This window comes from Phocoena sinus, chromosome 11 (assembly GCF_008692025.1).
Source record: "Phocoena sinus isolate mPhoSin1 chromosome 11, mPhoSin1.pri, whole genome shotgun sequence".
Lineage (NCBI taxonomy): Eukaryota > Metazoa > Chordata > Mammalia > Artiodactyla > Phocoenidae > Phocoena > Phocoena sinus.
The window spans coordinates 96,072,777-96,199,555 of record NC_045773.1 but is presented as its reverse complement, the minus strand read 5'-3'; the positions used below and the strand labels follow the sequence as shown (position 1 = coordinate 96,199,555).

Below are 126,779 nucleotides of genomic sequence, written 5' to 3'. Positions count from 1 at the left end.
ATTTCTTATGCACATATTTCCATATATATGCAACAAAGCAAAACAAGTAAATGTAATGTAACTATGATCCTCAATTAATTTAATAGAACTGTTAGGAACTTGGAATTTTCTGCAGTCCAGCTCCAGTACTTACTGATTTCCTTATGAGTTATACAAACCTTATATTCTGGTTTAAGGAAAAAGACATTTATTTAGAGGCTCAATTATAGGCCTACATTAGATAAATGCCCTTATCATTTCTCTCCCATTCTAGTTGTCTTACTTTTATCAAAGTGCGCAATTACTGTAAACTTGAGCTTTATTCTCAACAGCTTCTGCCAGCTAATAAGGGATTTAGATAGGATTAAAGGAGATTAACAGAGAGGGCAAATGGAGGGTAAAATTTGTGTCTGCCCAATCACTGAGCAGATAACGTTTCCATGTCTTCAACTTGTCTTTGTAGAATCTGCTGTAACGTTATTACTCTAAGGCTGGCATTAACGTTTGTTAAAAAAAAAAAAAAGTAACGCCATAAAAACCATTAAGTCGTTTCAAAAGCAAAAGAGAAAAAAGATTTCAAACTAACCAAATCATACGTTTACAGAAATTAAAAGGGGAGCTTTTACAATGGGAAAACAGGATTCTGTGTTAAAAAATAAATAAAAGCATGGTGCTCTGTGCTAATATTCACAAACTTTTAAAACGAAGCAAAACCAAACCAAAGTAACCCACCCCAACGAAGAGATGGTACAGCCAGCTTTGCGTAGGCAGAAGGTGGCCGCCCTGCGGGGGAGGGGAGGGTTTGTCCCTTCCCGGTCACTCGGCGGTGAACAGGGCGTGGGGCCGATAAAGGAAAGCCAAAAGGCTGGAAAGTAACGTTTGCCTCCGCCACTATTTCGACTGAACGGGTCGTTTTTCTGATTAAAATCACTCCGATAACTTTGACTCTCTTTATGAGAATTCCGTTACAATTAGAACAAATGCCTGATCATTTAAAAAGATTATCTAAACACAATCACATACATTTCTTTCCTTTTAGAATTGAGATTACAAACCACCAAAAAGCCAGTTTTATTGCCTCCCCTCCCCCGACTCCAGCCCTGTCCTTAAACTGACCATGTCTCAGTCTTATTTGTAGTTAAGAAGCAGTTTTCGTTCCCAGACGCTCTGATCTTTTCTCGCAAACCGGGACTTTTAAAAGACTCCCGTCTGCGGGCAGGGCTCGTCCCCGAGGCCCTGCGTGTCCGGCCGCAGCGGGCAGGTGATCCCCTGACCCCCCCGCGGTTGGCTCGGCGTGAGGACTGGGGGCGCCCGCTGGTCCGCCCTGTGCCGGGATTCCGCTTTTACCTGGGAGTCATTTGGGAATGCACGAATGAGGACTGAATTTGGACCCCGTTTCTCTTTCTTCTTTCTCCTTTTCAATTTTGTAACAGTTTTGAACTCAGTTCCATTGCCTTCTCCAGACCTGATCCCGCCCCTCACTCCTAAAAGTAGCGTCCCCTCCAGCCTAAGCACTAAAGGGAGCGGGGGAGAGCAGGGGTTGCGGTGGGAGACGCTGGGGTAGAGGTTCGGGGGTGCGGGTCCCTCAGACTGATGGATTCCCGCCGTCATCCTCCAACCCAGGACTGACCGCGCCGTCTAGGAGCGCAGGAAAGTGGTCGAGGGGGTCTCGGAGCGAACCGACAGCTGTAGGAGCAGGTTGACCGCCTCCTGCCCGCCCCGCCCCTCCCCGAATTCTCCTCCCTCCAGTCTCTTCCACTACCAGTGTCCAGGCCCCTTCTCTCGGCGGAGGTTGGCGCTGGTAGGACAGGGAGCCGAGGGGACATGCCGGGCCGCTTCGCAGGATAGGCTCGGGCTGGGTCGGACGGAGGGTGGCGGCCCAGCTGCCCGCTCGGGATTACCTGTCACCGCCGGCCGCTTACCTTGTTCACTCCCTTGTCAAGCTCTGGCGTGCTGTGTGTTTCATCTCCTAGGAAACCGCGGGGATGCTCCAGCTCAGCCCGCCCGCTTACGCCCCGCCCACGGGGCGTGATCGAGCCGGAAGGCCCCGCCCAATACACACGCCCCGCCTCCCGAGGGGCGTGGCTTCTGGGGACACCTGGGTGTCAATGGAGTTAGCGCTCTGTGCCGTTTAATTTGGGGCTTGGGAGAGTCCTGATTACATTTGTAGTTATTTATTGGAAGTTGGTTTGTTTGCTCTTTATTTTGTTTGCTCCGATTCATTCTACAAAGTCTTGATTCATTGACTCTTGTTCCCAGACTTGTGAAGAGCAAGTGGAAGGCTCCGTTTGCCTCCTGGTCCTTGTATTTGTCTATACATGAACTGCCTGGGGAAAAACTGCACTGGGTTGCAAGTCCAGTTGCAATCCAGAGCAGCCAACTCCTCAGGTATGTGTCATCTCCATTTTCACTTATTCGTTCAGAGTACTTACTCGTAGCAGTCACGTTGTTAGATCGTAGTGATCCCAAGGTAAATGAGTGAATGTGTGAATAAATGAGTTGTGAAAGAAGGGCACACTTGTGTTATTACCAAAAAACAAACAACAACAAAACTCAATTGGCTAGCAAAAAAAAAGCCCATAAATCAAAAGCATGAGACGTGGGGTAGTGATGTACCTATTAGTAATTATCCATTAGGTGTCAGGCTCTGGACCTGGCACTGAGAATAATGCCAGGGTAGCAGGACAGACATGTTCATGGTCCTCTCACAGCTTAAAGCGAAAAAGACAGGGGAAGTAAGAAGCATAAGTTAGATCATGGAGGTCTTATATGCCCAGTTATGAAGCCTAAGCCTTATCAGGCAGTAACTGGGGAACCAGTGAAGAATTTTCTACGGAGGAGTGATATGTTCACGTTTGCATTTCAGAAAGATCACAAAAGCAGCAGTGGGTAAGGTGGATTTCAACAGTGATTGTAAAGGCAACAGAATAAAAAGGAGGCTATGGCAATCGATCAGGAAGAAACGATGAGGATCCAACTATAGCAGCGAGGCTGGGAATAGGACAGAGAGGGAGAGAATCCAAGGGATATTTAGGACTTAAAAGTGACAGGACCATGTGGCTTAGATGAGTGGTGTCATTCCAGTGCTAGGATCCTCTGCACCTGCCTCAGGGTGATCCCAGAAGTTTCAGGCAGAAGCCAGGGAGGGCTCATACCTAGGAGATCAAAAGACATTGAACCCAAAACACTCAATTGGAACTTCAGCCACAAAACATCCCTATGGATAACTTTGACCATCTTGAAGGGCCGCAGGACAGGGTTGGGAACCTGAGATCTGGCCTGTCTGTCAAGAAGCAGGTACTTCACTGCGTTATGTTTAAACAGATTATTCAGTTCACTTCGTTCCTTTTGCAAATAAGTCTAGAGTCTGTCTTGCTTCAGAGGAAGTCATAAATTATATCCTCTCAAGTGTGTTTGCTTCTGTCAAATGAATTTGAGGAGCTGATCTTTATCAATATGTTTCTAAGTCCAGCAACTTTGTTTATATGTTTTATTCACTGACTTAGAAGATTCTACTGTAATATGATATATCATCAAATTCCTGCCCAAAATGAAGTTTGAAAGCTCTGAAATAAAAAATTTTAAATACTAGAGGGACATCATAAAGACAAGTGACTATTGAAATTAAAATTTTCATTCCCAGCTTTTTTCATTTCTTAAAATGCATACTTTTTGATTTGGGTTATGATGGGACATTTGGGGGAGGTTAAGTTTAAAAACTCAGGAAATCAATGCAGCTTTTTAAAGTACAGGAGGTAAATGTAAGCTTCACATTTTTAAAACACCACACAAATCTTTGATTGATAAGTATAATTTTTAATTGGCTTCATACGGATGGAGACTTTAGAGGTATTTATTTAGATATGTTTGTATTTTATTTATTTATTTGTTTGTTTGTTTGTTTATTGGCTGCATCTCCCGTGGCTGGCAGGATCTTAGTTCCCCGACCAGGGGTTGAACCTGGGCCCCTGGCAATGGAAGTGTGGAGTCCTAACCACTGGAGTGCCAGGCAATTCCAGATATGTTTTAATTAAAATGTCAAGGTTTATGGGGTTTTTTTTTTAACAGAAAAGAGTTTGTTCTCTTAGGTTTACCAGTTATTAATTAAAAATTAGTCCAATTCACCAAATATTTCAGTTCATGCTCATTTTTTGTTTACTTGTGAACAGTCTCACAAAGCCTAAGTCTTGGGTGAATTAGGACAAGTAAAGTACTTTTTCCTGAGGATAAATGTAAAAACATAACTGCAAAGACTAAGTGGCAAAGGAGAAGGAAGCTGATTCACACTCCAAACTCAGAGGAAGTTCAGCAGTTGAATGTTTTCGCGGGACTCCGGAGAGTGGCTGAGGTGGAGCTGAAGAAAAGAGGCTTGGCTGAAAGTCTGTGAAAGAGGCAGACCCCAGGTCTTATCCTCGAGCCCATCCAAACGGGCGATGCCCCTCGCTAGCACAGCAGAAGGCTGGATGAGGCAGCTGCTGAAAATAGGCAGGTTAAGAAAGAGAGTGCATTTTGAATGGTGAGACCCTGGACCACTTTCTCGGCTTGGCTTCCAGAAAGATGGCAGCTGGCTCATGCTGTAGGTCATAGATTAGAACAGTACTTTCTGGGCAAGTGGATTCGAATAAGAAAAAATCCTGCAGGTACTGAGAGTTGAGTCCCCCGGATTGACAAGCCCCATCCAAATAAGGACTGTGACCACTACTTAGGGCACCGGTTCTCAAATTGGGCTGCACGTTGGAATCAACTGGTAAGATTTACAAGAAATACTCATGGCCTGTGTCCCACTCCCGAGGTAATCTGATGTCATTGGTCTGGGTTGCAGCATGGGCTTTGGAAGGTTTTAACAACACCCCAGATGATTCTAATGTATGGCCAAGTTTTAGAACCATTAGTTTAGGGAAGATATTAAACCTGTTTTTCACCTTGCCCAAATTCTGGTTAAATAGCTTTGTATAACCTACTAGTAAAATACGCCGCAGTGTTCATGGCAGCATTATTCGCAAGAGCCAAAAGATGGAAACAACCCAATACCCGCTGATGGATGTGACTGGATAAACGAAATGTGGTCTATACATATTATACAATGGAATATTATTCAACTTAAAAAGGAATGAAATTCTGATAGATGCTACAATATGCATGGACCCTGAAAGCGTCATGTTGAGTGAAATAAGCTGGATATTTCATGATTCCACTTATATGAAATTCCTAGAATAGTCAGATTCGCAGAGATGGAAAGGGGAATAGAGCTTACCAGAGACTGAGAGAAGGATGCATGGGGAGTTACTGATTAATGGGTATAGAGTTTCAGTTTGGAGATGAAAAATTCCTGGAAATGGATAGTGGTGATGGTTGTGAATGTTCTTAATGCCGCTGAATTGTACACTTAAAAATGGCTAAAATGGTAAATTTTATGTTATGTATATTTTAGAACAATAAAAATATTTAAACAAACGAACTAGGCCAAATAAGGACTGTGAGACTCTTAAGGAGATTCTTTCTGTGACTCAGAGGAAACAGGAACAATACAGGGAACATCTTAAAAGGCAATACAAACCAAAACTATAATTCATATTCTCCAAGCCATAAAGAGAAAATACTGTGTCTGTGGATGTAACAGGAAAAGGATCCTATAATAGGAATTGATATTCAGGGAATAATAAAGAGCTCTTAGAAAATAAAACTAGGGTAGCAGAGATCTAGAATAAATTAATAAAATAGTTGAAGATAAATTTAAGGAAAACTCCCAGAAATTAGGACAAAACAGCATATAGTTTTTTAAAACAAAACAAGAGAAAAGATTAGAAAATAAGAGGATCAAGTATTTCCTCTAACTAATGAATGTGCAGAAGAAAAGAAAGAGGAAGTGGAATCAAAAATCAAAAAACTAACACAAGAATAGCACAGAATTGAAGGACACTTGTTTCCAGATTCAAAGAGCCCACCAAACACCCAGTAAAACAATAGGGGGAAAACTCACACAAAGACACATCACTGTGAAATTTCAAAAAATTAGTGATAAATAGAAGATTCTATAAGCTTCCAAAAAGAAAAAACAGGTCACACACATGTGATTAGGGATCACAGTGGTAAATGATGCTGAAAACTGGGAATATATCCAAGCAAACAAAAAACTCTTAGCAATGAAGAGACCATAAATTCAATAGCTGCCCATTTCCACACCTCAACAAACACAATTCCAGATTTCTAACTTCGGAGCAACCTGAATTATATTGACAGTTTCCTCAATTTTCACATTCACTTTGAACCAAATGATATATGCTGGAGGAGTGTTATCATTGGATTTGATCAGTGGGTATCACTCTTGCTGGGTCATTTTAGGAGAAAGCTGTAACATCAAAATGTGCAGGATCGCTACGTATTTCTCTGCTCTTTGCATTACCAAGAAGGGGTGGGACATTAAGTGATCCACAATGTTGACCTTAGTTCATACTCCTTCCATCAACCTAAAGAAGTTTTTTTTTCTTTAAGTGCCTTGACATAATCCCAAAATGGATATCCATCTTCAAGAATATAGCAGTTTCTCACCAAACACTTTTCAGTAGGATTAAAGGATTTCTTTTTAGACTATTTGCCTCTCTCCAAATTATTTCATTTCTAGAGAAATGTTCATACAGAGGCTACTATTTTATTCTAGGAAATGCAAAGAATTTACTTTCTAAAAATTTGAGGCAAACTTTACATACGTTGAAATGCCAGACCTTAAGTGTACAATTAATTGGGTGTTTATAAATGTGCACACCTGTGTTATTACCGCCTGGATCAAGATATGGAACATTCCCATCATCCCAGAAAGCTCTCTTGTGTCCCTCAACAGCCAATCCCTACTCCTTTTCTCCACAAACTTCAACTGATTTCTATTATCATGTATTCGTTTTACCTATTCTTGAACTTCATGTAATTGGAGTCATAGAGGATTTAGTCTTTTGTACCCTGATGCTTTTGCTCAACATGGTGTTTTGAAACTCATCTGTGTTGTTGTGTTTATCTGTAGTTCATTTTTGAAATTACGGAATAGGAGTCCATCATATGAACTTACCGTCATTTATTTGTTCATCTTCCTGTCAATTGACATTAATTAATATAAATAAAGCTGCTATGATAATTCCTGTTCAAATCTTTTAAATGAAAATATGTTGTCATTTCTTTTGAGTAAACATGCAGGAGTGAAATGGCTGGATCATAAAGGAGGTGTATGGTGTATGTTAAACTTTAAACGAACTACCAAGTGGTTTTCCAAAGTAATTGTACCATTCAACAATTTTACCAGCAACGTAGGAGAATTCAACTTTGCCCCACATCCTTGCTAACATTTGGCACTGTACATTAAAAAAAAATTAGCCATTCCACTGATTGCAAAATTTCTCATTTAGTTTTCATTCACATTTCCCTGATGACTAATAATTTTGAGACTCTTTTCATGTATATATTAGCCATTCATATGTTTTCTTTTGTAAAGTGACTATTCAAGATTTTTGGCCATTTTTTATTGGGTTGTTTGTCTTCTTCTTACTGATTAGCTTGAGCTCTTTATATATTCTGCATACAAGTTCTTTATCAGATATATGTTTTGCAAATATTTTCTCTTTGTGGCTTGCCTTCTCATATTCTTAACTATGTCATTTGATGAGCAGAGGTTTTAGATTCTGATAATGTCCTATTTATAAGTTTTTTCTTTAACAGCTAGTGCTTTTCATGTTCTAAGAAATCTTTGCTTACCACAAGGTCACAAAGATATTCTCCTATGTTTTCTTCTTGAAGCATATTTATACTTTTAGCTTTTACATGTAGGTCTATTAACCAACACAGATTAATTTTTTTCTGTATATGTGGGAGTTGCAGTTTATTTTCCCCCCAGGTGGATATGTAATTAATTACATTAATTTTAAAAATATATTAATATTTATTAGCACAGTTATAATGATCAATATTAATATTTAATGTTCATTATTCACATATGCTAATATGTTAATATAACAGATTATATACAACAAATATTTAACGTATTACATTCTAGCCACTCATCTAGGTAAGTGGATCATATTTTTATGAGTTTGAAAGGTTATTTTCTTTTTTTAAATTATTTTTTAAATTGAAGTATAGTTGATTTACAAAATTCTGTTAGTTTTAGGTGTACAGCAAAGTGATTCAGTTATATCTATTTTATATATGTGTGTATCTGTTAATCCCAAACTCCTAATTTATCTCTTCCCTGCCTTTCCCCTTTGGTAACCATAAGTTTGTTTTCTATGTCTGTGGGTCTATTTCTGTTTTGTAAATAAGTTCATTTGTATCATTTTTCTTAGATTCCACATATAAATGATATGATATTTGTCTTTCTCTGTCTTATTTCACTTAGCATGATAAACTCTAGGTCCATCCAGGATTACATTAATTTTTTAAATGTTAAGTCAAAGTTATAAACCCCACTTGAAAATGATGTATTATCCTTTTTATATGTTGCTGGGTTCAGTTTAATAATATTTCCATAAGAATTTTTCAATTATGTTCATGAGGTATATTGATCTGAGTTTTTTTTTCTTGTAGTGTTTTGTCAAATTTTCATATTACGGCTGTGCTAAACTTGGGAAAGCAGTTAGGAAGTGTTCCTTCCTCTTATTTCCTGAGAGAATTTGGGTAGACTGATATTAGTTTTTCTTTAAATGTCTGATAGCCTTCAACGGTTTAATTATCTAGGCCTAGAGTTTTCTTTGTAGGAAGGTTTTTAATTACAAATGCATCTTCTAAAATAATTATAGGGTTATTCATAATTTTTATTTCATTTTGCATCAGTTTTGGTAAGTTTCTTTCAAGGAATTTTCCTCATTTCATCGCAGTTGTCTAACGTGTTGCCTTCCAGTTGTCATAATCTTTCCTTATATCCTCTGGATGCCTATAGGATGTGTCTTTATCCTGCCTTCACTTTTTTTTTTTTTAAATTTTATTTATTTATTTATTTTTGACTGTGTTGGGTCTTCTTTTCTGTGCGAGGGCTTTTTCCAGTTGTGGTGAGCGGGGGCCACTCTTCATCGTGGTGCGCAGGCCTCTCACTGTCGCGGCCTCTCTTGTTGCGGAGCACAAGCTCCAGACGCGCAGGCTCAGTAGTTGTGGCTCACGGGCCCAGTTGTTCCGCGGCATGTGGGATCTTCCCGGACCGGGACACGAACGCGTGTCCCCTGCATCGGCAGGCGGACTCTCAGCCACTATGCCACCAGGGAAGACCCTGCCTTCACTTTTGAAACACATTTCTGCTGGATATAGAATTCTGGGCTGACGTGTTTTGTTTTGTTTTTCTTTTGGATATTTGAAGATGTGATTCTGTCCTCCATTATTTCTGATAAGTCAGAAGTTATGCTTATTATTTTTCCCTCATTTTGTCTGAATATTTTAAGATTTTCTCGTTATTTTTGACCTATCAACTGTTTGCCCATGATGAGCCCAGGTGTGATTTTCTTTGTGTTTATCATTTTTGAGATGCACTGATCTTTTCGAATCTGTCTGTTGTTTTTCCACCAGTTTTGGGACATTTAATAGAGTGATGATTTTTGTTTTAAGTAGTCAATTATGTTACTGACTCATTTGTGGATGCTTGGTATTGCAATTTTTTTTTTTTTTTTTGGCTGCTCGGCTTGTGGGATCTTAGTTTCCTGACCAGGATTGAACCCAGGCCCCTGCAGTAAAAGCACCGAGTCCTAACCACTGAACCGCCAGGGAGTTCCCTGGTATTGCACTTTTTAAGATGGATTTGTTTTAGTTTTGCCATTAGTTTTAGGGTACATTCTTTGGACCTAGGATATAAACTTTACTCCCTACGGCCCTTCTAGGGTTTCGATGCAAAGCCCATGGTGTTTGCCAGGCCCAACTTGGAGAGACTTAACTCCTCACTCTGCCTTCCTTGCAGCCGGCAGATGAGACGGTTGCTGTGTTTCTGCAGCTTTTTCAGCTGTTGCTTTAACAGTCTCCTTGGAATCTCGTCTATGCAAGCACAGGTCAGGGGTCAATTTAAAGTGAGTTTGTACCTAGATTTAGGGGGCTTCCTCCCTGTGGCTTCTCTTTTCCAAGGTTCCTCCCTCGATTTCCAGCTGCTCTGGCAGCCCCAGACTCCATCCTCTGACAAGCCAGAAACACTGGGTTCTGCTCCGGTTCTAGCTGCCCCGTGTTGTGTGGACTGGGATGTCTCCTGAGGTGAGAAGCTGTGTAGACATGGACCACAGCCATCGTGGTTCCCTTCCCTCCAAATTTCCTCCAATTTCTACTTGACTTTGGCGATTTTTCTAAGGCCTTCACGTAGTTATGCTTTATATTTGTCCAGAGTTTATAACTGTTACCTGAAGGAGAGTTAGTTCAATACAAGCCACTCCACCATTTCCAGAACTAGAAATTCAACAATTTACTTTTGAGTGTTGATACTTCAAATATTCCAGAGCAATATTGTATTCTGTGACCTTAATATTCCTATTTGTATTTTGAAGGACTGATGTGTAGATGTGTAACAGCAAAATGGCAAAATATATATTCTGAGTCTCAGCATAACATCAGGATTGGCGGTGGCTTAATGTAATCATTATTTGGGGGAGTCCCTCCTATACATCCTCATCCTTGTGCTTTCCATAAATTGTTTCGTCCTCAAATAATAAATTTTTTAGTGGTTAAACCTTAATTGAGACTTCCCTGGTGGCGCAGTGGTTAAGAATCCACCTGCCAATGCAGGGGACACAGGTTCAAGCCCTGGTCCGGGAAGATCCCACATGCCGCGGAGCAACTAAGCCCGTGCGCCACAACTACTGAGCCTGCACCCTAGAGCCCGTGAGTCACAACTACTGAGCTCACGTGCCACAACTACTGAAACCTGCGTGCCTAGAGCCAGTGCTCCACAGCAAGAGAAGCTACCGCAATGACAAGCCCGCACACTGCAACGAAAGAGTAGCCCCCGCTCGCCACAACTAGAGAAAGCCCGCGTGCAGCAATGAAGACCCAACGCAGCCAAAAAATAAAAAATAAATAAAATCCTTTAAAAAAAAAAACGCTTAATTGATGTTTCTTCCAATTCTCCTTACAGGATGGAGTGTCGAAAAGAAGTGTGTATATTTTTAAACTACCAGCATATTCCTTATCAAAGATTGGCAGCATATCCTTCAGTACTTGATTCCTATCAAGACAAGGGCTGACCTAGCAGCTTCACGGTTCTTTAAGACTGCATTTCACATTTGAGCTTTTCCTTTCCTAGGAAGATAAGCATTCTTGAAGATGTCATTACATAGCCTTCTCAGAACTTCCAACTGATAATATTTTGTAAGCCTAAAATCAATAGAGAATCTCTGAACTTCTTAGTACTTAAGATCAGCAATAAAATACTTGAAAGACAGAACAAGAAAAACTTAACACTTGTATATATCCTATTTTCCCAAAAAAAGAGTTCTATTAAAAATATCTTTCAAGGGCTCCCTGATAGCGCAGTGGTTGAGAGTCCGCCTGCCGATGCGAGGGACACGGGTTCGTGCCCCGGTCCGGAAAGATCCCACATGTCGCGGAGCGGCTGGGCCCGTGAGCCATGGCCGCTGAGCCTGCGCGTCCAGAGCCTGTGCTCTGCAACGGGAGAGGCCACAACAATGAGAGGCCCGCGTAACGCAAAAAAAAAAAAAAAACCAAAAAAAAACCAATTGACGTATAGTTCATTTACAATGTTCTGTTAGTTTCTGTTATACAGCAAAGTGATTCAGATATATATATTCTTTTTCGGATTCTTTTCCATTAGTTTATTATAAGATATTGAATACAGTTCCCTGTGCTATACAGTAGGACCTTGTTGCTTATCTATTTTATATATAGCAGTGTGTGTCTGCTAATCCCAAACTCCTAATTTATCCCTCCCCCCCTTTCCTTTTTGGTAACCTTAAGTTTGTTTTCTGTGTCTGTGAGTCTGTTTCTATTTTGTAAATAAGTCCATTTTTATCATTTTTTTAGATTCCGCATATAAGTGATATCATACGATATTTGTCTTTCTCTGTTGGACTTACTTCTCTAGGTCCATCCATGTTGCTGCAAATGGCATTATTTCATTCTTCAAAAAGTATCTTTGATGTTCCAAACAGAAGGGTTAGTGGGTCAATGATTGCTACTGTGTTATATTCATGAGTAATTACTAGGTAATGATACTTTACATGTGAATAGCATTTTACAACCAACCAATTACAAGTTTGATTGTATGCTGATGATTCCCAAACTTGTATCTCCAAATCTGTGCCTCCATCCTGTACTTTAGACTCAGATGCCAACAGCCTACTCAACACTTCACTTAGAAATCTAAGAGTTTGAACTTAACATGTTCAAACTCAGTTCCTTGCCCCACTCCCTCCTTGCCCCACTTCCCCAAAGTACTCCCCCTTCAGCTGTCCCCAACTCAGTTGATATAGATATATCACCACTGCAAATGTCCAATTAAAAAAAGAAGAATTCATCCCTTACTCCATTTCTGCTTTTTCTAGAGGGAGGTGTGTGTGCCACGTGGCTTGTGGGATCTTAGTTCCCCAGCCAGAGATCAAACCCGTGCTCCCTGAGGTGGAAGCATGGAGTCCTAACCACCAGCCCGCCAGGGAATTCCCCATTTCTACATTTTAGAATTGATTTCTTACTTAGTTTAGAATTTCCCTTGGAGAACACTTGAAGAGTAAGAGGTAATTGTGGGAGTTCAGATTATATTTATCCATTCTTTTCTGGATTATTTAAAGTAGGTATATTTATATTTTTGAGAACAACTTTTACATTTACAGTCCAAAGATTACTCTAGAAACTCAAGGTTTTGGAATGCCTGATGTTACTAGCCAGCAGCCATTTTTGATTTACAATCTATTACAAATACCTGAGAAATCACCTTGAAATTATTTTCCTGGCATTCGCACAACTGATACAGGTCGCTGATAACACTTGTTATTATGTCACCACTTGCTCCGCCCTTCAAGTTCAGCAAATGCTTGGTATAACATTTCCCAGACTCAAGGCAACTTGTCCTCATTAAAGAAATGAATCTCCAGGGTCTCATGACAATCACGCGTATCTCTTCAATATTTTCCACCAGCAGTGCAGAGTGTAGAAGAATATCATTTGCTACCAAATAGTAGCAAAGTAAGAGCTACAGATGACTATGGTGAGGTTACCATGCTAATCAGTAGACAGTCTTACATATATTAACGTTGCATATTATTAGTTCTCTTTTCTTCTCCACATAAAATATACTTTAGTTTTTTAATGCATAATCTGGTCTAATCTTAAATTATGCTAATTAAATTTTGTCCAAACAAACCAAGCCTTTAAAGTCTAAGTATTCTAAGCTGTGTTTTATGTTTAGGCAGTTTGTAAGTCTGGCCTGAACTTTTGTCCAGAGGGAATCATGGAAGAATACAAAACAGGAGATGTGTGATGGAATCGATATTTGAAATGTTGGAGTCTTACCATGTATCTTCCTTCTAAGGATGTCCTGAGTCGCAGTCTCAGGGATTCATGGATTCCAGGATCCATGGAAAAGATTCTATGATAACAAACCGCTTTTGCTTAATCGGATGCGTTTTTCTCCAGTCTTTTCCTGCGTGTCTTAGGTGGGTTGCTTCTAAGCAAGCTTCTAGACCACATCCTTTTTTCTGGCCCACAGTCACTCTTTATTTTAGGTTGTAAAGTACGTTTCCCATATTTCTGTACAAATCCTCCAAATAATTTAGAACCTCTGCCCCTGAATAAGAAGGAGAGCTTTCAGTTTCCCTGAGAGGATGGAACTACAGCCCTCAATTCTTCCCAGAAAGGAACTGCCTTCCCCATGTTCACTGAGGTGCATGGAAGGGCTGGGTCCAAATCCCAGCTCCCTCTAAAAAGCTGTGGGAGCCCTGGCAGAATCCTGTCTCGACTCACTATTTTCAGTTATGTCTGAAGCCCGTGACCCTAAATGCCACACTATACTACAGTCCCATCTCTGCTGGAGGTGACTGCAAATATTTCTAGATTTTATCATGTCCCATCTGAGTCTTTTCTTCTAAGCTAAATATCCCTGGTCCCTTTAATCCATCTTTATCAAGTGGGATGGTTAATTTTATGAGGTTACTGGCTAGGCTAAGTTGTTTGGTCAAACATTGTTCCAGATGTTTCTGTGAAGGTGTTCACAGATGTGATTCACACTTAAATTGGTCGACTTCGAATAAAAGCAGATTGCCCTCCATCATGTGCCTGGACCTCATCCAGTCGGTTGAAGGTCTTAAGAGGAAAGACAGAGGTTGCCTGAAGAAGAAGCAATTTTGCCTCAAGACTGGAACTAGGAACCCTGCCTGAGTTTCCAGCCTGCTGCCCTGCAGAATTTGAACTCAAGACCTGTAACATCACCTCTTGCCGGAATTGCCAGCCTGTGGGCCTGCCTTAAGATTTCTGACTCGTCAGACCCCACAATTGTAAGCCAATTTCTTAAAATCTCTCTCTCTCTCTCTCTCTCTCTCTCTCTCTCTTTCTCTCTCTCTCTCTCTCTCTTTCTCTCTCTCTCTCTCTCTCTCTCTCTCTCTCTCTCTCTCTCTCTATATATATATATATATATATATATATATATACTCATCTAGAGATATATCCTATTGGTTCTTGCTAAATTTGGTCCAAGCACCACCAGTCTGATCAAAATCCTATACAGGAAAAAAATGCCTTTAAATAGGACACAAGCAGGACATAAGGTTTTTGATACATAGATAAGGACATTTTTGTCCTAGTGAAAGGCTCTGCTCTGTCATTCCTTTGTGCCTGGGATTTTGCTGTCAAAGGTGGGACCCAGGAGGAGGAATATTTATTTTTTACTTTTTTCTTTTTAATTTATTTTTTGGGTGCGTCAGGTCTTAGTTGCAGCACACGAGATCTTCGTTGGGCACGTGGGCTTCTCTCCAGTTGTGGCGCGGGTTCCAGGGCACGTGGGCTCTGTAGTTTGCGGCTCGGGGGTCTCTCTTTGAGGTGCACGAGCTCAGTAGTTGTTGTGTGTGGGCTTAGTTGCCCCGCGGTATGCGAGATCTTAGTTCCCCTGTCAGGGATCAAACCCACGTCCCCTGCATTGGAAGGTGGATTCTTTACCACTGGACCACCAGCGAAGTCCCTATTTTTTACTTTAAATAGACCTTATTTTTTAGAAGGGTTTTACATTTACAAAATAATGGAGAAAATGGTACAGAGTTCACATATGCCCTGCACCCAGTTTCCCCTATTATTAACATCTAACATTAGTGTTGTATATTTACTATAATTAATTGATACTTTTTTTTTTTTTTTGCCACACCGTGAGGCATGCGGGATCCTAGTTCCCACACCAGGGATCGAACCCGTGTCCTCTGCATTGGCAGGAGGATCCTTAACCACTGTGCCACCGTGGAAGTCCCTGGGGTGCATCCTTGACACTAGGATTGTTAAGGCTCCCCAGGTGATTCTAATGTGTAGAGGGATGTTGTGAACCATAAAAAGAGGCAGTGAGAGACCATTTATCACTTTCTTTTGTTGTTTGTAAATTCTATTTCCAGTGGTTTTCTTAGCACAATGTCTCACAGAATATTAGTTAAAATCATTCCATAAGATCCGAAAATTTTGGGGCTTCCCTGGTGGCGCAGTGGTTGAGAGTCCCCCTGCCGATGCAGGGGACACAGGTTCGAGCCCTGGTCTGGGAAGATTCCACATGCCGCGGAGCACCTGGGCCTGTGAACCATGGCCGCTGAGCCTGCGCGTCCGGAGCCTGTGCTCCTTAACAAGAGAGGCCGCGACAGTGAGAGGCCCACGCACCGCAATGAAGAGTGGCCCCCACTTGCCACAACTAGAGAAAGCCCTTGCACAGAAACGAAGACCCAACACAACCAAAAAAAATAAAATAAAATAAAAAGATCCTAAAATTTGAAAAGAATTCTGTTAGCTTCTCCAACAGATGTTCCATAGAAACAGTTTGTCAGAGGTTAGGTTCAATACTTTGAAGTTCTTCCAGGTAAGTATATCAAGTCTACTCCAAGACTATGCACTATTCATGGAGAGGAAAGAATGGTTAGCAAGTGAATAACTTGTGTTTCTGTTCAGTGCCCCGTGGCAGGTTGAGTCTAACGGGGGACAGTTGAACACAGGGGTCACCTCTCAGCCTGGCCTCACCTCCTTTGCATATCCTCTGCTCTCAATAGCTGATATAGTCAGGTGTCTGATTGAAGGCTTGGGCTCAGCCCAGTCATGAGCTGGTCAGAACAAAGTATGTCAGAAGCTTTGGCTGCTCTAATTTACACCGGCCGCATTTGAAGGCTGTAAATTAGGAATCAAATAGTTATTACTCATAACTCATAATGAATATTTCATATTAGTAATATAACATTTAGGCCCTTGTAAGTTCCCTACTTCCTCTCATTCTCCACAAAACTCTTTTGCCCCCTAATAAGATCAGCTTTTTAGAGCAATAGGTATGACCCAGAGTCTAAATCTTCCTGCGCCTTCTTCAGGTGGCTCAGTTTGCAAGAACTCATCTGTGCTACCCAGACACTCTGCCCTGGAACCTGGCTCCTTGGAGGATGGCGTGGCTGGGGCCCCCAGCCAACACTTGAGGTATGTTCTGTCTTCACCCCCTCCCCTGGGATCAAGTCCCACAGCCTGGCTGCTGAGTGTTGCCCACTGTCTGGACTCCTCAACACTGGGGTTACGCTTGCAGATGTCCAGCGTCACACCTGGGCTTGTTTGCCCCATAGGCTCCAGCTTTATACAATCTTGTTGTCATCACCATTTCCCGTTTTCAGCTGAGTCAGTTATTTTCAGCCCCCTGACCCCTTGCTCTAGGAAACTATTGTTACTGAGTCCAAGCTCAGACTGCTCGCTGAGTGACAGGCCAATAAATCAAGGTGTTAGGGCAAGGAATAGCGACTTTATTCGGAAAGCCAGCAGACAGAGAAGGTGGCAGGCTAGTGTCCTAAAGAATCTTACCCAAGTTAGAATCCAGGCTTCTTTTATACTAAAAGAGGAGGGAGTATAGCTGATAGCTGCAAACTTCTTGGGGTCGGCCAGACCCCAGAAAGGATGTGATAGTCCTTTGTTCTAGCGGTTGTCCAGGTAGGTCCAACAATAAACCTCCAACATGACAAATGTTATTCTCTGTTCTGCAACTTTTTATCTTTGTGTGAATGAAAAATGTCATACCTTTAAAGGTGAAGCCTGGGAGACAGAGCCTTGAGAATGGGCTACCCCATATATTTCAGGCTCTAGGCAACCTTCTTTTACAAAGGTGCAGAGCCAGCATGACTAGGCACAGGAAGCAGAGCACAAGCTCTCAACCATTTGGATGATTTTTATTTTGCATTTGCATTTTGCATAACATCTGCGCTATTATTTGCTTAGTACTTTTCCTTACGTTACCTTGCCTTAAAACAAAAACAAACATTGTTTTGCTTTGTCTAGGCAAAAGTATCCTGAAATCATAGGTTTGATGTGCTATTTATATCTTTCCCTATTACACATTAACATAAATCCATAACTATTAACATAAAACATTTGCGGACTGTCTAGAATCATCCTGTAACCCAGAGCACACTTGTACCACACTTTGGGAAATGCTTACCTCAGGGCTTCTAGAGTCTGCTTACTCCCATCCCTGCCCTTTCTGCCCACACTGCGTGGATCCTTTGCATCCAGTGTTAGGACATAAATACTTAGAAGTAATAAAACTCTCTACTTCATGCCAAGTACGAAGTACGAATGGGATTGCGAAGTACGAATTGCGAAGTACGAATGGGATTTCATGGATAAATAACTAATCAAAGCTAACGTAATGTGGTGCTTAAAAGCAGGGTCTCTGGAGATGAAGTCAAATTCCAGCTCTGCCACTTACTGTGAAAACCATTTGGCCTCTCTCAGGTAGCTCAGAGGACTGTTATGAAGATTAAATGAATTAATACATGTTCAGGGCTTAGAACGGTGTCTGGCCCACGTAAGTGCTATATAAATGTTAGGTATGATTAGAAGCTGCAAGTTTTGGCAATGGGAGTCTAAAGAACAAAGTAGTCCACGAGTGTACTAGGCGTCCTTTCCTTTGAGGAAAAAGTTGGCTAGGGAATAGGCGTGTGATGATATTTATTTAATCTTGTGGCCAGTACTGCATGTATTTATTACATCAGTGTATGAGGGCTTTCTGAATCAGGTGAGCGGTATGTAAGGCTCAAAGATTTAAAATGGCATCTGATTTACTGCCATTTAGTTGTGCAAATTGGGTATTCTATGCAAATTTGAGGATACTCCTTCCCCCACTCTCACACTTCCCCCGTTCTCAAAAATTTATTTACGTAGTTTTTTTATTTGAAAACTGAATATTTTCACTAAGCACTGGGAGCTGTGCAAAAGTGTGTGTGTGTGTGTGTGTGCACGTATGCGTACTGTTTCAGAGAGGCTTTCCATTATCAGCACAGCAAATCGTTTTTTCTAAAAGTCCAAAACTTAAATAAACTAATATGTTTAATCTATTATAACAACTGTTTCCCAGGTTATAATATGAACACTTTTTTTCCTATTTTTGTTTTGAAATAACTCAAGCATCAGCTACATTATTTTTAAATGTCTTCATCATGTTTAATTGAATAACATTATCAATTACATTTATGAGGAGTAACAAAGGAACAGTAAAGCTAAATTTGAATAAAACATCTCTATTCTAATTTTGAAACCTAACTGGAAAAAATGTACAATAAAAATGAATCAGATACATATCATCAGTGTTAGGCTGTCTCTGTTAGGAAAACATTCATCAATGTTAAGAAAAGGTATTCAGCTGATACTGGAAAACAAAATTCTCTTAAAAACAACTGCACTTTATCATTGCAACACGGTAGATTTCTTAAAAAGCTATAGATATATACTTCGCAGGTAAAATGAGCAAAATTACTTCCGGAAGTTATTTTAACAGGTTGTAAATGCTAAGTAGAATCTTAGGAAGTGACTCAGGAGATAAGATTGTAAAGGTTTCTTCCCGAGGCTATTTTGACAACCCTTAAGGGCGGAAGAGAGATTTGTGAAATTCCTTAATATGATCCAGTGGGGAAAGGCTTGGGGTGAGAGCCCGGATTCTTGACTTCTACTCCAGCTAACAAACTAAATGGACTTACTTAGCTCATTAACTTTCATGCTTGTTTGTTCATTTGGAACAGTCTCATTGCAGACCTAATTCTATATGCTGTAGTGGGTTTGAAAATGCCGTGCAGGGACTCCCCTGGCGGTCCAGTGGTTAGGACTCTGCGCGGCCACTGCAGGGGACCCGGGTTCGATCCCTGGTCTGGGAACTAAGGTCCCACAAGCCGAGGGGTGTGGCAAAAAAAAAAAAAAGTAAGTAAAATGCTGTGCAAGATTTCCCTAGATTATCTAAACATTTCCAACCTACAATTTACTCCGCTGATAATTGGTTTTACTGTTATCTATATACATATATAATATATATATTTCTTTGCATGCTAAATGAATCTCCCAACTTAAGAGAGAGTTGCCATGTCATGTTCTACTGCCTGCATGGAGACCAATATTATGCTGTGCCCCAGGACTGTTGTTCAAAAGTCCTCATGGTCATAGCTAAAGAACGGACTGATTCTCTCTGAATAACCAATTGTAGACCCCGGTCCAGATGGACACACATCCCATGTCTCTGCTCCGTCTGTCCAGGAGGGTGCTGAGTCTTGAGGAAAAGGCAAAGTGTGTCTGATGGTCCGGCAATCTCCAGGAATTTTCAAAGGCAGTGATGCTGTTGGAGAGGCTGCCGTGGCGACTGTAGCTGGAAGGTCCAAGTCTTCCAGGTAGATGGACATTTGGGTGTTTTCAGAATCATAGTTACAGCCAGAAAGGCTCGTAACTTCCCGCACATTGTCACAGCATTTCAGAGCAGGGGGCTGGTAGGCCTGGTAGGACACTTTGGTGGTGGTGGTGATTACTGTCTGCAGGGCTGGAGCAGATGGCGGGGCCGTCGTGAGGTACCTGCAGGGAAGCTCTGGGTTGTAATAAGGGCGAGCGGCCACGGCCTGGAACTGTCCATGGTCAGTGCTCTCCCCAAGGTCAGCTTTTCCAAGAGCTGGTTTCCAGCCAGGCTGTTTACTGGTGAAATCAAAGCTTCTCTCAAAGCCGCCGTAGGAGTTGATATTGTACTGCAGTGCATTCAGATGAACCCAGTCCGTGTCATCAGGAATACTGCTGGCATCTTTATAAAGGGTGGGATAATACGGGCCTGAATTTGTGTAACCAGGGCCTGCCAATTCATAGCTGCAGGGTGGCCTAGGCAAAAAGATTCTTGGGTTTGGATATTTCTGAAAGGGTGGTACTATATCTCCTTGAAAGGCAGCTAGGTCACAAGTAGCTTTGTAAGCATCCGAGTTTGGAAAGGAAAAGCAAGGCTGCCCTGGAACAGGGAAGCCAGTGTCAGGAATTATATCAAACTCCTCTGGGTTCTCCAGGGAAGGTATGTTGCTGAAATGGCCACCGTTATCTTGAGTCTCTCCTGCCTAAAAAAATGACACAAATTTTTATTTTGTGTGGACACCCTCACCTGTAACAGTCGTCAACCAACCAAATAACAAGCTTTCGGTTGGTGGGCTGTGTGTTAGGAGCTCAGAAACATGATCTGAGCTCATGGTCCGGGAATTTCACAGCTTGAGCTCACGCTTGGATTCCACGCTGCTGAATTAGGAGGGACCGTGGTAGCCAGGCAGGGTGGGTCTGAGTGGCAGATGGTCTGTTCTCCCTATACTACGTGCGTAACAGCAGAGGCTCAGGAGCCTGACGCAGACCTGGGTTCAAATCCTGACTGTCCCTCATGCACTGAACAAGTTACTTAACCTCTCTGAGCCTCAGATTCCTCACTTAAAAATGGGGCTTAAAGAGGGAGGAGATATGGGGCTATATGTATACTAACACACCATTGTAAAGCAATTATACTCCCATAAAGGTGTTAAAAAATGGGGCTTAATAACAGTAATTTGTTCTTAAGGCTTTTGTGACCAATTCACGTGTAAGACTTAAACCCTATGTGCGAGGCACATAGAAAGTGCTCAAACAAGGCCAGTGTCTCTTATCCTCCAACTAATATTCTGCCTCCTTGGCATACTTTGGTTGAACAGCCAAACTGGATCAAGTTGCCCAAAGAAACTTTTTCTGTTCTATGTAAGTGATGAAAAGGACCCTCTCGAAGATGCACCGTTCAGGCATGGGTATGCCCCTATTTCTTTCCATATGACCATTCGGTAATTGCCCTCGTATTAGGATGTCAGCTCACATGCTCACTCTATCATTAACTGTAGAGATATTCTGCTTTTTTATCAACAAGAAGAAGGAATTAGAAACCCTATTCAAAATGTTGATTCAATGACATTGTTAGAGGTATATAATTTTCACATAAAATGAAACCTTTTAAATTAAGGTATGGCATTCATATTTTACATAATTCTCAGTGCATTTCGTGATGACGGTGAACACAGACCACAAGTGTAATGTCAGCTCCCTATTACCTCGGGTTCTCGAATTCTCTTTTTCTGGGGTTGGTAAAAAGAAGCCATTTGTCTCTTGATAGCACTTCTTCGAGCTTCTGTCTCTGATTTACTCTCTGGTCTTGGGTGGTCATGAACTCCCTTGGCCTGCATTAATAAGGAGATGAATCACATTATTCCTTTGAGGGGAGCTGGCAACACTGGTCAAAAATTGAGTGTGCCTTTCCCAGTGCCCCAAGTTGTTTGTTTTTTCCAAGAGACAGGGAAAAAGATTCTTTTTTTTTTTTTTTTTTTTTTTTTGCAGTACGCGGGCCTCTCACTGCTGTGGCCTCTCCTGTTGCAGAACACAGGCTCCGGACGCACAGGCTCAGCGGCCATGGCTCACGGGCCCAGCCGCTCCGCGGCATGTGGGATCTTCCCGGACCGGGGCACGAACCCGCATCCCCTGCATCGGCAGGCGGACTCTCAACCACTGAGTCACCAGGGAAGCCCGGAAAAAAATTCTTGAACAAATAAAACTGCACCAATAATAGACATCTTAAAAGATGACTGAACAGTCCTTTTGCCGTATGAAAACAACTATAAGTAGGTTCACCCTCTCCCCCTTAGAGAGCACACAGTAGCTGAACTAATTCCTAGGAGGCTGGTAAGGCCCTGGGAGCCCCAGCACCTATTTCTGGCCACCAGAGCTGTATCTGGTTTGGTCCAGGGTTCCTGAGATACATGGCAGGTGGTTTGGTCCCTGTGACATGATGAGAATGTCCATCACAAACTGTGGTGTCCCCCCACCTACCTGAAAAAATATTGCGTTGCCATCAAGCCGCCAAAAGTTGGTTACAGGGTACCCGCTGTGCCCTCGACAGGGGATCAATTCCAAAGCAGCATGACAGTTGGGGCATGCCTTCTCTGCAAAGCCAGAGGCGGGAAATATTAATAACAACCTGACCCCAGACCCTCCGGAAGGAAGGAAGGGGAAATTCGCTGGGAATAGGGAACTCACGACCGCAAGGCCACCCCGTTCCCAGTCCCATAGCTCACTCTGCTGCTTCAGCCTGGCTTTGTCGCAGATGGCAGGCCGCAGCTGCAGACGGGAGCCGTCGGGCAGGGCGCAGTCCCGCGCACACACCACCACGCCCAGGCACGACTTCTTGAGGATGTGACCGTTGTGGTTGTTGGTGTTCCGCATGGCCCAGCCGCTCAGATGGCGTTGCGCCTTCTTCTCGCCACTGCGGTAGATGAAGCGCACGTAGCCATCTGGCCACTCGCAGAAGCGGTCGAAGTGGTCTGGCTCCTGGGAAGGCGCCCAGAAGGACGGGTAGTCAAGTTCATCAAGCCCAAACCAGAGACAGCACGGCTTTAATCTTCCCCAAGCACATTAGGATAAAACTGGGTCTTTTTAATTCCAGAAACTGTGCTCTTACAAAACGTCACTCATCCTGTGTATGCCCTTCTGACAACTGGCTATCAATCGATGCTTACCTAGTGCCTATATTCTAAAAGCTGTACATGTATTCGTTCATCTAGCCTTCATACTGCATACAAACAATTGGTACTATTATTATCCCCATTTAATAGAATAGTAAATGGAGACCAGAGAGCTTCATTGACTTGCCCAAGGTCACACAGCTAGTAAGACTTGGCTCTAGGATTTGAGCCCTCACAGTTTGACTCCAGAGCCTATTCTCCTTACCACTATGTTATACCACTTCTCGGTGTATTTAAATGTTACAGATATTTTCTAGTTAATCAGTAAAGCACCAGGGCAAAAAGTGATTGGAAAGTTCTATCGCTGACATACAGTTGAGCCTGTAAATATCTTTACTTCCATCCAGTGCTTTTTCTTCAAAAGCTCTTGGCTTGATACCCAGCACAACATCAGAGAGACATGAACAGTTTCCCAAATTAGCCCTCCAGGTTTACAAGGGTGTTATGATGACAGCCTAACCATAAGGTAAACCCGAGCATTTGGTGGAGCCTGCTAAGCTAACCTCTTCCCAGAGCGATATGGATTGTCACTCTACTACACAAAGAACTGCATGGCTAAAATAATGTTATATGTAAAATACTGAGCACTGCTTTACTATTCACATTTGGTGGTCCTTTGTCCGTATTATGCATTATTTATACTGCAATATGGTTCTTGTACAAACTAGGGACCATGGGCCGAATCCAGCCTGCCACTTGTTTTAGTACAGCCCACAAACTAAGAATGATTTTTATATTTTTTAATGGTTGGGGGGAAAATCAAAAGAACTACATTTTGTGACACACGAAAATCGTATGAAATTCAAACTTCGGTATCCATAAATAAAGTTGTAATGGGACATGGCCGTGTCCATTCGTCTATGTAGGGTCTGTGGCTGTTTTCTTACTACAGTGCAGAGCTGAGTATTTGGGACAGAGACAGTATGGCCCATAAAGCCACATTATGCAGTATCTACAATCCTCACAACAACTTTGCCTCATAGGCATCCTTCCTCTTATTTAATAGATAAGGAAGTGGAAGTTAGGTGGATAACCTTCTGCAGTGGCATAGCTGGGCTTTAAAAAGAAGATCTGTGGCAGCCGGGCCCCACTGACCTTCCTGGTATGATAGAGGCTCAGAAAACTATTATTACAGTAACAAGCCATGTACACCTTCTCTCCCTTCCCCCAGCCCAGGATAATTAGATCCAACATCTGCAAAGCAAAAGTATTCTTAGTTGGACAGTTCAGACTTGTGTACCACGTTAGTATTGTACATTCTAACAGTAATAGGTAAATGTTTTGTTTCCAAAACCGCAGAGATATTGTTGAAATCATTATTATTACTAATAGGCATTATTTATCTTTTCTCAGAAATATAATTGACATAAGTCAATACATTAACTTAAGGTACATCACAAATGAAATATATAATGATGTGCTAGCAACTCTAAGTTTACGCTAAATGCTATATCTTTGTCTTTAAAGTGAATCTTTCAATTTAAGGACCTTAGTAACAAATAGACAGTTTTCCAGAAGAGAATATTTTGTTCGCACTCCCCCCCTGCAAGGGTTCAGACTAGACCCCCCACTACCAAAGTAATGCCACTGAAAATGAAGACACGGAGACTGCATTTTAAAATCAAAACAAGAATGGAGGAGTCCTAGATTGGGTTTCATTTGCTCTAACGTCTTGGTGCAGGGGAGCACATGTGGTCACATACAGACAAGCGTGCACACACCGAACATGACAGTAGATCTGGACGACAATTAAGATTGTTATCTAATTCCCACGGCTTGATGACAGGTGGGCAACCTGAGACTAAGGCAAATTCAGGAACTGTCTCGAGGTCATACAGCTAGTTTAGCTCCTCCTCCTCTGGTTTGTCAGAGCAGGGCTAGGATCCTCTTTCCATAGCCCAGTGCACCTGTCTCTTGAGATGTCACGCGTACACACACACACACACACACACACACACACACACACACACACACACACACTTTGTCTCTGTTTAAGGACCAATCTCCCAGAGGAAAAATTATTCACATTTACGTGGGAAGTGCAGAATAATACTCATGAGAGGAACCATCCTTCCCTTATTTGGATGTGGCTCATTTCTAAAATGCAAGATTAGATTTTTTTTTCCTATGAAGACGCATGCGGACAGAAGTCGGTGAGGATGAGATGCCCTTGCTGTACTGTGGTCCCCTTTCACAAAACTGGCACAGCGTGGCTCTAAAGTAGGCAGACTTGAAAATAAACAAACTTACTGCAAATACATACATCCCCAAAAGTACTGATCGCTTTGAGAGGCTGGACAACCTTGCTAATGAATTGTTATACGCGGCACATAGTAGATGCTGAATAAAGGCCAAGTCTCTTACCCCTATACCACAGCGTTGCCAGGGTTCCGCCTTTGCGAATGCTTCCCAGGTCGCTCCTAACTCTCCCTCCACCTACACCCAGGACTTTAAAGTCACTTTTGCAGTTTCTGCCCCAAACCAGTATGACCAATTATAAACTGCCCAGCTCATTCCCTGTACTAGGCCTCCAAACCCCCTCGTTCCATTAAAACAAAACAAAACAAATTCACCCTAAACGGATGATGGTGATTTCCTTGTCATTAGAGAAGCAATCTCAGAAGTTGCGTCCAAAAGCCGGATTCCAGGGGCTCTCCGGGCGCCTGTGCCCTGGTTGGCATGACTAGAGAGGCCCCCCAGGAGCCGTGCTTCATCCAGGCAGCTGGGGCAGGCGTCTAATGGCCCAACTCCTGCTGTTTAATAAGAGTCGGGTCACCGAGATTTACGGGCCTATCTCACAGTTTTGCTGCGTGAGAAGCACTGATGTCTACATTAGCCAAGATTCTCCCCTACCTTTCTCGTGGATGGCAAAGAATGGATAAGGAGAGACTCAGCGGATTATGGAGAACAGTATGGAGGTTCCTTAAAAAACTACAAATAGAACTACCATATGACCCAGCAATCCCACTACTGGGCATATACCCTGAGAAAACCAAAATTCAAAAAGAGTCATGTAACCAAAATGTTCATTGCAGCTCTATTTACAATAGCCAGGACATGGAAGCAACCTAAGTGTCCATCATCGGATGAATGGATAAAGAAGATGTGGCACATATATACAATGGAATATTACTCAGCCATAAAAAAGAAACGAAATTGAGCTATTTGTAATGAGGTGGATAGACCTAGAGTCTGTCATACAGAGTGAAGTAAGTCAGAAAGAGAAAAGACAAATACCGTATGCTAACACACACATATATATATATATAACACATATATATGGAATTTAAGGAAAAAAATGTCATGAAGAGACCTAGGGGTAAGACAGGAATAAAGACACAGACCTACTGGAGAACAGACTTGAGGATATGGGGAGGGGGAAGGGTGAGCTGTGACAAAGCAAGAGAGAGGCATGGACATATATACACTACCAAACGTAAGGTAGATGGCTAGTGGGAAGCAGCCACATGGCACAGGGAGATCAGCTCAGTGCTTTGTGACCGCCTGGGAGGGGTGGGATAGGGAGGGTGGGAGGGAGACGCAAGAGGGAAGAGATATGGTAACATATGTATAGTGTATAACTGATTCACTTCGTTATAAAGCAGAAGCTAACACACCATTGTAAAGGCAATTATACCCCAATAAAGATGTTAAAAAAAAAAAAAAAAAGAAAAAAGTGAAGGACGGGGTGTCCGGTTCCCGCCAGAATGACCTGGAGCTTGGAGCCTGATTGACAGTTTCTGTTGCTTTCGGCGTGTTTTCTACACGCGCGAGGTAAGAGATGGAGAAGACACATCTCTGAACACAGCTCTGCCATTTGTGGAGTCCCTGTACACTGGAGGACTCTCAGGGGTGTGTGTTTGGGGGTGGAGGTGAGGTCTGTCCACAGTCTCTGCAAGGACATCCCTCCTCTTTGGATGGACAGCGCCGCGCGCGCGGGGGTTTCACGCACCCGAGGCATCTGCGGGTCGTTGATGTCCCAGCTGAGCTTCATCCCGTGGGAACACGCACCGTCCGCCTGCTGCCCCGCCTCCGCCGGCATCTGGCCCTCCTCGCTGGCGCTCTCCGCCCAGGATCCTGAAAGACAGAAGAAAAACAAACCAACCCAGAGATGCCCAAGGTGATTCTCCCCCTGTCTTAGGGGAAAGTGGAGAGAGACAGAGACAGAGAGACTGATTTCGAAATCCAGAAGCGGCGGACAAGGGTTAAGGACTCGGGCGGAGCCATGTCCTTGGCCGCGGTGCTGAAAGGTCTCCCGTCGGAGCGCAGCGCGGGCGCCAGGCAGCTGCCCACACGTTTATACGGATACACCCCGTCCCTCCCCGTCCCGCCCCGCTCCGCCTTTCCTCGTTCACCCGCCAGCTCCCACGCTCCGGGCACTAGCAGGGCCTGTCATCCCCGCCCGGGCAGAACTGGGGCTGGAGGGGGAGGTTGACCTGAGCCATTGGGGTGACGGGAGACTGAAGCCAAGGCGGGCCAGGGCGGGGGGGGGAGGTTGGAGTGTCTCATGTAAGTTGAAAATCAGTTTTGTTTCCCTAACCGCGCCCCGCCTCTGGGGTTTCGGATTGGATCTAGAGGGAGGCTTTCCAGACAGAGCCTTTCCAGCAAAGTCCCGAGAGACAATACTCCATTGCCTGGCAGCCCGGGCACCGCCTGTAAGAGCCTCGGCTGCAGCGCGCCCTAGCCTCAGTAGATGTGCGCAAGCCAGCTGGCTTTGGGCCGACACTTTTCGGAGATTTTGTTGTAGCTGGTGCGCGTGGTCTGGAATCTGTGCTCATCCTCGGGGGGAGGTGGGGGGGAGGAGGGACGTCCGAGGGAGTGCCGAAGGTCCCCGTGTGGTCGTCGGCCCAGGAGGCCGTCTGCTCCCGGGGGCTGCGGAGAGACCTGGCCCTGTGGGAAGAGAGTCCTGGAAAGCGAACCCGGAGAAGGTTGGGGAGATGAGCTAGGGGGAGGCGGAGGGGGAGGAAGGGGCTGAGTTCTGCCCCCAAACCCGTAGTTCTCTCTGCCGCCTCGGCTACTTCTGAGCCTGTTTCCTTATCTGTTTGAAAGAGGATTTGGGGCTCAGTGAGTTCTCAATCGCCATCCACCTGAAACGACCCTTAAAAAATAGTCTTCATCGGTATTGTGAAAATACCACGACAAAATTCTATTTACACCCCTTCCGTCTGCGGAGGCTTTCTGGAGACTGGAGGAACCAGGTGAGAGCGTAGAGCGCCGTGGGCTCACCAGGGCTGAGCCCAGGCCTTCTTCACCTGTGCCTCCGTTTCATTAGGGTGATTGGAAGCGCCCAATACAAGAAACCGATTGAAGTGACTTAAGTCGCTCTTTAGCCGCTCCGGGCAGCAAGGGAAGGTGGGTTTCCGGAGTTTATTCCTTGCGCCCTTGTTCTGCGGGCTACACGCTCCAGTTCCCAGCCGTAGCCAGGGAGAAGCCGACCTCTAAAGGCGGATCATTGTCAGAGGAGGATGCTCGCAACCTACATCCCGGCAAATCCCGAGACCTGCGGGCCCTAGACTCAGCACCGCCGAGTGCGCACCAGGGGCGCGGACTGATGCTTCTTGGGAGCCGGCGCGGAGGGCGCCCAGGCCAGCGCCCGTCGCAGGATTACAGCCTTTTCTTCTGGCGAAAGGCGGGAAAAGCAGATGCGCCCTTACAAGCCCGGGAAGCGAACCTCGTCCACGCTCCGGTCCTCTTAACCTGCCTGGTCGGGGGCACAGTCAGGCTTGTTAGAAAAGTCAACCCGATAGTGAATGAAGTTCGACTCCGAGCCGCCGACCGGCAGAGAACTCCCGAGACGGGAAAGGTCAGATTTGGGTAATTACACGAATTTTCTTCTTTCTCTGGTTTCAAGCTGGGATTTCTCCCCACCCTTCCCCCACCCCCAAGCAGAGGCGCAACGTTCTCAAAGAAGAAAGTGACTAGTTCATCCCCCAGCCTCTTCCCACCCCCTCGTCCCCAAAGTTCTCTTTGGTAGTGTCGGTCAGCGTTTCTGGTTAAAATCACTCTCACAGAGTTGCCGCGGAGGTCTGGGAGGAAAGGAGGAAACGCGTTTACTCTTTACCTACTAGTTGCGTCCACAAACTTTCATCATATTAACCGCCTACCGGCCCGGCAGACCCTGTTATTCAGTTGCTTTTTTGCGTTGTTTTGTTTTTCAAAGGTTAAAATTACTGACACTTCTCTATTTATTTATTTACAAATTGACATTTCTTTGTGAAGTTTAAGATAATGTACTCTTTAAAATGTTCTTTACATAACTTCAAAAACTAACTTAAAATTCTGAGAATTCATAGAAACTAATTTCTGGTCTTATTGTAACCATTGTTAAGACTATTTCTTGTCTCTGTAACTTTGGAATATTTCTAGAGAGTCCTTACCCTTCAAAAATATAAATAAGTACAATTTTTTAAAACTTAAAGCTAAATCAATTAAGCAAATACCTTATTTTTCCTAATTAGATTCCGGTGGCCAAAGAAATGTCATTGTCTCCACCATATATAGTTTGAGCAGAATTAGAATACATATTCCAAGTTGCCCTAAAATTATGTCTGGGTAAAACATGTTAGTAAAAGAAGCTAATCAAAGTGAAAATATAACAAAATATAATAAATAAATGGTGTTGTCTGTGGTGTTATCTTTAATTTCTCCTGAATTTTTGACTGTGTTAACAACCATATAGTTTGAAAGGATGTATGTTTTCCCCAGAGTCTGAAAATAATTGATTAAAACTTTTAAACTAATATTAAGAAAACTTTAATTTTATATTATATTCTTATTGTATTACCTGTTTTATTCTCTAAAATAGTGTGCTTTTAAACTGTATTTTGATTATTATTTGTTATTATCCTTCAATTTTTCCTGCACTAATACTTGCATTGATTCAGAACACTATATTTACAGCTGGCTCTTCCTTGGCTAGTATTTTGAAATAGTAAAAGTCCATTAATATTAAAGCAAAGGAAAAGGGCTTTGAATTTACTTGGTTTAGATTAAAACAGGTAAATTAATGTAAGTATATTTACGTCATATTTGCCAGGAAATGGATATGATGAGTTTTGAAATAAGTATGTATTGTTTTGAATGGACTGGAGGTACAATGCAGAGATTCTGGTTAAATTATGTTTTGGTTTGATGTAAACAAATATCTTCTGTAAACGTCATGACACGAAATACCCATAGCATCTACTTATAACACAAGTTGATTTTTTACAAGGAATGTTTGGATTTGAGGGGTCTTGTCTGCTTGCTTGTTTTTTAAAAGAAAACTCCAGTCCAACTTATTTTTGCCACGCTGTTCACATAACAGACAACCTATCAGATGAAAATATTTGTTTTCATTTTATTTTGACTGAGCACACCGGGGTATGTATTAAAACAAAACAACAAAACACTTCTTTTGTGATATTAGGAGTAAACTCACAATTTCGGGGACTAATCTAGTGACTATGGGGAAAGTTCGATTTCAGTCTATAGCAGTATCAATGGATCACAACCAGCTCTACCAGCCGTTAAAGGTGGAGAGAAAACAGCCGGCTTCAGCACAGGGGACGCCTATCAGTGTAGAATTTCTCCGACATGTTTGCATCCTTTAAGTAATCGCTTTTCCTAAGGTGCTTTTGCGTGCGCCCAGGTGGCCTGACCTTGATTGCCAGTTAACTCGAGAGCTTTTCTCGCTTCTCAAACACGGGACTCTGGTAGATTTTCAGGGGCGGGTTTATTAATTAGAGTTCCGGGGAAGCTTGGCGTCCGGGAGCCGTGGGCTCTTCCTCGGACGGCGGAAGCGCGGGGGCTGAGAGCGGCGCAGCGGCGGGGCGCGTCCTGGTCCGGGTGTGCGCCCCGGGGCGGGTGCGCGGCGGCCTGTCGGGAGCCTCGGGATGCAGGAGGTGAGTGACCTCGAGCGGAGCCGGGCACCCGTCGAGCCCCGGTCTCCTCTCCGCCGTTCTAGGCGGGCGCCAGGGAGCGCGTCCGTCGGCCTGTGGGCTCGGAGCCTCGCTTGCTCGCCCAGAGACCCGGCGCCGGCTACAATCCCCGGCCGCCGCCGTGGGAAGAGCTCTTCGGGGGCCCTGGGGGCGCTTCACGTCCTCAGGTTTGCTTGGAGTTTATTGGCAGCTTTCTGTGGGTGCATGAAGCAGGGTAGAAACGTGTGGTCCCTCGCTAGTAAAGCGTTCGGAGAAGGGGGATCTGGAATATTGATGTTTGAAGGCAACGAGATGATTCTTTTTTAAGTTGCTCGGGATGTTTTCCAAGCCCCTTTTCTCCCTCGCTGAGTAGAAAGTGCGATGACGTTAACCCACTCGGGGCCCCAGATCTACCCCAAGTGCTGGGACCCGCCGCCCAGGGATTGGGGTCGCGGGCTGGGAGGTGGATTGGTACCGTTAGTTCTACTTTTCAGCATTCACTTTACTGAATACACTGCTGGTGGGAAAACAAACAAGTATGGATTTTGGTCTTTGAATTCATCCTGTTTTTCATATTTATAATAATGATATTGTAAAATATGCTGACATTTAAGGATTGTGGTCAAGTACATATAGGACCGTTAGCCCAAGCTAGATTATTTTTTAAACCTCTTTGGAAGAGGTTAATAAAATTTTTAAAAATTATTCTTTGATTTTTGGGATGAAGTGAGCAGATGAGATACTGTTATTTAGCATGTTTGTGAAAACGAGGTTGGTAGATCCAGGGATTACTTCTTGAAGAAAACGAGTAACAACCCATTACTCAATGTTTTGTAAATTTTCTTGTTGTTGCTGTTCAATCCTTGAAGTTTCAGTTTTAAGTCCTAGAGTCACTTTTTTTTTTTTGCGGTACGCGGGTCTCTCACTGTTGTGGCCTCTCCCGCTGCGGAGCACAGGCTCCGGGTGCGCAGGCTCAGCGGCCATGGCTCACGGGCCCAGCCGCTCCGCGGCATGTGGGATCTTCCCAGACCGGGGCACGAACCCATGTCTCCTGCATCGGCAGGCGGACTCTCAACCACTGCGCCACCAGGGAAGCCCAAGAGTCACTTTTAAAATTCATATGTCAGGAACATAAAGCTTAAACTCATGACTGGGCTTGAAACGCACTGTGAAAAACTTTATTTTCCAAGCTCTCATTCTAAAAACCGCTCATCAATTCAAAGTCTTTTTTATAGTTGCTATTATAGAGTTTAAATTTATTTTTTTGTGATCATTTATTACAGTGATGTTTGCTTCCTGTAATAGTTTGTATTTGTCAGAGGCAGTGTTAAGGAAGGTTGGATAAAGCTTTTGGTTTATTTTTATTTATTTTTTTGTTTTGGTGTTTTTTTTAAGGTAGTGTCTTAGATCTATAATCACTGGCATGAATGAACAAAAAGCTTTGTTCAGGAAAACAATATGAACCTTTATTTTAAAACTTAATGCATTTCTTTGAAATAAAATTTTTTTTTAAATCTCTTTTTGTACACAGGAGAAGGAAGTTCCTTTGCAGTCTGTTCAGGAGAAGGATGGGAGCGGCACGGCACAGGGTGCTTTCTATGTAAAGATCGAGTTTGTATTCTTTGTGTGCTCTCTCTAGTTCTGTGTTTCCTATGCTGTCAGCATACTTTTTCCTCCAGTTGCTCAACAAGAGGCAGAAGAATCCTCTTCTCCTACTTCCCTAATCTTTCACATCCAGTTTATCACCACATCTTGTCAATTTTGCCTTTGATTACCCTACTAATATCCTAATCTATTTTGTACCTAGCACTGTTCTAGGTGGAGGTAGACAGTATTGAACAAAACAGACACAATTCTTGCTTTCATAGAGCTTTCAGCCTGGCAGAGAGTCAGAGACAGATTAGGAACAAAAGTAAGGTAGTAGGAAGAAAAGGAACGGGGTGTTGTGATGGAGAACAATTGCTGGGGGAGGGAGGCACTTGACTAACTTTAGGTCCTGGAAGACCTACTTGAAAAGATGATACTGAAGCTGAGATCTGAGGGGTGACAAGGAGCCAGAATGGTAAGTGGTGGGGAGAAGCAGTCGAGGCATAGAACAGCCAGTGCAAAGGCCCTGAGGCGAGGAAGAGCTTGACTTATTCTAGGACTCAGCAGGGCAGTCAGGCAGGAGAAGCTGACAGAGATCAAATCCTACAGAGCCTTGCAGACCGAGGCAAAGGGTTTGGATTTGTTCCGAGTATAGAGAAGCCAGGCAGAGTTTTAAGTAGGAAGAAGCCTAACTGCTGAGTCAGAGAATCTGAGTGTGAATCTCAGCTGTGTGACCTCATACAGCCTTGCTATTATTATCCCCAGATAAAGAGTCTAACGGCTAGATTGGTGGTGGGGATTAACATCTGCAGAACACTTAACCCACTTGGCTCACAAAAGCTTACTGTATGGTAACTTAAAAAATCTGTTTAAATGTTTAATTTCAAATGCTGTCTCATTATTTAAATCAATACTAAGAAAAAGTGGAACTTCAGGCTGTGTGTAGTAAAATGACTCCTTATTAAAAGAATATTGTAATTTAGCCTGTAGAACTGGACTGCATTTTAAAAATACCTTTTGTAGCACAGATATTTAAGAATGTATCGTATTCAAATATATATATACACATACACACTTAGAAATAGGTCTTAACAAGCTTTCAGGCAGGAAAGTTCAGTTTCATTCATCATGGCAATTTGCATATTAATTGCCTTTAACTGTAATTATTACTGTTGAATCCATTTTCTTCTATTATGATCATTTATGTAACTTAATAAGTGATAATAGGCTTGAATTTTATAGTGTTTAGAATTTCTAGCATTACTGAGGTTAAAGTCTTTACCCACAGATACCTGTAATTCAGGTGTAGTTTTCCTTAAGTCAGCGGTTCTCGAAGTTTAGCATGATGAGAATCACCTGATGGGCCCTGCTCCCAGACTTTGACTCCTAACAAGTCCCCAGGTGACGCCCGTGCTGCTGGTGGTCCAGGAGACACATTTTGCCAACTACTGTCTTAAGACAACAAAATCATTGTCTACGTGATTACTGTACAAGATATAACTCTCTGTATTTACCTTCTATTTCTGCACTGAATTATTATTGATAATGATAGAAATATTACTGTGAAATAAATGTTCTTGGGGAAAAATAGTAATTTGCGTACTATCAACTTTCCAGCTTCAGTCACTTATTACTAATGCATTGCATGATGAAGGCTTTCAGAAAATAAAAGAATATTTTCGACAGAGAGAGCGCCACGTTCCTCAAAAATATAATAATCTTTTGTTACACCATCTTGACAGATCAATAAATAAGGCAAGTGAGTTGTTTTTTTGCTCTGTAACCAGAATGCCAATGTGTAACTATATGTAAGGTTTTTAACTTAGTGTGGTCTAATCCCAAGGAGCTGGATAAAAATGAATTTCTGTGTGCTTCACTGTTGCTGAAATGTGTTCAGCGATTCTTCATTGATGGCCTCAAAGAAGATGAGCCTTTGCTTATTCAGCAGGGACTGATCCCAAAGATAAGTGTCATCTTTTCGTTTTGTATGGATTTGGGTAACTTAAAGAACTAGAGAGGATTCAGTTGCCTAGTTTGGTATTTTATGTTCCTTTGAAATCAAATTTGAAAAGGGATCGGCACCAGTGCTTGTTGCCTACATCCAATCAAAAATTAAGTTCCACATATGTTTCCTGATGTATGGGGTGGGCAGGGCACTTTGGGGAGTGTACAGGAATAAGTCGGACACGGCCCTCTCCTCCCTTCGACAAGCCAGTGCAGTAATAGTATGTTTTTTATTAGTGAATTTAACTTGGAGATACAGGATGGAGAGAGTGGACTGTTACACACTCCCCTATAACTATGTTAATAAACGTTATCAACAACATTGGACCTGGATAAATTATCAAATACTTCCCCTAGCCACAGCCCACTTTCCAACTTTCTAAAATCCTAGTTGAGTCTGAAAAAAATGCCAAAATACTTTTTGCTTATTCTAAGTCACCCCAGTTACGCAATTCTGACCTGTTCTTAATTAATCAGGAGGTAACAACATGCGTGCCTTAATAATGGCATCTGGAAGCAAAGCAGAGTTTGCAAAGTCTCTTGCTGCATTTCTCTTTTTTCATGACAAGATTTGCAGCCCTGTGATTGATTATTGGTGAGAACATGAGGGCAGAAGGCTGAGCTGGCTGCCATTAAATATCTGATTTACCCCCTGGACTTTAGTACCTGAAGTTTATCAAGATCAGGTTGGGCAAAGGAAATGTCTCTGTCCTTTTTCACTTTAAAATGCCTCTAATTATGGGACTGCCCCTCCACGGGGGAGAAAGAGTAAATTCCAGGCTTTCCTAACTTCTCTCAGGAACTTTAAAATTGTTTGCGGCTAGGGTAGGGGGTGGGTGGGAGTGTAAATCTCAGGACTGTATTTATGCAAGCCGTGTATATTTCATTTTGCCCCATCTAACTCCCTGATACACTTAGGCAGATAACAGGAAGCAGGGAAAAAGAGCAAAAACTCCAAAGGAAATGGGGCAGGGGTGTCCCAGGGGTACTTTGGAGCCTTAAGCTGATTTGGGGGGATGAATTGGGATCTGCTCCAAACCGAAATTCCTTTTGAGGCTTAAGAATGCCATCCCAAGGTTGAAAGTGTCAGATCAAGTCTCCACTGGAATTTTGAAACCAAACAGGAATTTCTACATCCCACTGGAATTCTAGCTGGTGATGGAAATGCCATAGCCATAATTTAAACACATTCTAAAGCATGTACTATTAATTCCTGTAGGTTTTGGTCAAGGAGAGTAGATTGATATTATCAAAGTGGATGGGATACTAGATTCTACACTTCTAAAGCCCACTGTGTTTGCAGGCTCAACATGAAGTGTGCTGGGAAGTTATTCTCCATAGAATAAGAATTTCCTACAGAAAGGAACATATTTGGCCCTGTACTTGAAGATCCAGAAGGATTAACTTGTCCTTTACCATACGCTTAATGAGTAACAGCTATTGCATCTGTCAGTAACCATCTGGCTTCTGGCAATGACGCAGCTGTGAGGGCAGCTGGTATATGGGTTACCATGTATGATCACGGCACATAAATGGCTTCAGAGTGACCTCCTAGTACAAGTCTTGATCAAGTAATGTGGCATTTTCCCCAGTTCTCTGAATCTATACTCAGCCAGTGTACTTTGGGCTAGGAGGGGGACAGGATTTGGGGGCATAAATAGAATAGTGACAGAAATGTATTTAAAAGCATAGAATTTTGAGTATGAACATGGGGAGGGAGAAAATGTCACCTTAGCGGTGGGTTTTGCTGTGTAGAGGGACATTTCTTCCCTCGGGCTGTTGGAGAAAGGTTTGCTTCAGGAGGTGGATGATTCAATCAAATGCAAATATTTGTCTGATTTGAGATAAAAGAAACATTGCCTAGTGACTTCCAAACCTTGCTGTACCTTAGAATCACCTGGAGATGCGCTGCGTGGGTCCCATCACCAGAGATTCTGATTTTCTGGATCCACGACGGGTCCCACGCATCAGGGCGTTTCAAAGCTCCCCATGTTTTCCTAACGTGCAGCCAAGATGGAGAGCCGATGGGTTTGTCCATGGTCTTCAGCTGGTACCTTGGGTTCCTGGCTATAAAGTGGACAAAGTTTCCAAGGCCCCACTCCTGTAGGAGTTGCTCATCACAAACTCATGTCACTAACTTCTTGGTCAACTGATGACTTCTAACTAGGATTTTTTCTTTCTTTCTTTTTTTTTTTTTTTTTTTGTTAAGAGTGACTAGCCTCAAAAAAGACGGTCCAAAGATGGCCTTCGCTTTATTGAATAAGTATGTTCTAGGAAGGTTTATGTAAGTTAATTTTAAATCACACCAGTTCTAGCAATGTAATATGAACTTGGATATATGTTCCTATGGGGAAAAAATCTCCAATTAGCTGGAAGCTTTTGACGAAAGGAAGGTGGCCAGGCCTGAGGCCTGTGTACCGTACTAGCATACTTCTGGAGCACTTTCTAAAATCTGCATGTCCTTTGATATGTGATGACTTGTTTTCTACAGCCTCCCAGGCAACAGGAATTTCTCCTGTGTAGACAGGCTCATTTATCTCTTAACCACTCACTGCCCCCTTTACAAGCCTTTCTAGTGTTGATGATCCTGGCAAAGTCTCCAGTTCTTGCTGGTATGTGAGAACTTGTTGCAACTCTGTAGCAGTCTGATTCCATTCTGGAGTGTTCTAGATGGGGGCCTCAGAACCAGGCCTAAGTGAAATGGAAAAGGGTCTTTAAAATGATAGAACTCTGTTGTGAAATTTTATCGAACGAGCAGTAGCTATTCGGTCATAGAGGTTGCATCAGTGTTTCTTCTCTTGTGTACATGGTTTCCTGGTTTGAAAGAACAACAGGATTTCTGACCATGACAGACCTAGCCTCGGACACATATCTGATTAATGTGACAGAAGACTTTTTTGACACAGCCTTGGTAAGGATGAGGTTGGATGCTTTACTGAGCAGATACCATTGGTAATTTGTAGGAATCTTCAAGTTGTTCATAAAACTTGTGTTTTTCTAAGCTGTGGGTTTTACTAAAAGACTCTCATATTTTATTATTAGAAATATTATATGAAATAGTAACAAATGTATATAACCAATGTTATAGAAAAATGAGGTGATTTATTTTCAAATATATTATTCACCTGATTGGAGGTGATAGGCTGATTTTAATAAAGTAATTGCAAGTCAAATAGGATTTCTCTAAATTTCTTTTCTACTGTAGTTAAAGTCAACTCCTGCCTGTTAGAGAATTATCAGCATTAGCACGTTGATGTTACAGATTATAATGCTTTTTAAAAATAATACGAGCTTCACTTTTTTCTTTCTTTTTATTAGATTATTTCCAGAACTAGTAGTAAAGGTAAGTGTATTATTTACTACTAATTGGCTGTTATTAATAGAATATTAATACCTTTCATTAATAGAATATTCCTGTTTAGAGAAAATAATATTTATCTAAATGATATATAAAAGTGAAGTGGGTTTAACTATTATATTTGCATTAATTGGCCATCTTATGGTATTCAGATTGTGATGCTGAAATGAATTTTGTTGGAAAGTGTGTCTCATTTGCCTGCAGTGAGTCTTTATTTAGCTGCTCCTGCCACCGTTTGGCCATTTAGCTCCAATCAGGGATGGAGAGCCACTTCCGTCATTCCAAAACAGCAAAAGTTAGCTATTACTGATTTAACTTGGAGCCGATTTTCATGCCTTTCTATCTTTCAAGAGCTCAAAACGTAGACAGTTTGGAGGTTAGGGCGATGATGTTGTTCAGTGTGGCTCATGTTAAAGGTAACCCAACAAACACTTTGAATTATGAAACTGTGGATTCAAAGATGCACAGAAATCGGGGCCATCTTAAAATGCATATGTCTGCTCCCTATTGTCCATCTTTTTATTTTTCTTTTGAAAAGCTGTTATTAAATTGACACTACATTCTACAGTGGATGGTATCTTGTAAATTGAGGACATTTAGTACTAGAAGCTTAAGTGTGATGGTGCTTGGTTGATTTTTAAAAAGAGGTCTCCATAATCTAAGTCAGCAGATCCAAATACTTGCAAGTCAGTTTTTTCTGGACTTCATAAGTGATAGTTCCTGTCTCTAAAGTTGGTTGATAAAATACCCAGTGGTAAAAACTACTTTGAATTTTAAAAAATAAGCTTTGATCGATTTACAACAGTGTGTGTACACTGCATATTTGAAAAAAAATACATATGAGAGAGATCTGTTGAGCCTATAGCTGTTGCTGGGACCACTTAATAGGTTCATATAGTCCCTGCAATCACTTCATTGTCCCAAATGGAGGAAACACTGCTCTAGGTGACTGTATTAGTCAGCTCATGCTGCCATAACAAAATGCTACGGGCTGAGTGGCTTAAACAACAGAAACTTATTTTCTCACCGTTCCTGGCTTGTAGAAAGCCACCTTCTTGCTGTGTCTTCACATGGGTAGAGAGTAAGCTGCTCTCTGGCATCCTGTAAAGGCACTAATCTCATTATGAGGGCCCCACTCTCATGACCTCACCTTACTGTATGTGTTTCATTTTTATGATTCCTTTGTTTTGTGCTTTGCTATATGGATTATATTTTCTTTCACTGTTTGCTCCTCTCTAGTGATTTGAATGGCTTATGTCCTAGTTTTATTCTTCTGGTTGTTACTCTTAATTTAATTATCAACATCAACATGAGAGTGCCAAAATGATAGCACCTATTTCTTCTTTATGTATGGCAAGGAATTCAACATGTCTTTATTCCTCCTCCATTTTCTAGCCAGATTTATTTAATTCAATCCAGGGTTTTAGTCCTGTATTTATATATATATATATATATATATATATATATATATATATGTCTTTGTAAATAGTATTTGCTCTTTGCCTTGTATTGCAACCTTATTTACAGTAGTTATTTAGGGCTCACTACCAGCTTGTTTATGGCCTGATGTTCTCATTCTTGAGTTCTTTATTCTGCTTTGTCTCCATCTGCTGTAATACATTTTGAAGAGGTTATTAGGGTTTGTGGGTGGAACATGGTCAGTGCTTTTTATCATTTGAGAGTGTTCCTGTGGCTTTTATCCAATATAACTCTTGCTTTGCAGAGTCCAGAGTTTCCGCTCAAAACTGTTTCACTGTCTTATGTTGAGTGTTGTGAGCACATGTGCACACGTGTTGTTTTATGTAGTTCTTCATGAGTTGTTTTGAAATCAGATCTTACTTTAGCTTGGGAAATTTTATTCTTTGATAATTTTATCAGTTAGAGCAGGGCTTCTCAACTTTGGCAATATTGGCACTTTGGTCGGGTTGGATGACTCTTTGTTTGGGGGGGCTGTCCTATACATTATAGAATGTTTAGCAGCATCCCTGGCCTTTACCCACTAGATGTCGATAGCAGTCCCTGCTACTCCCCCAGTTGTGACAGCATCTCCAAATATTGCAAGAGTGCCGTAGGGGAGCAAAAATCACCTCTAGTTGCAAACTGCTGAGTTAAAGTGCTTTCAGTATGTGTAACAGGATATCTAGTTCAAACAGTCTTAAGTGCTAAAGATGACTTAATTTGCTGAAGGAACTAAAAAGTCAGAGACAGGAAGTTTCAGGAGCAGTTTGGCTGTAGCTAGGCTCTGTTTCCTGCAGTTCTTTCTATTTTGCCTCCTCCGAGTCTTGTCTTTGAGCTCAAGTTGGTCTCCCTTGGTGGTTGCAAGATGGCAGCCAGCAACCAGAGCCGTGCTTCCTGGTTCACATCTGGGGGAGAAACGTTCACTTTCCTCAAGCGGCAGAAGAAAGCCCTAGCTTGGCTCTGCTTGTGTCCCCCCACCTCCACCCCCTTAATGAACCGATCACTGTGAAAAGATGAATGGGATGCCCCTGCATCGTTTAAGCCAATGAGGATCCAGCCGTGGAGCTAGTTAGTCCCACCCAAGAGCATAATTGTTCCATCAGAGAGGAGGTGGGAAAGGACGATTACAGTTACTCTTTCTATTCTCTTCTCTTTCTAAGATTATCTATTATTCATCCATTGCATCTTTTTTTTTGTCTTCACATCTTTTTCCCACTCGTTTTTTCCTGTGTACTCTGAGAGCAATTGCTACTTTTTTTCTTGGAAACCGATGCTTTAACTAATTCTGCTCTCATTGCTTCCACTATGGACTTCAGTTCTCTCTCATCTTTGCTTCCTTGAAACCCGTGGGTGGTGGTGATCTACCTCTGCTCTCAGATTCATTCCTCTCTGCCTTCCTGTCTCTCTACTTTGCATAGAACAGTTTCCTAGGCTTTTTAACCAACTGGTTGCCGCCAGGTTTAGCGAATGACAGGAAATTGGAGGTAGGAAGGCCATTTCTCCCGCTCCCTTCTGCTGAGGTGCTATCTCTGGGAGTGACTGCATAGTTCCTGTGATTCTGGCTTATTTATGGCTACAGCATTTGCTAGGTGACCTTCATTCCTGGGATCTGGTAATACCACTTCCTCCCCGTGGCTTTCCAGGGATGTATAGGGGGTGGTAGTGGCTACCTATGTTTTTGTAACTAATTCCCTGTATTAAATTCTCTCAGATTGAAATATCTAGAATGGCTTAGATTTTCATATTACTTATTTCTTTCTCACTTCTGTGTTCATCTTATACTGTTGCCTTCTCTTACAAATCTAATTTTTTATTTCATAGAATTCACATTCTTTTGAGTTTTGAGATGATAAACCAGATGCTTTTGATTTGGCTTCCCGGCTTTTCTATCATCTTTTATTTCCTGAAGCAAGCATTTTTCAAAGTCACTTTTTTGCTACCTCTTAACTTATTATGCTCCTTCCTTTTGCATAGGGCTATGTTTGTTAGTTTCTCTTTACTACTCTTTAAGTGAAAAGGTCGAATGACATCTGATACTTGCTGGTTAACAGAGTGCATAAATGTCTCTAGGGTCCCCTGCTGTCCACCTGGGTCACCTGGGCTCTGTTACAATCTCTCTCTCAAGTTCTAAGCCGGCAGGCAAGTTTTGGGCTCAGCCCCTGGCCATGTTTCTTGTCTCCAGAAATCATTCAGCAGTATCAATGTGGCTTTTTTGGACTGAAGAGGGATCTTTTTAAAATTTCTACTCCCTGATTTGGATTCCCACAATTGCATGAGTTATATGGGGATTAAAAAGTATGCAGTGTGTGGTTAAAAGAAAAAAAATTCACATATCCAAATTGCACCTCTGAACCTATCAAAGTAACGTTAGGAATTTACCATGAGTTTTTGCAGTGTACACTACCACTGTCATATCTAAACACAATGCATAAATGAAATAATAAAGGTTTTTTGTTTAATAAGCATAAAGCATTACCACATACCTTGTTTTGTTACTACGTTCTGACGTAAGTAGCCATTGAAGTTTCTATGATTAAGCTATTTAACAAAGACCAACGCTTTACTTGAAAATTCTTGCTTCTGTTAGCATAAGGCCATTATAAAATTTTTCTTTCTATAAAATACACAAATGTAAGAAATGCACAGAAACAGTGGGAAAGTGTGTGCAGGAGCTGCCCTTGCACATCGTTCATTCTGGACAAAAAAGTAGCTTTGCCTGAGATGCAGTGAACACAGACAGTCACACTTTGCACGTACTGCTGCTGTTTACCTCAGTGGGCGTCTATGCCGTGCAAATCGATTGTGGCCTGGGGGTCTCTAGATCTTGAAGCAGGCTGTGATTTGTCCCTTGCTCAGACTACATCATTTCTGAAATGTTTACCACCCATGGCTGTTCTTCCTGCTATGTAGGAGTCCTTTCCTTATTCTTTTGTAGCATCAGTTTGATTCTTTGAAAATTCTGCTTTCAGGGAAAAGTCAGATGTTGGGTTCCTTCATATTTACCTTAGGATTTCTGGTGACAGAAGAGAGTGTAAATCGTTTGATCCAGCAGGAGGTGAGTTGCAAATAGTGCTGGTAGCAGTTGCCCTGGACCCCGTGGAGAAGCTCGTGCCCAGGTCTCCGTTTTGTTTCTTCCTTGTGAAAACCTTCCCCAACTCCCAACAGGCACTGAGGACCTTGAACAGCCTTCTGCAAGCTGTACCTCGGGAGGAGAGAAAACAACTTGTCTCGTCGGAAGGCTCGTGTCGTCTTATGTACGTGACCTTGGCCTGATTAGGTGGTGATGTAAAGGCAAAATCTTTCTGGGTTGTGGCACCTCAGTCTTCATTCTCCTTGGGTGTTTGGGGTTGTTGGGTTGTTTTTTTTTCCCCCCATCGAATTTGTGCGGTGAAATGCTTTCTCAGGCTATAGATTATTTTTCATTGTGAATGTGAACCGGATTAGTGACTCATGGGAGAATGTTAAGAGTACAGGCTGTGGTGCCAGACCTCAGGCTTCAAATCCTAGTTTGGCCACTTATGCTGGTTGCTCCTCTAGAGCAGTCTTAGCTCACTACACCTCAGTCTACTCCTCTGTAAAATGGAGTCAACGTTAATGCTGGTCAATAGTTATCGCACAGGTCGAATCAGGCAATCCATTGGAAGCCATTAGCACATTACCTGGTAGAGAGCAAATGCTCAAAGGTTACCAGCTCTTACCTATATCACTAGGGCATGTATTGCTTTTCAGGGGATGGATTTGGGGGCTTTTGGTGACCCACTCACAAGTATGTAGTTCCTGGGACATAGAAATTTGGAGAGAAGGTTGTAGTGTGTGACCATGGGAAGCACAACACCAGCACCCTGTTTTGAAATCTGAACCTAAACCCGCGACTGTGTGCTGACCACCAACCAGCATCGGTGACATCCCTGTGGCACACCATCATTCGAGGGACATGCAGCCATGACTAGCAAGAGGCAGGGTGACCCAGTTTATCATAGTGTAGACCTGAAAGACGTGATTGGTGAGCATGGAGCTCATCATGTTTGTCCATTTAATTTGTCTTTGCAGGATGCAGTGTTTTCTCTTAATTTTTCCTACCAAGTATTCATTGAATAGATTAGTTAATCATTACCCTTAGTGGTGTACTTAGATCTGGAGAGAAGGCGACCTGATGTTTGCTCCTCAGTCTTCAAACTAATGCAGTGGTCCTGCCTTACTGTTTGAGTGTTCTAGTCTAGTTCTTGAGTGTTCTGCACTTCAAGTCAAATGTAAAATCTGCAAACGTAAAAGTAAGCAGAACTCTCAGTGGTGCTGTTCTAAGGCTTCTATTTAATTGTGACAAATCAATCCATTCATTATGAGAAACTGAACTACTACAAGATTTCTTAAATCTATTCTTTAGCGTGAGAGTTATTTCAGATATTAAAAAATCAACATCAACACTTGTTAGCATTTAACTGAAATTCTTAAGTGAATATGCAACATGGGAGTCTGTGTTAATTACAATAATGTGATAACTTAATCCCATTACATCTCTAACTTAAATTTATCAGTTTTTAAAGTAAGTTCCAAAAGCTTATAGGAAAGACCTACAGCACCTACTGTATCATTTCTTCCAGGTGTCAAACTATGTGTAAAAAAAAAAAGAAAAAGAAAAAGAGGGTATGCATCCTCACAGGCTGGTGAGGTGACTGTAAAATTCCAGGATCTTAGCATTTGATGAAGCCTCAGAGATCATCAAATTATAATTCACTTTACAGAGGGAGAAATAGAACCTCAGAATGTATAGTAGCTCTAGCTTCTTTGTAAAAAGTATATGTAAGTCATTAATATATAAACTTGACAATTTTTCCAAAAAAATGTATTTGTGACATTGAGGAAATTTTGACAATGAATTTGAAATACTTTCAAACATGTACATCTTGGATTAAAATTTTAATGCCAATATAGTAGAGTTTTACTTATGTTCATCTCAGTAAAATGAAATTTATCTAAATGTTTCAGGAAAGACCTTGCAAGGACAATCTTGACTGTGGGTGGTAAGAAGTATTAAGAATTTTAAATGTTAGAATGTTAAATATTGGACATTGGGGGTTTTATGGGCATCTTGGAACTATGGGGAATAAGTTACGGTCAAATTAAAAATAGAAGTTAGGATTTCTGATGATGAAAGATGAAAGAGTTAAGCATGCTAAATCCATAAAGAATAATTAATGAATATTCCTTTACTCACCAATGAGCGTAGTCAAATTTGATCCTTTTTCCACATTTGCTTCAAATCCTTTTTTAAATAAATCAGAGTTACAGGTAAAGCCCCTGTGTCCAGATCCCCATCCAATTCCCCTCGCCATTCGTAGAGGTGATCCTTTGACTTGGATTTGTTTTTCATTTCCAAGAACATTTTTGTACTTTTATGCTGTGTATTCACAAGCAACATATGTTATTGTTTTTGCAAATTTAAGTTTGCGTATCCAGCTACAACCTGCTTTTTACCTTTAAAATTGTTTGAAATCTAAACATGTCGATACGTGTAGTTTTGTTTATCTGCTGTGAAATACTACAGTTTCTTAGGATTTTATTTTCATAGATGTATTTAAGGCTGGATAAAGCTGCTTTTTAAACAATTGAGGTATAGTTGATGTATAATATTATATAAGTTACAGGTGTACAATATAGTGATTCACAATTTTTAAAGGTTATACTCAATTTACAGTTATTATAAAATGTTTGCTGTATTCCCCATGTTGTACAATATATCCTTGTAGCTTATTTTATACCTAATACTTTGTGCCTCTTACTCCCCTACTTCTATCTTGCCCCTCCCCCCCAGGGGTATCCACTAGTTTGTTCTATCTGTGAGTCTTGGACAAAGTTGCTTTTGATGAATGTCTTAATATATCTAAACTATAAATTGCAGAAATATCATTTTTTAAAAATTTGTTGTACACTGACCTATCATTTGGATTTCCCTCTAGTATTTCTTACAGATGAATTTAAATGATTATAATTGCTCCAGTATATGTCTTTCTGCTTATACCTATAAGACACAATGCTAGTCTTCTAAGATGGACCTTCTTAGAGCAAATGCTGATCTGTGGAACTCATTTTTTCTTTTGCTTTGTGCCCAGAATTATCCATGTCTGCCGTATGTTTAATCTCTAGATTATGACCGGCAGGTGGCTCTTTGTGAAGCATTGTGTAGACTGACCATGAAAAAATCAAGGGAAGACTTTGTCCATCAGTGGTTTGAAGATGATACCATTGCTGAGGCTTTCAAAGAAATTAAAGATCGAGAATTTGAGACGGTGAGATTCTTGGTCATGAAAATTCCATTTAATCAATATTTATGAAGCATCCTTTCAGCATATGTTGGGCTCAGGGGAGGATTTTTTTCTTAAATGTGACCAGGTCTCCGTTCTTAAACTTCCTGTTTCCCACTTATGTGAAATAACTTAAGGGTAATAGAAACAGAATATTTGTGGACCAGATACCAGCATACAATTAGGACATCTTTTCAGGAAACTTAGCCTGGAGCCAGAGCTGTAGGAGTTTGATGGATCCAGTCAGAGACAGTGGTCATGGAGCAGGGAGTGGTCTTCAACAAACCTTGAAGGGTAGGGAGAGTTGGAGAAGAAAAGAATGTGCATTTGGGCCTTGCAGAGAGTAGCTGGCATGATGACAGGAGGCTGAAGCTGGCATGGGCGCTCGGGTAGCAGAGGAGTGTTATGGGGAGCTTGTGTTGTGAGCCCTCCAGCCTTCACAGTTTGGAAGAACAATAATTTTCGGTGTCTTCCATGCAACCCGGCCTCACTGTGATTGTGTCCTCAAGTAGCACAGACGTAGTTGATGGCTTTGCGATATACTCACCTTTATCCTAAAATAGCTAAAATGTTTTCCCTCTCCTTTAAAAAAGTTCTTAAGATGAGGGTGATTCTGTAGGAAAAGCCAAAATTATTAGTAACACTGCTCGTGTTGAACAAAGCCTTTCTGGTCAAAACCGCTGAGCACTTGGGATTTTATTAAATCCGAACCTTCAAATATATTATGAAATACGTTAAATTTGACTTTAAGCCTGTTGCCAGATCTGCAGTAGTTGTTTAGCCAGGATGCAGTTTGATCTAAGTGGGAATACCATGAGTTGGGTTTGGGTCCCACCTCCCCGACTGATGTGATGTATACATTTTGGCAAAGTAGTTGACTTTTTTTAAAAAAAAATTTTAATTGAAATATAGTTCATGTACAATGTTATATGTTACAGGTGTACAGTATAGTGATTCACAATTTTTAGAGGTTATAGTTCCATTTATAGTTATTATAAAATACTGGTTATATATTCCCTGTGTTGTGCAATATGTCCTTGGAGCTGATAGTTGACTCATGAAGCCTGAGTGTTCTTATCTGTAAAATGGGAATAAAACCAACTTCAGAATTGTGGGAATTAAATGAGAGAAACTAAAAGTGCCTGAGATGTTGCAGACACTCCAGTATTAGTTTCCTTTCCCCTCTGTGTGATTCTCTCTTCTGCAGGGAAATTAGGGGAACATAAGACAAAAGTAATTATCCTCTTTCTCCAATCACTTTCCCCCTAGAACCATCAGCTTCTCAGTGGAACTGCTTTTAGATGAAAGTTCACATTAATGTCCATTTAGTGCTGAATCTAGACACGGAGTGTGAGGACTGTTTGACTACAACAGACAGTCCTTGCTAACAAAAGGGATAAAAGTCTGGATCAGTATCTCTTTGGTTTTAGAAACTTGGGGGTAACAGCTTGCCTCCCTGGTCGCTGTTTGTTGGGAGAACTATAAACGTATTCTTATTCTTAGAACCTTTAGCGGGAGAGAGATTCCAGGAAGGAGCAGGTTAGAGAACTCCTGATAAGGAAAATCTACAGTGGTTAAGTACACCAGGATAAACCCCAAATTGATAAGTTTCATGGGTTTGTGGTTGGCTTGTGCTGGGGAGATGGATGCCCTGTGGGTTAGTCAGATATTACAATCCAGGTCATCAGTAAGAGGTATTTTTCTTGCTTGTTCCGCACATAAAACTGTTGGAGACCTAAGCATTCCTCAGCTGTAACTCTCATGGCTGGGGCTTCAGAACATGAGTCTGGAGCCTCCTCTTTGTGATACAAAGTATTATTTTAGTTATCATGATTAATAATGAATCCTTGTGAATCCTTGTGATGTCACTGGATCCTGGAAATGCAGTAGCAGACACTGGCCTCTACATGCTGCAAAGGGTAGTATTTAAATTAAATATCTTGATTTTTTTTTTTAACAAAAAAGTTTGCATTATTTACTTTGAAGGATTGTAGACGGTTTCTCAATCACCTAAATGACAGACTTGGTGACCAAAGAAGGTAAGACGTTTCTCTGAGCTTTACTTTATTGACTAATTCTATTCTGAAAATGTCTAATATTAAAAAAAAATCTAGAGGGCTTCCCTGGTGGCGCAGTGGTTGGGAGTCTGCCTGCCGATGCAGGGGACGCAGGTTCGTGCCCCGGTCCGGGAAGATCCCACGTGCAGCGGAGCGGCTGGGCCCGTGAGCCATGGCCGCTAAGCCTGCGCGTCTGTAGCCTGTGCTCCGCAACGGGAGAGGCCACAGCGGTGAGAGGCCAGCATACCGCAAAAAAAAAAAAAAAAAAAAAAAAAAAATCTAGGATCTGTTTTAGGAGAGAATGTAGGATACAGAATTTACTGAGCATTACTAAGTTATCCATTGTGATTTGGAACAGTTGTAACTTTATATCCTCCAGGGAGAGTTTATGAAGAATGATTTCCTATAGATCTGAGGTTACTAGGGAAAGCCGTATTATGGACAGTTAAGTCCTTGATGAGAAAATATTGGCTAAATTCACTCCTTTCATTAGGACTCTTGCCAAGCAGCTGGGTTGAGGTATATATAGTACCGGAAAACCTGGCTTGTAGACTGCCGGATGGAGATTTGAATTCTGCCCATGGTAGATCTCCATTTGTAGGTTTGAGAGCCCCTTTCATACTTTGTACCAAGGGACATAATGGCGTACCTAGTTATACATGATTGTTTATAGAACATCCATAGGTCGTGTGTGCGGTCCATCCATATTTTATTTTACTTTTTAATTGTGAGGTGTTTTGCAGGGTCTATTCATTTCCATGCATTGCTGCTTTTGCTGATGATTTTGAGGTATGTTTGTCTCTCTTTCAGGGGCTGTGAGGGTGGGGGGTGTATAGCAAACCCCATAGGTAGGTTTACATCAGGCCAAACGGCTCTTGCTACACAGAAGGGCTTTTTTAAAAAAGGAAACTTGCTTCTCCTCTTAGGCCTCAACTCTGAAGCTTATTATTGAAGAGCCCTAGTGTTACTTCTGCGTAAAGGAATTTTAGGTTTATACTGCATTCATGAGGTCAGTTACAGGAGCCTTGCCTTATTTTATCCTCTTGACGAGCGGCAGCATTCACGCCTGGATTGGAGGGAAGGGCGAGTCCATTGCTTCTTTCCACCCAGTAGACGCTTCCCACTCTATCCCCAGCAATTAGGGTCAGTCTCCTTTCTCTAGATCATTCTGCCTTGTACTTTATAGTCCAAAATGGAACAGTCTCTTTTCACCCCCTTCTTTGGTTTCTAGAGGCACAAGGTCCTTCCTGTAAAAGTGCCCCAACCTGCAACATCTCAATTTCTGGGTAAACTTTTCATAGGTCTCTGAACCTGGACTGTGCTGAGGTGTCCTGGATCATGTCTCTAGAATGTTCTAGTTAACCATTTCATTGTTTTGGATTGAGGGCCCCCTTCTTGGCCTCTGTGAGCTGAGCCGTTAGCTCACGACTACATTGTACATTCTTTCTCTCTAGAACTGATTTTGGAAGCCTGATTCCTATATTTCAAGTCTGTTTTTCTTTCTGGTTGTCTGAGGATTCCAATCTCTGCTTGGAATTTAAATTTCCATCAGCTTCAGTAGGGGTCCTTACACTGGCTTCCCGTGATATAATCTTGTGTTAAAACCTTTGTTCTATAGACGCCAAGGGGAGAAGGGGGTGGGTGGTGGTGGTGTGATGAATAGGGCGATTGGGATTGACATGTATACACTAATATGTATAAAACAGATAACTGATAAGAACCTACTGTATAAAAAATATAATAAAAATTTTAAAATACGCTTTGTTCAACTCTATAGCTGTTAAAGAGTAGACACGTATGCTGGAACAATGGCCAAGAAATGCTATTTACTGTAAAACAAGTGGAAGAATAGTTAAGTCTAGTGTTTGTTCCATTGTTGAGGAATAAAAACTTTGTATATACTTCCTGAGTATGTCTAGAACACATCTGGGAGGAAGCAAAGGCATTGTCAATGGTTCCCATGGAAAGGTACCTATGGGAATTTGAGGGACAGAGAAGGAGATATTTATTCTTTCTATTAGCATCATACTGTTTGAATCTGTCTTTCCTTTTTTTCTTTCCGTCTTTCTTTCTTTCTTTAAGAGAATATGTTTATTTTATAATGCAGTCATTTCTTGGTACCCATGGGGGACTGGTTCCAGGATGCCTCGTGGATACCAAAATCTGCGTATATTCAAGTCCCATATATAAAACGGCTTAGTATTTGCATATAATGTACACACATCCTCCCGTGTACTTTAAATCGTCTCTAGGTTACATCTGATACCTAACACAGTGTAAATGCTGTGCAAATAGTTGTCAGTACATGGCAAAATCGAGGTTTGCTTTTTAGAACTTTCTGGAATTCTTTTTCCTAAATATTTTCAATCCACATTTGGTTGAATCTTTGGATTTGGAATCCGTGGATACAGGGGGCTGACTAATCAATTAAAATAAAGATAATTTGAAATCTTCAGGTCTTAGCCTTATTCTAACACACGGTAAGTTAGATGGCAAGTCACCATTTATGTTTGATCACAGTACCTCCTTTGCTAGAAGTTTTTATCCGTAGGCAGTGTGGTTTGTTACTGCTTTAACATAGAAGAGTTTTCTCTGTGATTGGCACCAGAAAAAAAAAGTTTGTGTGGTTAGAGTTATCTGACACATTTAAACATCTGTTAAATTGCTAAGTATAGTAGGGTTTTTCCAGAAATAGATTGGTCACATAAAATTGAAACGTTCCTCCTATTTTGCAGAAATGAGTAAGGCAATAAACGGTGACCCTATAATCTTAAAGTAGGGCTGTTCTCAGAAAAGCAGTTCTGTTTTTAATGGAGTAATTTTCATTTGACCCTTTCATATGATATTAATACTGAAATTATATCTTACAGATGAGAAAACCTGCAGATGAAAAATTAGAGAAATTTTGGATTGATTTCAACCTAGGAACTCAGAGTGTAACTTTTTATATAAACAATCCTGAGGTAATCATGTTCGATTCCTGTTTAGACCTAAGTGCGTAGAGAGTGTTCATAATCCAAGTATGTGTTATGTGCTCATGAATTTCACTTATTTTTTCCAAGAGCGCTTTATGGGACTCAGTAAGACTTTTGAAGGAAGCAGTGATTAATTTCAGCATAATAGGTAAGATGTTAATTCTAAACTACCTCGCATTTAGTCCTGAGTATTGTTTCTGTTTATGCTTGCAGTATATGTTTAGTTAATTCCCGAGCAGACTTTGCTTGCACTTGACGTGGAGGGGAGGTGGTGAGCGCTGTGGACAGAAGGCTGTGCTCAGGGCAAAAGATTAGTGAGTCCTCCACTCTGTAACTTTGGGATTCCATGACTTTCCTGGTTTTCTCGTTGTAAAAATGATTATGGTTCCTCAACAAACTGAAAATAGCATCACCGTATGATCCAGCAGTTTCACTTCTGGATATACATCCAGAAGAATCGAAAGCAGGACTCGAAGAGATTTGTATACGAACGTTCACTGCAGCCTATTCACAAGAGTCAAGAGGTAGAAGCAGGGACTTGCCTGGTGGCACAGTGGTTAAGACTCCATACTCCCAGTGGAGGGGGTCTGGGTTCCATCTCTGGTCAGGGAACTAGATCCCACATGCATGCCGCAACTAAGAGTTCGCATGCCACAACCAAGGAGCCCGCGAGCCACAACTAAGGAGCCTGACTGCTGCAACTAAGACCCGGTGCAACCAAAAAAAAAAAAAAAAAAGTAGAAGCACCCCAAGTGTCCATCGATGGTTGAATGGATAAAGCAAATATGATCTGTACCTACAATGGACTGTTATTTAGCTTTAAAAAGGAAGGGCATTCTGACTTCATCTATGTTGCTACAACATAGATGAGCTTTGAGGACATCATGCTAAGTGGAAAAAGCTAATCACAAAAAGACAAATACTGTATGATTCCACTTACATGAGGTATCTAAAGTAGTCAAATTGATAGAGACCGAAAGTAGAATGGTGGTTAGTTAGCAGGGGCTGCAGGGAAGGGGGAATGGGGAGTTGTTTAATGGGTACAGAGTTTCAGATTTGCAAGATGAAAAGGTTCTGGAGATCCTCTTGTACAGCAATGTGAATATACTTAGCACTACTGAACTGCCCACTTAACATTTACCTTGTTAACCATTTTTATGTTTTGTACCACAATTTTTTTTGTAATTTTATTTAAAACAAATTTATTTATTTATTTTTGGCTGCATTGGGTCTTTGTTGCTGTGTGCAGTCTTTCACTAGTTGTGGCGAGCAGGGACTGCTCTTCGTTGCGGTGAGCGGGCTTCTCATTGTGGTGGCTTCTCTTGTTGCGGAGCATGGGCTCTAGGCGCGCGGGCTTCAGTAGCTGTGGCCTGGACCGGGGCTCAAACCCATGTCCCCTGCATTGGCAGGAGGATTCTTTTTTTTTTTTTTTTTTTTTTTGCCATACACGTCTCACTGTTGTGAGACCTCTCACTGTTGTGGCCTCTCACTGTTGTGGCCTCTCCTGTTACGGAGCACAGGCTCCGGACGCGCAGGCTCAGCGGCCACGGCTCACGGGCCCAGCCGCTCCGCGGCATGTGGGATCTTCCCACACCGGGGCACGAACCCGTGTCCCCCGCATCGGCAGGCGGACTCTCAACCACTGCGCCACCAGGGAAGCCCTGGCAGGAGGATTCTTAACCACTGTGCCACCAGGGAAGTCCTGTACCACCATTTAAAAAAATGGTTATAGTACCTGCCCTCCCTTTCCCACATATTTATACTAATAATTGGGTATGTACAAACTATTTAAATATCAGCCCTGACTCCCCCTTCTTTTTTTTTTAATTAATTAATTTTTATTTTTGGCTGCATTGGGTCTTCGTTGCTGCACGCAGGCTTCTCGTGGTGGTTTCTCGTTGCAGAGCATGGGCTCTAGGCGTGCGGACTTCAGTAGTTGTGGCTCACTGGCTTCAGTAGTTGTAGCTCGTGGGCTCTAGAGTGCAGGCTCAGTAGTTTTGGCGCATGGGCTTAGTTGCTCCGTGGCATGTGGGATCTTCCTGGACAAGGGATCAAATCCGTGTCGCCTGCATTGGCAGGCGGATTCTTAACCACTGCGCCACCAGGGAAGCCCTGACTCCCCCTTCTTAAATCTCCGTCGTTCACCTTTCTTCTCCTCTTAGTAGGTAGAGTTGAGGGACATGGAGTCAGGAGTGATCCTTTTCTGGGTGTGTAGAAGTAAGGTATTGGTCCAGTTCAGTATTTCAGATATAGTCACACTTGACCAGGATTCCTGAATTGGGTCTCTTAAAAAATGGATGTTTTGAAAGTAACTCAATACACATAATCATTTTTTAATTGGCTTTACTAAAGAGTTAAAACTAAATACTGTGCGATTATGTGGATTTTATACTTCTTTTCACAAAGGATTTAGGGCAGCTTGCATATTTATAACAAAATAATAGAAATAGAAAATTGGAACCACAAACAAGAATAAAAATGTGTCAAGAAGGTTGATCTGGCCACCATGGAGATTCATATTTGGTGCTTAGCGCTTCCCTCCGCAACTAGAGAAAGCCCGTGTGTAGCAATGAAGGCCCATGCAGCCAAGAAGAAAATAAATAAATAAAATAAAATAAAATAAAATTGTACAATTAAAAAAAAAAACAAATTTGGTGCTTAGCTTCCTGAAAGCCAGGGTGAAAAGTATAATGGATAACATGATTCTCATCATACAAGTCCTGGAAAGAACAAATCCATCCTTCCTGGCCTTGAACTCTTAACTGAAGGTTCTCCCATGGGACTACTTAGGATAAGGTAATCCTTCCTCAGCCCTGAGCGTTCCTTGCTGGAATTTCTTGTGTACATAAGTTAACTTCAGTGTTTTGTTAAAGGGTAATTTTTGAAGAGGTAAAATCATGACCCGCATACAAATATAAAATAAATGTGGGTAAAAGATTTCATTAATTAATGAGCAAATTAATAAGATGTAATAACCAGGAGAATACAAAGAATCACAGATATAAGCAGTGCTGAAATTAATTTACAAACAGATGTGCGACTAGACTGTTGCATTTCACAGACACAATTAATTTGAATTTATATGAACAAGAATCACTTGCGTTATTATCTTTAATTTCTCCTGTTACATACTAGAAAAAGGGACGTTTGGGCTAGATTAGGCAGTAAAGGAAGTGGCAGAAGAGGAGAGCCTTTCACCGTGAAACTCTGGGAGATTGAAGGGACAGTGAAGACTGCCCACACTTCAGATGCTAATTGCAAGTCTCAGGTTGACACCTGTACTTCTGATCAACCTGCTACCAATCAGAGGTTCCCACAAGCTCCTCCTCGGGTTAGAAACTTGGTATAATGGTTCACAGAACTCTGGGAAGCACGCATTTACATTTACCATTTTATTATAAAGAATATAATAAAGGATACAGATGAACAGCCAGATGAAGAGAATACCCAGGGCAAGATCCAGAAGGATCCCAAGTGCAAGGGCTTTTGTTTCTGAGGAGTTGGGGTGCATCACCCTCCTGGAACGTTTGTGTTCACCAACCCAGAAGCTCTCTGAACCCTGTAGCTTCGGGGTTTTTATGGAAGCTTTATCATGTAGGCATTATGGAATATTAACTCAATCGCTGGCCCTTCTGCCCTCCCTGAAGGTTGGGGAGCTGGAAGTTCCAACCCTCTAACCATACCTTGGTCTTTCTGGTGACCAGTCCCCATCCTTTTTTTTCTTTTCTAGAAATATCATTGATATGTAAGCAAAACTGGTTTTTTTTAAAAAATTTATTTTTTATACAGTAGGTTCTTATCAGTAATCAGTTCTATGCACATCAGTGTGTACATGTCAATCCCAAACGTCCAATTCATCCCACCCCCACCCCCCCACCACTTCCCCCCTTGGTGTCCATATGTTTGTTCTCTACCTCTGTGTCTTGATTTCTGCCCTACAAACTGGTTCATCTGTACCATCTTTCTAGGTTCCACATATATGCATTAATTTACGATTTTGTTTTTCTTTTTCTGACTTAACTTCACTCTGTATGACACTCTCTAGATCCATCCACAACTCTACAAATGACCCAATTTCGTTCTTTTTTATGGCTGAGTAATATTCCCTTGTATATATGTGCCACATCTTCTTTATCCATTAGTCTGTTGATGGGCATTCAGGTTGCTTCCATGACCTGGCTATTGTAAATAGTGCTGCAATGAACACTGGGGTGCCTGTGTCTTTTTGAATTATGGTTTTCTCTGGGTATATTCCCAGTAGTGGGATTGCTGGGTCATATGGTAATTCTATTTGTAGTTTTTTAAGGAACCTCCATACTGTTTTCCGTAGTGGCTGTATCAATTTACATTCCCACCAACAGTGCAAGAGGGTTCCCTTTTCTCCACACCCTCTCCAGCATTGGTTGTTTGTAGATTTTCTGATGATGCCCATTCTAACTGGTGTGAGGTGATACCTCATTGTAGTTTTGATTTGCACTTCTCTAATGATTAGTGATGTTGAGCATTCTTTCATGTGTTTGTTGCCAATCTGTATTTCTTCTTTGGAGAAATGTCTATTTAGGTCTTCTGCCCATTTTTGGATTGGGTTGTTTGTTTTTGTGATATTGAGCTGCATGAGCTGTTTATATATTTTAGAGATTAATCCTTTGTCCGTTGATTCGTTTGCAAATATTTTCTCCCATTTTGAGGGTTGTCTTTTGGTCTTGTTTATGGTTTCCTTTGCTATGCAAAAGCTTTTAAGTTTGATTAGGTCCCATTTGTTTATATTTGTTTTTATTTCCATTACTCTAGGATGTGGATCAAGAAAGATCTTGCTGTGATTTATGTCAAAGAGTGTTCTTATGTTTTCCTCTAAGAGTTTTATAGTGTCCAGTCTTACATTTAGGTCTCTAATCCATTTTGAGTTTATTTTTGTGTATGGTATTAGGGAATGTTCTAATTTTATTTTTTACATGTAGCTGTCCAGTTTTCCCAGCACTACTTATTGAAGAGACTGCTTTTTCTCCATTGTATATCCTTGCCTCCTTTGTCATAGATTAGTTGACCATAGGGGTGTGGATTTATCTCTGGGCTCTCTGTCTTGTTCTGTTGATCTATATTTCTGTTTTTGTGCTAGGACTGTGTTGTCTTGATTACTGTAGCTTTGTAGTATTGTCTGAAGTCAGGGAGTCTGATTCCTCCAGCTCCGATTTTTTTCCCTCAAGACTGCTTTGGCTATTTGGGGTCTTTTTTGTCTCCATACAAATTTTAAGATTTTTTTGTTCTAGTTCCATAAAAAATGCCATTGGTAATTTGATAGGGATTGCATTGAATCTGTAGATTGCTTTGGATAGTATAGTCATTTTCACAATATTGATTCTTCCAATCCAATAACATGGTATATCTCTCCATCTGTTTGTATCATCTTTAATTTCTTTCATCAGTGTCTTATGGTTTTCTGCATACAGGTCTTTTGTTTCCTTAGGTAGGTCTGTTCCTAGGTATTTTATTCTTTTTGTTGCAATGGTAAATGGGAGTGTTTCCTTAATTTCTCTTCAGATTTTTCATCATTATTGTATAGGAAATCAAGAGATTTCTGTGCATTAATTTTGTATCCTTCTACTTTACCAAATTCATTGATTAGCTCTAGTAGTTTTCTGGTGGCATCTTTAGGATTCTCTATGTATACTATCATGTCATCTGCAAACAGTGACAGTTTTACTTCTTTTCCAACTTGTATTCCTTTTATTTCTTTTTCTTCTCTGATTGCCATGGCTAGGACTTTCAAAACTATGTTGAATAATAGTGGTGAGAGTGGACATCCTTGTCTTGTTCCTGATCTTAGAGGAAATGCTTTCAGTTTTTCAACATTGAGAATGATGTTTGCTGTGGGTTTGTCATATATGGCCCTATTATGTTGAGGTAGGTTCCCTCTATGCCCACTTTCTGGAGAGTTTTTTTAATCATAAATGGGTGTTGAATTTTGTCAAAAGCTGTTTCTGCATCTATTGAGATGATCATATGGTTTTTCTTTTTCAATTTGTTAATATGGTTTATCACATTGATTGATGTGCATATATTGAAGAATCCTTGCATCCCTGGGATAAATCCCACTTGATTATGGTGTATGATTCTTTTAACGTGTTGTTAGATTCTATGTGCTAGTATTTTGTTGAGGATTTTTGCATCTATATTTGTCAGTGATATTGGTCTGTAATTTTCTTTTTTTGTAGTATCTTTGTCTGGTTTTGGTATCAGGGATGGTGGCCTCGTAGAATGAGCTTGGGAGTGTTCCTTCCTCTGCAACTTTTTGGAAGCATTTGAGAAGGATGGGTGTTAGCTCTTCTCTAAATGCTCAATAGAATTCACCTGTGAAGCCATCTGGTCCTGGGCTCTTGTTTGTTGGAAGATTTTAAATCACAGTTTCAACTTCATTACTTGTGATTGGTCTGTTCATATTTTCTATTTCTTCCTGGTTCAATCTTGGAAGGTTATACCTTTCTAAGAATTTGTCCATTTCTTCCAGGTGGTCCATTTTATTGGCATAGAGTTGCTTGTAGTAGTCTCTTAGGATGCTTTGTATCTCTGCAGTGTCAGTTGTTACTTCTCCTTCTCCTTTTTTATTTCTAATTTTATTGATTTGAGTCCTCTCCCTCTTGCTGAGTCTGGCTAAAGGTTTCTCAATTTGTTTTTCTTCTCAAAGAACCAGCTTTTAATTTTATTGATGTTTGTGATTGTTTCTTTGTTTCTATTTCATTTATTTCTGCTCTGATCTTTATGATTTCTTTCCTTCTGCTAACTTTGGGGTTTTTTTGTTCTTCTTTCTCTAGTCCCTTTAGGTGTAAGGTTAGATTGTTTATTTGAGATTTTTCTTGTTTCTTGAGGTAGGCTTGTATAGCTATAAACTTCCCTCTTAGAACTGCTTTTGCCGCATCCCATAGGTTTTGGATTGTTGTGTTTTCATTGTCATTTGTCTCTAGGTATTTTTTGATTTTCTCTTTGAATTTGTCAGTGATCTCTTGGTTACTTAGTAACGTATTGTTTAGCCTCCATGTGTTTGTGTTTTTTACGTTTTTTTCCCAGTAATTGATTTCTAATCTCATAGCGTTGTGGTCAGAAAAGATGCTTGATATGATTTCAGTCTTCTTAAATTTGCTGAGGCTTGATTTGTGACCCAGGATGTGATCTGTCCTGGAGAATGTTCCGTGTGCACTTGAGAAGAAAGTGTAATCTGCTGTTTTGGGATGGAATGTCCTATAAATATCAATTAAATCTATCTGGTTTATTATGTCATTTAAAGCTTGTGTTTCCTTATTAATTTTCTGTTTGGATGATCTGTTCATTGGTGTAAGTGAGGTGTTAAAGTCCACCACTATTATTGTGTTACTGTCGATTTCCTCTTTTATAGCTGTTAGCAGTTGCCTTATGCATTGAGGTGCTCCTATGTTGGGTGCATATATATTTATAATTGTTATATCTTCTTCTTGGATTGATCCCTTGATCATTATGTAGTGTCCTTGTCTCTTGTAACATTCTTTATTTTAAAGTCTGTTTTATCTGATATGAGTATTGCTACTCCAGCTTTCTTTTAATTTCCATTTGCATGGAATATCTTTTTCCATCCCCTCACTTTCAGTCTGTATGTGTCCCTAGGTCTGATGTGGGTCTCTTGTAGACAGCATATATATGAGTCTTGTTTTTGTATCCATTCAGCAAGCCTGTGTCTTTAGGTTGGAGCATTTAATCCATTCATGTTTAAGTAATTATCGATATGTATGTTCCTATTACCATTTTCTTAATTGTTTTGGGTTTGTTTTTGTAGGACCTTTTCTTCTCTTGTGTTTCCCACTTAGAGAAGCTGGTTTGGTGGTGCTGAATTCTCTTAGCTTTTGCTTGTCTGTAAAGCTTTTGATTTCTCCATCAAATATGAATGAGATCCTTGCTGGGTAGAGTAATCTTGGTTGTATGTTCTTCCCTTTCATCACTTTAAGTATATCATGCCACTCCCTTCTGGCTTGTAGGGTTTCTGCTGAGAAATCAGCTGTTAACCTTATGGGAGTTCCCTTGTATGTTATTTTTCATTTTTCCCTTGCTGCTTTCAATAATTTTTCTTTGTCTTTAATTTTTGCCAATTTGATTACTATGTGTCTCGGAGTGTTTCTCCTTGGGTTTATCCTGTATGGGACTCGCTGCGCTTGCTGGACTTGCGTGGCTATTTCCTTTCCCATGTTAGGGAAGTTTTTGGCTATAATCTCTTCAAATATTTTCTCGGGTCCTTTCTCTCTTGTCTCCTTCTGGGACCCCTATAATGGGAATGTTGTTGCATTTAATGTTGTCACAGTGGTCTCTTAGGCTGACTTCATTTCATTCTTTTTTCTTTATTCTGTTCCACAGCAGTGAATTCCACCATTCTGTCTTCAAGGTCACTTATCCGTTCTTCTGCCTCAGTTATTCTGCTATTGATTCCTTCTAGTGTATTTTTCATTTCAGTTATTGTATTGTTCATCTCTGTTTGTTCTTTAATTCTTCTAGGTCTTTGTTAAACATTTCTTGCATCTTCTCGATCTTTGCCTCCATTCTTTTTCCGAGGTCCTGGATCATCTTCACTATCATTATTGTGAATTCTTTTTCTGGAAGGTTGCCCTTCTCCACTTCATTTAGTTGTTTTTCTGTTTTATCTCGTTCCTTCATCTGGTACATAACCCTCTGCCTTTTCATCTTGTCTATCTTTCTGTGAATGTGGTTATTGTTCCACAGGCTGCAGGATTGTAGTTCTTCTTGCTTTTGCTGTCTGCCCTCTGGTGGCTGAGGCTATCTAAGAGGCTTGTGCAAGTTTTTGACCAGTCCCAATCCTTAAATCCTCCAACCCCCAGTCACCTCATTAACTTATAAAACACTCATCACCCCGGGCATTCCAAGGGCCTTAGAAGCTCTGGTGTCAGGAACCAGGGTCAAAGACCAAATATTAGAACAAAAGGTGCTCCCAGCACCCCATCACTTAAAATGTGTTTCAGAAGCTCTGTGTCAGGAACCAAGGCCAAGATCAAATATATATTTCTTATGGTGTCACAGATGGGAAGAAGCACAAACGAGCAGTTATACAGTCACAAAATTGGGAAGATAGCATACGTTGAGTTGGAGGTGTCTCCTATCTGTAGTAAAGGAAAGGAGTTCATAAACATCTCACTAGAAATGTAAATTAAATATAATCATAAGTTAAGAGTAACTTAATTTATATAGTCATTACCTGTTACTATTCACTTAAGATATGCAAAATATCATTGGTGTTTATTCTGAAGTCAGTATTTTATAAAGACTTCCATGGATTTTCTGACTGGTACCCCTAACATTACATATTTTAAGTTTCTGAACCTGAACTTTGCTGTTGAGGTGATTTTCAGCAACCGACTTGCCAAACTTAATATTCTACACTTCATAAATATATCACATTTTGGGGAGGCTTTAAAATTCATAAAGTGCCTCACAGTAGCTGGAGGAAGTAGGTGTGATGTTTTAGTTTTATAGCAGAGGCAACTGAGGCTTGTGTAGCAAACACTACAAGCAAGACTTGCCTTTTGTGTGCCGAGCCCTTCCTGCTAAGGGGTTGACAGTGTTTTAGGAGCCTGTTGAGGGCAGCCCTCAGGCTATTTCTTCTTTTCCTTGTACGTTTGCATCGAGCCCCGCAGCCCAACTAGCTATTTACATTTTCAGACCTTGTTTAGAATTACTTTTGCTGCAGGGATTTAGAGACTTTCTCTGCAGTGACTGAACGTCCAGTTAAGATCGGCATTTGGGGGATTGTTGAACTTTACTAGAGGCCAACACTGTTGTATAGAAATAGGATCTGAACCATATATTTAATTAAAAATTTTCTAGTAGCCTCATTAAAAAGTTTTTTTTCAAGTGGACTAATTTTAATAATATATATTTATTTCACTCAGTATGTCCAAAATATTAACAGTTTAACATGTAATCAATATGAACAATTAATGAGATATTTTACCTTCTCTTTTTTGGTACTATGTCTTCACAAACTAGTGTGTATTTTATGCTTATAATGCAATTCATGTTGTACTAGCCACATTTCGAGTACCACTGGCCACAGATCTAGACCCAGGTGTGTCTCTTTTTTCCTCTTCATTCTCATCAGTTTGTGACCCTGAGCTTTGCCTGCCCTTTCTTGGGTTTTACTCTTTTCACCCCTGCTGCTTCCAACACAGCTTGTACTTAACTGTGGCTTATTCTTGGGCTCGCTATGAATTGTGGTCTAAACTATTTTCTCTTCTAAAACCAATTACTATTTGTCAGTAAAGGGCTGTTGTCCTGGTAGGAGGCCCTCAAGGAGACTGTTGTCTGAGAATTAGGCCTCTGTGGAGAATGTTTCCATTTCTCTTCTTTAAGTGAATCTGTTGAGATGAGTGTGGATTATTCCAGTTTGTATATCGAGAACAGTGGATTTTATTTTGAATTTTAGAAACGAGTGGGATCTGAGAGAGAAAGAACGAGAATGAGTGTTGTGCTTAATATATTGAGAAGTAAAATACCTGTTACAGATGGTAGCTTTGTATTCACAAATGTTCTTTAAAAAATGGATTGAATTTTAGAAGACAAAATACCTCATTTGCTATGCTGCTAAGTTACTTCTATCTTTGCTAGATTAACTGCTTAAACATATTTGTGTGTGTGTGTGTGTGTAAAAACACACATGTGCATCTAATAAAAATAATTTCAGAGTAACTTTATTCAAATAATTTCTTTTCAACTTCTCATTGTGGAAGAATCTGGACAGTGAACAAATATCCCAGTGCAGTTATTTAAAATTATAAAATTTAAAAATACAACCTTTCAGTATGTTGATCTACATTGGTATACTTTATTTTTGCTAGAAACTGAGATGAAGATGCTCAAAATTTACCTGAAGAAGCCTATTAATATCAGAAACAAAGAAGTGATGAAAATAGAAATTCATTTTGAATTGCAATTCAACATAGCACAAGCTTCCATTAAAGCTTTAGGAGATGACAAACAGGTGGCATGTTTAATTCTTCTTGATTATTTATCAGTAAATATGTTTTAGTATGTTTTCATGTCTCTTACATTTCCATGTTGGGGTTTTAAAAATTGAGATATAATTGACCTGAAACATATTAGTTGCAGGTGTAAATCGTAATGATTCCATTTTTGTATATATTGTGAAAAAATCGCCACAATAAGACTAGTTGACAACTATCACCATTGTTAGAAGTTTTTCTTTTGTGAACAAAAAAAATTTAGAGAATTTAGTCTCTCAGCAACTTTCAAATATGCAATATAGTATTAACTATAGTCACCATGTTGTACCTTACATCCCCATGACATATTCATTTTATAACATGAAGTTTGTACCTTTTGACCCCCTTCACCCATTTCACCTACTCTCAACCCCCTCCTCTGGAACCACCAATCTGCTCTCTGTATCTATGAGCTTGTTTTTGTTGTTGTTTTTAAGATTCCACATATAAGTGAGATACGGTATTTGTCTGTCTCTGTCTGACTTATTTCACTTTTCATAATGCCCCCAAGGTCCACCCATGTTGTTGCAAATGGCAGGATTTGCTTCTTTTTTTATGGCTGAATAATAGGCTGTTTTAAATATAGATAGATAGATACACGCACATATATATGTGAATCCAGCTAGATGTTTGTCAATTTTGTTTATATTTTCAAAGAACCAGCTCTTAGTTTCATTGATCTTTTCTATTGTTTTTTTAGTGTCTTTTGTTTATTTCCGTTCTGTTCTTCATTTGCTTCCTTCTACTAACTTGGGGTTCATTTAGTTTTCTTTCTAGTTCCTTGAGGTATAAAGATATGTTATTTATTTGAGTTCTTTCTTTTCTTTATTATTATTATTGTTTTGGTCACTCTGCATAGTATGTGGGATCTTAGTTCCCCAACCAGGGATCAAACTCGTGCCCCCTGTATTGGAAGCACAGAGTCTTAACCACTGGACCACTAGGGAAGTCCTTCTTTTCTTTTCTGATGTGGGCATTTATCACTATGAACTTCCCTCTTAGAACTGCTTCTGCTGCACCTCATAAGTTTTGGTGTGTTGCATTTCCATTTTCATTTGCCAAAAGTTTTTTTTAATCTCTTTTTTGATTTCTTCATTGACCCATTGGTTTTTCAGAAGCGTGTTATTTAATCTCCATGTATTCATGAGTTTTCCAGTTTTCTTCTTGTAATTGATTTCTAGTTTCATACCACTGTAGTTGGTAAAGATGCTTGATATGATTTCAGTCTTCTTAAATTTATTAAGACTTGTTTCGTGACCTAATATATGATCTATCCTGGATTCCATATGTGCTTGAGAAGAATGTGTAATCTGTTGCTTTCGGGTAGAATGTTATGTATATGTCAAGTCCACTGGATCTAACGTGTCATTTAAGGCTGATGTTTCCATATTGATTTTCCATCTGAGTGATGTATCCATTGATGTAAGTGGGGTATTAAAGTCCCTTCCTATTATTGTATCGCTATCTATGTCTCTTTAGGTCTGTTAATAATAAATTTTTAAAAGGATTACTGCTTTTAAAAATCGTGTGATTTTTGGTTTTCATTTCAGGTGAGGCCTGACCAGACGAAAATCTCCTCAGACCTTTCTGGTGAGTTTAAGGAAGAAGACACTGAGATTCCTAGCAGCCACGAAAGAGAGACAGGTATATTGGGAAATAACAAAATTTCTTACCTGGATTCCATAGAGAAGCAATGATAAAATATTACTTGAAAGAGGTCACTGAAAACCTGTGGTCATATAGGAGTAATTAATGTGTTATTATACCTTTGGAGAAAAAAAAGTTGCTGATTAAACCTTGAACTATTTTCTCCGCCTGATACAGTTTGTCTTGGGGTCAATTGGAAATGACAAAAGAGAAATTATGATGGGGTGGCAGGAGGCAAGTGTGTAGGGCCCTGTCTACCCATGAAGCTGGCCCTGCACAGGTTACATATCTCTTATGAGTTAGACCCAAAAGCAGTTTTCCAAGGTGCCCATAGCAGGTCCTAATTACCAGCTCTTACCAAAATATGGTGATGTACTTGCAGTATGAATCTCATAAAGAGCATTTGGAGGGTGTATGCAGCATTGTGTATGGTTATTGTTACCATTCTTTGTTGCTCTTTTCTTAATGTGTATAGACCAAGCAAAGGAATCTACCGAGCTGGCAGAGTTAACCAGTGCTGAAGATAACAATTGTCTAACAACTCTCCCCTTAAATAACCAGTCTGAGCCTACTGTGAGTACAGGGAACTGGGGACAAGATTCTGAACTGTATCCACCAGGACGCTGGCAGGTGGAAGCTGACTCTCCTGCTTGTTGTCCATTTTCTCCTGGTCAACCATCTCTCTCTTTTTTTCACTATCCCCTCCTTTAAATTACTTTTGCCTGCCGTGTTTATTTTTTCTCGACTTTCACTCATCTTGGCTCTCCCGCGGAATGTGTCACTTGGCTGGCTTTGCCTCCTTCCCTCATTTGGGATCTGGAGACTGAGTTTGGGAAAAGCAGCCTAATGTTTGGAATCAGACCTGGTTTTCACTTACTGATTGTGGGAACTTGGGAAAATTACTTAACATCATTGAGCCTGAGGCTTCTCATCTGTAAAGCAAGGGTAATAGCTGGTTTACAGTGTGGCTGTCTTAGGATTAAAAGCATAAATACATAAAGCACCTAACACACTGCTTGGCATGTATTGGTGTTCAGTCCATTTTCCTATGTTTGATTACATGGACACATTATACAGAAATGTGATAGTGTTATGATTTTTTTTTAAAAACAAATACACCAAAGATTATTCCTCCAGATAGATTGTCTCTTTGGGAACTTGTACATATCTCGACAATTATGATGCTGTTGAAGACATTTGTAAGTCTTCCTTTGATGTTTCCCTTAGTAACTCTGAGACACTCTGTGATTGTCTTTGATGGTGGCGAATCTTCTGAGGGTAGATATTGGTGTTTCTGGAACAGCCAACAGTCATTTGGAGCTAAATCTAATGAACAAAGAGCCTGATATCCTACTATTTAAATGCTTTTCTTTGGAATTGTAAAAAATTTCAAAGACAACATAGTTAAACTTAGGTATATATGTTTTTCCTGCAGCAAACAAATACAGCTGACAATTCACCTGAAAAATCGAAACTGGATGATACACAAAAAGGTCAGATTCTTTTTCTGTCATAAGACTTGAATGGTATATTTAAATGTTTACCTGAGATGCTTAATAATTTTTGTTTTTCATTTTCATGCTTGGAAGTTACTTCAAAACTTGAAAATTCTTTAGATTTACAAGCACCATCAGCAAAAATGCAGGTTCCTGAATTAAATGATACATCTAGGTACGTGATTTTCAAAACTCATAAGCCATGTAGATTACTGTTAATTACAATTCGACTGTCTAGGTTTTCCCCCTTTTTTGCATGTGGCTGTGCTCCACCCAAGGAGAGAGCATTGTGTGCAGTTTTCTGCAGAATGATTTGAGCAGGGCTGGAAAGTTCTCTTGACCTATGCGTCTCTACCATTATAGTCCCAGTGTTATCTTTGGTGATGTAGTTTTCTGTAGCAGAACACTGAATATCCCTCGCCAGAAAACGTGTATTTCTTGGCATTATTTTATTGCCACTTTCCATGTAGGCCTCTGAAGAATGGGTCATACCTGTGATTTTTTTTTTTACAGCTTTATTGAGGTATAACTGAAATAAAATAAATTGTACGTATTTAAAGTGTACAATTGGATGTATACTTTGACATCAAATTTTTGACACAGTTTTTTTTAACATCTTTATTGGAGTATAATTGCTTTACAATGGTGTGTAGGTTCTGCTTTATAACACAGTGAATCGGCTATACATACACATATATCCCCATATCTCCTTCCTCTTGTGTCTCCCTCCCACCCGCCCTATCCCACCCCTCCTCTAGGTGGTCACAAAGCACCGAGCTGGTCTCTCTGTGCTGTGTGGCTGCTTCCCACTGGCTATCTATTTTACATTTGGTAGTATATATATGTCCATGCCACTCTCTCACTTCATCCCAGCTTACCCTTCCCCCTCCCTGTGTCCTGAGGTCCATTCTCTACATCTGCATCTTTATTCCTGTCCTGCCCCTAGGTTCGTCATAACCTTTTTTTTTTTTTAGATTCCATATATATGTGTTAGCATACTGTATTTGTTTTTCTCTTTCTGACTTACTTCACTCTGTATGACAGACTCTAGGTCCATCCACCTCACTACAAATAACTCAATTTCGTTTCTTTTTATGGCTGAGTAATATTCCATTGTACATATGTGCCACATCTTCTTTATCCATTTATCTGTCGATGGACACTTAGGTTGCTTCCATGTCCTGGCTATTGTAAGTAGTGCTGCAATGAACATTGTGGTACATGACTTTTTTTGAATAATGGTTTTCTCAGGGTATATGCCCAGTAGTGAGATTGCTGGGTTGTATGGTAGTTCTATTTTTAGTTTTTTAAGGAACCTCCGTACTGTTCTCCATAGTGGCTGTACCAATTCATATTCCCACCAGCAGTGCAAGAGTGTTCCCTTTTCTCCACACCCTCTCCTGCATTTATTGTTTGTAGATTTTTTGATGATGGCCATTCTGACCAGTGTGAGGTGATACCTCATTGTAGTTTTGATTTGAATTTCTCTAATGATTAGTGATGTTGAGCATCCTTCCATGTGTTTGCTGGCAGTCTGTATATGTTCTTTGGAGAAATGTCTGTTTAGGTCTTCTGCCCATTTTTGGATTGGGTTGTTTGTTTTTGTGATATTGAGCTGCATGAGCTGCTTGTATATTTTGAGATTAATCCTTTGTCAGTTGCATCATTTGCAAATATTTTCTCCCATTCTGAGGGTTGTCTTTTTGTCTTATTTATGGTTTCCTTTGCTGTGTAAAAGCTTTTAAGTTTCATTAGGTCCCATTTGTTTACTTTTGTTTTTATTTCCCTTACTCTAGGAGGTAGGTCAAAAAGGATCTTGCTGTGATTTATGCCATAGAGTGTTCTGCCTATGTTTTTCTCTAGGGGTTTTATAGTATTCGGCCTTACATTTAGGTCTTTAATCTGTTTTGAGTTTATTTTTGTGTATGGTGTTAGGGAGTGTTCTAATTTCATTCTTTTGCATATAGCTGTCCAGTTTTCCCAGCACCACTTATTGAAGAGGCTGTCTTTTCTCCATTGTATACTCTTGCCTCCTTTATTAAAAATAAGGTGACCATATGTGCGTGGGTTTATCTCTGGGGTTTCTGTCTTGTTCCATTGATTTATATTTCTGTTCTTGTGCCAGTACCATACTGTCTTGATTACTGTAGATTTGTAGTATAGTCTGAAGTCAGGGAGCCTGATTCCTCCAGCTCCGTTTTTCTTTCTCAAGATTGTTTTAGCTATTCGGGGTCTTTTGTGTTTCCATACAAGTTGTGAAATTTTTTGTTCTAGTTCTGTGAAAAATGCCATTGGTAGTTTGATAGGGATTGCATTGAATCTATAGATTGCTTTGGGTAGTATAGTCATTTTCACAGTGTTGATTCTTCCAATCCAAGAACATGGTATAGCTCTCCATCTGTTTGTATCATCTTTAATTTCTTTCATCAGTGTCTTATAGTTTTCTGCATACAGGTCTTTTGTTTCCTTAGGTAGGTCTGTTCCTAGGTATTTTATTCTTTTTGTTGCAATGGTAAATGGGAGTGTTTCCTTAATTTCTCTTTCATATTTTTCATCATTAGTGTGTAGGAATGCAAGAGATTTCTGTGCATTAATTTTGTATCCTGCTACTTTACCAGATTCATTGATTAGCTCTAGTAGTTTTCTGGTAGCATCTTTAGGATTCTCTATGTATAGTATTGTGTCGTCTGCAAACAGTGACAGCTTTACTTCCTCTTTTCTGATTTGGATTCCTTTTATTTCTTTTTTGTCTCTGATTGCTGTGGCTAAAACTTCCAAAACTATGCGAATAATAGTGGTGAGAGTGGGCAGCCTTGTCTTGTTCCTGATCTTAGAGGAAATGCTTTCAGTTTTTCACCACTGAGAACAATGTTGGCTGTGGGTTTTTCATATATGGCCTTTATTATCTTAAGGTAAGTTCCCACTATGCTTACTAAATGGGTGTTGGATTTTTGTCAGAAGCTTTTTCTGCATCAATTGAGGTGATCATATGGTTTCTCTCCTTCAATTTGTTAATATGGTGTATCACATTGATTGATTTGTGTATATTGGAGAGTCCTTGCATTCCTGGGATAAACCCCACTTGATCATGGTGTATGATCCTTTTAATGTGCTGTTGGATTCTGTTTACTAGTAATTTGTTGAAGATTTTTCCATCTATGACATACAGTTTTTGACATATGTCTACACCCAGGAACCATCACCACAATCAAGATAAGGACCGTATCCGTCATCTCCGAGAGTTTCTTCCTGCCCCTTTGAAACCCCTCCCTCCTGTCTTTCTGCATTCCCACCCCGACCCTTGGCAATCACTGGTCTGCTTTCTGTCACTATAGATGAGTTTGTAGTTTTAAAAATCTATTTAAATGGAACCAAACAATAAGTACTTTTTTTCTAGCTTCTTTCATTCAGTGTAATTATTTTGAGATTCATCATGTATCAACAGTTCATTCTTCTATATTATTGAGTAGTATGGAGAATAGTGGAGCCATTGTATGGATATACCACATTTTGTTTATCCATTCTCCTGCTGATGGACATTTGAGTTCCCAGGTTTTTGTTGTTACAAGTAAAGCCCTGAGGATTCATGTGTAAGTCTTTGTATGGAGATGTGTTTTCTTTTCTCTTGGGCAAATATATAGGAACGGGATAGCTGGATCATAATTGGTATTTGCTTAACTTTTTTAAAAAGTGCCAAAATGTTTTCCAAAGTCTTTGCAGGAATTTACCTTCCTACCAGCAGTCTTTGAGGGTTCTATTTGATTTATTTTTCTTTTTGGCTGTGCCATGCAGCATGTGGGATCTTAGTTCCCCAACGAGGGATCGAACCCACACCCCCCTGCCTTGGAAGTGCAGAGTCTTAACCACTGGACTGCAGCAAAGTCCCAATCTTTGAGGGTCTAGTTGCTAGACATTTTTGTCAATAGGTTCAGTAATACAATTTCATTGATGGATAGACTGATGAATCAATGAACAGATCCAATACTGATGTGGGCTATTTCTTCATTCCTCTGCCAGAACCACACAATCCCCCAGAGGGTCCTCAGTGTGTTATAATTTCCTTTATTTACTTCATTAATTTTTATATGTTATTGTGGCTCCACCTCCCCAATACCATTCTTCTTCTGTGAGTTACTAGATATCTCTCCTATTGTTTTTCTGTGTCAGCCTATATTGGTTTTGGGCTTTAAGGGTTTACAATTTATATATGAACAGTGCTGTTTCTCCTTTTATGATGTTAGTTTAAAGCACTCTGTCATACTGTGAAATTTGTTCTTTCTTGACCTTAAAAAATGAGAGTTCTGGGGCTTCCCTGGTGGCGCAGTGGTTGAGGGTCTGCCTGCCGATGCGGGGGACGCGGGTTCGAGCCCTGGTCTGGGAGGATCCCACGTGCTGCAGAGCGACGGGGCCCGTGAGCCACAACTACTGAGCCTGTGCTTCTGGAGCCTGTGTTCCACAACAACAGAGGCCGCGATAGTGAGAGGCCCGCGTACCGCGATGAAGAGTGGCCACCGCTTGCCGCAACTAGAGAAAGCCCTCGCACAGAAACGAAGACCCAACAGAGCCAGAAATAAATAAAAGCTGAGCTGATGTCCTTCTAAAAAAAAAAAAAAAAAAGGAGAGTTCTAAGCCAGGAATAGAGCCTACATTTCTGTCAGGCCATGAGCCAGGAAAGAAAAAGTAGTGTTTTTATACCATCGCTATAGCTAGCCATTCGTTGTTCAAGGATCTCTTTCAACTAGAAGAGGGTAGAAACCTGCCCTACCGCTACACTTCCTTCCCATCACACTTTCTTGTCCAGGCTTTTTTTTTTTTTTTTTTTTTTTTTGTTGCAGTACGCAGGCCTCTCGCTGTTGTGGCCTCTCCCGTTGCAGAGCACAGGCTGCGGACACACAGGCTCAGCGGCCGTGGCTCACGTGCCCAGCCGCTCCACGGCATGTGGGATCCTCCCAGACCGGGGCACAAACCCGTGTCCCCTGCATCGGCAGGCGGACTCTCAACCACTGCGCCACCAGGGAAGCCCCAGTGTCTCATTCTTTAAGATCCTTGGAGCAATCCAGGTTTCTTCCGACTTCACCTCTTCCTCTCACATCTGCCTCAGAAGGAGTGGGGCGCTGGCAGGGGCTTCCCGCATGGTTTGGAAGTGTGCTGCTGTAAGGCAACCCTGCCGGGGCTGTGCCTTCCCAGTAACCTGCTGCCACTCTCTGTGCCTGTCTGATCCTCTGTTCTGCAGTGAGAGAATTCTTCAGCCCCACTTGAATCTGAGAATCCTTTTTCTCATTCTGAGAGGCATGGAACATTGTTGTTCTTGCTCCTAGAGGTCCAGATTCGGCTTTGGGGAAGGGGCTGCATGCTTGGTCCTACGGAATATTTCCACATAGAGCAGAAGGGTAGGTTTTGGACTTATGGAGGGTACATAATTCCCCTAGAGCATCTAACAGTAACACCACAGACTCTGAGTTAAAGATTCCTGACTGGAGTAATCTGTTCATCTCCGGGTCTCGGTTTTTTTGTTCTGCAAATGAGTACTTCCATTAAAAGGGACGTTCAGGTGCCAGTATTGCAAAGAAATCTTGGGTACTGCTCAGAGCTTTTTAGCTCTTTCATGTTGGAATAAAACAGCACCTGTAGCTGCTTATAAATTCAGACTGAAACCGCAGAACGCATTTCGGGACTCAGTAGAGCATAGGTTCTTCTGTCTCAGCACAGAAAGAATTCAGCAAGAGGCAGAGTGACAGGTAAAGAAAGAGTTTATTAGTATAGGAGGCTTGTGAGGGGTACAAGAGGTGCGAGAGGGCTCTGCCCCTAGCACTTAATGGGTTACATTTTTATAAACAAAGGAAAAGTGGGGAGGGGGGAGAAATCCACTTTCTTCCTCATTCTTGAGTAGACATCAAGCTTCCCTCATCACTTCTTCCTCCATGTCTGACAGGGGAGTTTTCTTGTCCCTGGTGGTCAAACCAGGAAGGTCATGGCGCTATTCAAATCGGCAGAAGGATGATAATGTATGCTGAAATATGGTAAGTCATCTCAGGTTTCAGTGTAATGAGGGTCTTCTACTTTGGAATGTCACCTTTCCCTTATATTTTTGTTTTCAGCCTGAGCAGAGGAGCATGTCCTAGGGATCATTAACTTACCTCAACCAGCAGGATGCAGACATCATTGACTTGATGTATATTTTTGTTGTTAGTTTCGTTGTTAAGCAAGCCTGCTTTGTTTCATGATTTTCCGATTGCTTTCTTGAGTGATCATTAACTTACAATGGTCTCCTAAAGCTCCCTGAAGTTCCCTATCTATAATCCCTTAGTGGGATTTTTAACTAGCTATTTGATTTTCCTACTGTATCCCTATCAAGACTGTACACACACAAACTAACAGTGTAAGACTAACTTTTTTTAATAGGCATTTTATTTTATTTTTTTACATCTTTATTGGAGTATAATTGCTTTACAATGGTGTGTTAGTTTCTGCTTTATAACAAAGTGAATCAGTTATACATATGTTCCCATATCTCTTCCCTCTTGCGTCTCCCTCCCTCCCACCCCTCCAGGTGGTCACAAAGCACGGAGCTGATCTCCCTGAGCTATGCGGCTGCTTCCCACTAGCTATCTACCTTACGTTTGGTAGTGTATATATGTCCACGCCACTCTCTCGCTTTGTCACAGCTCACCCTTCCCCCTCCCCATATCCTCAAGTCCATTCTCTAGTAGGTCTGTGTCTTTATTCCTGTCTTACCCCAAGGTTCTTCATGACATTTTTTCCCTTAAATTCCATATATACGTGTTAGCATAACTTTTTAAAAATTGTGATAAAATAGGCATAACGTAAAATTTACCATCTTAACCGTTTTCAAGCGTACCGTTCAGTGGCATTAAGTACCTTCACGTTGTTGTACAGCCATCACCACCAGCCGTCTCCTGAGCTTTTTCATCTTCATCTTTCTGAAACTTGGTCCCCATTAAACAACTCCCCTTTAACAAAACCGAAGGATATAAGATTAACGTAAAAAAATCAAGTTTCTTTCTATATGGTAGCAAATAGAAAGACTTGTCTTTTGGTTTTATGATAATAGCAAACTGTATTTGATAAGGGGTAAATATCTGAAGTGTAATAGTTAAGAAACTCCTACAATTCAGTAGCAAAAAAACCCCAAAAAACACCTGATTAAAAAAAAATGAGGAAAGGACTTGAATAGACATTTCTCCAAAGAAGATATACAAATGGCCAATAAGTATATGAAAAGATGCTCAACATCACTAATCATCAAGAAAAGCTTGCCTTTTTGGCACCCAGCTGATTCTAAGGCAGAGCCAGGCGGGAAACACTGCTCTGTAGCATTGTCACACTCACTGCTTACTTGCTGATGTTACCCTGCCAGCCTCTTCTTTGGATGCCTGACAGAGAAGGGCTCAATAAAGTTTTGTTCTGTGTTAAATAGCCAGTTGTTGGCAGGCAGAAGATGTATGGAAATGGATTGCAACGTAGAAAGTTTGTCTCAGAATGGGGTACTTCCCATGAGTTGGGCTCACAATCAAAGGACGTGTAAAGGGAAAGAAAAAGTGCTGTGAAGTTGGGAAAGGAGAAGATGTTGGTGAAACAGTACCATTAATTCAATGTATTTTGCTTTTAGGGAAGATTCTGCCTTTAAGGGTGACAGAAAGCAAGAAACAAGGATGTCGGTAATGGAATCACTTTCATTGTTTTGGGGCAGTCCTTCCCATGTTTTAGTTATTTGCATACCATCTTCAAACTTCACCATTACTCTGCTCTTTGTTTCTCAGTTAAATTTCTCTTAAGCTTGTTTTATTTATTTCTTTTTCTTTCCTCACTTCTATTTTTATTTTTTAATAGATCTTTATTGGAGTATAATTGCTTCATGATAACTGTGTTAGTTTCTGTTGTACACCAAAGTGAATCAGCCATATGCATAAAGCATTTCATTTTGAAATGGAAAGTCAGCATTAGTTGCAACAAATAGTTGGTAAGCCCCCAAATAAATATGACGGAGAATAACAAAGTTATATTGAATTGTACTTTTCCTTGTGTTAGGCCTTGAGCCAAAAGTCTGTTCTTGCTTTGTTAAAAAAAAAAAAAAGATTATGAAGTAGAAGAGAAATATTAAAGACCTACTAGCAGCTGAGATTTACTCTGAATAGAATCAGAAGTGTTAATGAATTGAAAAGAAATTTTTTGCTCTGAGTCAGTGACGTGGTTTTGTTCCTGTGTGTGCCCGTTTCCATCTCTCCATTGTTGTTCTTGCTTTGGGAAGCAGAGTGCTTTAAGTCTTGTCAGTACGTTAAAAAAAAATCTCTGTATAAACAGTAAATGAAATTCTTTTTCTAAAATAAGAGATCATGGGCTTCAAACAAATTAAAGCTCTTTCTGACTTTCTTTTAGCGGTGGTTCTCAGTCCTATAGGTTAGTGTTTTGAAGTTAGTGTCGGCCCAGTAATCAGGTACATCAGCTTTTGGAAAGTTATCTACCATCTCTACAGCTACAAGTATTTGATTAGAGAGGATTGTGTCTCTTTTACTGCAGCCGCTTGGTGGAGAACTAATGAAATAATCATTCTCTTTTTCTCCCTTCTCCTTACTTCTGTGCCCTTTCATTATGGAAGAAAGCCCAGTCTTCTAGAAGAAGGAGTTACTTCTCTTTTGTCTAACTTTATAGTCATATGTTTAATTGCACATAAATGGTACTAACATCCTTTTAATAGTTCTCATTTATCTCCTGTGTTTGTAAAAGTTTAACTATAGGAAACACCTCTTCTCGGAGAGTAATGAAGATTCAAGTTCTAGTGCCAGTGTACTGTCTTGGACCAGTAACCAAAAAAGGAAATCCCTGAAGTCATATCCTAATAGAAAAAAGATAAGAACCAGAAGTAACATAAAAAGTAAGTTTGGGGCTTCCCTGGTGGCGCAGTGGTTGAGAGTCCACCTGCCGATGCAGGGGACACGGGTTCGTGCCCCGGTCCGGGAAGATCCCACATGCTGCGGAGAGGCTGGGCCCGTGAGCCATGGCCGCTGAGCCTGCGCGTCCGGAGCCTGTGCTCCGCAACGGGAGAGGCCACTGCAGTGGGAGGCCCGCGTACCGCAAAAAAAAAAAAAAAAAGTAAGTTTGGTGTGTGTTTTCTTTCCAGTCACTTTTCAAATAAATTATCAGGTATTAAATTTTCAATACGTGATGGGAGCAGCGGGTGCCAAAGAGATGCGATCATGTGGTCCTCCTTCCCTGATAGACGGGAAAGGGAAAACGTACATATGTAAAACGGCATGAAAGAATATGGAATTGACCCATAATTGTTAAATTCGAGCCGTGGATAAATGGAGTAAGGAGTTCAGATAACAGGAATCTGACGTAAGCTGAAACCATCAGGAAAAGCTTCAAGGAAGAGCTGGGTGGGACCTCAGCTAATCTTTGGGAGAAGAATAGGATTTGAAGAGGTGTGGAGAAGGGGAAGCATTCTGATTAGGTAAAACTAGAAAGACGTGAGAACAGCATTCAGAACAGGATCTGGAGCAGAGAATTCGTGCTGAGGTAGTGAGGAACAAAGGTGAGTAATTAGATCATAAGAACTAGACATTTCAGCAAGCTGTGGGAAGTGGGAATTGCTTCTAGTGTGTATTGGGGTATTTCTTATAAGCAAACTTACCCACTGTACTCTTATTCCCTTCCATTCTAGGCTTGCCACTTTTCCCCCTCAGTAGTGGCAGTGACCTTGAGAAAGATGAAGTAAGTAAATTTTGTCTGGGCTGCCGTGTGCCCTCATGGTGTAAGCTTGAAACAAGCTGATCTCTTTCAACCACCTTTATTTCTCAAAAAACTCCTTTCTGAAATATGAGAAGAATAAACCAGTGGTTTACTAGTGTGTGAACCACTTTCAATAGAAACTTTAAGGACTTCTAAACATTTTATATGAATCTTGGGTAAAAATTTAGGATCTTTTTTCATCGGTTGCAAATTTGTTGCAAGATGTTTATTATGAACTAAGCTTGAAATCTGGGCTCTTCTGATTTCCTGCAAATGTATGCTTTTTTGAATTTATATTTTAAAATCAACTTCTTGGTTTAATTCTTCCGTTAGTTCTCAGTTTGTTGACATGTTACTCCCAAAGATCTTAATGATTTAAACATTTAAGTCTTTATTTTGCAAGCGGTTGAAATGCCTTCAGCCATTTCAAATATTGAATAAGCCCTGAAAGTTTCTTACTTCCTCTCAGTTGTCCTTGTTTTATATCAAAGTAGTTAAGAACATGGACACGAGTGTCCTCCGGGCCAATTCAGAGCTTAATTCATCATGCTTTTAGCTGACTTACCTCTCTAAGCAGTTGGCTTTTGTCCTTTGTCAAATGAAATTAGATAGATAGATAGTATAGGGTGTGTATATATATACTGTATATATGATATTTTATATAAAATATGTAACATATAATCATGTATATATGATATATATTATATATAATTGTGCACATATACTTTATATGTACAAACTATATATACTTATATTTAAAAATACATATATGTACATATTACACACACATAATACATATCTAATATATGTACACACATATATAATACATATATGTACATATACTTTATATACATGTATCACACACACACACACTGCAGGATATAGCACGAAGTCTTTAAGAGTTTTCGAAGGGCAGCTGCTGGGATTCTCAGGGCGTGAGCAGCGCTCTGCTTGCCTGTACAGAAATAGAATGTTGTCAGTGCCCTAATAGTAGCTCGTCATCTGCCCTCCCTGCCCGACCTGCCTTCTGCCATCAGCCTGGGGGCGCGGGGTGCTGCCTTCTGTGAGGCTAAGGGACACTCATGTTCTGAGGTGACCAAGAGAGTTAACAGCTCAAACCTGTGAGCCAGAGCAACTACCTAAATATTTGTTGAATAGTTCAACCTGAGACAAGGAGTTATCAGTTAGAAATAGGCCAGAAGAACAGTTTTTAGCAATATACAGCTTTTTAGAAAAATAGGTACCAAAGAAGAAACAGGAAAGCTTTGAGAATCCATAAATTTAAGGTGTGCAACTGACAAGAAGTCTGTGCTGATTTTCAGTGAGGGCATTGCTGACTTTATACAGACATTGGTATCTAGAACTCACTTCTCTGTGCTGGAGTTTAAGAGAATAACTTAGAAGCAGGGCTTGGCAAACATTTTCTGTGAAGGGCCAGATACTAAATATTTCAGTCTTTTCGGGCATATGGTTTCTGTGGCAGCCATTCAGCTCTGCCATTGTAGCGTGAAGGCGGCCATGGACGATACTCAGATGAGTGGATGTGTTGTGTTCCAGTAAAACTTATATTTACAAGAACTTTATTTGCAGTGAGCTGTAGTTTGCTGACTCCTGAATTAGAGCAGTGGTTCTCAGACTTTAGTGTTCAGAATGACCAGGAAGGCTTGCGGAAATGCAGATTGCTGGGTCCTGTCCCCAGAGTTTTTGATTGAGTACATTGTCACTGGGGCTGGAGAATTTGCTCTTCTGTCAAGCTCTCAGGTGTTGCCGAGCCTGTGGTTTGGGGGCACACTTTGAGAACTTTGACTTCGAGTCATCAGTTGATACCTGACCTAACGTGCTTCCAACCCTGCGATCTTATGGTCTTACTGGTTTTTTCAAATGGAGCATATCCAATACTTAATCATTTAAAAAGGATGTTGGAAGTGTCTTGGAATGTTTTGATAACATTCACAACCACTCAAAACAAGTTAACACTTTATAAAAAATACTATATTTCAGGTTAAAATTCTAACACCATTACGGAAAGATACCTCCAGGCAAAATAATGTCACACCTCCAAAAGTTTCTGGAACGAAATTTCAGAGTAGTTCTGCCTTTTTAACTCCTGAAGATTCTGCCCAGAAGATAGGTATGTGATTTTCTGTCAATCTACGTAGAAAAAATCATGTTTTGGGAAAGGTAGTTTGAAAAAGAAAAATGTATTTCTTTTAATATCTGTTGAAGGAAGTGTGAAAGTATGATTGATCTTCTCTTTTATGCCCTCATTAACAAAAGACAGAGGACGTTGTTTTAATTCTGTTTTAACATTTGAGATCAGCTTGTGCATAAGAATTGCTGGTATTCTTCCACTTTAAAAATAACAAGAAGCTCAAATGATGATTTATTGCAGGGGTTGGTAAACTTTTTCTGTAGAGGACCAGAGTAATTGCTTTTTGGCCCCTAGAGTTTCTGTTGCATCTATTCAGCTCTGCATTTGTAGCTCCAAATGAGCCACAGACAAGATGTAAACCAATGGGCATGGCTGTGTTTCCATAAAACTTTATTTATAAAACCAGGTGGCAGACTGGATTTGGCCTGAGGGGCCAGAGTGTGCCAACCCTTGACCTGTAAGGTTTATCTCAGCCCCCACTGTATTTTATGAAAACAACTCACATCTTTTTTAAGTTGGTAAGAGTAGGGATTTTGTTTTCTTCACCTCTATCATTTTAGAGCATTGCACGTTGGCAGGCACATGGTGGCATTAGCAAGCACGTGACTGCCAGCCTCTTAATTTGGCTGCCACTGGAAGAAAAGAAGTGGGGAGAGGAAAATAGGAGAGAGGGAAATATAGCAGGAGAGAGGGAAATATAACATGAGAGTAAGAGGAGTAAGGGAGTGCATCTGAGAGAGGAAAGAGAAGGACCACGTTGAGATGGTAGAATCCTTGCTGTGTGTTTGGGGCCAGATGGGCGGCTACTAAAGGTGCTGACCTAGTAGGTAACTGGCTATTCATTTTATCTACAGACCTGTAACCCCTAATACCCATGCATGCCCTGCAAGATACAAAGTGGTTTTTGCTTTGGGTTTGTTTGTTTGTTTTTTTTTTTAGAACTGTGTCCTTTTGCGGGAGGTAGGGCAGTGGATGTTGAAATTTAATTTATAGACTGAGAGTGAAATGTTATTGCCTCTCAGTGTGTTTATTCCCTTAAAACTATTCATTCTCTCTAATACTCAGAACTTCCAAGTCCCCCCTCACCGAGCGATCTCTCTTCCTCGGAGCACTCAGATATTGAAGAAAATGTGTCTGAGGTACTGTACTGTTTCATTGTTGGTTATTCATCGGGTTTTCCAGAATTAATATTACATTTGCTTAATGTACTAGCTTATTCCTTCTTAAGGGATAATGTAGCACCATGTATTTCTTATTTCGACAATTGTATTTGTGGCCTTTTTTTTTTTTAAGACTGTGACCCAAGAGTCATTGGTGAAAAGTACTGGCTTCAAACATAAACTGCAAAATTTGGAAGACAGAGGTGAGAGAATTCTAAACTTCTTTCTGCAGAATAAAGCAAAATTAATCTGATTTTGGCAGACTGGGATGTTATTCACATTGAGGCAGATACAATCACTATACAGCGTGACAGTTGCCAGGCCTTGGAGAGGGCAGTGCCATCTGCTTACCAGCTCCAAATGTGCCTGAAGGTCAAGGGGAGGAGCAGAGGTTTTCACTCAGGAACAAGAACGTCTGTGTCAAGAAGCATATAGCCTGGGACACAAGTCCCATCAACCGGCATGCCTCCTCTCCCACCCCACAGAAGGCAGTCCCCTACTATTATAGTGTTGTCGCTTTCTCCCTTTAGATCTGTTAGCGTTTGCTTAAAACGTTTAGGTGCTGTGACATTGGGTGCATATATTTACAGTTGTTACGTTCTCTTGATGGAGTGACCCCTTTATCGTTATGTAATGAACTTCTTTGTCTCTTGTTAAATTTTTTGACTTTAAAGTCTGTTTTGACTGATATAAGCATAGCTATTCCTGCTTTCTTTTGATTTCCACTTGCATGGAATCTCTTTTTCCATTCTTTCACTCTGAGCCTGTGTGCGTCCTTAAAGCTGAGTTGAGTCTCCAGTAGGCAGCATATAGTTGGGTCATATTTTATCCATTCTGTGCCATTTGATTGGAGAATTTAATCCATTTACATTTCTTTTCTTTTTTTTAAATGAATTTTTATTGGAGTATGGTTGCTTTATAATGTTGTGTTAGCTTCCACTCTCCATTTACATTTAAAGTAATCATTGATTTGTAAGGACTTACTAATGCCTTTGTATTAATTGTTTTCTGGCTGTTTTGTTGTTTCTTTTAATTTCTTCCTCTCGCTGTTTTCTTTTGTGGTTGATGGTTTTCTATAGTGGTATGCCTTGATTCCCTTTTCTTTATTTTTTATGTATCTACTATAGATTTCTGCTTTGTGGTTACCATGAGGCTTACATAAAACATTTTCGAGATATAGTTTAAGCTGATAACTTCTATTGCATACAAAGCTCTACCGTTTTTCTCTCCCCACCCACATTTTTTGTTTTAGATGTTATAATTTATCTCTTTTTATATTGTATATCTATTAGAAATTATAGCTATAATTATTTTAAATATTTTCACCCTTTGACCTTTATTCTAGAGTTCATTAACACACCACTGTATTACAATATTACAGTATTCCAAATTTGAATATATACTTTACCAGTGTGTTTTATATTTTTTAATATATTTTCATGTTCCTAATTAGCGTTTTTTCATTTCTTTTGATAAACTGCTTTCCACACTATTTGTAAGGCAGATCTAGTGGTGATGAATCCCTAAGCTTTTATTTTTCTGGGAAAGTTTTAATCTTTTCTTCATTTATGAAGGACAACTTTTCTAGGTAAAGTATTGTTGGTTGGCAGTTTTTTCTTTCAGCACTTTACATGTATACGTTATCCCACTCTTTTTTGGCCTGTAAGGTTTCTGCAGAGAAATCTGCTAATAATTTTTTTTCTTTTGCTCCTTTTAAAATTCTCTCTGTGTGTTTGATTTTACACAGTTTCGTTATAATGTGTCTTGCGAAAGATCTTTGTGGGTGAATCTTTTGGGGGTTTGAGAGCTTCATGAACTTGGATGTCCAAATTTCTCCCCAGATTTTGGAAGTTTTCAGCCATTATTATTTTTAAAATTAATTAATTTTTGGCTACGATGGGTCTTCATTGCTGTGCATGGGCTTTCTCTAGCTCCGGCGAGCGGGGGCTACTCTTCGTTGCCGTGCGCAGGCTTCTCATTGCGGTGGCTTCTCTTGTTGCGGAGCACGGGCTCTAGGCACAAGGGCTCAGTAGCTGTGTCTCACGGGCTCTAGAGCGCAGGCTCGGTAGTTGTGGCGCATGGGCTTAGTTGTGCTGCGGCATGTGGGATCTTCCCGGACCAGGGCTCAAACCCGTGTCCCCCTGCATTGGCAGGCGGTTTCTTAACCACTGCATCATGAGGGAAGTCCCTATTATTTTTTTAAAAATTTTTTTATTTTATATCGGGGTATAGCCGATTAACAGTGTTGTGATAATTTCAGGTGCAGAGCAAAGCAACTCAGCCATACGTATACATGCATCCATTCTCCCCCATCGGCCGTTATTTTTTAAAATAGATTTCTGCCCCCTTTCCCTCTTTTATCCTTCTGGGACTCCAATAACGTGTAGATTGTTTCCTTTTTTTAAAATTGGGATATCATTGACATGTAGCATATTAATTTCAGGTAGCATATTAATTTCAGGTAGCATATTAATTTCAGGTGTATAACAATGATTTGATATTTGTACATATTGTAAAATGATTACAACAATAAGTCGAGTTAACATCTATCCCCACAGGTAGTTACATTTTTTTTTTCTTGAGATGATAGCTTTTAAGATCTACTCTCTCAGAAACTTTCAAATACACAATAAAGTATTAACTACAGTCGCTATCCTGTCTGTACATTACAGCCCTAGGACTTATTTTGTAATTGGAAGTTTGTACCTTTTCACCCCCTTCATCCATTTGCACCCCTTCACCCACCTCTGGCAACCACCAATCTGTTCTCTGTACCTATGAGTTTGGTTTTGTTTTTTGTTTTCCTTTTCGATTCCACATGTAAGTGAGGTCATACAGTATTTGTCTTTCTGTCTGACGTGTTTCACTTAGCATTTTGCCCTCAAGGTCCATCCGTGTTGACACAAATGGCAAGATTTTTTTCTTTTTTATGACTGAATAATATCCTGTTGTAGATATATACCACATTTTCTTTATTCATCCATCATTGGACACACATTGCTTCCATGTCTTGGCTACTATAAATAATACTGCAGTGAACATGGTGAGTACATATATATTTTCAAGTTAGTGTTTTCATTTTCTTCTGTTAAATACAAAGAAGTGGAATTGCTAGATTATATGGTAGTTTCATTTTAAATTTTTGGAAGAACCTCCATACTGTTTTCCATAGTAGCTGCACCAATTTACATTCCAACTAACAGTGCACAAGGGTTCTCTTTTCTCCACATTTTCACCAACACATGTTATCTCTTGTCTTTTTGATAATAGGAATTCTAATAGGTGTGAGTTTATCTCATTGTGGTTTTGGTTTGCTCCAGTCATCGGTGCACCTGTTGGCTGTCTGTATGTCTTTGGGAAAATGTCTATTCGGATTCTCTGCTCTCATTTCAATCGATTATTTGGTTTTTTGGCTATCGAATTATATGAGTTCTTTATATATTTTGGATATTAACCCCTTGTCAGATGTATGATTTGAAAATATTTTCTTCCCTTTTATAGTTTGATTTTTCATTTTGTTGATGGTTTTCTTTTCTATACAGAAGCTTTTTAGTTTGATGTAGTCCCATTTGTTAATTTTCGTTCTTGTTGCCTTTGCTTTTGGTGTCAGATCCAAAAAATGATCATCAAGATGGATGTCAAGGAGCTTACAGCCTGTATTTTCTTCTAGGAATTTTATGATTTCAAGTCTTACATATAAGTCTTTTTTTTTTTAATTAATTAATTTATGGCTGTGTTGGGTCTTTGTTTCTGTGAGAGGGCTTTCTCTAGTTGTGGCAAGCAGGGGCCACTCTTCATCGCGGTGCGCGGGCCTCTCACTATCGCGGCCTCTGTTGTTGCGGAACACAGGCTCCAGACGCGCAGGCTCAGTAGCTGTGGCTCACAGGCCTAATTGCTCTGCGGCATGTGGGATCTTCCCAGACCAGGGCTCGAACCCGTGTCCCCTGCATTAGCAGGCAGATTCTCAACTACTGCGCCACCAGGGAAGCCCTTACATATAAGTCTTGAATCGATTTTGAGTTAACTTTTGTGTATGGTGTAAGATCGTGGTCCAGTTTCATTCTTTTACACGTGCCTGTCATGTTTTCCTAACACCATCTATTAAAGAGACTTTTCTTTTTCCATTGTATATCTTGGCTTCTTTGTTGTCAGTTAATTTGATTGTATATGCCTGGGTTTATTTCTTGGCTGTCTATTCTATTCCATTGATTTACGGGTCTCTTTTTTATGCCAGTACCCTACTGGTTTATTACATCTTTGTAATGTAGTTTGACATCAGGAAGCATGATGCCTCCAGCTCCGTTCTTTCTCAAGATTGCTTTGGCTATTCGGGGTCTTTTGTTGTTCCATACAAATTTTAGGATTGTTTGTTGTGTTTCTGTGAATTGTTTCTATTAATGGTATAGTTTGTTTGTATTAGTGCTATCACAGAGTTCATATAGGCTTTCTTACTCTCTTTTATTCTTTTTCCTTTGTTCTCCTCTGACTGGATAATTTGGATAAAGACACAGATTCTTCTGCTTCTGGATCAGCTCTGCTGCTCATAGTCTCTATTATTGCATTTTTCATTTCACTTTTGTATTCTTTCGCTCCAGAGTTTCTGTTTGGTTCTTTTTTTATTATTTCTATTTCTCTATTAAACTTTTCTTTTTTTTTTTTCGGTATGTGGGCCTCTCACTGTTGTGGCCTCTCCTGCTGCGGAGCACAGGCTATGGACGCGCAGGCTCAGCGGCCATGGCTCACGGGCCCAGCGGCTCCGCGGCATGTGGGATCCTCCCGGACCGGGGCACGAACCCATGTCCCCTGCATCGGCAGGCGGACTCTCAACCACTGCGCCACCAGGGAAGCCCCTAAACTTTTCATTTTGTTTGCTTATTGTTTGCCTGATTTTGTTGAATTGTCTGTGTGTGTTCTTGTAGCTAAACTGAGCTTCCTGAAAGCAACTATTTTGCAGTCTTCATTAGGCAAATTGCAGAGCTCCATTTTCTGTGGCGGTCCATGACTATATAATTATTGTGGTTTGGGGGAGGTGTCATGTTTCCTTGAGTTCTTACGTTCCTTGAAGCTTTGCGTTGCCGTCTTCATATTTGAAGAAGCAGTAACCTCCTTTAGTCTTTGCTGACTGGCTTCAGGAGAGAGAGACCTTTTGTCTACTAGGGATTCTGCAGCTTCCTCTAGACCTTTCCTATGGCTCTGCCTGCTCCACACTTTTCTTTCTCCGGGGCACCTCTGCAGATCGCGCTTTGTCTGGAATCTGCATGGCCAGGCCAGGTGCTCACAGCCTCCTGCTGCTTTCCCTAGGGCAGTGGTGGATGCTCAAGCATGTGTGCTTAATCCCCATCCTGCTGAATAGGGCTGGCTATCTACAAACACTCACAGTCGTTGCCCCTGGGGGGTGTGTGCAAAGCGAGCCAACCACAGGCTGGGGCTGTGTATGGGTGAGGCAAATGGATTGGTTGCGCTGTGTCCACGGTCCAGTTGCGGGCGGATCCGTAGGTGAGGCCTCCCCAGCAGCTCATGAGTAGGCTTCCTAATGAAGTCCCTGAAACAGTAGGATCTGCGTCCCTTTGATGCTCCCTGAGAACCCTGGATTCTGTTCTCCCAGCCACTCCCCACCTCCGAGCCATGTAGTGTACCTCAGTACTCTGGATGGGGCAAGCAAGAAACAGTCTTCTTTGGCAGGGTCCCTCACAGCTGGGGAAACTGAGCGCTCCCTCAAACCCTCTCACCTTCCCCAGTGGAGAAATCGTGAGCTAAGGGGGCCTCTCTTGGCCCTGAGCTGTGCTGCCTTTGAGCAAGTGGTGATGTGGCTCAAGCGAAAGTGTCCTTGTTACCCTCTTCAATGCAGCCAATCGTGGATTTTTTTCTTCCTCAGACAATGTGCTAGATCTTCCCCACTGGACTCAGACTTCCACAAAGGCCACTCTGTCAGTAGGTGATTTTCAAAATTGGTGTCCTTTGGGGGAAAACAGTAGAAAACTCCTGTTCTGCTATTTTGCTCCTAGACTGTTGTTTTAATGTTTACCCCGGAACTTTGGATATGCCGTGCTCCCAGAACACTGCAAGCAAACAGGATGATTACTCGTGATTTTGCATTTTGCCCTCATGTACCTTCTTGGAGAGGCCTCCAGAATTGGGAAGGAGTCAGGAGGGTAGCTTCTTTGTTCCAATGGTGCTATGAATGCCTAGTTTGGTGCCTGGCATATAGAGGCATTCAATAAATATTTGCCAAGGAACCAGAATAAGAAACTTAGAAAATGCTGTCATTTAGTGACGAACCTCTGCATAATTCCATATTGAATAATCATTTATACATAGTCACAACTAAGTATTATTAATTGATTTACTGATTTTTAAAATGCATTAATCCAGACAAAAGATATTTCAGTACTCCCCGTCAGACTGAGGAATTCAGCAATAAAGATTGTCTTTAATTTTTCATATTCTCGGCACAGTACTCATTGGTAGAAAAAACAAAGGAATTGGCGCTAGGAAGGTGCCTCCACAGAAGGGTATTTTGGTAAAGAAGACTATTCTCGCTCCAATGAATGTTGTTGGCCTTTTATCATTTTAAGCCACGGGGTGTCACCTCAGAGTAAGATTTTTTTAAATGCTGTAACTTAGGAGAGCTTGGCTATTAATCCTAGGGTTGATTCTGTGTAGCGCTAAAAACCGTTTTATCAGAAGTATGAGTAAATAAATGTAATATAGACACCAAATTATTCTCTACAGCCTGTGCCCAAAATAAGTTCAGAAGCTCCTCAGATGGCAAAAGTCTTCAATTCTCATGGCAATGAAGACAGCTGTGTTCAAAAGCAAGAGCGCCCTCCTTCTACCAGCCACCCACAAACGAGTTAGCATTCATTTGAGATCACTCTGGTTTCAGCCACGGTGTGTTTACTGCTTGTGTTCATTTTTGAAGTGCTGTGTGTACATAGTTTTAACCTCTTTATGAGAATGTCAAAAAGTCCTGGTTAAAAGAGGCATGCCGTTACCATAGAAACAAAGCTGAGCCAACTGCATCACTTAGGACCTGCATCCTTTAAGGAGTGCGCTGATTTCCCTAGGGGAGCCTGTTCTCTCTGGAGAGCCATTCCTTTGTTTCAGGTAAAGTACTTAACAAGATTGCCTCTTCAAAAAGGGTTTTCTGTGCCAAATTATTTCCATGTCCCTGAAGTGGTCCATATGGATGATGCCTGTTTAGTAGGTTCACAAATTCCAAGCAGCTCATTCAGGGGGCAACCAGCTTATTTACACAGAGTTCCTGGATTCGTCTCTCCATTGAAGGTAAATATTGTCTGTTCCAGCAGATGCCCTGCTTTTCCACGGGTGGTGCATTAGCATGATAAATCGGAATTCAAGGCCATGCTTTGAGCTGTTGCTACAAATATGTTGTCAGAAGAGAAAAAAAAAAAAAAATCCGGAAGGGACAGGACAGGCAGCAAGGAAAGAAATGTAAAGAAACGTAGTAGTTGTTCATCAGTGCTTCATTGGGGCTGGCTGGAATCCTTTCAAAGTGGTTTCTTTGGGCCCTGACTGGGATATGGACACCATGTGAGATTCAAGCATGAGCTCCATTTATTTTGAGGCTGGAAGAGGACAGTGCTGTGTCTGGATTCTTTCTTTGATTTGTAAAAATCATTTAGCCTTGAAACAGTGCAAGTCCCTAGAAAATATCCACCCATACTTTCAAACAAATAAACACACCTAATCTAAGAGCAGTGAGAAGAGATAGTGGCATCTCTCAAAGCTGAGAGCTTTTCTTATGCTTTTCATTTTATTTTATTTTATTTTTTATTAGAGGGGCTGATTGTGGGCTCTTTCTTTTCCAAGTGAGAATGTGACCTCTACCGAAGTTTTCAGTTTATGAAAACTCTATTAGAGCAAAGCAACTGAGGTGTCCCATGAAGGTCATCATTCATATATGATCATTTTATCTATATATCTGGTATTATTAATTTAGTTCTTTCTGCATTTGGTCATCCTTTTCTCTCAATTAGATATTTATTATCTTTCTTGTTTTACCTCTCGTTTTGCTATTTCCTTTTTGTTTCTTTAATAGAAAATAATCTAAGTTGACATTTAAACCTAAGTTACTCGTTTTTCTTAAAAATGTATCTTCTGTTTTACCACAGGGCATGAACTATTTTAACATTGACTATTCTCTGTTTTGCATAATTTTAATAGCAAATTTCTTTTCCTTCTGTCACTTTGATGTTTATGACTGGTATTTCCTACTATGGTGCTATTTCTAAAAATTAGTATTTTACAGTTCCTCCCAAAAGGTAGTTTTAGCAGATCTTAAAATACTAAACTTTATTAATTTCAGTTTGTTATTTATGTAGTAGGTATTTGGGTCTCTAAGGTTTTTGATATTCCTGTATCTCTACCCTCACTGCTAGTATAAGATAATTAGAATACATTCTTGTTTTACTCAGATCCTTTTTTAGGATATAAGATATATCTTATTTTGTAGAATCTTGGATATTCTGCAGCATTTACTCACTTATTCATTCTTTCATTCAGTGAATGTCTACTGATGTCTACTATGCACCAGCCACTTTCCTACGTGTTAGATATTCTAGTGAACAAAACAGACAGCATACGGGCCCTCACTGGACCTTACCATCTAGTGGGGGAGACATAATACCCAAGAAAAGTGAAATGTGTAGTATATTATATTGTGATAGAGGCTAAGTAAAAATTAAGCAGGGAAGGGGATTTAAGAGCTAGAGGGTTGGGTTGAAATTTTAGTTTGGATGGCCAGAGGAAACCTTAGTGTAGTTATGGGGGGGTGGGGGGAGGATGCAAGTCAGAAGAGCGGCAGGTGCAAAGGCCCTGAGGTGAGAGTGGCCCAGGGTCTGAGGAGCTGGAAGGAGACCAGGGTAGAGCAGTAGAATGCAGAAGGGGAAACTTGCCTCTTTGCTTTCCTACCATCTGCCCACCATTTTGCCCAGCTCCCTGCACATAGTAAAACCCTCAAATATTTATTGAGCAAATTCATGAAATGAAATTCCAGAACTTTCAGGGGGGAAATCTGTAGTGACTAGCTAGATGTGGGAGGAGAGAGGGAAGAGCAGATGTCTTCCCAGTTAAGTGTGTGTGGCAGGGCTGAGTGTATGTTGGGGAAGAAAGAGCAGCTGGGGTGGGGAGGAATGGAAAAGAGTGTTTTGTGGTTTTTTTTGCGGTACGCAGGCCTCTCACTGTTGTGGCCTCTCCCGTTGCGGAGCACAGGCTCCGGACGCACAGGCTCAGCGGCCATGGCTCACGGGCCCAGCCGCTCCGTGGCATGTGGGATCTTCCCGGACCGGGGCACGAACCCGTGTCCCCTGCATCGGCAGGCAGACTCTCAACCACTGCGCCACCAGGGATGCCCCAAGAGTGGGTTTTGAGCGGAGATGTTGGGTAGGCAGGTGGAAACACAGGTTTGCTGCTTGAGAGAGCTCGGGCAAGAGAGGGATTTGGGGGATGCCAGTTGAAGGGATGGGACTGATGAGCTCCTCCCGGGAGCTGGCCTTGGACGGTCTCGGTGTGGGGATGCAGAGAGGTATGGATGCTTTCTGTAGGCAGAGCCTCAGGCCTTGATGGCGGGAGAGAAGAGGATGGTAAAAAGCAGCAGTGGGGCCTGGTGCTAGTGTACTATTGACAGTGATAAGACGCCACTGATGAGACAGAGGGCCCGGATGGGGTGAGGACATGTTTGGTGTGAACTGAACATCAAAATAAAATATATTGTACTTTTTATTTCCCCACCCCTATCTTTCCCCTCCCTGCCTCCCTCTCCCCACTGGTAACCAGTTTCTTCTCCATATCTGTGAGTCTGTAAGAGGTACAAACTATGAGGTATAAAATAAGCTACAAGGATGTATTGTACAACATGGGGAATAGAGCCAACATTTTATAATAACTATAAATGGAGTATAACGTTTAAAATCGTGAACCACTGTATTGTACACCTGTAGCTTATCTCACCTTGTACAGCAGCTATACTTCAATTTGTTTTAAAAAAGAAAATGTTTAGTAAATGCTGAACTGACAGCAGAATCTGTATTTAAATCTCATCAGCGGAGGCTCTCAGTCACTTGAGCTAGCGAGGACCCAAGATGAGCTCCTTTACGAGGCAGCTGTCAGTTCGGTGCCGAAGCTCCTGTGTCACCAGCAGGTGGCGCCCTCCGCGGGGCGATCCGAGGAGCTTCCAAGGGCCAGTCGGCCTGGAAACCTCGCCACCTTGCTCTTTAGCCCAGAGCCCTGGAAGTGGGTTTGATGCCAACCATTACTGCTTTTTGTTTGACGCAGGCTGTATCCTGCTTAGGGGGGTGTTCCTGAACGTCACTGAGCTCATCAAAGGGATGCACGTTCCCGTGGGTCCTCTCTCAGGCACCAGTAGACTGAGTGCTTTGATACTTGCGTTCTTAGTCAACATGCCGCATGATAAGCGATTTGTAACGAGCAGGGAATGAGCTTCGCTTGCTGCTCATCAAGGCTAGATACTGACCGGCAGGAAGACAGAGAGATAAATTTAGGACCCAAGAAACGTTGTGTGTGGTTATCAGTGAACTGCGCTTGCCTTCAGACAGAGCAGATGGTCATTTCGCTAAGGGGAAACAGTCGCGATTGGAAGAAGGTGATGCTCCAGGATGCCCTTCCTCAGTGGCAGAAGAAACAGACTTGGCAGGTAACATTGTGCACCCAGCCAGCCGGTCAAGAAAGAATGTGGCAAGTGTGTAAGCCCTGCATGTCCCAACGTGAATTACGAGGCAGTTACAGTTTTAAGATCACAGTAGCCGCAGGACCCTGAAAACCTAAGCACTTTGTCCTTTCAGAGACAAGTGCATTGCTGCGCAAATTGTAGATAAAAGCAAGCACTGTCTCCTCCTGGCAATTTGATTTCTGCCTCTTAATTCTTGGTGGCGATTTTCAGGGCCTAGGTCTCTGCTTTAGGTGATGATTATTAGCTAAATTTTTGAGTTAAAAATATGCACTCTGTACAAATGAAGGAGCCTGATCTGAAAAGGCTGCATGTGTGGCGGTGGCCTTCTGTATGAGTGACACTATGATACTTGGAAACAAAAGGCTCCAAGAAGGCAGATTTGGAAGCCCTAAGGTACTAGAGGGCTGTGGTTTAGAGCCAGGCAGCCTGGGTTCCAATCCTGGAGCTGTCAGTGTGAGCTTGCACCGGTTACGTGATATCCGTGTTAAAAGTGGGCATTAACAGTGCCTGTCTCACTTGGATTTTGTGAGAATTAAATGAGTTGATACATACAGATCCCTTAGAACAGTGCCAGACCCCTCATGAGCCCTCGTAAAACTCCTTGGCACCCAGAAGCTGTTACGCCAGCCTTGCCCCTAGAAATGCCCTCCCCGTCACATCCTCCTAAAATCCTCTTACGACGCCTCAGCCTGCTTCTTAGACGTACTATCAGTTGCTCTGATTTAAAGTGCTGGGAAAGTTTGGATGAAATGAGCACTTGGCAGAGAGCGAGTTTTAGTGGGAAGCAGCAGGAAGCATCCGCCGAGGACTCTTGACTCAAGCTGGCCTGGTGGGTCACGGCCAGAGTCAGCCCTGCTGCAGTCACAGCCGGGCAGCCAGTGGGGCGGCTGTGGATCGCATCTGTGCTTCCAGATGACTGTCCATGCTCTGGGCAGCGGGGGGACTGAGCACACCTATTTTGAGACCTTTGTTAGTTTTATTTAATGTTCTATTCTTCTTGTTCAGAAGGCATTTCTACCTCATCCTTAAAAGTTATTCCAGAGAACTTGAAAGGTTCTGCAGTGATCACCACCTTTGAAAACTTCACTAGAGAACTGAAAAGAAAATACGAGGTAACGGTCCACTCAAAATGAAAAGCTAGCTCGCTATGTGTTTAAAGTAACAGGTTCATGTTCATTAATACCGTTGTTATCCTTCCTGTGTGAAGGTGTCCCTGAGTCTCTGGGGAGGTAGGTTTGTCTTAGCGGTGGTCACTGACTTTAGTGCCTTTGTGAATTGTGGTTTATATTTATAAGACAGCTATTCCATGTCCATTTGCTACCATGGGACCAGATGGACCGATATGGAAAGGTTTGGTTTTGTTGATTGCATTCTCAGAAAACTGGACAACCAGGAAGCAGTGATTTGGTCACAGTGATAGATAAGGAAGAGAAGGCGGGGGGGGGGGGCCGTGTGGATGAGAGAGGTGTCTGGGAGAAAGAAGGAGCTGACCGTGGGCAGGTGGTCAGCTGAGTGGTGGCCAGTTGAGACACCGCACATACAGGCTGTCACAAAACCTCGCCTGCAAGGTGAACTTTGAAACCAATTCCATCCCCTCCATTTTGTCCTACTATTTATAAATCCCTACTGAGTTATTTATTAGCACATTTGAAAAAAGTATCTTACCCTAACATAGATCATTGAACTAACGTGGAAGATCTCCAATCTCATTCTCTGCAGTACCAGTGTAAGCTAATTTCTCATGGAAATCGGTTCATGGTATTCAATATGTGTATCAGTAGCTTGAATATAAATTTTACTATTTTTAGCTTATTGTCCTTTATGGGTATCAAACCTGAGGTAATACACGAAGTGTGTGGCATGGTGTCTTATTACAGTTCTTTAGTGATAATGTTTGCTGTGAATGTTATGTGCAGGCAACATCTTTTTAATACAAAGCCCACACCCAATTTGGGTAGTTATGTTTAAGCCAAACGTGCTCATTTTGTTATTGTATGGTTTAGCTTAGGTACAGAAGGAGCCCACTTTATTCAGAAACTGCAAAGCAAGCACCAGATTGCCTAATAAAACTTTTAAACCAGATACATCTGTGCAGGTAAGTGTTGGGTTCAAAACAAATTTATGGGCTTGGGATCCCTCACAAACAACATTTCCAAGGGGAAAGAAGAGAAAGGAGACGTATATTTTTAAGACAAGAACCGTCTAGAGAAAAATATGAAGTTATCTTTGCAATAAGAGTAAAAAGGACTTGTGTCACGTCCAAGTGGTCCCAGTGAAATCCGTTGCTTTTGTTTTTTTCAGACTGAATAAGCTAGAACAGTTTCACACTTTAGTTCTTCAAGAGCTGAGCAATCTTGAGAAGGATATTGGGGGTCTGCAACGCCTTGAGGAGGATGTTCTGGTAAATTCTTTTTGTTTGGAACATTCTCTTTGACTTAAGAGGATCTGTTGCCGGGTAGAGTAACTGTCAACCGCTTCAACCAACCAACCTTTTGTTCAATTTTAGGAATTTTGGGGGAAACAGTCTGATGATCTGAAATCATTCTGTGAACTGCAGCTGCTGAGGTATTTGTTTGTTTATTTTTTTAACAAGCATTCTTTCTAGAAGTATCTTAGTTGATACTAACCAGCCACTAACCAGACACTTCCGTGGCACTCTCTGGGCACAGGGCGTGGCTTGGGATATCGCTCAGGAAGTATACATTTTGAAAAGCGTAAACAGGACCATCCGAATTTCAGTGTTTTTTGATACAAAGTGTTTTCTTTTTAAGCAATATTTTAAAAACTTAAAATAGATTTTAAGAAAAATATAGAGGTTTCTGTGTGAACAGTTGATTTTCATTTAAACTGAATTGTGTTCTTGAAAGAACGTATTCTATACGCCTTATATATATGTAACTATTTTAAACATATGTATGTATTTTCAAACAACACATGTGTTCATCTTGCTACATGTTCCTTTCACTGTGATTAGTCAGTTATAATCTGAGGCTGCTGCTTCTATCCGTTTGGACCACTGTTCCTCTTTCTAGAGTGTAGGGAGTCGGGAAATGGAGAGTGGAGCCCTTCGCTCCACTGCCTGTGCCCTGGGAGAAATTCTAGTGTTTTCTTCCTGCTTGAATCAAAAGGGATCCCTATATAAAGTGATAATGGGTAAAGCTTTCTCTCCCAGGTGAGCATCCGCTTTTATCACAGAAATGTAAGTCATGTGGTTTTAAAAAGGATATTATTGATTTTTCCTTTTAAAATATTTATTTATATTTGATAAATTTATATTTATTTATTTGTATTCATATATTTATTATATATGACCAGGGATCGAACCCTCGCCCCCTGCATTGGAAGCTCAGAGTCTTAACCACTGGTCCGCCAGGGAAGTCCCCAAAAGGGTATAATTCTGATCACATCATGTATTTCAAACCAGAACAACAAAAACTGTCAAAATTTGAGTTATCCATTCTGCTATTTACTCCAGTTAACATAATGAATAATGCAGCATAGTCTATAGATTTTCAAAGTTCTTTCATACACACATCATCTTCCATGTACCATTATACATGATGAAAGTGGATATCCATTTAAAATCTCTTCACTGAATGCCCACGGTTGGTTATGAATGGTTCTCAAACTGGTTGGAATAAGATCTCCTGACACTTTTTTTTTTTTTTTTTTGCGGTACACGAGCCTCTCACTGTTGTGGCCTCTCCCGTTGCGGAGCACAGGCTCCGGACGCGCAGGCTCAGCGGCCATGGCTCACGGGCCCAGCTGCTCCGCGGCATGTGGGATCTTCCCAGACCGGGGCACGAACCCGTGTCCCCTGCATCGGCAGGCAGACTCTCAACCACTGCGCCACCAGGGAAGCCCTCCTGACACTTTTAAAATTTATTGAGGATCCCCAGAGAGCTTTTGCTTTGTGGGTTATATCTGTGAATATTTTCCACATTAAAAATTGAGACTGAGTTTTTTAATGTATTTATTTAAAAATAACAGTAATAAATCATTACATACTGATGTAAATAACAGACTTTTATGAAAAATAAGCAGACTTTTCAAAACAAGAAATTTGAGAAGAGTAGCATTGTTTTATGTTTTTGCAAATCTCTTTAATGTCTGGCTTAATAGAAGACTTTATATATGCTCTGGATTCAATCTGTTGTGACACCACACAACACGTGGCCCCTAGAAAACACCACTGAACATTTGTGAGAGAGGAAGAGTGAAGAAAGCAAATAATGTCTTAGTACTAGTAACATTATTACCAAACACAGTCTCCTTAGAGGTCCCAAAGGTTCACGCTAGAACTTTGACATCTTTGAGAAACTGAAAGTTCTTGGATCATAGTAGTATAAGGGGGACAGTTACTTGAAATGAAGCTGGGAGCATGACCGACTCTCTGTGACCATGTTTGTTTGTTTATTTATGGCTGCATTGGGTCTTCGTTGCGGTGCGCAGGCTTCATATTGTGGTGACTTCTCTTGTTGCGGAGCACGGGCTCTAGGCACGCGGGCTCAGCAGTTGTGGCTCACGGGCTCTAGGCACGCGGGCTCAGCAGTTGTGGCTCACGGGCTCTAGGCATGCAGACTTCAGTAGTTGTGGCTCGTGGGCTCTAGAGCGCAGGCTCAGTAGTTGTGGCACATGGGCATCGTTGCTCCGTGGCATGTGGGATCTTCCCGGACCAGGGCTCAAACACACGTCCCCTGCATTGGCAGGTGGAGTGGAGTCTTAACCACTGGGCCACCAGGGAAGCCCTCTGTGACCGTGCTGAGGAGTTTGAATTTTATACTAAGGGTGAAGGAAAATATGGATGGGTTTGAGCAAAGGCATTGGGTGTGATGGTGATATAATCTGACTTATATTTTAAGAAAATCTTTCTAGTTGCTATGTTGGAAATTGATTGGAAGAGGGAAGAGTAAAGGAGGAAAGCTTGACTGGAGGCCTTTGGAGAGGGTGAGAAATGGAGAGATTCCAGATACGTTTGGGAGCTGGAATTAGTAAATTCCTGACAGAGGGAAGCGGTAGGTAAAGGAAGGAGAGTTAGGGATATGCCTCCGAGGTTGCTGTCTTCTAGCAATCGGATCGTACTGCCACTTAGAGAAGGAAGACTGGGGAGGGTTGTGTGGTTGGAGCAGAACCTAGAGTTCATTTGCTAACATTTTAACTTTCAGTTGTCCACACGCCTCCAAGTTTTGATGAGAACCTGGAAAAATGGACAATTTTCCAGAAAAATACAATTTAATAAAACAGACGTGAAAACATAGGCAAATATTCATAGCAGAAATAAAGTTGTTAAAGAACTTCCCTACAAACATGCATATGGTCCAGATTGCATCACAGAGGAACTCTGCCGGTCCTTTAAAGAGGGATCACTTTAGCGCTGCTGAAAGTATTCTAGCACATAGGAGAATAAAAATTCTCAATTTTTAAAAAATGAGTCTTGCATTGCAATACCAAAACAAGAAAAATGTCAGAGAGACCCCTGGAATAACCTCACTTATGATCACGGGTGGTGCCATCAGAAGTCAGCCACATTTTAGTTAAAAGAAGGAGGCAAGGAGATATGTTCTTCCAGGAAGAGGCTGAGGATTTGGAGGAATTTGTTGCCAAGAGATTGAGTTGTAGGGGCTAGAGAGGAAGAGCTCAGGAGGGCGGAGAAGGGTAGATTGGGGCAAAGGAGGAGATGTACAACCAGCAGCTGCTGAGAATGGATGACAGTGTGGGTGACAACGGCTGTCTTTTGGCAGTTACGAAGGGAAAGAGGGATTTGAAACCAGACAGGATTGACTCTGAGAGACTTTTTTTTTTTTTTTTTTTTAAAGGATAGGAGTCCTTTATTAATTACTGTTGGTTGTTAGATGGTGCTTCCTTGGATCTTCCACTGCTCCACGACTGGAGTATGTAGGTTTTGTTTGTTTGTTTGTTTTTGTGGTACGCGGGCCTCTCACTGTTGTGGCCTCTCCCGTTGCGGAGCACAGGCTCCGTACGCGCAGGCCCAGCGGCCATGGCTCACGGGCCCAGCCGCTCCGCAGCATGTGGGATCTTCCCGGACCGGGGCACGAACCCATATCCCCTGCATCAGCAGGCGGACTCTCAACCACTGCGCCACCAGGGAAGCCCTCTGAGAGACTTTTAAAGGAGAGAGTTTACAGAATCGCCACTGTGATCCCTAATGCTTCCCAGATGGGCCAGTAGCTCATGGGGCTACCACTCCAAGAGCCTTCTGGCAGTGTTGTCAGGCCCACCGAGTAAATAAATATGGAATGTGTAGAGCAACTGCCACCTCTTCTGTTTTTGGACACAGTCACTTTAAGGACAGCCACCCTCCCGCCCAGATAGATTCTTCGAATACTATCTTGTTCATTCCTACAGCATTTAATAACGGGGCTTGTTGAGCAGATCTCAACTTTGAGATTTTCTTCAAGCTAGAGGTTGGAATTAGATTCCCTAAGTAGACCATATCCAAATACATTTTAATAAGAATGCAATTTCATTTACCTTAAAGAATTTAGTATTTCTCTTTTGAAAACGTGTGTTCCGTTTCATTTTATTTGAGAGTAAATGAAGTGGGTGGTTTTTTAAAAACTCCTTCAATGTCCAAAGTTGTGATTTGAGATTTCTGACACAGCAGTCATTCCACTTCTAGGAAATGACCTTAAAGATGAAATCGGACTGTGCAAAGACATGTAGGCCAACATGTATTACAAACTACTCTGATAGGGAGATATTGGAAGGTATCTAGATGCCCAGCTAGTGTTTGGTTAAGTAGATTGATACATTCATGTGATATACCGTGTTGCCATCAAAAAGAATGACTTAGATTATATTGACTTGAAAGGTGTTCAACATGAGTAAAAAGTGAAAGTTTGTTGCAAAGCAGCTTCTATAACAAAATCCCACTTTTGTTTTTTTAAAGATTGTACCAATTTACACTTTTTTAAAATAAATTTATTTTATTTTTGGCTGCATTGGGTCTTTGTTGCTGCGTGCGGGCTTTCTCTAGTTGTGGTGAGCAGGGGCTCCTCTTCGCTGCGGTGCGCGGGCTTCTCATTGCGGTGGCTTTTCTTGTTATGGAGCATGGGCTCTAGGCGTGCAGGCTTCAGTACTTGTGGTGCGTGGGCTCAGTAGTTGTGGCTCATGGGCTCTAGAGCGCAGGCTCAGTAGCTGTGGCGCACAGGCTTAGTTGCTCCACGGCACGTGGGATCTTCCCAGACCAGGGCTCGAACCCGTGTCCCTCGCGTTGGCGGGCAGATTCTTAACCACTGCGCCACCAGGGAAGCCCCCCATCTGTTTTTAATGTTAGACGAGGGTGCATATGTTCATATGTTCACTCACTCAATGAACTGTTGAGTCTTTTAGGTACCAGGTACTGGCTTAGATCCTGGGGGTAGAACAGTAGGCAAGAGGTCCTCGACCTCATAGGGAGTACATTCTAGTAGGAAGGTAGACGGTAAACAATTAAACAGATAAGCATTCACGATAGTGGTAAAGCTAAGAAGGAAAAAAGTGTGAGGTGAGAGAATCTGATAGTATGGAAAGAGGAGAGTCAAGTCAAACCTTCCGAAGGAAGTGAAATTTGAGTTCAGACTTGATGGGTGAGATGGTGGGAGAGCGAGGCAAGGGCAATTGGGAGGAAATGGACAGGACGTCTGAGGCCGTAAGCAGCTTCGTATGTTCTAGGAATTCAGTGAGGGCCAAACAAAAGGAGTGAGGGTGTAGCGGTATAAGATGAGGTCAGAAGGCGGGTGTGTGGTGCTGGTGGTCACCTAGGGCCCTGCAGGCCACAGTAAGGACACCGGATTAGATTCTAACTGCAATGGAAGGGATAGAAGTAAAGGACTGTCCGTTCTCAAGGGCGTGTGTGTGTTGGTGTGGGGAGTCAGATCAAGGTGCCGGGGCACATGGAGCTGGAAGGGTTGCTGGTGGGTTTGATGTGGTGGGTGAGGAAACAGCAGGATTAAGGGCAACTTCCAGCTCCGGGCTTGAGCAGCGAGGTGGAAATCGGTGTCATGTGAGGAAATAGTGCAGACTAGGAAAGGTCTGGTTTTATGGGTAGGGGGAGTAGGATATGGATAGATATTGAAGACTTGATTTGACACATACATCTGATTTGTGACTTCAACGTCTGGATGGAGTTGTCGGGTGGGCAACTGGATGTTCAGGACTGAAACTCACGGCAGAGGGGCTTGAGCACAAGACTGGATGAGTTGCCTTAGGGACCAGTGATAGAGAGCAGTTGTTCCAGGACAGAATTCTCGGGCTGCTCCAGTGTGTTGAAGTTTGATAAGGGAGAGGAAGCCAGCAGAAGAGGGCGAGAGGGCTTCCCCGGTGGCACAGTGGTTACGAATCCACCTGTCAGTGCAGGGGACACGGGTTTGAGCCCTGGTCCGGTAAGATCCCATGTGCCGCGGAGCAACGAAGCCCGTGCGCCACAGCTGCTGAGCCTGCAGGCCATAACTACTGAGACGGTGTGCCACAACTACTGAGCCTGCGCTCTAGAGCCCATGAGCCACAACTACTGAAGCTCGTGTGCCAAGAGCGTGTGCTCCACAAGAGAAGCCACCGCAATGAGAAGCCCACGCACCGCAACTAGAGAAAGCCCGTGCGCAGCAACGAAGACCCAACTCAGCCAAAAATAAATAAATAAAATAAATAAATTTATAAAAAGGAAAAAAAAAAAAGAAGAGGGCGAGAAAGAATTTTCCAAGGATGGGGTGGTGTTGCAGAAGATGAGAGCGTGTGAGTACATGCATATGTAATAAGAGGTCTAGATTCTCGAAGATATTCATCAAAATGTCATCTGTGGTTATTTCTGTGTGGTGACATTTTAGGTGACTTTACTTTCTATATAGGCTGTTCTGTATTTTTAGAATTTAGTGCAAGATACAAGTTACTTTTGTGTAATAAACTCAAACAGCATAACATTTATAAAGTAAGAGTGAACTTTTTCCCCTCTCCCTAACCCTCCCCTTCTCTATGATCCAGAGAGAACTATCTCCTTACTGTTTAGTACATGTTCTTCTAGATATTTTCTTTATATTTATGTAAGTATATATACAAATCTCTTTATAAGTTTAATCATGTATATTTTAAGTGACAAATGATATACTAAATATGAGTATTCTTCCTTTGTTCTCTCAGTAACAGAAGTAGGATTCCTTTCCAAGTCAATAGTAAGGATCTGCTCATTTTTTAAATAACTGTAAAGTATTCTAGCTTATGGGCCTACTATAACTTATACATGTGATTTCCTATTGATGAACATTTAGATTATTTAAAATTATTTCAAATAAATCTGTAGTGAATACCCTTGTGCCTATAACTTGAATGACTTTCATTATCAGGAAGACATTACTATGTTATTTGGGGGAAACAAAAATAACAAATCTCCAAATCAGATGGGTAAAAGACTAATCCGGGCTAAGAATATTAGAATTCCCAGCCCTAGCGGGGAATTGGATCAAATGCGAATTAAATGTACGTGTTATAGTTGGTCATATGTAAGAGAAATCAGACTCCAGCGGCTAAACCAAATAGGGATTTAATTTTAACCCTGTAAGCAGCAGCCCGGAGGGCTGAAACAGCAGCTTTAAGTGGTCGTTAGGGACCCAGGTTCTTTTAGCCTTCTGCTTTGCCATCCTTCGTGTGGCTTTGGGCTTCTTGGTCACAGGATGGCAGCTCTGCTTCTAAGCATGTCTTCTATACTCCAGGCAGGGAGAAGGGGATGGGTGAAGGATTTGGTAAAAGATGCGTGCCACTAGAATCTATTCTCCCCTCCTTTTTTTTTTTTTGGCTATGCCACGTGGCACGTGGGATCTTCGTTCCCCAAGAAGGGATCAAAGCCATGCCCGCTGCAGTGGAAGTGTGGAGTCTTAACCACTGGACCGCCAGGGAAGTCTTCCCCCCCCCCCTCTTTTTTTTTTTTTTTTTTTTTTTTTTTTTTGGCAGTACGCGGGCCTCTCTCACTGTTGTAGCCTCTCCCGTTGCGGAGCACAGGCTCCAGACGCGCAGGCTCAGCGGCCATGGCTCACGGGCCCAGCCGCTCGGCAGCATGTGGGATCTTCCCGGACCGGGGCATGAACCTGCGTCCCCTGCATCGGCAGGCGGACTCTCAACCACTGCGCCACCAGGGAAGCCCTCCCCTTATTTTTAAAATTAGGGAAACAGTTTTCACGGAAGCCAAACCAATAGACTTTTGTCTCCATCTGGTTGAGTCACGTAAACCTCCCCAGTTACAAGGGAATTTGGGGTGGTAAGAATCTAACTGAGCATATTACTGTCCTCCCGCAAAGTGGGGTTCTGTTAATAAGGAGGAAGGGGAGAACAGATATTGGATAGGGAACCAGTAATGTCAGTCATGCCTAAATTAAATTATATGTGCTGAACACAGGAAAAAATGGAGAAATAAATTGCAGTGGTGATCCTGTCTGCCGTTCTTCTCAACGAGCATGCGCCCTAGTGTTGCGTGAGAATGGGAGGCTGTGTTGCCTCAGTTGACATCAGCTCCTACCTACCTCGTGTGAGCATCCAACTGGGCTCAATGACAACCTGGTTATTAACAACATGCATTTATTTTTTCATACAAGGTGGCCCCGAAAGCCAGCCCAGCCACTTTATCTGGTCCTTCACCCAAGAAATAGCTGTCTTTTCTCCAGCACCAGAGGGAAAAATAACCTAGTGCACTAGACTATCAGGAGATAGCGTGTGTGTCTTGGAAGCAGCCCACGTTTAAGAGAATTTTGAGAGCGATTTTGACCGCGGGCAGTTTCCCCCATGGCACTGACTGACTTTAGCTTCCGGTGGCCCGTGTAAGATGGAACTTCGGTGAATATCTGAGTTAGGGATGGAGCGGATGAAAAGGAGTGACGTTCATTTTGGCGTGCTGAGTTCTAGAGACCAGGAAGGGGCTAGTTCAGGCTCCACTAACTACTGTTCTCCTGTTCTTCTTCCACCAGTCTGAGCCACGGGAAGGAGATAAATCTACCTCAAGCCACAGAAGCGGTGCCTTAATGCTCTGTGCTCATTCACTCCAAACGGAATTCCTGAGACCAGTCAAGTTGGAATAGTCTGTAGTATGTTGGTAGTTTGTCCATTTGTTTACAAAGGTTAAGCTTTTGTATTAAAATTTCGTCAGAAAATAGGAAATTCAGGATGTTTAGCAACTTGGAGTGATTTGCTTTTTTTTTTTTTTTTTAATGATTTTTTAAAGTAAAATTGATTTTTGAGAAGTGTCTTCAAGTTATTTGGGGGCAGGGAAACCTCAGCATCTGTATATATACTACTTAGTATATCTCTTTAAGGGAGGGTTTCCTTTTATTTTCATAGCTCAGATGAAAATGGTGTTGTATTTTGAAATAGTTACTCTTTCATTTGATCTGCAAATGTTCTAGTTTCTGTAGAACTTTAACAAAACTACCAGCTTTAGCAGAGGAGAAATATTCATCTTTCAGTAATTACTAAATGCTCTAATAAAGTCTGGTGCATGAAGTTGTATATACAGTTGAGTGAATTTATTTTGGGAAAATGAAACCTACATAAGTTCAGGCCGTCTGCAAAGTAACTTTGCTCATGATTGGATAAGTACAATTCAAGACTGTAGACTGAAAACCAGCTTATACCTTATATAATTAAGTTACATAATATAGCTTATTTATAGTTTAATCAGCCTAAAGCAATCTTTACAACCCCAATTTGTCATTTTTCTTGAAAAATTTTTAATGAGCTATGTTATATTGTTGTAAGCTTTATAGAGTATAAAAGTGTTTAATTAACTTCGTTTTTAGACGTGATTAACATTTAACTTAGTGGACTTTGAGTAAAGCAGATTACCCTCCATAAAGTGGGTGGGCCTCGTTCAATCAGTTGAAGGCCTTAAGAGCAAAGACTGAGGTTGCTGGAAGAAGCAGTTTCTGTTTCAAGATTGCAGCACAGAAATTCTGCCCGAGTTCCAGCCTATTGGCCAGCCCTGCAGATTTCACATGTGCCAACTCCCACAATTTTGGGAGCCAATTGCTGAAAAATATCTCTCCCCAATCTGTAAGTTACTTATACATATATTTTGTAAGACAGGATATCTATATGTATATCCTATTGGTTCTCTTTCTCTGGAGAATCCTGATACAGGGTGTCTCAAAACCAGTGTAGCTGAGACCTCTCCAAGGAGCCTAAGGAATGAAGTGTGTGTGTGTGTGTGTGTGTGTGTGTGTGTGTGTGTGTGTGTGTGTGTGTGAGCAAGGTGGGCAGGGGGTCGGAGTGGTTAGAATATGTGGACAGTGTCAGTTCGGAATTTTGGTGCTAGAAAACTAGTATGTTAAGTAAAGCAATAAATCTCCAACACGAAAAAAACTCAGCTTTGCCTTTGGTCGAGGAAAGCTGCAAAAAACTTGTTGCCACGTGGATTAGGATCTGTTGGGCAGAGGCCCCGCTGTACCTGGTCAGGCTCTTATGTTTCTGGTCATTTAACCGTTTGATTCTCCCATTTATGATATGGTCATTATTACTGACCTGATAACAGAGAAACAAATGCCATCTGCGTTCCAGAGCACTGGTCACTACTGGCTGAAACTCCTCTTACCGGGAATTCAGGTAAGCTAGGGGCTTGCCTTTTTCATTGGGTCACTGGATTTCTTTCTTTATGTGGCACAGGCATTTTTAATTGTTTATAACAGGACATGGTGGCTGTGTAATGTGTCGGCTAGGCTGACCTGAATTTCCCAGAATCCCTGCTCCTGTACCTTTCTGGTGAGAGTGGACCACAGAGAGAGTCCAGTGGGAGGCTTGCAGGGCAGAGTAGCAGGTTTGCCATTTTGTGTGCACATGCCCTGTGGCCTGTCTGCTGACTCCCCTCAGTGCCCTGAGGCAGATGCTGGGCCTGCAGCTACTCCGCCTTCCCCCCGATCCTCTGTCAGCTCCTCCTCTGGGCCAGGTGTGTGCATAGCTCTGTTGACACATGCCCTGGCTTTTGCAGGTCACCCTCATTCCCAAGGTCAGAGGCAGCTGGGCTGGCAGTCTGTCCTCGGGAGCTCCAGCTCTGGGCTTGCTCTCGGGTCTTCCCCACTCCATATCTATCCCCTCTTCCTGACTGTCTGCCGTGTAGACTTCAAGCTCCAACATCAGACCTGACGACAACAGCCTTACAGAGGCTGGTTAATCACTCGCACAGCGGTGTAAGGTCAAGTTCTGTAGGGATATATGTGGGTATCACCTAGTGGTTCTGCTTCTCAGCTTGGACACTAATAAACAGTGCAATCGTTTGTCTTTTTTCGGTTATCAAAAGAAGAAAAAACTTCCAATAGACTTCAAAATTGTGATTATTCTCACTCGGTGATGGTGTCTCAGTTGTCTTGGTCATTTTTCTCGAGCCAGGAGTAGTATCACGGTGTTGTGAGCTGAATCAGGAATAAACAGTGGCCTCAGCATTCATCTTTGGTTCCCCACGTGAACGAGGGGAGACTGAATCCTGACATGTTTAACAGCATAAACAGCACATTCTTACCATTTTGTGATAACCCCCATTTTCCCTCTAGGTGGTGCCCACCGGACGAGAGCTCTTTGAGCAGAGACCTTGTCTGATCTCTTCACCATCTTATTCCAAACCCTAGTGCCGAGCCTGGCACGTGGGGGGCACTGGGGGAAGTGCCTCAGCATTGCGGAGGGGATCGTGACTCCCATTAGAGTCCTGGGTGTTTAACCTCTGGAGTTTCCTTGGACAAAGCTTCCTCCTTGTCTGTTTGGAGAATTCCTCACCCATCAAGACAGCTCAGGCACTGGCTCCTTTGGGAAAGTTTTCGAGGTAAGCTGTTTTCAGTACTTGTTATTTGTGAACGTTTATCATGTATAAGCAGCTGCTAGTTTGCAACGACAGTTACTGTGCTTTAATGAATTGGTTCCACCCGTTGTTTAAAATAATGAAATCCCAGCAGATTAAGGGGAGGCTCTTTAGCCCCATGCAGAGAGGGCTCCACGCCCTTAAGTCTCTGCCAGTCTTCACCAAGGTCAAGCCTCAGCTCACATGCCTCTACTCCTGAGCCGCGGTGGCCTCCCGTCTGCCCGTCTCTGCGACGGGAGAGGCCAGAGCTGCAGAGCATGGCACCATGTCGTTTGTCCCTAATCTTCTCTCTCCAGCCAATCCAGTTTTCCTGCCCGGGTTACCCTTGTAAAGCGGGTTTTGTGGTAACCCTTATATCCTCTGCTTAGCTAACTGGTCTTAACTTTTCCTTATGAATGACCTTTTCCTGAAATAGTTTAACTTGGTGTATGAATACTACGTAAAGGTAACAATGTTACATAAAAGCCCACTGCTTACTGAATTCAACATCTAAAATTAACTGCTAAAATGTCACTTAAAAAAATTCCTGAGTAATAGGTCATTTGGAACAGCATGTAGAACACATGTGTACAAATCAATTTATTATACAACAATTATACAGAATGCTTTTTATCTACAAAGAAAAATGGCTTCTCTTGCCTCCCCGGCTGCCCCAATCATGATACGTTCTTAACATATAAGTATTTTCAAAGGAAAACCAAAAAAGTGATATCCTTATTTTCCAAATAAGGAAGGCCCCAGAAACATAAAATGATATGGAAATACTGGAAAGAACTAGACTGGTCTCTTACACAAAGAGCTAGTTCTCCATCACAGGAAACAGCATTTTGCCTTAAAAATACTTCTCTAATGGGGAGGACTTCCCCACTGCACAGTGCGCCTAAATGGTTGAGTATATCATTTCAATGGGTTGAAATTTCTATATTTAACTCCATTAAATAACATTCCATTTTGTTACTTAAAAAAGCTGGAATTAGCAACATATATGCTTACAATATTCATTTAAATGTTTTCATACCTATGAGTAAGAGGAAATTTATTTGGGGAAAAAACATTTTTTAACAAATTATACAGATTTTTTTTAAAGCTGTGCTTTAGGAAAATCACGTTAAAAGTAAAAATTGTAACACTTAGAAACAGGTGAAGACATTTACCTGACTCAATTTTTGTGACTAAGACTTTATATAGCTCTGTATTTTTTTTTTTTTTTTTTTTACCAGCCCTTGAATGGTTTAAGGCAATAAGTGTTTCATTAAGCTTCTCTAGAATTAAAAGACCAAGTTGGAAATAAGCATCCTGAAACCTCTAGCCAAATCTGAGCTTGAAAGTGTAAAGTAACCAAGTTTTTTCCTTTGATCAGAGAGGTTTCCAGCTGCCTGGGCTTTCTCCTTTGGCTGAAGGATGCTGCCCTCCGTGTTGTGCAGATATGAAGCCCATCAAAGCATCCAGAACTGCAGGCATGAGGCCACGTGGTGAGCCCAGGGCCTCACTGACGATTAAACATAAGCTGGAGCCAGTGACTGACCAGTGATGTCTGTCTTCTGAGTCTCATTTTTACCTGCGGTGAGTGCACTTTGGTAACAGATTTTAGCTCATGTCTGAGACGTAAAACTGAACTAGAGCCCCAGCTGCTCCAGGGTGCTTCGTCCTCAGTCTGTCGCGGGTTTTGTCACAGAGGAGTGCTGAGCCATGCGCGAAGCGAGCCCTTGTTTTAAAGGGAGTTTCTGGGAGAGAACGAGACGTATAACCGTGCAGGTATGATGTGATGGAAGCGGAGATTAAGCACCCTAAAGCACGTCAGTTTTAAAAAGCTATTTAGAAAGATCCAAGAGTGAGGGGGCATCAGACAGAAGATGTCTGTTCGGTAGAAGTGGGTCAACTGGCAGAGAAGGGGCTACAGGGCACGATGCCCTCACCGTGACGACTGGACTAAGGTCAGTCACCTTTCAGTGCAGCAGAATCCCAAGGGGCTTTTACAGGAAACAGAAGAGTTGGTTTCCTCAGTGTATGTGTCAGTACCGAAGTGTGTTGTTTTGTTTTCCTGTAGTTTAAAAAAAATTTTTTTTCCCCAAATACTCATAAAAAAAAAAGACATGCCCCCAAAAGGACAAAGTCGTTCCCAAACAGACTGTAATGTGTTGGGGCAACGGTGAAAATGCCCTTCTGGCACTTAAGCCTCTGATATCCATGTTATGACCTAAAAACTTCTTAAAATAAGGTAGGAAAGAAGATAAAGCGTCAAAGTTGGCAAATCTTGTTTTATAGGGTATAAAAATTTTACAGTGTATCAATCTTCATCAGATCTTCAGAAAACATCCTCAGTTTCCATTCTTGGGACAATTTAATAGTAAGTAAGAGCCCCACCGCTGGGAGAAGGGAGAGGGTCCTGCTAACCTTCCTCTGCTCCCGTGCTTCGCAGTGGAGCTCGCGTTACTTGGAGCAGGGAAAGGAAGCGCCGAGTTTGCCAAACTGGTGCTTTTCGTTGTGGCTCGTTCCCAGCCCGTGGCTCGGTGCCAGAACCTTCCCATAGCCCTCTTTTCCTATTTTCAATAACGTAACCTGCAAAGAGTGACAGCAAGTATTTGGGGATAACACTCACAAGGAGGCTCCTAAGAAATCGTCGGCAAGTTCAGTGTCTATTTTGCCCCCAATGCTCTGTTAACTCTGACTTACTGATAGTCCAGTGACATATCATTCTGATAGTCCAGTGACATATCATTCTAAGAAAAAGGGCCCACTGGACTCGAGTCCTTGTCAGAAAGGAAATGGGCAAGTCAGTTCCCGCTTTTAAAACTGAGTATTGCATCTGTATCCTAACCTGGGGCACCTTAACATCGGAGGTAGATGTGAATATATGCATAATTAAGGAAACCCCATTAAAACTGAGGAACTACTCCTACCCAAGCTCCTGAGCTGTGAAGGTTTGGTAGAAGATTTTTCTTCAAAGTTAAAAAAAAAAAAATACAAACTTTATTACCATGTCACTAAGGAGTAGTTGTGGGAATTTGACACTCCAGAGACCGACGAGAGAGAAAAGTTTTGCTGGGTTTTCCATTTATGTGACCATGTGAATATTTTCTGGGGTTGATTCGTAAAGGAACAAATGGACTGATTACTTTATGTACTGAGAGTTATTGCTGAAGATAGATTAGAGCATAGCCTGTATTTAGAAGACAGTTAACATTTTGTTTTAAACGTTTTAAATCTGAACAAAACTCTAACTTCTTATTTGCTGACGTGCTGTGAGAAACAGCGCTCCCTGGGTCCTGGCTTTGTAGGTGCAGAAGGCTATTTATCAAGACAGTGTCTGGTGAGGGGTTAGGTCGGTGCGGGAAGGAGGGAAGTCGCATCAGTTCTGAGGTCTGCAGAGTTGTCACCTCGCTGCTGATGGAAGCATGTCAACAGATTAACCTATTAGCAATATATTAATACATTCCTGGTACAAATGATTTATAAACTCAAAAGAAATTAGTTTATGCTAAAACGTATATAACTTTCAATTCAGTGTCTGCTTTAAAACAAGCGAATCTGTTAGGCTATTATATATGCTTTGTCTTACTCAGCATTTATTGTGCTTTCTTGTTTGTTATTCCATTTGTCGCAGTGAAGTAGGCTTTGGAAAAACCATTCTTAACTTCTTGCCCTGCATGTGGGTCTTCCCCATCTTTCTTCATTGGCTTTTTCCCGTATGTCTGTTGGTTGTGTACATGTTGAAGAGAGAAAGAGAAAAGGATCTTTTAATAAGACCTTGTCTATAATGTGACATATGGTCTAAAACAGTGCATGATCCTCACTGGGTACCGAACTTTCTAGTAAGAATTCTTGTTTGTAATATGACAATTTTTAAGCTTTGGGTTAAGAATAATAGGGTAAAAACAAGAGGGATGCATGAATTCCAACAATGAAAAGTTGTTTCTTTCGCCTTATCCACATCAGGTTAGTATTTATGTATTAAGTTTTATGGGATTAGCATTCAAATCTTACTTGGAAAGAATATGATTTTTTTGAACTTTTTAAAAAATCAAGGTACAACGTTGTTAGTTCAGGTGTACAACATGATTTGATCTGTATATATTGTGAAATGGTCACAAAGTCTAGTTTACTGTCACCACATACAGGTACAGAACTTTTTTTCTGAGATGAGAACTTTTAACATCTAATCTCTTAGCAACTTTCAAATATGAACTACAGTATTATTAACCAAAGTCACCATGCTGTATGTTACATCCCCATGACTTATTTAAGGATGTAATTTTTAAAAAATACAATTCAAATGAAAAAGTGCTGTTACTTTAAAAGTACTAGAACCTGGGATTTTGCCTTGATGTGCCTTCTCATTCCTCCCACTTTTTTTTTTTTAAAGCAATGGCATCAACAAGGGTCAACAGTGAAAAGCATACACTCAATTTTAAAGGACTAAGACTCCGTCTCAACCAGCAGATGGAGCCACAGCTCTGAGCGCCACTGCCCCCTGCTGGGCTACCGATTCCCTTCACATTTCAACACCAAGGAGCCTGATTCCCCTAACCTTCCCGCAACATTGAGCAATTTTTTTGGGGTGGGATGGGGGGCAGCAGGGCTGGGTGGTGGCTTTGTTTGGTTCTCTCAATGGTTATTTCTTTAGAAATTCTCAAAGGAAACTTTTATCTCTTACAAAAGACAAAGCATTGCCAGGCTAGTTTCAGAAACACAAGAGCTGAAAAGCTGTCAAAAGTTCAGTTCCCACAGTTGTCCTCTGTGTAAAACCACTATGCATTTGCCGAAAGTCAACCCAAACTAAAATATCAGCAAAGCAGGAGAAAACACAGTTGAATACAATTTCAAAAGTACTGTTTTGAATAAACTGTATGTTCTCATTTTTCTTATGAAGCTTTCTATTTCCGCAGCCCACAAAGGAGAGCAATTTAAAATCTACAGCCACGTGAGGCCTGTGCTGTTATCACTGCCATCAGTTCTCTTAAAACAGTTGCTTTGAAATTGCATTTTGAAAATCTCTTCCACTGAAACTGTTAGTTAAAAAGAAAATGACACAAGAAAAAGTCAGTGTGACCTTTCCATACTGGTTTGCCTTAAAATAATTTTTTTCCCCAAATAAACAGTCTACAGTGTAGCAGTAGATGACATGGAAACAGTTTTTTAATATTAAGTTCATTTAGTCCCTGTTTTCCTCCGTTCATACAGAATTCCTGGATCTGTGTTACTTTTCAGAGGGCAGACTTCGGTAGCATGGTGCGAATACATGATTCGAATGTTTTTTTTTTTTTTTTTTTTTTTTTTTTGGCGGTACGCAGGCCTCTCACTGTCGCGGCCTCTCCCGTTGCGGAGCACAGGCTCAGCAGCCATGGCTCACGGGCCCAGCCGCTCCGCGGCATGTGGGATCTTCCCGGACTGGGGCACGAACCCATGTCCCCTGCATCGGCAGGCGGACTCTCAACCACTGCGCCACCAGGGAAGCCCTCGAATGCATATTTTTGATAAAACTACATGCATGCATTGAAAAACGTCTAACGAAATGCCCACCAGACCATGAACAGTGGTTATCCTGTGAGGAGGACACAGGGAGAGGAGTTGAGAATGCAGGTACTGTGTGCACCTCTGTTATGTGAATTTATCAACAAGCCTGTGCTACCATAATAATCGGTCAAATTAAATACATAATGCAAAAGTGCACAGTCTAGTGTTTTACAGTTGAAACAGTTTAACTTACCTGAACATAGAAGTTTAAGAACAGGATGACCAGCGTCAGCATATAAGAAGACTGGAAGATGAGACAGCCGAAGGGGAAGCCGCAGGGCCTCACGACAGCGCTCATGGTGTGGGTGACGGTGAGCACGAACTGCACCTGCAGGGGCGGCAAGGGTGGAACCACCGCATTCAGGCCGTTAGCAATCGACTTCTCGTACTCCCTACCTCGTGCAGGGGTAAAACAAACAAGTCAACGCTGAAGCAGCCCACCGTCCTATCCAGAAATCTTGTTTGAAATTAGGAAGTGTATAAAATTGGCCATGATTAATTTTCTCCTGGAAAAATCACAGTTGAAATCATTTAGGTAAAAACGCTTTAACAGACATGAATTTCAAAAATATTCACACAGACGTTTTAACACACAAGGTTTCGCTCTTAAAAGTCCATTTTTAGAGGAAAATAGGCGGCCTCATCACACACAGAAAAGCCTCTGACCTCCAGGGCTGGGACTGAGGATGTGGAGAAAAGCCGACAGAGGGATGACATACCAGCTGAGCCTGCGTGAGATACTTCTTCCACCAAAGATACTTGCGCATAGATGGAAACACGGAAAGGCCATAGTAAGTGTACATGAGGATGTGGATGAAGCTGTTCAGGGTGGGTCCAAAGAAACCTAGGAAAGTACAGTATAAATTACTGTTCTTCTAGAAAGTACGATCGTTCGTTGTCAAGTAATACTCTTCCTGTGCATAATTGAAGACAAATAACAATGTGGCACTAACAAAATTCACCCTGATAGATTCACCGATTCCTGTGCCTTTATCCGGGGATTCGCCCAAGGTCACCTAGACAGAGGGACTAACCTGGGGTAGGTTTTCAGTCAGTGCCAACCAAACAGGTAACCCCTGATTTGCAAAGGCTTTGCTGCTTCTGTCATTACCACCATCCAATCAGGTGGCAGAATCTGAGGAAGTGTCTTTGCTTTAGCTAAACCTTTGATGAGCCATTTTGATTGTAGAAAGAGCCTTCTTCGTTCATGGCTGGAGAGGGTGCTAAAGCGTCAAGGAAAATGTATTGCTCTTCGTAGTTCAGTAAATAAAATCTACCTGGCAGGAACCTAGAACCAGAAGATGCTGCAGAAGGTAAGAGAATACAGGGGAGAGAAAAGGTCCAGCAGGATGAGAGGCTGGGGCAGGGGAGAGGCGGGCCTATGGGACTTTCCCAGTAGCCAAGCCACCTCCTGGACTTCTGGAACAAAGAATGTCTAAAATCCAGTTTTAGGATATCGCCTGTGCTGAGCTGTGCCGTGGAACTCCCCTTCCCCTGCTATCACCTTCATGAAATCTGACATCAACGTGGGTGAATCGTGTTTCAGGAAACCAAGGAGCGAGGGCTAAGTTCTAGGTTGGGTCAACCAAGGGTCAAAAAGGACTGAGCTGCAAGAGGTAAGGTGCCGGAGACGGAAACAGGGAACTCGTCGTAAGGATGACATCAGGCAATGCAGGCAAAGGGCTCGGAATGGTGCCCAGCACAAAGTGAGTGCTATGCCTCTATGAGCTGTCAACCCTGTGGGAGAGGAGACAGGCTGTGGAGCCAGGGGACCTCCTAATAGTTCTGTCCCCTTGGACATACAAGTTTGTAAATTTTGTTTCTCATCTGGAAAATAGGTATAGAGTAATTATCTCTTAAGAGTGAGATGTGGTTAAATGAGACAATACTATATAAACTAAAAGGCACTGCACATATGTTGGTGGTTAACTAATCAATTTAAATTCTGCCTGCCTGCTTTGCCAATCCTGGATTAGTGATCTAGACAGATCAAGTCAATGAATAAGAAACAAGAGGAACACCAGGAACCTAGCAAGTCCTCATACACGGGCTGGAATAGCTTGTCAGGGCAGTGAATTTATATGAAAACATAAATATAGTTTCAGAGTACCAGACAGCACAATATTAGTGACGTTTCTTTACCAACCTGAGTTTTCATTTCCATCAATTAATAAAAAAGAGTAGTTGCTAATTTTTATAATACTCTAGCTTGAATAGAAATCATCACACAGAATTCCTGTGAATGAAATACAATGTTTTTACAAAGTGACTATTCAAGACCAACTTTGAGATGCTTTAGTTAGTTATAAATGAAACTTGATAATCGTAACACATACTTAGCCTTGACAACAGTCCTGCGGTATTGATTTCAGCCTATATTTTGATTGCAGTGCAAGTCTGTTGTAATCCTAATAACCAAGACTGGAGTATGGGGGTCTAGGAGGCATGTGAAAGCGTCTCTTTGCTCTCTGCTGCACCCCCAACAATTTTTCTTCACACTGGAGTTTAAATTTGCATCTTCACAGTCAATGATGTATTGCAAATACCCTTGGGGTTTTTAAAAATACCATCTCCACAAGCTTCTAAATCCTAGGACAAAATTATTTTAAGTTTTACGTGTTCTGATTTTTCACAGAATACTTTTAAATTCTTGGGTACAAGACAATAAATGTCAAATAGAAAAGTACTGTTCTCTCGAGCTCAGGGTTTCTCAAACTGCAGGTCATATGACCGACACATCAGTCAATTGTGAAATCAATATAGTGAGAGTTGTCATTAGCTTTCTGAAAAAGTGAGATCAATTTTTTTTTTTTTTAAGTGCATCACAGGCCTTCCCTGGTGGCATGTGGTTAAGAATCCGCCTGCCAACGCAGGGGACACGGGTTCGAGCCCTGGTCCGGGAAGATCCCACATGCCGCGGAGCAATGAAGCCCGTGCACCACAACTACTGAGCCTGCGCTCTAGGGCCCGAGAGCCACAACTACTGAAGCCCGCGTGCCTAGAGCCCATGCTCTGCGAGAGAAGCCACCACAATGAGAAGCACACACACCACAATGAAGAGCAGCCCCCACTCGCCACAACTAGAGAAAGCCTGTGCACAGCAACGAAGACCCAACACAGTGAGAAATAAATAAAGTGCATCACACAGAGCCGGGCTAAATACTGTTTCATGAAATTTGTTTCATACAAAATGTATACATATGAATGAGGGCATTGGGTTGTGATATAAAACGTATTACTTATTGAGCTCTCAGTTAAAAAAAAAAATTGAAAGCCACTGTTCTGGTGGGTCACAGTGACGTGACTTTAATTTTTCAGAATAGAAAAAACAAGCCCCCAAAGTTGACGTGACTCAACCTGTACCACAGCTAAGTGGTGACTGTGGAAGGTGCTGTATTTATTTACAGCTGCAGTTAATGAAGTAAAACTGCTCCAGCTGGGGTATGGGTTTCCGGCCATCGGGCATTTGGTGCATGGAAAAGGAAACATTTTTAAAATTTATCGTAATACTCAAAGATTTTGCCAGGATCAAAGACAAGAAACAGGGCTTCCCTGGTGGCGCAGTGGTTGAGAGTCCGCCTGCCGATGCAGGGGACACGGGTTTGTGCCCCGGTCCGGGAAGATCCCACGTGCCGCGGAGCGGCTGGGCCCGTGAGCCAAGGCCGCTGAGCCTGCACGTCCGGAGCCTGCGCTCCGCAACGGGAGAGGTCACAACAGTGAGAGGCCCACGTACCGCAAGAAAAAAAAAAAAAAGACAAGGAACGAAACGGCCACTGGCAAAGGTGTGCTTCCCCGTGTGACAAGCAGGCTGGGCCGGGCCCAGTTCTCTTTCCTGAAGGTGTGCGATGCTCAGTATAGGAGACCCATCACACAGAACTGAAAAACTGACAACTTCACTTACTTTGCCCACAAGGTATCCAGTTCAAAACGCACCACCAGATGTTAAACATAGAGGCATGATGGTATACGTGAAGAAAGGTAATCTGACTGGTTTTTTTCCGCAACACAAAAAAGATCGTGTCCAGGAACTCTATTAATTTGGAGAAGTAGTACCACCATAACACTTCGGCTACCTGTACGAAATGTAAAACGGGGAAAAGACAAGGTGAGGCGTGCTGCCGCCGCGGCGCTGCCCGCCTCTGCATTGCCCCCGTTGGTGCTTCACCAGCGCGCCCGGCTCCCAGACTATCGAGAAAGCATCTCACCTGGCGTCTTTGCCTCCAGCTTTTCCTTATTCCCAGCAATCCAGCCCCTCTGGTGAAAGGAATTCTCTTTCCAAAATACATTAACTCATCAAGTGGCTCCTCTACACCTACAGAACCAAGTCTATGATTCTTCGGTTGATACACTTTCTCCGCGGGCCCGCGGGGCCGCTGTGTCCACTGTCCTCCTCCGAGCACACCCCCCGGGCATCCTGTGTGCTGTTCAAGTGGTCGTTTCCTCTCCCTGGAGCCCTGCTGCCCCCATATGCCTCATTCTCATGCATCCAGCACGCCTCCCCTACCCCACGTCTGGCGTGGTCCCGTCATCCTATTAGCACTCCTCTCAAATGCCACCTTGCTCTGGAACGTGACCTCAGCCTCCTGTCTCAGGCTGAATCATCCCCTTCTTCATCCGTGGTCCCAAATTACCTTACGCCTCTATTATCAATAACCACGGTCAGGAACGAGTCTCCTTCCCACTAGGCTGTAAGTCACTCCGAGGTGGAGACGGTCTCCTTCACCCCCGCTCAGGGCTTGGCAGGTCACTACTGTTGTTCCACTGATTTTGATTCTTCTCTGCTCCTTTATTGTTCATATTTTGTCCCTTAAACATCATGCTCCCCGAGAGCAGTCTAGGACGAAGCCTTTCATGTCTTTTCCTCAGAAGATGAAAACTCCAGGTGCTTCTCTGCCCTTCAACCCCCAGCCCCAGCAGGTCACAGCGAGGGCTTGCTCCCCTCCCAAGTCCCTCACACAGTCCCCATCGCAGGGAGGCGCTTTCATTAAAGGCACTGGGCTCTCAGCACTCACGGTTAAACAGAAGAGGAGACACTGTAAGAGGAACTTTGAAATTAGAATTTAATGCTCTACTATTTACTTCCCATGAAGACACTCATAAGGTGTGCTGGCACCATCGTAAATGTTTGAGGGAATCATTAACCTTCAAAAATATTAAACCAGGGCTTCCCTGGTGGCGCAGTGGTTGAGAGTCCGCCTGCCGATGCAGGGGACACGGGTTCGTGCCCTGGTCTGGGAAGATCCCACATGCCGCAGAGCGGCTGGGCCCGTGAACCATGGCCACCGAGCCTGCACGTCCGGAGCCTGTGCTCCGCAACGGGAGAGGCCACAACAGTGAGAGGCCTGCATACCGCAAAAAAAAAAAAAAAAAAAAAAAAAATTAAACCATAAGTAAACACATACATACAACAGTGGCTTTTAGAGAACTGTATGGTATCCCAAGTGTACTAGTCTGTGATAACAGAAATGAAACGGGTGTAGAGAAATCTACACATCTTACTTTTTGTATTATAGCTTTTGAAGATGTTTAAAATGCTCATCTTAAAATTTTAATTAAAAGGTTTCTACCACCTCTTATTAATAACCCATGTTTTTATTATGGAAATTTTCAAATGTTCACAAATGCAGGAAGAGTAAGGAATGCAAACCCTCCCTGAACTTCAAAATTTTCAGTATGATTCCAATTTGTGGAATTAATTCTGTTTCCTACCACTTTTTTTTGGGCGGGGGGAATGTAACATAAGCAAATACAAAGTGTATCAGTTTATAACACCTTCTAATAGATGGGGAGACTTGAATATAACCACTGAGACACTATCTTTTAAAAAAATTTTTATTATTTTTTTATACAGCAGATTCTTATTAGTTTTCTATTTTATAAATATTAGTGTATATATGTCAATCCCAGTCTCCCAATTCATCCCACCACCACTACCACCCCCTTCCCCCGCTTGGTGTCCATACGTTCATTCTCTACATCTGTGTCTCTATTTCTGCCCTGCAAACCTGTTCATCTGTACCATTTTTCTAGGTTCCACATATATGCATTAATATATGATATTTTTTTTTCTGACTTAACTTCACTCTGTATTACAGTCTCTAGATCCATCCACGTCTCAACAAATGACCCAATTTCATTCCTTTTTATGGCTGAGTAATACTCCATTGTATATATGCACCACATCTTCTTTATCCATTTGTCTGTAGATGGACATTTAGGTTGCTTCCATGACCTGGCTATTGTAAATAGTACTGCAGTGAACATTAGGGTGCATGTGCCTTTTTGAATTATAGTTTTCTCTGGGTATAGGCCCAGTAGTGGGATTGCTGGGTCATATGGTAATTCTATTTTTAGTTTTTTAAGGAACCTCCGTACTGTTCTCCATAGTGGCTGTATCAATTTACATGCCCACCAACAGTGCAAGAGGGTTCCCTTTTCTCTACACCCTCTCCAGCATTTGTTGTTTGTAGATTTTCTGATGATGCCCATTCTGACCTGTGTGAGGTGATACCTCATTGTAGTTTTGATTTGCATTTCTCTAATGATTAGTGATGTTGAGCATCCTTTCATGTGCTTCTTGGCCACCTGTATGTCTTCTTTGGAGAGATGTCTGTTTAGGTCTTCTGCCCATTTTTGGATTGGGTTGTTTCTTTAATATTGAGCTGCATGAGCTGTTTATATATTTTGAAGATTAATCCTTTGTCCATTGATTCCTTTGCAAATACGTTCGCCCATTCTGAGGGGTGTCTTTTCCCCTTGTTTATAGTTTCCTTTGCTGTGCGAAAGCTTTTAAGTTTCATTAGGTGAGACACTATCTTATCTAATATCTTATTTAATAAAATTAATGAATCTTTAATATCTTCTAATAGTCTGTCCACCTTCAAATCCACCTGATTTTCTCAAAAGTGTCTTTTTATTGGTTTGTTTAAATCAGGATCAGGGTCCAGCTTGCATTTATTTGACGTGGTTCTTAAGTTTCTTCTAATCAGTAACAGTTCCCTTTCCCTGCTCCCCTGTTTCATGTCTTTTCTTTCTTAAACTAGATCAGCTGTACAGAACTCCTAATATGGATTTGGATGAGTGTTTCTTCCTCGTGTGGTTTAACTTGTTTCTCTACCCACGGCACCCCCCCCGCCCCCATTTTCTGTAAACAGCAATAAGAGTTAGAGGCTTAACTGGATTCAGGTTTAAGGTTTGGGCAAGAATACAGTTGACCCTTGAACAACACAGGGGTTATGGCGCTGACCCTCTGCACATCGAAAATCTGTGTACAACTTACAGCCAGCCGTCTGTAGCGTGGTTCCTCCGCGTCTGCGGGCTGTACAGTACTGTAGTATTTAGTACTGAAAAAAGTCTGCGTATAAGTGGACCAGCGTGATTCAAACCCACGTAGTTCAATGGTCAACCGTACTTCAGACGTGGTTCTGGGTACTTCCTATGGAATCACATCAAGAGGTACCTAACTTCTGATATTAAAATCAACAGTGAATTTGGGTGTTAACAGCCTAATCTAATCATTATGAAGTTTCCATTCAACTTTGGCCCATTACTTTCATCATTTACAGATGACCACTGTCTAGATCCATTACTTCACGAGAAGTTGCAAAATGGTGATTTTCAAATTCTCTTCATACTTATGCATTTTTCTCTTTATAGAGAAGAGCTCTCCCTCTTTAGCTATTTGGAGACTTACATATGAAAGGCAAGATAAATGTTTGATTATTGTCCTTTAATTTTTTCGTCTAGAACTTCTTGGTGTTCTAGCAACCTTCAAAAGGTAACAATGAGGGTTTTTTTAAGTATCATTTTAAATTCGGTTTTTCATAAATTTAGTATGTCAGTATTCCTTCTGACACTCAAACTGTCCCACCTTTAGCCATGGGAGTCCCTTCAAGGTGGCTCCTACATCTTCTTGTCATGACCCTAGTGGTCTTGGGTAGCTTCCTTGCTCTGTCACAAGATGTCCTGGATTCTTCTCATATACATTTCCCACCCCAATCAGGAATTGGCCAACTCGCTAAGAATCCTAAACCCTTTTGGTGGATTACATTTAGAGAGCACAATTTTGGTATCATTGCTGGGTTGTCAGAGACTAACTAGGCCTTTCCTGTACACAGAGCTAAAAGACACATTTGTTTTTAGAAAGAATAAAGTTAATTCTGCTATTTCCAATTTGAATCTGTAATTAGTGAGTGTTAGTTTCTTTTCTTCTATGTTTCAAATACTAGTTGTAATAATAGCATTATTACATAGCTTACCCTAAGTGTACCTATAACGACAAGCAATACCAATATTTTTATTAGTAACAGCAGCCCCCCAAGTTATTGAATGCTGTTACAATGCATCTCACTTGGGATATGCAGTCAAAACACTGTTTTAAAGGCACCTGGAATGATTCTTCTTTGGGTGGTTATGTCAACAACTTAATATATGGGTATATTAATTTAGTTTATTTCTGAGCTATCTGGGGGGAGGCTGCCTTGTAATCTTTTAAAATTTGTTTTATAATTATGTAAAAACACCAACTGGTTCTGAAATATAAGACAAGGTACATTCAGAGAAGTCTAGCTTCCATCCCTATCCCCTCTGACCTGTTCCCTCCCCGCAAAAGGAAACCATTTTGTTAGCTTTTGGTTTATTCTGCCATTGTTTCTTTTTAAAAACATAGGCAAATATACACATATTCCTATCATTTCTTGCACACAAGGCACTGTACTGTAAGCACGGTCTGCGGGTTGCTCTTTTCCACTGAGCTACATCCTGGAGATTATTTTGTAACAGGACAGCGGTCATCCTCATTCCACTTTGCAAAGGGACCCATTGCATGGATGCACCATGGTTCATTCAGTCTGTCCCCCAAGTAAGCATTTCTATTAGGACAGGAGACCGTTTCTTATCTAACCCCAGCGTCCATTGTCATATCTCGAAGGAGAAACGGTTATAGATGGTTGACTCACCCGGATGTCAGCTTCCCCTGCACTGGTAAGATCCTGACACTGTAAGTTGTAGCCTCCTTCCCAACTGGAGAGAATAAGCTGTCAAAGAAACAAGAGGAGAAAAAAAAGTCAGTGTGAGAATTTGGACGAAAACTGAATTTCCCATTCATATTTCTGACTGGCATCTATTCAAGATTGAGTTCTTCCCAGAATGAGTTTGACTCGATCCTCTCCCCAAACACATGATATCAAAGGATCTAATTCTTGCTGTTGAACTGATATATCAGTGGTTACAATCCTTAATGTAATTTACTTCTTAACCTCCACATCCATCAAAAACAGAATTTAGCTATCATTTTGAGCACCAAATTATTTTATGTAAGGAATTTATCTAATCATGTTCTACAAATAAAATGTAGAAGTAAAATGTAAACAAATGTGAGGAAACTACACTAACATGTTAAAACTTTACATTGGCTTATATATAAATAGTTACTTGATCATCTCAGTAATTTTATGAATTATGTATTTATTACCATTTTACAGATGTGAAAACCGGGGCTCAGAAACGTTCTTAAATCACTTTCTCCATTTTATTGATGCGATGCGGTAACCAGACATTTGTGCGATTATGACTGATTAATGTGTTTTCCCCATTATGCTCAAGAAACAAAGAGCTCCACAAAGTCTACGCCTCCTTCTTTGCTCATCTCCGCACCTACAGTTCCTTGCCCAGTGAACTGGCACGGAGAAGGTGCTCAACCGCTATATGATGAATGGATTATTTGCTCATAATCACATGGCTAGATAGTGGTAGAACAATGATTGGATTCAGGTCTTCTAATTTCTTGTCTAGTATTCTTTTTACAACATCATAAGAAAATGAACTTTGTGGAAAATTCTACAGAAGAAGTTTTCTCCATTCTTTCCCACTATTACTAAAAAACTTAAAATTCTAGAATATAATATAAGGCCTTTGGCTTTGATTTACATGGGATATTATACGTGAAAGCCTACAGTTTTCTGTTGCTTTATCAGAACTGTGTAAAGGTACAGCACTGTTACAATACACAAACAGAGCAGGGAGGGACAGATGTTCATGAACTGAACAGTAAGAAGAGATGAACTACTACGAACACTGGGAATGTTCTAGAACCTTTGCAGGTCTTTGCTCTACTATCCTTATTGACTTCTCTATCCTTCTAACAAAAACACCTTTCAGTTAACGTCATGACAAGTACAGACTATCAGGGTAAGTGAATCTGGTGAAAGTGAAGGAGACTGACCTTTCCTGATGGGGTCTATTACAGATCAAGTCACCCCCCAGGTACCCCACAGCTTTACGTGCTGGTTCTCAAAGGGGAACCCGTGACGGGCCACAGGGGATCTGGGAATACCTAGAAGTGCATGTAAGTTTTTGTGTGTCTTTTTCAAAATAAAGTTTCCTAACTTTGTAAAAAGATTAAAAACCTCTATGGTCAGGCTGTCGTTTTGCAGTCAGGGGCTCTAGTATCAACTCTGTGTAGTAACGATACAGAGGCGGGGAAGGACAGGCTGTATGTACTCTGCTTTAGCCAGCTCTATCCAGGCCGTCCCCATCCCCATGGCACCTCTGCAGGACCATCTGACAAACTAAATGGCAGAAGTCAGCATCAGGCTACAGGAGGCTCTATCTGCTCACCTTGAACCCTTCCTAACGCCCTAGCTGGGCGGGCTGGCAGAAACCACCCAGCCTACGTGTCGAAGAGAAGGAAAGCAGGCTGGCAAGCAGGGTTAGCCTTCAGGAGGTGTGGACTGACTCGCTCCGAAACAGGATGAGGGTCCACTCCCCACGTCCACCACCTGAATCCACGCCGCTGGCGCCCGCTGACTGTAGCCCTGCAGTCATCTCCTAAACGGACCCTCTGCCTCCATTCCTGCCCCCGACTCACTCTGAGTCCACTTTCCACGTAGCAGCCAGAATAACCTATTTAAAAAGGGAGATCCTGTCACTCCCCCATTAAAGTCCTCCAGAGGCTTTTCATCACGCTTAGAACAACGGCCAAATTCCTGACAAGGCCGGATGTAACCTGCCCCCAACCTACCTCGCCTTGAAGCGGCCCTCCGTCCGCTGTCCTAGCTCCTAGCCACACGGCCCCTGCCCACGGTCCTCGAGCACCTCAAGGCCTCCACACTTGCCGACCCTCCTGTACCGGCGCCTCCCCAGAGCTCTGCACGCCTGGCTTGCTCTCATCACCCAGCCTCAGCTCAAACATCACCTCCTCAGGAAGGCCGCCGCGCCCTGCCCCGCCCCGGCCATCGCTCCCTCGCACATGCAGAGGCTGTGCTCCAGAGCCGAGAACACAATCTGACACAGTGCAGGGACTCAACACATTTGTTGCAAGAGTGTTAGTAATTTTAGTGTAGCTTTCTGGCCTAAGCAAACATCTGGCCTGGACCTAACAAGTGAGCAAGGTTAAGGTAAGCTATCCTTTGACCAGAGTCTAACCAAACATTCCCCATAGCGTCAAAGAGAAGACCTTATGCCCTGAAAGAGGCTGCCGTTGGGAGACTAGCAGGCGATCAACCAACAGCAGTGATATGGAACCAAGAGATGTTAGAGTGTGAAAAGAGAACCACTGGACAAGCCAGAGCTAAAACCTGTGGTGGAGAATGAGCTCCACGCAGACGTTCTCCCTAAAAAAGACAAACCATGTACCTGGCTGTTCAAACGCTGTACTGCTGTTCCTGCTGACGGTGGCTGAGGCTCACCTGAAGGCCGACGAGGCCCTTCCACAGCGACTAACTGCTACTTGCACTAGTCTGTAAACTCTTTGAGCATAGAAACCACGTCTAAACATCTTTGTGGCCCCTGGGCTGCACCGAGCAGGTGCTCGCTGAATGCGGGCTGAACAGAACTGATTCGTCCTGACACTCATGAGGGAGTGAAGTAGGACAGACATCGTATCTCCATTTGAAGGCTAAGCTGCCTGAGGTTCAGAGAGCCTAAGCAACTCCTCCAAAGTTGCAGAGAAAGCGAAAGGCTGACACTTGAATTTGGGTCTTCTGCCTCCACAGCACCGTTGCTTCCAGCAGGGATTAGAGCTTCCAACGCAGGCAGATGGTCAGGCCGGCTCCCCTAATGCAGCTGCCACTTCTGGGAACCACCCAAGGAAGAGTAACTCTCCCTCTGTCATACGGGGAGAAACTAACTCCGTAAATTACTATCTTGCAAGCTCATCTAGTGAACTAAAGTCTACCCAGAGAAACCTAAAATAGTAATTCCCCTTTTAGAGTCAGGTAAATCAGGGAGCATCTATGGGATGTGATTTTAGAGCTATCGGCATGGCTTTCCAGACCCCAAATTCTGTCTCCTGCACTCTGATGCCTCAAATTCCATAATTAGAGTTTCATGACAGTCATTTTAGATACTGGTTATTAACCATTATTAGAATGGTGCATATTAGACTAATGTACAGATTAAACTCTATGGGTGAGATGGCCTGTATTTTAGGCAAGAGTTTATTTTCATTTAGAAGCCAGGGACACCAGGAAGGCAGCTATACCTATGCCACTGTCAGCCATTTATAATTTATATGAATGAGTTTATCCTAACTTTTCCCCAAAGAGATTGTTCTGTTTTAGTTCTCTCTCAAGCACATTTATTTAACACTTCTCGATTTTCTCTTGTGTTATAGTAAAATAACCTTTGGTTGTAATAGGCAGGGCAATCATTACTTGTTCTTTTTCTTGTGAAATTACTTAGGTTTGGCATGTTATAAAGGAGCAGGGAAGACATGATGTAATGTGGGGAGCCACAGCCGAGCTGGAATGTCACCCCAGGCCTCTGGAAGTCCGTCCTGAGGATACACAGTGACCCAGAGATGGGAGGAGTATCCTTTAAGGGAACGTATATTTGCATTTCAGTCAATCTAACTGTGTTTGATATTTAACTTAAAAAAACAGTTACTCAATAGCTGTCTATTCTCAGGCAAATCAGGTTAACTTTTCTAAGCCTCCGTATCATAATCTATAAAAGAAGAAAACTATATATGATCTTTAAAGGCCCATTCAGACCTAAACTGTGATTTTAAATTACAATGAAAGACTAAGGACTAAAGAAATAGGTCTAAATTGGGCTAAAAAACATTCAAGTTAGAAACAAAGCCTTCTAGGACTTTGGGAAGGAATAACATCAGATACCGGAACCTTGAGATGTTAAAGAACAGTACTGATAGCAACCGTGGACAGTTCTAGAACGCCAGGTGTTAACTGCTTCTAAAAATCACTCGGTCACTGTTCCCCAGCGTCAGCTACACAAACACTTACCTCTGCCAGCATGTATGCGGAGAGAAGTGTGATTCCAAGATTGTACAAGGTGAGGACGCCCCTGAGGGAAAGAGCAGGTCTGTTCCTCATGTATCTGTTGCCCAGCCATATGGAAAGCAGGTATAAGACAGTGAGAGAAAAGGTAGGAAGGTAGGAGTCCAACATGAACCACCCTCTGACTCGAGAATCTGCAAAGAAACACACAGTGAGAATCCCGAGGGCACCCCACGCGCTCAGCTGGGAGACACCGTCACGTGTGCTGTATTTGCTCACCCAAGTTCCACAGGGAACTGCAGGCCACAGCGTATGCAAGCTGGGTCTGGGTTATAGTTTGGAAGAAGAAACCAGTGGGGGCTGGAATAGTTAAGGAGGGGTCCGTGGAGCAAACAGGGCTTCAGCTGAACGCTGAGTGACAGGGACAAGTAATAAAGGAGGGAAGTCACAGTTCTTGAATGTCTAACTCTGGAACAGTTACTGTAGTTACTCTAACTCAGTAAATATGAAGTATTATGCCATTTTATGGATGTAAAAACAGCTCCAAAAGCGTCCGCATTTGCAGAAGGTGCTCTGGTGGCTAGGAATTCACGCCCGCCTCCCGTCCATTTTACCTTTCTGCTGCCTCCCGTGGAGAAGCTTTGGGTCGGCAGGAGAGCAGACACAATGATAGCGTGTCCTGATTCCTGGAACTCACACTCCCTGGAATTTGCTTAGGATCACTGTGCATAAACCAGGAATGGATGAGCGTTCAGCTGATCCAAATAGAGCAGTGGGATTACAGAAGGGCAAGCAGGAGGAGCTGCAGACGGCAAAGGCAGAGCCTCGGAGCTGAGGATTCAGAGGTGAGACCAGAAAATCAAACCGAGGACCCAAACCTGATCGTGGACCAAAAGTACAAACAGCCAGGAGGCAAGAACCTGGACAGAGGTGTCCCTCTGTTTACTTAGGCTTTAAAATTTTAAAACCTAAATAAAACACACATCATAGATCTATAATATAGTAATTAAAAAATAACTGTAGGCACAAAACGATTTTTGTTCTCTGCTCCTTTCTGTTGCTTAAACAGAGAAAATGATTTGGCCCAGAATTATGAAAACCGCATGCTGTTTTTTTTTTGTTTTTTTGTGGTACGCGGGCCTCTCACCGCTGTGGCCTCTCCCGTTGCGGAGCACAGGCTTTGGACGCGCAGGCTCAGCGGCCATGGCTCATGGGCCTAGCCGCTCTGCGGCATGTGGGATCTTCCCGGACCGGGACACGAACCCGTGTCCCCTGCATCGGCAGGCGGACTCTCAACCACTGCGCCACCAGGGAAGACCCCGCGTGCTGTTTTTGATCTCTGTAAATAGAGCTGTAGGAACTGGTTTCTCGCTTTTCCTGATTCCTCTGGTCCCCACGGTCCCAGTTCCCCTTTCTGCTCCCTGCCACCCCATCTACCCCCAGCTTCTCTACACCCCCCATCCTACAGAGCACCATTTCTGTGAGCAAAGTGCCTTCTCAAGCTCTGTCCCACCGCTTATTCTGTAAAGACTCCTCCTTACTCTGACAGACATAAGAAGGTAAGAGAGGAGCATTCACGCAACTAACAGATATTACCTTCTGCACAACTGGCTCACAAATATCTGTCATAAATTTCGTGCGCTGGGCCACTTCCTAACGTCCACCTCCACATCCTACGTGCCACGTGGCCTAAAGCCTACATGTCCTTCGACCCCCAGATCAAGGTCCTGGCCTCTGAAGGAAGCCATTCCCCACTGCTCTTCCATAACTACAGCTACTCATCTGCGTGACAAAATAGTTACTTTACAATTTACGTGTTATCATGGCTATAATACTGTTACTATAGTTAACGTTTATGGAGCACTGATTCTGTGCGCACACAGTCCTAAAGCCTTGTATGTACATTAACTTCTTTAAAATTCTCAGAACAAGCTAAGGATACAGGTGACGTCATTTTTAACAGCTTTATGGAGGCGTGGTTGATAAAGTCCTGCACATATTTACTGTGAACAGCTTGCTGAGTCTGGACATCTGCCAACCCGTGATGCCATCACCACAGGCGAGGTGACAGATAAATCCATCACACAGGTGGTACTACCTCCACTTTATGATTGAGAAAAACTCGGTAAAAGAAATTGTTAAATAACTTGAACTAAACTGCTACCCTGCCTCTTGTCAACGGTATTATGGGTTGAACTGTGTCCCCCAGAAAGATGTGTTCAAGTCCTAACTCCTGGTATCTGTGAATATAACCTTATTTGGAAATAGGGTCTTTGCAGACGTAAACCGGTTAAGATGAGGTCGTACTGGATTAGGGTGGGCGCTGCTCAGTGACCAGTGTCCGTCCTGACAAGGAGGGCAGACTGGCTCTCAAGGAGGAGAAGGCCACATGGAGACAGAGGTAGGGACGGAGCCACGCAGCTGCAAGGCAACAGTAGAAAGCAGTGAGGGCCGAGGCATAAACAGGCTTCCCTGAAGCGCGGAGGGAGCAGGGCCCTGCCGACACCCTGACTTCCAGAGCCGTGGGTGAATAAACTGCTGTTGTTTCCAGCCGTACAGTCTGTGGCATTTTGCTACCACAGCCCCAGAGACGAGCACGCGTGCTTTACTTCCTTGTTTTTCGACTGCCTCAGAGGTGATGGTTCTACCTCCCAAGCACAGTGCACGCTCCGTGAGACCCGACTACGTCTTATATTTCTACTGTCTCTCTCGTAACTTATCGCCACTTAGTGCAGAGTTGACGGGAACAGTCATCAAATGCGTATCAATCGACACACTGAGTCAAGCGCATTTAGCTAACACAGCGCCTGAGGCTGGCATTTTCTCTCGTCCCAGCCCTGTAAATGTTTGCCGCCGTTGTTGGGGAAGACCATAACTGTCCCGACCAAAAGACGGGAGCAGATACTTATATCATTTATTATCTTTGGGGCTTGAGATGTTAGCTCTGCATCTGGGTCACGTATTTGCCTAGAACCGTCTCCCTTGATGGTACCAATGTGGCGTAGGTAAAGTCAGAAAAGGCTTGGGGACACCTGTGGGTTTAGCAGGGGGCCTGCCAGACAATTTAAGTTTGGGCCACCCCTCAAAGGGGAAGTGGGCACTAGATTGCCTGGAGGCTAGACTCCCTGTCACTGTGGAGGTCACCTGATCCAGTTGTCAAGTGTCAATCTCACAACCTCCTTGCTACAAAGGAAACTCCCACAAAAATGACCACTGCTGAGCAGACAACTGCAATCCTAGCCTTAATTAATCCCCATCCACAGTAATAAGAAATCATCCCAGATCACAGTGACCTTACCAATGGCAAAGTTCAGTGTGACCTTGGCTCAGAGACACTGATGGCTCTAGTGCAAATGTCACGTAGAAAGCCAGTCACCCAGAAGCCCTGCATGCCTGTTAGATCATCACGCTACCTGCTACAGCGGTACAGCAGAGAACACATCACATAAAGCAGGTTACGAGCTACAGGTCCCACCCTGCCTGTAGGATCATCACAAGGATAAAACGGAAAACAAAACAAAAACCAAAGGAAATGTGAAAAAAATATACATATATATTAAAGCTCTGTACAATCAGTACTATTTCACTAAAACTATATAGTCATTCACACAGGATAATTTATGGAGCCTGTATGGAAACTGGAGAGTGGTCTAAATCATCTCGGTGTGATTCTGTTTAAAGATTTTGAGAAACAGGAGAACCTCATTTCCCTCCCCCTCCCACCCAATAATGCTGAGGACAGAACTTGTAGATTTTCCAGCTTTGTGAACCAGCAAGGCTCAAGGGAAACAAAAGGTGCTGTGGAAAACTTATTTGCAAAATACAGTGTCTCACAGGTTCCTAGGACTGTAATACAGCCTGGAGATAACAGTCACGGATCCTGCCCTCGTGGGAGAAAGAGCTATTAATAAAGCGTATGAAGGAAATAAACAGAGGCTGAAATACAGCATGATGAGAGGCTCTCGATTTGCCACTCTCGAGGGCAAATCTCTGCCATCCTGGTCAGGGAAAGCCTGTCGGGGAAGGTAACGTTCACAGGCCGGCACCTGACGTATGAGTAGGAGCTGACTACACTGGGGAGCCGGAGGTCTTAGCGGGAGGAACAGCAAATGCACGACTGCTACATGTCGAGGATGGAAGAGATGTCTAGAGCAGCAGTGGCGTCGGGGAGGCAGCTGCGGCTGCACAGTACCCGACTGCGTGCGTGGTCCGCGGCGAGGAGCTGGGTTTTCATCCTGAGGACGCCGGAAGATGCTGGTGAGTGTTAAGCCGGAGTACCGCATTCTGTGATTTAGGCTTCTAAAGTATTATCGCAGCTGACACTTAACAGATGATGAGAAAGGGGCAGACGCATCGGGACGCCCCGCAGTGGTCCGAGTGACCGGTGGTGGAGGAAACATCGGGACACTCAGACGGCTGAGCTGCGGAGCCCGACCTCGTGGCCCTGGGCCGATGAAGCCCACATAGCCTTAGAGGGAGCTGCCCAGGGCAGGTAAGGGCAGAAGGGCTGCGTGTGACTGTGCGCGTGAGGAAGTGGGAGGAGGGTGGGCGTTAGGGCGGAGAGGATGCAGCAGACCTGGAAGGAAAGGCACCGCCACCTGGCGGCCGGAGGCAAGGAGCGCACCGCGCGCTGTTCCCGCTGCCGGAGCCTGAATCCCGGGAGAGGCTGAGCAGGAGGGAGGGGCGCCTCTGCACGTTCTGGGAGAAGGACATCGAAGGTGAGGGCGGGTAAGTCCCTCCATGCCAAGTACCATTGTCAAGACACCAGAAAGGACACCATCCTCTTCTCTAACTAAACCGTGTTCCTTCCACATTGAGTTCTCAACAGCTCACTCACCCCGAGGTCCAAACATATTGTCCAAAAAGGCATTGATTTCACCATCAAAGGCCTTTAGATGCTCCTGAAAAGACAAAGAAAGAATGATTTAAGTGGGTGTTTTTGGAATCTCTCAAAATGAACCACTGCCGACAACATGAGGCTGACAGGCTCTCCAAGGGTCCTGGCCTTGAGGACTTTTGACTGTAGAGACTTAAGGAAAGTGGACCAGTAAATGCAGCCTCACCTTCACAAGCTTGTAAGGATTTGGAAGGAAACAATTCCTCTTTCACTTTCTTAGGCAAGAGGAGTCCTGGAAGACAGGTTTGGTACCTTTAGACACTGAAGGGTTACTGACCATCCCATTTCCCTGGACAGTGCTTTTAGAGGCGTCAACTCTTGCAGAAGCAACTTCTGTTGCTGCAATTAACAGGGGTTGTGTGCAAGCAATAGGGGAAGTCTACACCTGCATTACATAATAAATGAAAATTCAGCTGAATTGTATTTCACAAAGCTGAATGTAAAGCCATAAAGACGACGTTTTTCAAGTAAGGAAATGAAGCACTATAGCTATTTCCCCCACTACCTTTATGTTTTGTTTGTTTTCAAAACATTTTCAGTACATTAGCATCTATTTAACAGTACAGTAGATAGCATCACTAGGGTATCCCAGATTAACTACCACTTTAACTGGACTCAGGTTGAGATTGGAGCGTTCCTGCTAAGAATCTTAATGCTGATGAACCGGCTGCTGGCTCTTGACTTGGCTCCCTTCACGCTGCTCTGACATTATACCTCTCAAAATACCTGCTCAGGTGTTCCCTACCCCTGCTGCTAAGGTCT

At 42.0% G+C, this 126,779-nt stretch overlaps 3 protein-coding genes across 4 annotated transcripts; 1 reads left to right on the top strand and 2 right to left on the bottom strand.

Moving 5' to 3' along the window:
- Positions 1-18,784: 18,784 nt before the first annotated feature.
- Positions 18,785-27,416, bottom strand: GCM2 (glial cells missing transcription factor 2). The gene is made up of 4 exons (XM_032648203.1): positions 26,914-27,416; positions 22,270-22,767; positions 21,498-21,623; positions 18,785-20,495 (listed from the first exon to the last, which is right to left on the bottom strand). The coding sequence occupies exons 1-4, from the start codon at positions 27,001-27,003 to the stop codon at positions 19,554-19,556; spliced, it is 1,656 nt and encodes a 551-aa protein (XP_032504094.1). The 5' UTR covers positions 27,004-27,416; the 3' UTR covers positions 18,785-19,553.
- Positions 27,417-37,256: 9,840 nt separating this feature from the next.
- On the top strand, positions 37,257-99,964 carry SYCP2L (synaptonemal complex protein 2 like). 2 transcript variants are annotated; one of them, XM_032648202.1, is made up of 27 exons: positions 37,257-37,361; positions 37,769-37,793; positions 42,236-42,321; positions 42,432-42,520; positions 44,253-44,287; positions 45,411-45,553; positions 47,555-47,607; positions 48,369-48,414; positions 50,496-50,588; positions 50,688-50,748; positions 61,466-61,608; positions 63,181-63,274; positions 63,753-63,850; positions 64,713-64,770; positions 64,867-64,948; positions 72,404-72,452; positions 73,519-73,666; positions 74,456-74,505; positions 76,525-76,654; positions 77,741-77,814; positions 77,969-78,038; positions 88,409-88,510; positions 89,552-89,658; positions 90,550-90,641; positions 90,848-90,947; positions 91,053-91,111; positions 99,496-99,964. In XM_032648202.1, exons 1-27 carry the CDS (start codon positions 37,257-37,259, stop codon positions 99,548-99,550), a joined length of 2,247 nt encoding a protein of 748 aa, XP_032504093.1. In that variant the 3' UTR covers positions 99,551-99,964. The 2 variants fall into 2 exon arrangements, with proteins under 2 accessions (XP_032504093.1, XP_032504091.1); XM_032648200.1 differs by lacking the exon at positions 37,769-37,793 and having other exon boundaries at positions 37,343-37,361; positions 42,275-42,321.
- Positions 99,965-105,808: 5,844 nt separating this feature from the next.
- ELOVL2 (ELOVL fatty acid elongase 2) lies at positions 105,809-126,015 on the bottom strand. The gene is made up of 7 exons (XM_032647321.1): positions 125,958-126,015; positions 121,127-121,314; positions 116,840-116,917; positions 111,784-111,955; positions 108,602-108,726; positions 108,076-108,210; positions 105,809-106,060 (listed from the first exon to the last, which is right to left on the bottom strand). Exons 1-7 carry the CDS (start codon positions 125,971-125,973, stop codon positions 105,935-105,937), a joined length of 840 nt encoding a protein of 279 aa, XP_032503212.1. The 5' UTR covers positions 125,974-126,015; the 3' UTR covers positions 105,809-105,934.
- Positions 126,016-126,779: the final 764 nt, after the last annotated feature.

Coding starts and splice junctions, on each gene's coding strand:
- GCM2 (XM_032648203.1), bottom strand. CDS start 27,003: ATGCCGGCGGAGGCGGGGCAGCAGGCGGACGGTGCGTGTTCCCACGGG. Junction 21,624..22,269: donor GCAACGCAATATTTTTTCAG/GTAGGTGGGGGG, acceptor TTATTAATGCAG/GCCAAGGGAGTTCATGACCA. Junction 20,496..21,497: donor AGAGAATTCGAGAACCCGAG/GTAATAGGGAGC, acceptor TCATTTTTTTAG/GCAGGAGAGACTCAAGATAA.
- SYCP2L (XM_032648202.1), top strand. CDS start 37,257: ATGGTTTCCTGGTTTGAAAGAACAACAGGATTTCTGACCATGACAGAC. Junction 42,322..42,431: donor ATCGTTTGATCCAGCAGGAG/GTGAGTTGCAAA, acceptor AACTCCCAACAG/GCACTGAGGACCTTGAACAG. Junction 72,453..73,518: donor AGCAAGAAACAAGGATGTCG/GTAATGGAATCA, acceptor TGTTTGTAAAAG/TTTAACTATAGGAAACACCT.
- ELOVL2 (XM_032647321.1), bottom strand. Junction 108,727..111,783: donor CTGGATACCTTGTGGGCAAA/GTAAGTGAAGTT, acceptor GTACTTTCCTAG/GTTTCTTTGGACCCACCCTG. Junction 106,061..108,075: donor TCTTAAACTTCTATGTTCAG/GTAAGTTAAACT, acceptor CACAACCAACAG/ACATACGGGAAAAAGCCAAT.